Source organism: Zosterops lateralis, assembly GCF_965231275.1.
Source record: "Zosterops lateralis genome assembly, chromosome: 19".
NCBI lineage: Eukaryota > Metazoa > Chordata > Aves > Passeriformes > Zosteropidae > Zosterops > Zosterops lateralis.
In genome coordinates this window covers 1,282,224-1,421,426 of record NC_139779.1, presented here as the reverse complement: position 1 = coordinate 1,421,426, position 139,203 = coordinate 1,282,224, and the positions used below count along the sequence as shown (strand labels likewise).

Below are 139,203 nucleotides of genomic sequence, written 5' to 3'. Positions count from 1 at the left end.
CTGATAGACTACGAGAGGAAGCTCTTTGGGAAGACCTCGGTTAAAATGGTACAGACGCCCTATGGCATCATCCCAGACGTTTACGAGAGAGAGAGGAGACCCATGATGCCTTACTGGGGGATTTAATGGGACCGCAGACGGGAAGCACAAAACAGAAGGGACGTTCTGTTCCGAGTCGACCAGACTGGAGACATTTCCCTTCTCCTTCTTACAGCCAACTTTGGTTCTCTACCATAGGGCAGAACCTCGGTTCTCACCTCACTAACCCACAAGGCCAACAATTCCCTTCAAAGCATTTTTTCTCTATGGGGATTTCCCATCCGCATCTCTGATTTAGCAAAACCAGGTCTCATTACAAGTTTATTCCTTCCATAAAGCCTCCGTCTTTTATTCTTTTTTTTTTAGTCAGTTTATTAGGATCCTCCAAGGAAAGGCCTAAGAGGCACTTGGCAGAGTTGATGACCCAAGTGCTCTTCCTGCCCGCAGTAGTAGCCTGGATATTTTGTTATAGCTTGTTTGCTTCCTTGCAAAAAAACCCTGTAGAGTGGCTCAGGAGCAGCACTAGGGAGGCCCTGCTCCACAGCAGGTTTTCCAAGCACCAGGGAGGCAGGAATACAGGGGCTGTGGTGCTAGTGCTGGTGCTTTCTTTAACATCCGTAGTGACTCTCAGTATATAGTGTTTGAGATCTTTAGTCAGCTCTTTAATCATATTCAAAGTTAGGGGGGAATATAAAAGGGAAAAAAATAGCCAAAAAAAAAAAAAAAAGAAAAAAGAGGCAATCAGTCCGTGTCAGCCACAAGTAAAATAAAAATTCAGCAATTCAAATCAAATAAAAACAAGATCTTTTTTCACTCATTCCATGCCAGGAATAGTCCTGGAATACACTTCAACGACTGGAAAACGCTGGCGTGTTCTGTGGGTGGAAAGCTGACAGATCTTGTCCAGATGTGGCTCAAGACAGAAGCGAGAGGGCTGAAACCGCTGGGCAGCCAAAGAGATGCTCAGGAAGGTGCGTGGCCCCTGCCCGGGGCTGGGCTGTCCCTGCCACATTCCAGCAGTTCCAGCAGCCCGCCCAGCCCCGGGGGAACCCGGGAATCCGCTCAGTCCCTCGGCTCCGGGACCTGCCTTAGCCCAGCCCTGCCTCTCTCCATCCATTCCGTCCTCAAGGTTATGCTGCATCCCAGGGTTGCTCCTCTCTGTCCCCGGGGTGGGTGACAGAGCCTGGCCTGGCTCTGAGTGTCCCCTGAGCCACTCCAGCCCCAGCCCTTCCCTGGGAAAAGCCTTCCCCAGGCTCCAGGGGCAGGGGCTGCTTCCTTGGAGTGTCCTCTGAGCAGGCACCAGAGTTTTTTGAGCAGGCACAGAGTGCTGCGATCACTGTCTGATTTAAATGAGATTCTATACTTGTAAAAAAAAAAATAATAAAAATCAATAAAGATTAAAGCAGAACATGTGTTGGTTTCCTGTTCCAAACGGTGCTAATGGAGCTCCAGCAGCAGCAGCTCAAGGCCCAGCAGTGCCTTTAGACAATTCTGGCTTGAAGGATGTTTTCTCTTTTGAGATTTTTGCCCCGCTGAAATAAAGGTGAAGTTTGCCAGCAGCTGCTCCCAGCTCGGGTTCCATGGCTGGATCCCAATTCCAGTGGCAGGCAGACACAGGAGACTCATCTCCCTAATTTATCAGGAGTTAAACTTCAGCCAGGAAAATGGGAAGTGAGGAACTAGAGAGTGAAAATCAAGATTAATCACTGGTCTGGAGACGTTCCAACACATGACATTTTAAAGGGGAAAAAAAAATGCTAAAAACTGAAATATGCTCACAAAATTAAACTTTACCTAAAAATGGGCAAAGTAGGGTTTAACAGCGTTGTTTGTATAAAAAATGAAAAATTAAAAATTCACCAATTTGAATTATTCTACAGACTTTATATACACACTGCCTGAGGACTGAGGGGATGCTGATGTTCAGCCAAGAAGGCACCAAAGGCTGACTTTAAACACAAGGGAAAGTTAGACCTATAAAAAGTGAAATTGCCTAATAAACCACATGAGGAAACAAACAATTCACCTGAAATCCCCATTCAAGGTTATATTACAGCGTTAGTGCTTGTGGGGATTTCACTGCAAAAGCTCCTCTTGTATTCACGACAGGAAAAGATTTTACACAAGTGTTTTCCCCCCTCAAAATCCATTTTTTTTATCCATTCTCAAATCTACAGAAACCAAAGAAGAGAGAGCCCTGGTTTAGCTTGGATTGCTCTGAGCACACCTACTGGCTTTGAGGGGAACACTCCTTCTCCTGCTCCCCACAGGCTTTTCCAAATGGTATCTTAATTGTCTGAAAACTGTTTTATATCTTCCAATATTTGGTGAGACACCTTCCCCATCCCAGCCACAGAGCAGGTTTCACTTACATTATGATATAAATATTTCAGCTTCCCAGGCTGGTCAGATATGAAACGAGCTTTTTATTGAACACCAGGTCTGAATCTCAGCACAGGATTTATAAATCATTGCAGGAATTAAGGGAGTAAACAAGGTACTAAAGTCAATTAATAACACTTACTCTCATCGGATTTAAAATATCAGCAGCAACTCCAGCACAGCACAAACCCAAACAGCTCTAACTAATAATCACAAAACCACTTCTGGAAGAAAAATAACATTTGCCCAGAGGGCACGAGAAGAATCACAATAGAAAAAGAAATTTTTCTGATTGCTCTTCCTCATAAAATTAAGACATTTCGACTTTAACACTGAGAACTGGAACTAAACACAGGTGGCAGAATTAAAAGCAAATCCAAAGCAGCAGTTTGTACAGTAGCAGCTTTTATTGGAAAGGCAGGTTTTGTTTCAAGTTTATGATTCCCAGTGGAGCTGACAGGACTCTGAGCATTCCATGGGTTTCCACGAGCTCCTGCTCAGCTCATGAACTCCAGCCTCACCCCACACCCTGCAGGGATTTCAGGGCAGGAGCTGCTCCCACCAAACCCAGAGAGGAGAAGCTGGAGGAGGAGGAAGGGGCAGGAAGAGGCTGGAGCAGCCCCCAGCACCAGGGAGAAGCTGCCACGGCACGGGAGCACCAGGAACACAACGGGGTTAAGCCATAAATACATTAAATAACCGAGCAAATAATTCCTCAGAACTGCAAATATACACAAATACCCACTTCCCACAGGTCACGCCAAGGCAGCCCCTTTTATCTATCTACACATAGATTAAAAAACAAAATTAAAATCTCGTTTCTCTTTTCCAGTGAGAGAATCCATGCAGGAAATGGAGTTACAGGTCTGAAAGTGGGCACAAGCAAAGGGAAGGCAGCGTGTCCAGGGGCCTGCAGCAGAGGCAGCAGGGGAAGGTGGGCTGTGACAATCCTGTCACCTTGGATACACAGCTTGGAAGGACACTGGGCTTTGGCTGGCAACAACATCCCAGAGGATGCTGAATGCTCCAGTGAGTCATTGGAATGACTGGGATCTGCAGCTGATCCTCCTTGTGCAGTGCCTTTATCCAGGGGATCTCCGTGCAAACCCTTCCCCTGGCTGGAGCAGAGCCCTCCCTGCTCCCCACAAAGCCAGGGATGGTGCCTGCTGCTGTCCCTGCTGTGGGAGGAGAGCAGCAGTGTCACCCTTCACTGAGCTCTGCTGCAGCTGGAATTGTGAATGTCCACTCCTTTTGTTATGGGCCAAAAGACACGTTGGCTGCAGCTCAGAGAGGGGCTGACCTGGTAACAGGTACAGAAAAAACAGCATTTTATGATGCTCCTGTGGCAATACCTCTGGGGCTTTAAATTCCACACCACGACCTCTTATTTGTGGTGTTTTCTTTAAATTAAAGGAATTAAAAATATTCCTCTCTAGCAAAGTGTTGGGGAGCTGTGGTGGAAAAACCCAGGCTGAGAGTAAATCCCTTTTCCCAGTAGAGCATCCCCTCAGCACCAGCCTCTCCCAGCCCCTGGAAAAACCTGCCAGTGGTTCTCTATCCCCAAACTGCTGTGGGAACACTGGTGAGGGGCACAGCAGCCCCTGACTGCTGGAAAACAAGGGCTGTGGGCACAAACTCTGGTGCTGGAGCTCTTTCCCACATAATAAATGAAAGAGAGAGAAGCAAGGAGCTGCTTCCCTGGTTTTTTTTGGTAATTCCTGGGCAGGATGTGGGAAAGCACAGCATAGGAAATCTGCCTCTGGATCAGCTGGAGCTGGAGGCACAGGGTGATTTATTTCATGAATGAGCTAATTTGAGGCAGCAAGGAGATTTATTGTAATTGGTGTAAGGAAGGAGCCAGACACCTCTGAGCCAAGATTCTTTCATTTGGGCTAATTAATAGTTTCGTATAACTAAGCCTGTTTGTTTTTTTTTTTAAATACAAAGCATAGTTTTCCTCATTGTAATTTCTGTTTCAGCAAATAACCACAGGTCAGTGTCAGGTATTGGTAATGGGGGCAGGATTAACTTGGAGAAGCTGTTGGAGGAAAGGGACAGATCTGAGAGACTAAAGCAAAGAATTAAGGAGGAAGTTGTACCCTATGGATTTGCACTCCACTTCATTCCCAGCAGACCCAGACAGGCTCGTGGGGTGTCTCTTGTGACACCACAAAGCTCCCACAGGTTTAAAATCCTGTCCTCTGGATGTTGGATCTGAAGGAGGAACCTTTGGATGTACAGGTAACATTTAGTGAGAGTCTGTGACACAAACCTGTCCAGAGAAGCACCTACAGAAGCCACAAACCAGCAGGGACACAATTCCTGCTTCAAACACAGCCTGCTGAGCCCACCAAACTCCAGAGTTAAATCCCTTTGGGTGTTAAATCCCTCTCCCTGCTGCAGCAGCCAGGGGAGCTGCCAGCTCTGAGTCACAGGAACACGTTGCTACAGGTAGCAGCAGACTGCAAACACAACCATCCCATCCCATCAGGAACAGCATCTCCACGGCCAAAAAAGGTAAAGATTCTACACAGAGCAGATGTGCTGCATCAGCAGCGTCCAGCCTTCAGCAGCGCTGCAGCCACACAGCTCCCAAAAGGTCAGGAGAGACAAAATCATACCTGGAGCTCAGGACAAACCCAGGGAAGTTTATCTGTATTTACAACAAAGACTGTGAGTTTTAACTCCCAGCTGCCTGCACTACAGAATCCACAGAGCACAGGGAAAATTACAAATTACAGCAGTTTTCCAGTCCTCACCTTCCAGCACTAACCAGTTCTGCATCCAGCACAACTCCCAGCACAGAGCAGTGGAAGCACAAACACCCAGCAGCTTCTCCTTCTGAGTCAATAATTCATTCTGCCTGGATGCTGCTGTGACTCATGTGCTGTGATATCACAGCAGCAAAAAATGCTTCAAGAACATCAAGGTCCGTGTCCCAAAAACGTTTTTAAGGAAAAGATTTGCTTGCAAATACAGACTTCAAGTATTTAAGTGGTTTTTTTTCTATGCAAATCAGCCCAGCATTCCAGGTTCTCTGGGAAGCTCCATGCTGGCATCTCCCAGGTTTATGCACATGGTTACCAGGCTGCTTTTACACAGGATAACATTTTCATCTTCAGAAAGACTGAAATGCCACTTTTTTTTTGCCACACCACGTATTTTCCAGCCACCTCTGAAACCTTGTTACAAGTGAATTCTTCACCATCTGTAACAGGGGCTTTAATCTGTTGATTTTTGGACCAAAAAATCAACCCCAAACGTGTCAAACAAACCCTGTCCCCAGCTCCAGCCTCTCCAGCACAGCAGTTACCCCAAGTCCTGCAGGATCAGAGCCAAGGCTCCACCTGCAGTGCAGCTGCTTTCAGAGCAGGTCTGGCAGGATGAGACCTGGAGGTTTGGGCTCCACGCAGTTGATCCAGAAGTTGGCACAGCTGGCGTGGTACTGGTGCCCCCCATACGCCAGCTTGAAGTTATCAGTCTCAGAATTGAAGGCCTGCAAGAGGAATGGAAACAAGTGTGACAGTCTGACCCCCTCCAGGGTCTAAACCTAGAGAGAAAAACAGCACAGGACTCTCCCCTGAGTGCTCCACCCCAGCCACTCTATTTGATTTTAGTTGCAGGTGGACAAAACCTTCAGCCAGCACACCTGAGCCAAGCTACACCTGCAGGAAGGGAGCCCTGGCCTGACCCCTGGCAGCTAACTCACCTTGTTTCCTGCATCTTCTGCTCCTGTTCCATCTCCCTACCCAAGGAAAAGCTTGTCCTGCCTGCCAGCAGACAGCTCCTGCATTTATTTCCCTGGCTCCAGCCTGGCTGTGGGTTAGGCAGGTGCAATTCTTGCTATTAGTGTTATTTCAAGTTGAATTTGATCTACTTCCTCCTGTTAATTGAAGCTGCTTTACAATAGGAGCCTCTGAGCGTGTGGAGCCATGAACAGGCTGAAACCACCTCGCTGTTTGTTGCTAGGAGATACTTTCCAATGCCTCACAGCTCCTTTTTTTTAAAAAAAAAATATCCCAGCCCTGCTCTCCACACCCTGGATTTCCTGCAGAGATTTCTAAAAATGCCACTGCCTGCTACACAAAGCCAAAAGTCAATATTTCTAGCACAAAGCCCCTGAAATCCCACCCCCACCTCTCTTTGCTACAGACACACAGGCAGCACAAATTGAGGAACTCAGGGATTTTCTGCCACACAACAAGAAGGAGCACAAAACCAGAGAGCTGGGCACAAGGAACAGGCATGCAGACACACAGGGGGAGGCTCTGGAGCATGTTAGTTGATCAGATCAAGAGTTAACGGGCACAAAACATGACTGGAGAAGAGGATTAATGATTGGTACAATTGGGAATGACAGCTGAGAGCCCATTAGCAGCTCAGCCTTCCACACTCAAGAAGAATGAGTCTAGAAAGAATGTCTTTTACGGGTTCATACTTTTTTGGGAAGTTCTTCCACAGGTTTCTCTTCTTTCTGAAATAACGTTGAAACCAAAAAGTCAGGAAAAAGTGCCTCTATTTTTAAGTGGTTTGGCACAACTCTGCACAAGTCCTGGGAGTCCCTAATGACACCAGTCCCCTCTGGTGAGCCAAGGAAGTCATTTTGCACATTGTATCTTTTCATGAAGACAAGTCATGAAAAGATTTTTATTTGTTAAAAAAAAAAAAAAAGTACCCTTTAAAAAATCTTAGTATCCCAGTTTCTTGCCCATTACAAACAGTTAAACTCAACCTTTTCTCCACAGCTGTGTCACACCAAAGCCCAAGGAACACTGGACAATCCATTTTACCATCTACAGGTCAGAGTTTACAAATTATAACCATGAAATCTTTTTCAACACACCCATCCTTGAAGTGTCCAAGGCCAGGCTGGACAACCTGGGACAGTGGAAAATGTCCCTGCCCATGACAGGAGGTGGCACTGGATGAGCTTTAAGGTCTTTTCCAACCCAAAACAGTCTGGGATTCTGTAGATGGAAGCCCAGACTGTAAATTCAAAAGGATTTTAGGCATCACACTTACTTTGCTCCTGGAATCCACATTTAGGAGACACACTCCACAGGCAAGGTCCTGGGCGTTTTTAATCCCTGGGCGCAGCATACAAGAAGAGAAATCCAGGGAGTTTTCATCTGGCTAAAGGAAGGAGACAGGAACATTTGAGGCATTTTCAGTGCCTGAGAAAGTTATCAGACATCAGGAGAAAAATTACTGAGCACCACTGTAACGTGGCATGGCAGGGGTGACAATCATCAAAGCTGTCAGGATGGATTTGCCATCTCCATCAGCACTGATTTATAACACTCCAAGTCTTAAAAAAAAAAAGCTACAAAAGGAAGGAATTCTTGAGTTGCACATCCCCACCATCCAAAGGGGAAGAAGAAGGAGCAGCGGGAAGTGGGGGAAGGCAAACAGAGAATGTGCAGGTGTTTGTGCAGCTGTGGGGAGGTTCATTGTCTTGAATTCCCTGGCATTGCCTCAGCAAAAAAAGGGCAGCTGGTTTTTCTCTTTTTTGGGTTTTTTTCTGAACCTACAGCATGGCAGAGCAGTACAAAATGGGCTGTGAAGGTTAATATTCAGCCCACCAGCCACACACACGCTCAGGTTAAAGAGAGCCAAAGGGGTGGGAGGGAGGATAAACCTGTAAATAATAAATCACTGTGGTCACTTTTCCAGTACTTCACATTTCAGCCACAGGATAAAGGATCAATCAAAACACTGCATAAGGATGATATAAAACTGTTCAAATTTTGCATGGAAATAGTAAAGCAAATAAAAGGAATGACTACAAATGGAAGAAGCTTAAAAAATGGTGTGATCCCAGGCCCCTTTTTGTATTAATCCACACTCTGGGTATGCTGCTCACGCTGCCCTGCTGAATGGCTGGAGAATAATTGGAATCCTGAAAAAAAAACCCACCACCCCACCCTTTAATCTCTAAGTAGATCAATCAAATTAATAAAGGCACTCTAATATTTGTTTACCAAATGCATGAGTGAAGCAAATGAGAAGGTCATCCTGCAATTTGCTGTGAAAAACCACAAGGCTGTGCATAAAATTACCTTGTAACAAAATCCTTTAAAAGATAAAATTAACCTTTCCAAGCACATGCCTGGGGAGCTGGAATCCTTCTCTGCAGTTAATTGGCACTTCTGCATCATTTAGGATCTGTGGCTGTAACACCAGAGGTGTGGGTTCCACCCCTTCCAGTGAATCCCATGGGGAGGAGAAGCAAGAGAAGATTTGGAGAATTCCAGGAGTCATGAGCCCCTGGTTTTTGGTAAATTCAGCTGGAGAAGTCACTGTTTGCAGCTCCTGATGTGATTAAACTTGAGCTGGAGCTGCTGTGGCTCAGAGAACACGGGGACACTCAGCTTTGGACTCTCAGGTAATCCTTGTAATCTTCCAAGGAAAAGCACTTTAGCAACTTGTGTTTTAATCCACCTGTTTAAATTGGGAAAAGATCCTGATAGCTCTTTGAGATTGTTCCTATCAGCAATGCCAGGGTTCAAACAGGTGAATCCAGGTCTATCAAATTCCTCTGCCAGGCAGCAAAATGCTGAGGATATAAATTTCCCGGGATGGCAGGCTCTGTCCATCACACAACATCCCAAAATACCTGGGGGAGGTTTAAAATGTGCAAAAGGTGTGTGAAAAGGGACTGATCATTTATAATACCTGCCTTGCAGGGAATGACAGGGAGCTGGAGATGGGTATTTCAAGCAGAAAGCAAGAATTCCCAACCTTACTTATAAATGAGTGTTTATTGGGAAAGGAAAAAAAACCTTTTTGTGGGCACAGCTGCAGTGAGAGGAGGAAGCCACAAATTAAAAGGCTCAGTGGAAACCTCCCCATGGTAATGATCAACAAACTCGGGCATTTCCAAATGCAGAGAGAAGGGAAAACAGTTTAGTTGTTCCTGTGTTGCTCCACTGTGTGTTATGGAATTGTGAGCATTGAAGAAAATTGAAGGGATATTAAAAAACAAGACATGTCCATGTCATTGTGGCTTTGTAAAATGGCTTATTTGGATTTTATTAAATTTGCCTTACTGGAGATGCCCACAGACACCCAGGACATCATCTAAACCATTAAGGCACTAAGACAAGACCATGTTTGTACATAAATAACAGTTTTCTTAGAGGGTTTTAAACTGGCTTTCACAAATAAGTCCATTTCCATCTCCCAAGAGAAGAAACACAAACTGTCAGGTCAGCACACACCCTGCAAAGCCTCTTTAAATAAAATGACGCCATTTGTTTCAGTAACCAGGCAGCTGGTTTGGCTCTTACCGTTAGAGCAGCCAGGGACATGAAGCTGATCAGGTTGTTCCACACTTTATCAATATCCTTCAGCAGCTGCTGCAGCTTCTCACTGCACACAGCAGTGGCTTTGATGCCCAGCTCCACCCTCTTGGTCACTCTGTAGACTTCAACAACCCCTGTGGATGTAAAACAGGGGAGGATTGCAGAGAATGCACTGGATCCCCAGCCCTGAACTCAGAAATGGCAAAACCACAGTGGCACAGCTCAAAGCTGGAGTTACATTTATTTGGCAGAAGAGTTCTTCATTATTCAAATGCAGGCAAAGATTAAGATTAAAAATAAAGCCATTTGGGGAAGCAGTGATGTAATATTCCTGTTTTTTAGGGAAGAACTTTCAGTGTAAAACACATGGAAAAATTAGAACTTACCCTGTAAATATTCCATGCCTTGAGCAGACTGGATAACTTCAGTGCAAACAGATGAACTGCTGATTCCATTTAAGGTGTCGTTTGCTTTCTTTATGACCTGGTGGAAGTGAATTTCATAAAATGATGGGGTTTCTACCTTTAAATAATCATTACAAACAAAACTGCTCCCAGCAGAAACTGTTATTCAGAAAAAGAGGCAAATTAAACAAGAAATGATTGCCACACTCCATCACACGTTTTTATACACTCCTGCTTAAGTAGATCAGGGGAAAATACGAACATTTAAAACCTTAATGTATTCCCCCCAATACTTCCATTACCAAAATAAGAGTTTTAAGAGCATGCATGCCTTGCTGTCTAATTTAATAAGAGCATTCACACTTTGGGCTCTCTAACCCTCAAATGTTAAGGAGCACTGATCTGGCTGTGAAATATCAGATGAATTGTCCCTGGGCACAGCACAACAACAGTTCTGTCCCTCAGGAAGCCCTGAGGAGCCTGAAGACACAATTCTGGGCACCCAAACACAGGACCACCCCACTAACCAGAGAGCTGGAATATTTAGGGAAAAGCCAAACTAATCCCCAGTGACAAGGAGATTAGTGTAGGGCGTTTAGCTGGAGGAGGTGGCAGCTTTTGGTTTAAAAACTCTAATTCCCAGGGCTGATTCTCACACTTTCTCTGCCTGTTGGTCTCAAACACTGAGTGAGGCAGGTCCTGCAGGGAGGAGGGAAGGATCTGGAGGAGGAGGAGGGAAGGATGTGGAGGAGGAGGAGGGGTGACACTCACCTGCAGGGCACTCTCCAGGCACCTCTGCCACTCGTAGGCGTACCTCTCACTCTCCTGGAGCAAAGAGAAGGACAGGCTCAGTCTTGTTCCTACACACATTTCCCTCCCTCTCTCCTACACAACAGACAGGTATTTTTAAAAGAATGTTTGCAGATCAGCTCTGTGGACTTTCAACAAGAGCTGTTCCTGATTTGTCCCCGTTCTTTCATGATTCTCTATGCACCTGAACTCTAAAATTTGATTTCTGGGAGTGGGAATGAGTTTCAAAAGGAGAACATACAGGAGTAGGTAAAAGGTTTCATTGCACACCCCTCCTCCTGGCACATTTGTTACACTCTGCTGTTCTAGCAATGGGGATTAGCAGAATTTAATCTGACTCCTTTTCCCATCTCTTCTCAGGATGAGCAAGAGAAATAACTACCACACAGCCCAAAAGTGATGCCATTTCCCAAAGCAAACAGCCCCTGCCAAAGCTGGGATTAGATTTAAACTGTAACTAATTTCCAGTCAGAAGCTTAGGCTGCAAGGTCAAGTGATTCTGTGTTTCAGACAACATTCTGTGTTCTCCCACTTCCCTTTAAAGAGAGAAAAAACTTCCAGGTTCCACTCACAACATCCAACTGCACCTGGGCACCATCGCACAGTCCCACCCAATATTCCAACAGGTGAAACCCCAAAAAGTTGGATAGAGAAGCCCCTTGATGTCAGTGCCAGCTCAGGTGTGTCCCACCTCACCTCCACCTCCCCAGTCAGGTCCTTGTACTTGTCCCTGATCACAGGCAGGGCTGGCTTCTCACTCAGAGTGTTTGACCTGTCCCTGAAGGGCTGCTCCAGAGCTGGCAGAGGTGAGGAACGACTGATTTCTTTGTCCCCCAGGCTCAGGCTCCTCTTGTGGGACCCTAAAAAGTCAGGTTGTAAAAAGTTATTCCTTTACTCCAAAGACCCAGGCTATTTAAAATGAATGAAGTGGCACCAAGGGTTGTCCCCTTCCTCCAGAAGAACAAATATTTCTCTTTACTCAGTGACTGCTGCAGATTTCCCCAGTCCCTCAGTTCTTACAGGTTTTTTGGCACAACAAATATTTTCCTTGCAGAAAAAGACCTGCTCCAAATGCCACAGAAATCAATGAGAAGATTCAGCCTTCGGAACAATCCCCATTAGCTAATTTATAATTCAATTAGGAAAATCAGCCTTTGATAAGCACATGCATCATGAAGTCCCTCCACCATGGGCAGACTTACCTTGCACAGACAGGTCAAAGGTGGCCAGCTCACTCTTGATCATCTCCTCACTGGATTTCACCTTGCCTTGGGAAGTCGCCACCAAGAAGTCGAACTTGCTGATTTTCGGTTTTTCACTTTGGAACTCTCCAAAGTCATCCGTGGCCTCTCCCCGCAGCTCAGAGGAGACTCCAGCAAGGAAATCAGCACCCAGGGCTGTGTCAGCTGCTGCTGCTGCATCCTGAGCCTCTGAGGGAAGCCTGGCAAAGTCCCCAAAGTCCCCGATGTCATCGTCACTCGGACCGCCGGACGCCGGCCCCGAGTCCTTAAAGTTTGCAAAGGCTGCGAAGGAAACATCCTGCAGAGCATCCTCGCTGGAGAAGGTTGTCACTTTGGAAACTGTTGTCATGGTGATGTTTTCCGAGCTGCCAAACAAGGTCTCCTTCTTCTGGAGGACAGAGGTGGCCGTGGAGGAGCCGCTCCCCGAGGTCTGGGCGAGGCAGGGGAGTTTCTTGCCCTGCTGGGTGTCATCCCTGTCGGAGCCGGACCAGTCGTAGCTCGCCAGGCTGCTGACTGCAGAGCCACTGTGACAGCTTCCAAACGGGCCACCCTTTAAGTCATCCACATCTGAAACAAACCCCCACAATTAGGAGCTGAAGTTTCAAACCCTGAACTCTCTACGCCGCCTAAGAACCAACTCGCTGAGAGCCCGGAGGAACTGCAAGAACAAACACAGGGAGTTGTTGTCTCACTGAGGCTCGAACTGGAGTTTGCACAAAAAATAATCTGGAAATACCTCAGCATTTTCATACAAGAATTTCTCTGTTCAATGAGTGTAAGCCTTGACCTTTGAATGCCGTCTTATATTTTAAGCTGAAAGTCACCATACCACTATGGCAGTGAAGAAACACCAAAAAAAAAAAAAAAAAAAAAAAGAGTTTCTGGCCAGTCCAGTCTGCACAGATCACCAGGCTGAGTTTTCTGGCTGCAGAATCTACAATCAAAATATAAATGTTACAACTCAAACACCTTTAATGCATTATTTCATCTTATCAAATCCAACCACACAGAAGACTAGGCTGACTTTTCCGTTCCTCCGATAAAACATTAATACACTTTAATTTTACATTGATGCATTGATACAAATAACGTACAAAAACGTGCTGCAAGGATCTAAAAAAGCCTGGAAATCCTGTTTGAGCTTATCAGGGCTCCTGCAGACTCGTCAAAACTTCCAGGTGCCAGCACTGACAGGGATATTGCAGAGATCATGTTTTAACAGAATAAATAGTTTGTAAAAAGCAAAGTCTAGAGCAAATCCAATTATTTTGCAGAAAGCTCCAAACGTTTTATACCCACCTGGTGATTACATGGCCCAATAGGTTCTTCTGCCTGCCAGGGGCAGGTGTGAGAGCAGAGCCTGCAGTGCCTGGGGGGCTCTGGCTGCTCCCACATCACTGATCTTTCACCTCCAGGCTGAGGCTGATCCCCAGGGAAGGCACAGGGCAGTTTTCATTAGAGCAGGAGCTCCTTTCCCAGCAAACCAGCCCTCCTCATCCTACATTTGGCATTTGTTTTCCAGCAGGAACAACTGTCAGTTTGGATCAGAGACAGGGTGGCTGCAGGGACAGCAAACTCAGACCACAAAATGTTTTTTTTCCTTGAGCCTCAGTGGGGCTGAGATCCTGGTGCTGAACACCACGGGCTGGCACACAGGGGTGACTTCCCAGCTGTCCTCTTTACCCACTCCAACCCGAGGATTAAAACCATCCTAACAAACCATTTCTGCATTTGGCTGGAAGGGGAGAGCAGGCCAGGCTCCCAGGCATGACCCACATCCCTGGCTAATGAAAACCCTGAGAAAACACACAGCACAGCGGTGCTTTAATGGCCACTGCCAGGGGCCAGCGAGGCACAGCTTGTCACCCATCAGCTCCTCCCCAGGGCCTCCCTGCAGCTGCCACTTTGTCCAGGGCAGCATCAGCATCCCAAATCCACACCTGAGCCCCCCCTGAGCACAGCCAAGATCCCCGAGTGCCACTGGAATTGTGAATGTGCAGCTTGCAGAGGGTAAACAGAGATGAAATCACCTCCTCCTGGCACAGAAGGTGAAAGAAGCCGCCGGCAGAGAGGTTGGTTGGTGATTTATCACTACAGACCACACCCTGTGCTCTCAAGTTTTTGTTTAAAGAAGGGAAAGGAAAGCTTTGCATCAAAGAGAGAGCCAGAAGCACCTCACACAGGTGAGGCAGCTGTAATTAATCCCGGGATCCTGCAAATATCACCAGCTACCAGGCAACCTCTGCTCTCCCTTCACTTTGTGTTGACTCCAGAAGCCAGCAGAGATCTGAGCCTGGCCATTGTTCTGGTGCTGCTGGGAGAGAAAGGGAGGAGTGATGGATCTGCACACCCACATCCTGTGGGGAATTATTCCTTTGATAACTGCTAAGATTTTGAGCTGTAAACACATCCTAAAGGGCCAGGTCAGGGGCTCAGGCACAGGCAGGATCAGGGGCAGGCTCCAGGGGGAATCCTGAACTGACCTGCAATCGATAGGGCAGGGCAAGGGAGGCAGAACAATAGTTTAATTATTCACAAACTAAGAGTCAAGATTCTCTGTGTGTGGATTCGAAGAGGTCAGGTGAAATGTAATGGTTCGATTCTGTACATTTGGGGTTTTTTTGCATAATTCCAGAAGGATCACTCCAGTGAATAAATTTTTTCCTAGGAATATTATATTATATTACAGGGGAAACGCTGCATTTAGAGTCAGTGCTAACAGCTCAAGCAATCCTAAAATAATTTAGTGAGAAGTATGGAAAATAAGAATGCGGAACCCCAAATCCAAGCTGCCTGATCATCACCTGGGACCATCTCCTGCAGAAACCAGCCAAGGCAAAGCACTGGCTGCAAGGAACATACAGCAGGATAAAATACAGTTAAAACACTGTTTCCCAGTCTTGTCTCATCTACAGAAAAACTTGCCACCCCTGATTTGAGCCAACTATAATAATTTATTTCAACTACCAAGGATTAAGTTATGGCTGGAGGCAAATTACAAGCTGGAGCCTTCAATGTCAACAGTTTAATCATTTAAGGAAAACCCTTGACAGCATTAGTGACTGCCTGAAGAAAACTGAGAAAGACAATCCAGGGACATTGGAGAATAAATTTAGGGATTTCAGCCAACACAGGAGACTTCCAGGTTTTTGTATTTCAGTGGATAGCAAAGCCTGATGAATAAATCTGGCTCTGGTGCCACGTTTTGGTTGTTAGGGTGACACAGGTGGTGGCTGTGCTGTTACCCTGGGAACATCTCCTGCAGCCTGAGCAGGAACCTGGGGACAGGCTCCACCTGGGAACAGGAGATCAGGCTGCAGGAACACAGAGGTTCATGCACTGCTGCTATCAGTGTCGTGCCTGTCAGCAGCCAGAAAAACCCAAAGCTCGTTTCTCAGCTGGGGAAGCCTGGAACAGTTAACAAACAATAAGGGAATTATTCCCATTTGCTTTCTCTAAAGAATGGCTGTAGCTAAGGTGGAAACCATCAATAACGCTGACTGTAAGAGACATGCAAACCAAGAAAACAGGAGAGAAAAGGCTCCAAACCTTGTGGAATTATAGGATTTGATAATTATTTTGATATGATCATGATAAACAACGTTTCAGAGCAAAATAAAAACCCCTGAGCTGACAGTGGGAGCTCAGAGGCCCTTGGGAAGGCCCATGGCAAACACATCCACACCCTCCCTGTCAGAGCCTTGCCAGGATAAAGCAGGGGGGATAAGCCCTTCTGTGTGCAGAATTAACCCAAATGAGGGCAAGGGAGGCAATCTGACTGTCAAGTCTGGACAAAAACATAATAAACACAGTCATGAACGTTCCTCTCCCTCCTCCAGGGATGATGAGGAGGAGAACAAACACAAACTGCACGATCCCTGCAGAATTAGGTCTCAGCTTTATGTTCAAAGCTTTGGTTTAAAAACCTTTAGGGCTGGGCACGACCCGCTGATCTCCAGAACCAAAGAGGGGTGTTGTGGTTTTCTCCCTTTTTCTTTTTTCTCCCCTTTTAAAGTCGGTGTAAGGAAGAAAAGCCACATTCTGCTTCCTGGGCAGGTTTCTGCTCTTGTGGCAAACTCCAAAACCCCACAACACTTTAACTATTCCACATCTCAATTATTTTTAGCTTTCTACCTCGACTCCTAATTTCATGCTAATCCCAAGCTGTCAGTGGCTGAGGAGCTGGAGGAATTTGAAGTGACATAATTGCATGCCACAAATTTGCAGCTGTCATTCACCTTGGAAAGTTTCAATATTCAGAAATCAGAACTTCCCTAATGGAAAATTTACTTTGGGGTTCTGGTTAACTCATACTGGATTAGCTAAATAAATATCAGAATATCATTGAGTGGGATTCTACTCATAAAAGTCTAGACAGCAACACAGTTTTTTCAGTGCCAACTCACAGAAACAACCCTGCCAACCACACATTTCCTCCACTCCATCCCTCTCAAACACAGATCTTTGGAAAAAATATTATTTAGGCTGACATGTAAAGATTCAGAAGGTCACAGGGAGCAAAGTCAAAGCGTTGGAAGAGAAGAAAAAAGCTCACCCACACCCTGCTTTGAGAGAGAAAGGCACCCACCAGCTTAAGGGGATACTAAAAAACCTTAAACTCTGTATTTTTTGAGGAAAAGAGAGATGCATTGCTGGTTTGCAACAAATCACACACATCCCCACGTTTTTCAAAATATGCCAAGATAATATTTATTAACACAGCAGGACTTACAGATCACAAAAGATAGTGATACAGAGGAGCTCGGAAGGGCGCTATCAGAGTAAAGCATGCAGGTCAATACTTGCAGAAGAGAGATATCAAAGCAGATCTGAAAAGGCACATTCACACAGGAAATGTTTAGTTGAAATCAGACATTAGAAAAAGCAGCAAAAAAAAAAAAAAGAAATCTGTGGTTGATTAAAATATACAGAGAAATCTCCAGTTAAAAAGAAAAAAAGGTACTTTACAGGTGTGTCAGTGCAGCAAATAACCCTTTGAGGGTGCCCTGGGCAGGGGCTCCTCTCACTGCAACCTTTGGCAGGAAGAACAAATCAGGAGCAGGTGCTCGTTTCAATGCTGTCAACTCGGAGTGAAAAGTAAATTTGGTGTAAAAGAAGCAGCCTGGTTCAAACTGACAGCATGCAGCCAGTGCTCAAAGGGTTATACCGAGTAAATAATGCAAGAGAAATCAGGCAACATTAGTATGGTCCACTTTCCACACAGAGTTAAGAGTTTAAAGAGACTGAATCCCCTTTGGAGAGAGGAAAAACTGGAAATCTTTCATCCCTCAAGAGACCACAGGGCCCTGGAGTGGGAAGCAAGCCAAGGATTTGTCCCTGATTCCCAACATAAGCACCTACCTGCCCATACCTGGAAGCTACAAATGTCACAAAGCTCAGAGCCAGGGGACAAACACCTCTGTGTGGGCACATCACAAAGTCAAATCATCTCTCAGCACCTCTGTCCTGGAGATGTGACACAGGGCTTGCTGCTCCCCGGGACAATCTCCCAGCAGGGAGGTGACAAAGGGATATTTTGTCCCCTTTTTCGACATTAGATTTTACAGATCGAAGGAAACGATGAGGAAAAAAAGAAAAAAAATTAAAATCTGCTTTTGAACTTCACGTAAACTGAAAAAAAAAAGAAGATAAAAATAAAAAGGACTTGACCATCAGCAGTTCACAGCTTGAAATGCATCAAACACACAGAAAGGAAAACATGAAAACATTTGTAGCAGAGTGTCCAGAGCACATCCTGCTACCAAATCCAAACGGTTAAATGGAGCAAAACTCTCTCTTCTGGAATAACATCTAACTTGGCACCATAGGAGAATACAGAGTTAAGGTTAAGTATAATAAAAATAGCTTCTAATTAATACTTCAGAGTTCAAAAGTTTAGCAACAAGCACATGAAGGGCTAACCCCTTGAAATAACCAAAAAAAAAAAGAGGCTTTCCTGCCACAAACACCAATTTTTCATCACAGATTGCTGTGGCAAAAGCACACACGTCCTGTAAAGAGCTACAGAAGTCAAACTACCACCAAAAAGAGGCTAGAAAAATATTAGGAAAAAAGTGCTTTCAAACCCAAAGTAAACATTCAAGAATACACTGTTGGTGCTACGTTTTGACAGCTCACTCAACTTGGAGTTTTCCCAAGCAGTAATATGAAAATTAAATGTCTTTGCTAATAAATTATTCCTGATATTTCGTACCCTGTTAGAGAGTATCATCCACATCGAAGTTGCCGACTTAATTCTCTCCCCCTACTTAAAAATATCATATAATGCAAAATTACAGTACTGTATATTTTTTTTTTCTCTACCCACATCTGCAAAAAAAATGGAAGAAATATTTCATGTGGAAATAACCAATTCTTGCAGTAAGAGCTTTTACATTTTACAGTTTGTATGTTCCCCCTTGCTCAGAAAAGCCTTTGACTGCATAAAACTTGTCCTAGAACACAGTAATGGTTCCTGCATTGTTGAAGGCCACAGAACATTTAACTACAGCTTATCTTTTATGTATATATGAAAAGAAAAAGCAGGACACTTGGGAAATTTGTTTTATGATATGTGATCAGGTTCAGAGATGATGGTCAGTTCACTCCCTCAGGAACGTTGTCATAAAGGGAAATTAAAGAAGGTGGAAACCTGATAAAGTGAAAGTCCCATGGTTTAAATTTAGGTCCAAGAGCTCCCAGTCATGAGAGCAGCACTTGCAGCCCCTTGGCACAATGATTCCCACGGGGGATTTAACGCTGGGAGGTGTGTGAAATACTCTACAACTGCAGTCCTGCAAAATCCTGGCTACCCAGATTGAGCCCCACTGCGGGGGGAATACACTGCTGTGGTGATTAGTCAGCTCCTCATTAACAGCCCCAATTAGTGACCCTTGGGAAGCACCGAGCAGGGGAAGTCCCCAGGCCAAAAGCTTTGTGGAAAACAAGAGATTAAAGTGAGACTGCCATCATCTTGCTGATATAAATGGAATGACATTGTTTGCACTGGAATATTTTCCACTCGAGTCCCTTAAGTGCCAATAGCAAACAGGTACCAGCGTGATGATGTTAAATCTCAAAAATAAACTGGCCTGGAGTTCAAACTGTTCCAGCTATTTATATTTATAGTCTTCTAAGACAAAAAAAACTAAAGGGTGCCCTGCTGAGGGGCCGTGGCTGGCAGGGGACACACACTGAGGAGTCTTCCACTACTGAAAGACGAGTGCATAATACTGTAATTGAGCACAGAGAACACGGAAATCTGCACCACCTACGTTACCAGAGCAATCTAACCAGTTCCTCACCTGCTGCTGGTGGATGCTGGCCACTAACTGTTGGCAAATCCAAAGAGCTATCAGACATGACATGCTTAAGATCTCCTCCCACATCAGCCAGTTTCATGTCAAACTGAACAGACAGCGCGTCTTCGGAGTCCTCCTTGCCCACGCTGCTGCCGCCGATGGAGGGCAGATCCAGGGATTTCACCGAGGCAGAGTCTTCTTTGGCCTGCTTGAAAGCTGCCACTTTGTCCACCAGTGATTTCTCAGCGCTGCTGGAGGAAAACTTGCTGGAGTGGAAGTCAGCAAAGTCATCATCGCTCTTGGCCGAGGAGAGCGCGCCGTCCTTGGCCTCCTCAAACCCCGTTCCAGAACCTTCCAGGGACAGCTGCTTGAAGATGTCATATTTGGTGGGCGTAGCAGTAGTGGCAGAGCTCTGCCCACCCTTCACCGTGCTGCCTGAGGAGCCAGCCTGAGCTCCAGGGCTGGCCTCCAGCTTGAGTGCATTGTATTTGTCGTCGGGTTTTTGCTCGGAAAACCCGCCGCTGTTGTTGAAAGCCATAAAATCTGCAAAGTCATCTTGTCCCCCGGCTGATGAGCCGTTAGAAAATTCCCCAAAAAGGTTGAACTCTCCAAAGTCATCAGCTAAGCTGGAAGTTTTGGCGGGTGCTGGCTGGGCAGAGGAGGATGGGAGGGGTGGCGGGGGAAAGGAGCCCGGTTTTGAGGCGTTGAACGCAGGTGGGAAGGATGGCTGCTTGTTTTCTCCAGGAGAGGAAAAGAGCTCCAAGTCTGCCAGATTCAAAGGGGTCTTGGCTTGTGTTGGCTGTTTTGGCTGAGCTGGCACAGGAGGGAAGGGTGCAGGGAAGGTTTTGTCCTTGGAGGGTGGCTCTAATGGGGAGATGCTGTCGGCGGTTTTGAAATCTGTGAAACCGTCATCGGCTCCCGTGGGCTTGAACTCTGCAAGGTTCTCTCCTGGGAATTAAAAACAGGGAGAAAACAACAGTTAAACCCTGCACAATAATAAACACAGCATATTCACACCATGCAAGCAAGCAAGCAAATTGTTTCGTGCAGTGTCAGAAGGTTTCACACAAACTGTTTAAGTGAAAGACCTCGGGGCGCACACGGAACTGCAAACTCAACTTCCACGAGCCACACAAGTGCCAAGGTCAGTGATTCTACTTCTCACTCCAGCAAACACTTAATTCTCTCAAATAGCCTCAGAGTCATATTAAACTCCCTTTACACTGAGTTAATATCAAAACACACCATGACAAATAGATTCAAAAGGAGATCAATAGTGCCTTATTTGGCCTCCACGCCAAGTTCTTCTCCCCACCTCGTCCTCTTCGTGTTTGCCAAACAATGAATGTAATTCTGAATTTCACTTATACCAATACAGTATTTGCTTTTTATGGAAGCAATTCCTCCCTCTGAAATACTGCAGCTTTTTCAGGGGAGATCACCAGATGGCTGAGACAAAACCAACATGAGGTAACAATGTTTTCATTAAATATTTTCGTGTGCTAATTTTATAACTTTTTTCTTTTGAACATGAAAACATTGTTTAACCCATTCACCAGCATGTACATACTTGGACTACTTGTAATTTTCAAGTATTGATGCTTACTTGAAGACAAGTGTCCAATAAATAGATTTTTTTCTGTTCTAGAAACACACCAGTACCATTTAATTCTTAAGCTACCACAGTGTCACACTTCAGATCAGCTTTACCAAGATTGAAAAGAATATTTTTAATAATAGGAGTAAAGGACCACAACTATACCTGACCTTTTATTCCATTCTCCTCCCCTTCAAACAATTCATTTGGCTCAGCAACAAAATAAATATTCCTAAAATTGTTACTCACTGATCAAAACTGCAACAGCACAGCAAACTAAACTTACTGAAGAATTGCAAACTTTTCCATTAGAAATGTAAGCTGGTGAAAGGGTTAAGAGTGGTCAGACCTTGACAGCAGGCAAATACAGCAACTTTCTATATTTTAGAACATGTACAGAAAGAGATGAAATGTTATTTCATTTTACTGCAAGCATTTAATCCTGAAGAGGTTCCAAGCATGAGAAGCTCACAAAACACCACAGGGGTTTCACAAATGAATGACTCCTTACTTAAAACAAATTCCAACCACATCATTTACTTTAAAATAAAACTCAGGAGCACCCCCAGAAGAGATGCTAACCTTCCAGAAATCCCATCAGCACATTGTTCCAATAGGACAGAGCCCTGTTTTCTCAAAATACTTCCTGCCAAGTCTTTTAGAGAAGCAGCACCACCATTATTGTAGAATGGCAGGGATGGAAATTCTGCAGCTCAGAGAGAAATGCTAAAAATGATAATGAAAATACAATAAAGCCCCAGTGCTTACCCAAGTATTTGCTTTCTGCTGGTTGCTCTAATTCCCGGAAAGCGCTGTACTTGTCCCCTCCATCTAGAGAAGAAGAGAAAAAAATACATTTACACAGAGAAAATTATCAATTCATACAGCAAAATTATGAATTTGTACAGCAAACGTTGTATTAATTACTCTGATTTTTAAATATTAATATCTTATCGATGGCAAAAAGAAGATGAATGAAATTGTACAATAAATTGCTCATAGGGGTTGTGTATTTATCTTTTTACCTCCAAAAGCAGCTGCACTCTCAGAAGGCTTCTCAGCTGCCATTCCTTTAAACACAGCATATTTATCAGCTGGAGAGAGCGGCTTAGTACCTGGGAGTGGCATTAGTAAAGAAGGAACACTAAAAACAAAAGAGATAAAAGCAAAGTTCCTTAATTTATCCGTAAGACATCTGCATTTCCAGGTTTTATTTAAAGGAGCCTCTTATTATGCCCACACAATTTGGTTCCTAAACCTGAGCTTGTGCCTTAATGAGTGTTTAATCCAACCTCTGATGTAAGTGACCTCAGCTGGGTAAATTCCCACTTTATCTCATCTAAAATTATATTTCTTTAGTTCAAAGTCAATTTGCACCATTCTTGATTTTAATTTCTATCAAACCCATGAACAAAACTCTCTAGAACTTTACACCATGGAATTGGTAGCCCAGGAGAGAACCAGCACACAGATACACCCCAGGAATCACTCCTGCTTAATTTATCCCTTTGAGAATTTCCCCTGATAGAACTAAATACAATAAAGAGTTAAAACTACACGAGATTTTGACAGCTCCATACTTTCAGCTTATCCAATTCTGATTATATCTCATTACATATTGTAAAATTAAGATAATAAAGTGTTCAAAGGAAGGAAAATAACAACTTTGAACTTCCGTCAGTGCCAATCAGCGAGTTCAGGCAGGTATCTAGTCAGCAAAATAAGGATTAGTGCACAGTTACACAAGCAAGTCTTTTTGCATAAACACTCTCTATTTTATCCGGTAAAACTGCCACGACAACCTAACACCTTGTTAGCAAATGCTGGAAGATTTAGGAGGGAGCTTTGCTTGCCCTCCACACACAAACCGCGTTATCAGACCTTGGCAGCTCCACACAACAACATCCTTTACATATGAATGATGCATTCTACCTCCAGTTTGTGTCATTCACATTGAAAACCTGAATGAATTTCTATTGCATTCTTCAGCCTGGAGCAAGAATCTTTCCAGAGCCATTTAAATCTCCTTATCAGCAGCCTACAAGCAACACACAAAACGAAGCACTTGCACACATGTGCTGATGCTGGTCTGTGATGCTTGCAGACAGACAGTGCAACGGGCAAAAAAAACAGAGCTTATGGTAATATAATTAAATTTCCCATCCCTGCAAAGCAGGCTATTAGATATGCAATCTTGGCAAATGGAATGGTTAATCAGCTGTGCTCCACAGATGGCTTTTTTTTTAAATAAAGCTCCATAAGCAATTAGATTATAGCTCATTGTAACATTTTGTTCAAAACTGAACGCTTTCACAACTGAATAAAGAGAACTGCTGCAGTGAAAAAAGAAACACCATTTTTTGAAATACTTTTTTTATGATCTTCTACTTTCCATTGTGTAATTTACAAACAGTTTTCTGTCAAAACTTTCAGTAACAGATTAGCCTCAGCTGCAAAATGACATTTAACACAAGATACACTTAAATCAGCATCTTCAGATCCATGTGGCATTGACTGACACCCCTTGGAGTGTCCAAGGCAAGGCTGGACAGGGCTTGGAGCAATTTGGTCTAAGGGAAATGTCTCTCTGCCCATGGTAGTGAGGGAACTACTGATCTTTACTGTTCCTTCCAAAGCAAAAATTTCTGGACTTTATGCCATCAGCAAAATTCTATTTCTTACACAGAAGCCATTTGCCACAGTGTAAGAGAACAATTGGGCTGAGCATCCCCATTTGATGTCACTGCTGAGGAAGCACCTGGTAATCAGGGCTCACACGGAATTCAGAGCTCTGTTTGCCAGTTCCCACCCAGAAAATATGTCTGTCTACAATCAGACACCTGGGAGGTGCACAAAGAGGAGAGAAGGCTGAAATTTTGTAGTCTTTGTAGACCTTGAAAGGTTGATTGGAAACTATCAAAGGGAGGAAATGTATTTATTTATTTTGTTATACAAAACCTGCCTGATCAGGAATTACATCTTTGCTCCCAAAAAGAAAAGCCAGGATTGCTGGAGTCTGAATGATGTTTGAGTTGAGATTTACAGTCAGGTATCAAAAGTTTAGGGCACTGGCCAGAGAAATGACAGAAACACCAAGACCTGGTACCTGCTCCGGTGCTGTGAAGTGGCTGCTTTGGCTGCATCCCCCTGGAAATCACTGAAGGAATCATCCAGGGAGCCAGACTTTGAGGCATCCTGAAACTCCTGGAAGTCATCATCTTCTGGTTTTACTACCTGAGTTACAAACAACATGAATTGCTATGCTGTTGGCTCTTCAAACTGTCATACAGCATGAAAGCAGCTTGGGGCAGTGTGATGAAGAGGGAAAAAAGAAGGAAAAGAACATTTCAACACCAGCATCATCAGCATTTCCACTTTGCCTGCACCTCACCCTGCTCAAACACACACAGGATTACAGGGAGGAACTCCTACTCCTTTCACAACAAATGTATCATTGATCACAGCCGTGTCATCTTTTAATACAGGACAAATATTAATAATTTAAATCAGTGAATAAGTTAAAATTAATAGCACTGCAAAAAATATTTTCTGAAGGAGGAACCATGTCTGCAAACAGCAGAATTTATCCCCCATATGATTTGCAAACTGAAGGTTTTCAGTGCCTTCAGCTGCTCCTGAAACTCCTATTTTACCAGCTATCAGAGTCTGTTGTGCAGTTTAACCCAAAATTCCATTTTATGTGCGTTACAAAACCCTAACTACAACCAAAACCCTCTTTGCAATACAGAACACTTTTGTACCTCTTCTTAATGCCACCAGAAAGAACTGAAATAAAAACTAAAAGAACATCCTTAGCGGCACTTCGCATTTTCAGACATCACATGCTGGATTTCAGCTCTGGAGTTTTTTTTACCTGTTAAACTTAAAATCCGTTATCACCATGTAAGTTTGGGAGTGCCAGGCTAACTTCTCTTCCAAGGAAGAAGGAGGTTTTCCAGGTAAGGGAGAGATCTCACCTGGCCGGATGGGTAGGAGGGCAGGAAAGCTCCAGAAGGTTGTGCTGCAGCTCCTCCCGCTGGAGCCGGGGCTGGAGCCGGGGCTGGAGCCGCAGCAGGAGCAGGAGCAGGGCCGGGGATGCTCATGCCCATCACGGAGGGGCCCATGCCCAGCCCCACCGAGGCCGGGGCAGCGGCGGGGAGCAGCGGGGGCTGGCTCACCCCGCCCGCCAGAGGCACCGGGAAGCCGGACAGGGTGGGGACGGGAGCGGCTGGAAACTGGTTGAGCACGTCGGGGCTCACGGCAGGGATCCCTCTCTGCAGAGGGAACAAGCAGACGCACAGTTACAGTGCAGCATTGATAAAAAAGGGTGTAGTGTGTTCTCAGTTCCGGTTTGAAGCTTGTGGTGCTGATGACAACAATGAGCAGGGGACTGGTTTACTCCCAGTAAACCTCCCACATCCAAACGTCCCATCAAAGTCCATGGAAGTGAATTAGATTCAACACAGAATTACTGAGGTAGGAAAAGGCCTCCAAAGCTACTGAGACCAACCTTTGACCTGCCCTGTCACCCAGCTCAAAGCACAGAGTGCCATGTCCAGTTATTCCTTGGACACCTGAAGGGATGGGGACTCCACTACCTCCCTGGGCTGTCCCTTCCAGTGCTTAATAACCCTTCTCATTAATAAATTCTTCCTCATGCTCCAGCTGAAACTCCCCTGGCATAGCTTGAGGCCACATATTCCTGTCCTTAAGTTCTACCTTTCATATTTTTCAGATTCTGTGCTGCCTTAGTGTGCAATTCTGAACTTCATATTAAGTAAGTTCTCTTCACGGAGCCTCATTTACTCACTTGCTAAAAATATATATATATTAAATATATATATATAAATATTAAATATATATAAAAATATATATACAGATAGATATTAAATATATATATATATATAGATGTGTTTTGTAACTATATCTAAGAACTTCAGTTGACACTAAAGAAAACTGAAATGTAAGTGACGAAATTGATAAAATTACAATCCCAGCAAAGTGACAAGGGCAGGTTCCCCTCTGGACTTGAAGAGCAGCAGTATTTCACTGGAGGGGCAGGGCAGGCTGCTGGGGGGCTGCCAGGTGAGAGGCATACCTGGGTGACTGCAATCATGGCCAGCACAGAGTAGAGCTCCTCCTTGGTGAGTTTCCCCGGCGTGGTACGGTTGGCCAGAGCCCAGATCTGCCCCAGGGTCTCCCTGGGCAGCCCCGAGGACATCAGGATGGGGTAGAGCTTGGCTGTGTCAATCCCAGCTGGAGTCAAAGTGGTTTCTAAGATTTTCTTATACAGCTCTGTTGGGAGGGAGGCGGTGTTAGACAGTGACAACTGCTCTTTTCAAATATTATTGCTTTTTTATGCTGCCTCAAACTCAACATGATATCAAATCAGGAGCATTCTGGCACTGAATTGTATCATCATGTTTCATCTAAATGTGTTATTGGATGGTTTTTACAGGCGAGTTTAACTCAAGCAGAGAAATATTTTATATAAAATACACTTAGTGCTGCATTTCAAACCACGTTTCTTTAAATGAAATTGCAGGATAACTCATATAAAAAGATAGTTCTAAGAGTCTTATGTATTTAAACCTCAGTGGAATCAATATTTACTACAGCGATTCATTTTCCATTCACTGTGTTATTTACACATAGAAGACAAATAGCCTTCAGAAATGAGCCTGCCTAATTATACAACATGCCAAAAACCAGAATACCCATGAAAGCAGCATTATCAGCAATGCATCCTCTGCTGGGATAAGCTGCTGCCACAAATGTTTAATCTAGAATTTAACATGCTCGAAATAAAACCCCTATTTCTCCAAATGGAGATAAGACATCTTAAATATGTAACAAATCAAAGATCTAGGATTTTCCTCTGATAAGGGATAAGACTTTGATCAATAAGTGGCCACGCAGGCACAGGTATGTTCACACCCTACACTGCCCACCTGGCCAAATGCCCACTGGGTGCTTTACCTGGGACCAAGCTGTCGTTGTAAATCCAGGGAGGCATGATTTGCTGGATGGGATCCTGGGGAGGGAACACTCCAACTCCTAAAGGTATTCCATTCAGTAAGAAAAACAGTTGTGTTAGGATACAGAGTACAATGATGTTAAAAGATTACACCACAGCTGGTCAGCATCATTCAGCATTTCAGGCAAAGATTTCAGACAGGAATCACTGTGCTCAGAGGAGAAACAGATGCTGCAGGAATATGAAATAATATCTAGAATGATTTGGCAGTAATAGATTATAGCTATATATGTAATGAAATAAGGAGCTCCTCACTGGCCTCCCTCTTAACATCCAGATGTACAGAACCTGAAGTCTCACTTGTCTTCAAAGTTTCACAGCAATTCTGTGTCACAACAAATGATCTGCCACACTTCACTCCCTGAAAATCAGTTATTTCCTTCTCCACTATGTGGACTCTTCCCCTCAGTCTCCCTCAGCAGATTTTATGCTCACCTTGGATGGAGCTCTGACCAAAATCAGCATCATTTCAGATTTCATTATCTTTCCCAGTACCCTTGTATCTCCTCAAGTTCCACATAGATCACCTCCTGACTGCAGTCTAATTCCTAATCATCCCACAACTCCAAGCATAGTCTAATATAAGCAATTCCCTCCATTTCACCAGGAAAGTAAAATAAATTTGCCACTTCCTCAGACCTTATTATTCTTCAGTTTTTACCCCTCCCTTCCATACTCAGTCAACAGTTTTAACAAAATCCAAACTGGAACAAAACCTTGTTTTAAGTTTTCATCTAGATCACCTTTTGAATATTCATCCCTAAAGCACAGGTATTTTTAGAAATAATGTGTATGAACAGCAAATACTTGAGAAACAAGAATTAACTAGCTGAGAGTTTTAACCTGGCAGGATTTTATCCCATCAAGGTTAAAGGATTAACACCTACCATGACATTGACCATCTTTAGTGGTAAGCTTCCCTAAACAGTTTTTTTTAAATATCTTTAGACAGCACAACCTCTTTTTTTTTCCCCAAGACAGGACAGAATATTTTAAAACAGCAAACCTGGTTAAACCAACATGTTAAAGGTGATTACAACAATAAACTCACATGGAGAAAGTTCAGAGCAAAATCATGGCAGTTACACTTTGAGCAAGGAGCAGGAGGCACTGTCATATTATTCAAGCAGGCATTCAGAGCAAAATTATGCAGGGTTGGCCTTGGAATTAGTGAACAGAGCGTTAGCACCAAGCAGCATCTCATTAGGCTGAAATTCTGTCAAACGTTTCGATTGCTCACCACACTCTTCAACTGCTCTGTTTTGTTCTGAAGCCTTGTGCACCTCTGCAGCAGCACTGGGACCACTTTCATGTCCACCTACAACATGCCAGTCACTGCTGGGGAGACTGGGATGGGCTGGGCTCGCAGCCGAGGCTTTGTGCCCCACTTCGGACGTTTTAACTTTGGTTTGCTCTTGTTCAGATTCATCTGAGCCATTAGCTAAGGCTTTCTCCTCCAAGGAAGAGCCTGAATAAACAGCAGGAGGGATTATTTACACTTGGTTAGGAACTGCCCAGACTGCACTTCCACACTTTTCAAAGGAAAAGTATTTTTGGGATCACTGATGAGCTGGAGATGATCAGCCCCAGCTCAGACCAACAGCACCACCCTCTCTGGACACTTTCAGAGCCTGGTTCTGCCCTTTACTTACCACAAACACAACAAATTCAACAAGCAAAAAACAAGAGGAGGAAGACCCAAAACTATCTCCTGTATTAGGATTATTGCTGCATAATCATCCAGGCATCAGGAGCAGAAGTGCTCAATATCTACTTACATCTCCAAAATTCTTCATGTTCATCTCACCAACATCCCTTCAGCCTCCAAGGCAGGAAGCACACAAGTGCTCCACAGCAGCAAAATCACTATTTCACATACCACCACCTCAACTGTGTCTTTTTCTACCACACAGATTTAGGATTATGCTAAAACACAAGATTTAATTCACCTAAGATCAGGCATGTGCATATTTAGCAGTATTTGGATCCACACATGAGTTGCTTTTACAGGCAGTTCTAAAAGAAGGGAGAAGAGGACTTAAATCATCTTCTCCCATGGATCAGCAGGTTTCTGCTTAATTGCCTAAATTATTTTTTCCAGACAGACTAAAAAAAAAAAAACCCAACAGATTAAGTAAAGACTCTGTGTAGCTCAGAGGGTGACATGTAAAAGAAGATACTTTAGAGTTACCTGTTTTATGGGTATTGGATGGAGATGCAGAGGTAGGAAAATAAGGAACCTGCCCAGCTGTACCATGCAGGGTGGATAACACTGGAGCCTGGGCTGGAGGGACAGGATGGAGCACAGCCCTCTCTGAAAGCAGCTGCCCAGCCTCAGTGGCAGGATGGAAAGGCTGAGAGGTGGATTGAGGCACCAGTTTGGGGGTTTCAACAGGCCCTTGCATAAAGTCACTAAATTCTTCATCATCGAGAAAAGCGGAATGGGAAACAGATACAGCACAATGGGATGGTGTGGGATGATCTGCAAATGGAATGAACACACAAGGCAAAGTGATGAGGAATGAGGGTCATGGGTGGGGATGTGGGAAAAGGGGTAAACACTGGGGGAATACAGAGCAAATGGGTGAGGAGGAGCAGCGTGTGGTGACAGATGTGAAGGGTGTCACTGTCAGCAGCAAAAACAAGGTAAAACTGAGCAGCCACTTCCAACCAAGCATCTTCTCTCCCAGGCTTTTAGGATGTAAACACTGAAAATCGGGTCTTAACACTGGCTGTGAAAGTATTCTGTCTGTTTTAAGCAGACAGGGTCAAAACAAATCCAGATACTTGGAAATAACTGGGTCTGTCAGGGGGACATTCTCCCTTAAAGGAACGTTTTATCCACAGAAATCCAGCAATATATCATAAGATACAAAAGAAATGTCTGCTCATGTAGCCAATTTTCTGCTTGATCCCTTCCAGTGTCACCCATTTGAACAGAATTGGTGAAGGGCAAGAAAATCTACAGACCAAGGGAAGCTGTCAGAGACCACCTGTAACCGCAAACTTACCAAGGAGTGAATCCACAGCAGGGACACAAATTTTATATTGGAAAAAGCTCACCTAGATAAGCTTTGTTTCAGGCTAGACACTAAAAAAACTACACCATAAGAAATCTGAAGTGGCAATTGTTGCCAGTGTAATTACTGAGAACACAGAGCCTTGGTTTGACCATGCCCAACGAACATCAGCCAGCTGTGACACTCCACTCAAATCTTTATACGTGGTTTTGATCATTCTTAGCACTTAAATAGCACTTCTCATCTTCAAAAGCACTCTGCAAAACATTAATTAATGCTTTGACTAGAAAAGAACAAACGCTTTATCAATTTCCTTGATGTTTCATATTTAGCACAGCACATGAGGCTTTCTGTGAAAGATTTCAAGTCTTTTTTAATTAAGGCTGATATCTAATATTTCACCCTCATACCCTGACCAAGCAAACAGTTGCCAGAATGACATTTGATTTTTACAAAACTGTTAATCCACTCATTTTGTACCACCAAATAAAAATACTTGTTGCAATTAGTTCCCTCTGCTGAGGATTTCAAACGTTGGAGTTTTATTTTCAGTTGGAAAATGAGGAAAATTACAAACCTGGCTTTTTTGGATGTGTTGCTGGTGTTGGGTGCATTTTAGCATCTCTAGAAAAGCCATCTAAGTTCCCTTTAATGGCTTCCAAAGCATCATCTCTGCTTTTTTCACCCGTCTGAAACAGCACAGAAAACATTTTGAAAAATTCAGTTTTCTTCCAATACCCACAGTTCTTCAGTACCAGAATTAGCAATGCCTGCTGCTGGCAGAGTGTGTAAAGGACTAACTCCTCCAGAGGTTTTTCAAGCCATAATCTGGTATCTCATGCAATTCCCCATTCTTGAAAGAGACCCTCCCATTAAAAGCTATTAAAAAAATCTGAAGAAAGAAACACCCCACTCATTATCAGGCCATACCTTGGGTTTCACACTGCTCAGGAGTCTCAGCTTTTGTTTCTGCTCTTCAAACTGCCGCCGTTTTCTTTCCTCCTCTAAGAACTTCTGCTGGTGCTCAAACCTCTTCCTGAAAGAAAATGATTTTTAAAAAATTAAATATATATATTGTGAGAGTTTTCACTGCAGGTTTGTGCTTGATTATTCTTCTTCTACAGCCTCAAATTCAGATGGTTTGGTGCACACACTTTGTTTTTTCTCACATCTGGACAAGCACTAAAATTTCAGAGACAACGGGAATATCCAGCAACACTCCCCAGCCTTAAACAAGAACAAACCACATCTCCCCCTCCCAAAAAAGATTCCCCAAGAGACTCATTGAGGTGTCACTTACTGCTGCTCCTCTGCAAACTGTTTCTGCATGTCGGGGGTGTACTGCGGGGCGGGCGGGCGCATTCCCAGGAAAGGGGCCTGTCCCATGTAGGGCATTCCAGCTGCTGGCATGGGCCCCAGGGCCATGCCTCCCTACAACCAAACACAGCACACACACAGCTCCAGGGGATTGGTTTTAAATCCAGTGTATTCTGGTTTTTTTTAGGAAAAGCTAAGGTGCTGGCAGTGCCAGTAAAATCGAGCCTGTAAAAATGCGGTGTTGGAGGAGCAGTGCCCTCAGTAGATGGCACTCTTCCTCTCCACAAGGACTCACGCTCCTCACAGCATTGGGGAAAACTGAGAAAAAGTGAAAAATCAGACCTTCAAATGCCACCTGTCCCAAGAGCAGAAAGGCTACAGCCATCCCACAAAGTTCACTAGGAGTTTCCTTAGGATTTTTGGTTCCTGTTCTAAGTGATTTCATAATATTTTTATATTCCCAACCATGGACACTGGAAAATGTGGTCTGAGCATTTCCCAGACATACCCAGGGAACCAACAATTTATGACAACAGCCAAGAAGGACCTTGTCTGAATAAACTGTATCTCAGAAACATTTGCTGAGAAATATATTCTGGGACATTTAGAGCAGCAGAGCTGCCTAATATAGAAGGAGCCAGAAAAATAATTTACTTGTCTTACAGTTCATTTTGCATCTGGTCTCAGAACACGTAGGAAGAGAACAAAAGTTGTTTATGATTTTTATACCAGCTCTCATAAAAACATCTTCCTACTATAAATTTTGCCAAAATAACGTAATAAATTCCAGGTGGGGGAGGGAAGGGAGTGCGAGGAGATGGCAAAACACAATAAATTCAGTTTGTGACACAGCGATTTGGTTAGAAAGTCATGCAAAAACATTAAATTTCAGCAAAGTGCAAAATTCGTACATAAGCACATACGGTGCTAAATAGAAAACAGGAGAGGAAAAGAGAGAAAACATAATATTAGCTGCTCATATTTCATTCTTATTCCTCAATTAGCAACAGCAGTACTAAAGACAAATTTACTTTAAGAGAAAAAAATGATGGTGATGGGACAGAGGGAATGGCCTTAAGCTGAAGGAGAGCAGGTTTAGATTGGATATTGGAGAGAAATTCCAATTTCAAATTCAAACACAAACAGAAAAGTTGTGGCCTCCCCATCCCTGGAAGTGTCCAAGGCCAGGCTGGATGGGGCTTGGAGCACCCTGGGATAGTAAAAAATGTCCCTTTCAAGCCCTGCCAGCCTGGGTTCTGCAGTTTCAGCCCACATTTCACTCACACACCTGCATGGCCATGGGTCCAGGAGGCATCTGGGAGCCATAATTCATCCCCATCATCCCTGGCATATTGGTCTGCATGACAGGAACCATTGGGAATCCTTGCTGCTGCATAGGAATCATCCCTGCAAGGAAACATTAAACAAGGTAAGTGCCCAGTCAATGTTAAAAGCCTTTTTTCCTCTCTCCCCATACCCTGCCTCCCCCATTTAATTGTTCTTTTTTGTGTACTAAAGCAGCAAAGGAAAGTAAAATACTCTGAGTTGTGCTGGACTGTTTAAAAATAAAAATAATGCAATTTGCTACACTGCAGGCAGCCACAGAATTTCCTTAGTTTAGACACTGGTCAGTCTAAAGGGAAAAATGTTACAGGGCTTTTCAGTAACTAAGCTGATGAATTCTCCCACCATCCTAAAATTCTCAGTGGGTTTCTTCCCATATGATTTTTGGAAGGGTCATTTCCAATTAAAAAGATTTAATTAACCAGAATGACTGGTGCTGGTAATTCCCATTTCTCTTGAAAGCAGCAGCTTCTAAAAATAAATCTTGGGAAATAAAGTCAACTTTCCACAAGGCAACTTCACACTCTGACCTGGCTGGATAACTTCTCTGCAGGTTAATTAGCACACTTTAGGTTAATTAGCCCACCAGACGTGTTATAATGGTAAAAATACTTGTCAGTAAAAGCTAAACCTGCACAAAATTGGAGAGAACAAGCTGGAATGTATTAATTCCCTGAATAAAGCAAGTGTGTTGTGTTTCAGTATCTTCCTGCCTCACATTTTGTTGTCTTGGGAGACAAACACCAACGTGCACTTGTTACCAGCACACCATGAGATAATTATGCAAAAACACTCCAGGAGGGCATGACACAGGCAGGAATAACCCATGAATCAGTCCCTGAGATTTTAATTAAAAACTCCCTATTTTCCCCATAACTTCTCTGCATATTTTCCCCTGATTAAACAAACAGCACTGCATCAGGAATGAGAACAAAGGCAATTTAAAGCTGAGGCTCTCCTATTGTATTAATACTTTCCACACAGGTTGTGACTCTTGTCCCAGGGTCTTGGATGTGCTTTGTAAATATTTACCAGGTCTTGCAACACCCACACAGTGTGGGTAGACACAGCTGGGAGATGAAGCAGAGAGAGGTGAAATACCACACTCAAAATAATACCAGAATCTAAAAGGCAAACTCAGGTTAAAAAGGGAGATGTAGTTTTCCTGGACCTTTAATCCAGATTCTGGTGACGCTGCTTCAACAACACATAGATTTTCCCAACAGAGGGGTGAGGGTCATTGGAGCACAGCTGGGGGAAAAAACTAGCTCAATATGGAGTTCAATTCATAATCCCACCTCTGAACATCACTGCAGACCTGCTTTAGGTCTAATTTATCTAAACAAAGTCAAGAACTTTGTGCTCAAGATGTGAAGGTGATACATACCTTGAGGAGGACCTAAACCGCCTGCCACAGGAAACATGAAGCTGCAGGAGGAAAACAAGAGAAATTCTGTCACTTTAGTGCAAATCCACTTCGATTTCCACACCAGGAGCCTCCCACCTTCTGGTCAGCACTTTCCTCTGCTCCTGCAGGTCCCAGAGAAGCCAACCCCATCCCAAGGAACAAGGTCATCCCTCAGTGGGATCCCCCAAAGCGCTGCCAAACACTGATGTGATCCTCCCAGCAGCCCTGACACGGCTTTGACTCATCATCCACATCACCCACACAGGAGACTTTCAGCACCCACACAGCTCGGGAACAGGTCAGTTCCTAGTGTAGGCTAAGCACAGGATGAATAAACATCTCCTCTTGGAAGTATCTGACTCAGCAGGACTATTAACTGCACCAGAGAATGGTTCTCGGCTCCTTAGGAACAGCTTTTCTGGAGAAAAATGAACTACTCACAAAACTCCATCACTTTTTGCCCCCTTTAGAAACGTGAAGTATCACAAAATAATGGAGTTTCTATGTTCTCAGTTATCTAATTGCAAAAATGCACCTTGGAGAAAACATCAGTTCACACATTGAGGGTCAAGTGCACCTGGGGGAAGAACCATTAAAATTTCAACTAAAATCCTAATGGAAATTGCTAGCCCTCACTCTCAAACAGCTGCCAAACAGCAAAAAAAAACCCCCTAGTTTAAAATTCTCATTTGCAAGCAAGTGGCAGAAACCCACGTCAGCAGCAATTTCCCAAACAAGAACCTCACTCAGTGTCCCAGGCAGTTATTACATCCAAGCTCTGTGGAAGAGAAACACACTTAGAGATATTCAACCTTCAATTCCAAGGGTGGATGTAAAAGAAAGTGACTAAGAGTACAAGAGAAAACGCCATCAGAAATGGCTGCAGGAAGTCCTGAAAGCCAAGCTGGTTTATAAATATAAAAGAGCTGTGTAATATGAGCGCTAAGATAAAACAAGGAATTTAAATTATGCATTTATCCAGGAGCAAATTGCACCTCCCCACTGCACAGGAAGCAGGTCAAACGGTCACCAAGACAACCCATTTGCTCTTCACTTCATCCTCTAATCAGGATCTTCATCATCCTGAGGCTTCTTCTTCAGCCCCAACCACTGTGTGCTGATTTCTCCTGCCACAACTATGACACACCTGAGCTTTCCAAATCAGTTTTGCCACCCTCCACTCGGGGCTGTCCCTCTGAAGAACTCTGCAGACTCACACATCTCAGCCCCAAACATGTGCAGGGCTTGGTTCTCACCACAGCCAAGGTCTGTTTAACTCACTTCAGTCATTTTAATCCTCTCCTTGGCATAAGGTATCAACACGACAACAAAGAGACTTACTATAGTCAGAATGATGAAATATTAAATGTGATTTCTAAAGATCTCCTAAGCATGCAGGAGTGTTCTAAGCTTCACACTTCCCTCCCTGTTGGGGAGCCTGGTCAAGAAGAATTCCCCAAACCAGCAAAAGCAATATAAACTGAACAAGCATCAAGAGGTACCACTGCTTGTGGGAAGCAAGTAAAGGTCAAACTATTAAATATTTATCCCTTTCTACAGAGCTCCTGGTTTATTTATAAGTCTGTGCTGAAAAAAAAATAAAAAGAAACAATAAAAAAAAACCCTCTCAGCTAATTAGAGGGCAGTGGAAGAGGAGCTAGTCCAAAGTAGCAAAGCAAGCTCTGGCAGCACAGCCCCGTACGTGCCGCTCACATTCACCACGGATTCACTCCAGGATTCAGTGTGCAACTGCCAGCACCAGCCACACTGGCACGGCCACAAAACATCCCACCAGGGGGAATTTATTATTAAACTGCTTTTCTGGAGATGCAAAAATGCCCAGAGCAGTCAGTGAAAGCAGCTGGCTCCTGTGGCTGAGGGAGCCAGTGGAGGGACAGTCCTGTGTGGGACCAATTTGGGATATGCTGCACAAACACAGGAAAGAGAAGAAGGGAACAAAGTGATCACCCTAAAATAGATCCCTTAAAGCAGTGCTGTAAATCTGTAATTTCCTATTAAATGAGTATTTTAAATATGGAGTTTAAAAAACCCACCGAGGAGCCCCAAACCAAGCAAGCAACAGCTTCAGCCAAAACACAGGAGCGTGGGGAGAATCAGCTCCTTTTCTGAATTGAAACCTCACTGTAACAGCTCCAAACCACACACAACATTCTCCCATCTACAAGTGGATTTTTAAAACCCCTTAATTCCCAAGCAGTACAACTCCACAGATGCAACAGACTGTCGGAGTATTTTTGAATGGCAGAAATGCACAAAAAATTGAAGTGAAATCAGGCAAAGAACCCACACAGACACAGAACAGAACTTCTCCTCTACCTCCAGACTTTGTCCTCAAAGAAACCAAAATACTACCAATGGGAAATGGTGATTTGTAAATCCTTTTATTTTTCAGAACCTTTATTTCACTGACAGCATTCCCAATAACACAGACAAAGCTGTGGGCTTCGGATATCCAAGACAACTCAATGAGCTTAATTGTGAAATGCAAAATTTCTTCAGCTTCCCTAGAAGTAGGACAAGAGATAAATAGCAGACACTAGAGTCTTCAAAGGTGGTGAAATCCAGTTTTCCAACCTTTCCAGAAACACAACAACATTTCTTTTAACACTGGTTCTTTCTCCTGACAGGATTCCTCCCTCTGGCCAAGGTGCCCTTTGTGGGAAGGAGGGGAAAAGGGAAGTCCCCAGGGAGGCTCCATCCCAGGAGGCCACAGACAGACCTGCCCAGCAGTGACAGGAACATTTACTGCTGCTGACATCGGTACAACCCGAGCAGGGCTGGCAGAACCCAAAAATCCTTCCCCACCCCAATATCTGAGACTGCAGCTGCAAGTGGGGCACAACTGCCCAAGCCTGGACACACAGAGGGAGATCAGCCAGGCACCCAAAATATGAATAAACCTCAGTGAAACGCAGAGCTACCATGGCTGCATTCCCAACAACACACCTGGGACCTCCCAATCCCACCCAGGACCCCACAAAATGCTGCTGGGGGCCTTGATGTTCCATCCAGGATCACAGGTACAACACCTGAGACCCACACACCCTACCCAGGACCCCACAAAGCTCACCTGGCAAGCCCTGAACCCCACCTGGGACCACCACCCAAAACCCCATGTACCTCACCTGAGACCTCGTGTACCACACCTGAGACCCCCATAACCCATCCAGGACCCCGTGTACCATACCTGAGACCCCCATAACCCACCCAGGACCCCGTGTACCATACCTGAGACCCCCATAACCCACCCAGGACCCCATGTATCACACCTGGCACCCCCAGATCCCACCCAGGACCCCGTGTACCACACCTGAGACCCCCATAACCCACCCAGGACCCCGTGTACCACACCTGAGACCCTCCATACCCAATCTGGCACCCCCAGATCCCACCCAGGACCCCGTGTACCACACCTGAGACCCTACACACCCAACCTAGCACCCCCACACCCCAATTAGAACCCCCACATCCCCACCCAGGCCCTGACCCCTCTGCTCTCACACCCCACTGCACTGCGAGCCCCCCACCCCGGCCCTACCATCGCCCCCCATCTCCCGCCAGCTCTGCCCCTCCTCGCGTCCCTTTAATTCCCCATCATCGCTCTTTTATTTGTCCTCTCCCTTCTCCACAGCCCCTCGCCCGCTCGTCCCCCGTCCCCACCGACCTGGCGGCCCCGGCCGCTCCTCCGCCCGCCCCGCCGGCGCCCCCCGCGCCGGGCCCGGGCCGCAGCGCCATCTTCGCGCTCGGCCCCGCCGTCTGTCAGCGGAGCGGGGCGGCTTCCGGGGCCGGCCCGGGCAGGCACCGCCCACCGCCCCGCCGCTCTCCGGTGGGCAGCGCCCCGCGGCCTCCGGTACACGGAACCGCGGGGTACACAACCCCACAGAGCTATGGTCCCGCGGTTCCTGCGGTACACAGAACCACAGAGCCACAGTCCTATAGAGCTACAGCCCGGCAGAGTCACGGCTCCCCCGGTTCTTCTGGTACACAGAACCGTGGATGTACACAACCCCACAGAGCTATGGTTCCCCGCTTCCTCCGGTACACAGAGCCGGAGATACACACAACCCCACGGAGCCACGGCCCCACAGAGCCACAGCCCCCGGTTCCTCCGTTCCACAGGGCCACAGCACCACAGAGCCATGGCCTCCCGGTTCCTCTGTTCCACAGCCCCGGAGAGCCACGGCCCCTTGGTTCCTCCGTTCCACAGAGCCAGAGCCTCATAGAGCTACAGAGCCCCTCATAGAGCCCCACAGAGCCATGGCCTCCCGGTTCCTCCGTTCCACAGCCCTGCAGAGCTACAGCCTCTCGGTTTCTCTGTTCCACAGAGCCACAGCACCACAGAGCCATGGCCTCCCGGTTCCTCTGTTCCACAGCCCCACAGAGCCACAGCCCCTGGGCTCCTTCGTTACACAGAACCACAGAGCTCCGGCCCCACAGAGCCACGGCCCCTCTGTTCCTCCATTACACAGCCCCACAGAGCTACAGTCCTACAGAGTCACGGCCCCCCCATTCCTCTGTTCCACAGCCCCGCAGAGCCACAGCCCCTTGGTTTCTCTGTTCCACAGCCCCACAGAGCCACAGCCCCTCAGTTCCACAGCCCCACAGAGCCATGCCCCCCTCGGTTCCTCCTGCCGCAGCCACACAGAGCCACAGCCCCACAACCCCTCAGTTCCCCAGCCCCACACTCCTGCAGATCCTCGCTTCATCACCCACAGCCCAACTCCATTCCTCCCTTCCTCAGCCCCACAGCCCCTCGATTCCTCCGCTCCACCAAAGCCCCTTTAGGGTTCTCTTTTTTACATCCCCACAACCGCTCGATTATTTTTTGTTGTTCCACAACCCCACAATGCCCTCAATTCCTTGGCTCCACCACCCCACGGTTACCCAGGAAAAGCCTGGATGGGGTTTAGCTTCCCCTTGGGGAACTCCAATTTCCAGCACCCAAAACCCTGCTTTTTCCATAAAAAAAGAAAAGAAAATGCTGTCTTTCCACCCAGGGACGTGTGACAAGAGCCTCAAGTGACAGAAGGGGCAATTCACACTGACAGAGAGAGGGTTAGATGCAATATTGAGAAGAAATTCCTCCCTGTGAGGGTGCTAAGGCACAGTATGCTGTGGCTGCCCCTTCCAAACCAGATTAAACCAAGACAATCCTGTCCACAAAACTCTTCCTTAAAGGATTATAGTTGCAAAGAAGCCATTCCTGCCTGACTGGAATGATGCTGATGACAAAACCAAGGTGGGTTGAGAACACACTGGGCAGATGAAGACAGGGAAAACACAGAGAGTTGGGTTTTTTTGCCTGCAAATTTGTTCCACCGAGGCTGCACAAACAGGTATCTGAATTAGCATCTTATGACCTTGTTTATTCTGGTTTCAGGCTCAATTGTAAAACAGTACAAAAGTATTAGTTATTTCAAAATAATTTCATAGAACAGTAGGAAGAGCAAGGCTTTGCTTTCACATACAAGTGGGTTTGTTTGGGCTTTTTTGAAGTGTCCAGGGAAGTCTCTGACAGCTGTGTTTATCAAACCTGATGGTAAAACACTGTGGTTTTTGTCTTTGAATCTCCTGAAAGTGTCTAAAAATGTATTAGGGGCGATCTGAACACAAACAATATTTTCAAGGAGCAATACAAAACTGTGTGAAAATAACACAAACTGATGCTGCTGTTGAACTCTTCTCAGAAATACACAGCATTCACTGCACGAGCACAAGCTCCAGCTTCTATAAGAAGCATGCAGGAATTCTCTCCTGGCATTGCAGTAGAGACTTTCTAGCAGGTAAACCTTCACCCTCACCCCAAAGGAAACATGAGAAATGTTCTTCTCCCTTCAGCATCACTGCCTTCTTCATTCTTCTGTTCCAGCACAGACAGAGGTGTCAGCCCCAGCTCACCAGTCTGAATTCAGCTTTCTGAAACAGTCTGTAATTTACCGCTCTTTTTGTCTTCTTTATCTTTCTTCTTTCCCTCAGTATTTTCCTTTGTAGTTTTCCTACAAGAAACACATTGGAGATCAAGATACATGAACACAACCAGTGGCTTAAACTCAGGCTGCTGTCACTTGACAAAGGCAAAATGTTGTCATTAATCCAAGCTCCAGTAAACAGATACTGACATTAAAACTTCATCACTAAAATCATTACGAGTGGGTGGTTCATCCAAACAAGTTATCTATTATTTTGCTTAAATTTTCTGAGCTGTTTCTGGATAAAAGAGCATCTCTTACCTCTTCTTCAGCAAAACCTACTTACATTTTTCTTTTGCTTTTTTTCAAGAAGCACTTTGGGGTGGTACAAATGGATTCTCTTGTCAAAGGTTTCTTAATGAATTTCTTCTTTTGCTTGCTGAGAACAACATTTAGTGAAGAAAGATGAAATTACTAGGGATTCTAGTTCCAGAGAGTATAATAGGTTATTAAAAAGCACTGATTAAAAGACTGGCTAACTGCTCAAATGAACATACCTCTGCAGTTTGGGCAAATGTTTTATGTATTCTGGCACAGGACAGCCAGCTCGCTGGATAACGTTGGCAATACTGGAAAAGGAGAGGAGAGAAGAGATCAACTCCAGTGCTTGGACTAGTGATAAATATTTCCTCTGGGAAAACAGCAAACCAAACAAACTGGCTGGTTTGTTGTTGGCCTTTTGTTTTGTGGTGGGATAATTTTAAAGCAAGAAATAAAGACGTTATTAATAAAGTCATGTTACCTCCGTAATAAAGGTTTATCATCCTCTGTAAAGAAAGTGACTGCCTTTCCTCTGTGTCCTGCTCTTCCAGTACGACCTGCCAAGCACAAAATTTGCAGAGTAGAGATTTTAGTTTAGACATCTCCCTTTATTCCTCCTCACAGCCCCAGCCTCCTGCTGCATGTCCACAGACTAGGGATGCACCAAACAGCCAATCCCCAAACATTGTTCCCAGTGAATCAAAGCACAGCAATGTCTGAAACATCTAAATAAAGTTCACAAAATGGTGACAAAAAGACCTCTACATTAAAGATCTCATAAATGGGGAAAAGGAGGTGATTTGTGAGCCATGCCTCACCAATCCTGTGGATGTATTCCACTGCACTCGTTGGCAAATCATAATTGATGACCATATTGACACCTTTGAAGTCAATCCCTCGAGCCAGTAACGCTGAGCAGATGAGCACCCAGATCTTCCCAGCTCTGAAACTCTGCACTACTTTGTCTCTCTAGGAAAAGAACAGAAAAGATATTTGGAAAGCAGACCAAATAGCAATTTGAAAAAGGAGGTGAACTTGTTTCCTTAAAGTTGCCATGATGGTAAGGAATAAAACTAAACCTCTGAACAAAAACCTGCAGGAATTTGCTGCCACGGTTACCTGGAGTTACAGTCCAACACTCCTGCTATTACCCTTCTCTCTAAAGCATTTCTTGCAAAGAAATAAAATCCTCTTACCTGTTGCTGAGTCTTGTCTGCATGGATGACATCCACATTGATGCCTTCATAAACCAGCTCATGGAAAAGCTCTTTAGCTCTCTCAATAGACTGCACAAAAACAAGGACTGGAGGAGCAAAACCCTGCAAAAGAACAAGTTTATCTCAGGTTCCAAAGTCCTTTTCCTTGCAGAAACTGAGACACAGCAGATTTGAGCAATGGTTTAACATGTGTCATAGGGAAGCGTTTAACCTGGGAAACTGGGAGTCTGACAGAACAAAGCTCAGTTGAACAGGAAGAAGAACATGCTCAGTCTCCCTGAAATACCTTTTTAACAAGCTCTCTCATTGCTGTTAGTTTTCCTGTCTCAGATCCAACAAACAGCAGCTCTTGTTCTACTGTCTCTGCTGCAGAGTTTCTGAAACCAGAAATCCAACAGAAACCCTTTAGTGTTTTTTACATACATTAACAAAAACTTATATATTAATAAATATATGCAGCATATTATAACCTCCACAAAAACATTACCTGCTGGATGACAAATACTGCACAACAAAACCTATTCCATCAGTGCACCCTCCTAAGATGGATGTTTATTTGATGATAAAGCAATTGCCAAAGGAAAAGAACACTTTATTCAACACACGACAAAGACCTACGTGCCTACACGATTTTCTCTGGAGACAAAACAACCTGCAGAGTGCTGACTAACAACAGCCACGAAACCAAGCAGGCAAAGAAAACAATTCCCCAGGAAACAAAACACTCTACCTTGCTCCAACAGACACCAGCACAACGTTGTCCAGGTTGAGCTTACACCACTCCTCCACGTCGTGGGCAAAGGTAGCGCTGAACAGAGCCCTCCTGACCAGGTGGGAGGTGCAGGCCAGGAAGATGGAAGCCAGCTGGTCCCGGAATCCTGATTTCCCATCCTCAAACAGCTTGTCTGACTCATCCACCACCAGCCACTCCACGCTAGGAACAAGGGAGGGTTTGGTTTTCAGGAGTGCCACTGGTGAGGAGCAAAGCGCACCTTTGACTCAAGACTCTCGTACCTGCTCAAGTCTATTGCTGGAGGATCTTCTTTCAGCAAATAAATGAGTCTGTTGGGAGTAGTGACCAGTATATCTAGTAAAAGAAAAGAAGGAAAGTGTCAAAAAAGATACAAAATAAACCAAAAAAACAGAGCAATTCCAACCCAATCTGCCAAAGGTACAATTTAGCAGAACCCATGTCAAGCTCACTTCTTATTTCTTCCCTGCCACCTTTTAACCCCACAGCCCAAAGAGAAAGATCAGTAAAACTTTTTAACTTTTTAGAAGCACTTCAGTCATTAGAATAGTTACCAAATTTCTTGGAAGACTTGGGCCCAAACTTCTTGGCTGCCTCAGCTGCCTTGTGGATCATGTGGATCCTGAAGCCTGTGCCCTCAGCCAGCTTCACCAGCTCCCGGTGGGTCTGAAAAGGCAGCAGGGATTTGCAAACTGAGCTGATGAGCTTTTCTAACCAAAAAACTGCTGGCAATCATGGAGCCATGGAATGGTTTGGGTTGGAAGGGATATTAAAGCTCAACCAGTTCCCTCTTGCCCTAGGCAAGGACACCTTCCACTGTCCCAGGCTGCTCCAAGCCCTGTCCAGCCTGGCCGTGGACATTTCCAAGGATCCAGGGGCAGCCACAGCTTCTCTGAGCAACCTAATCCTGAAGCTGGAGCTTCAAACCTCACCCTGATTTCAGTGAGAGAGAAAAGCTCTCTGTATTTTTTAAGAGAAAGCTCTCTGGTTTCCTTAGCATAATAAATGCAGCTCTCTAACAGGCATTATTCACGTCACTGCCATATGTGGCTCCCTCTCTCACATGAATAAAAACTGCCCAAAGGTGTCATTTTAATTTCATTTTAATAACACAGCTTTGTTATAAAGTTATTCCTTGAAATTCCAAGTTTGGGACAAACAGATCAACCTCTCATGGCAATCTGGAGTAGGAAAGGAGGTTTTAAGAGCACCTGAGCATTGAGCAGTTTAAAAATATGATCAAAGAACCTTGAGCTCCTAATCTAATCATTTAGATTAGACTCAGATAATAGATATGTACCTACTTCACAGAAGTCAAAAGACTTGAAACAATCATTTAAATCAGCTTTCTCTGATACGTGAGGGCAATAAAGGAAAAAAAAAATATTTACTAAGCTGCTCTTTTGCTGATGCAGAGTGAAAACACTGAAGTCCATCAGTGTGAGATTCCCCCAGCACACACCTGGCTGGCAAGTTCTCGGGTGGGTGATATGATCAGAGCCCTGAATCCTTTGTTCCTGGGTTGTTTCAGATGTGTTAAGAGGGGGATACAAAAGGCCAGAGTTTTTCCAGACCCTGTAGGAGCTGAAGCCAGAAGCTCCCGACCCTGTAAGAAAAAAACATATTTCAGAAGGGGAAAAAAAAAAAAAAAAAAAAAAAAAAAAAAAAAAAAAAAAAAAGGAGTAAAAATTACATCCCCATAAATATCAGTGCTGAAAACTGACCCAAAACACCTTAGGAAAAGCATGGATGAGGAAAACTACGAAAGCCAAGCTCTCAATTCTGATCCAGCTTTAAAACTGCCACAAACACAAATTTTGGCAGGACCCCTGAAACCCCAGAGAACTCACATGCAGCATGGTGGGGATGGCCTGCATCTGGATGGGTGTGGGGACATGGAAACCTGCAGCCTGGATGTTCTCCAGGATTTTAGGGTGCACTTTGTACTCCTCCTGCAGCTGATCAAAGGTGGCAATGGGGTCAGGGAGGTCTGTCCCCTGAACGTTGATCCTGTGCTGGTTCCTGAAGCGATTTATCTACAAAGAAAAATTTAATTTTACACCACAAAACTCACCACGCACAGATTCATCTCCATTCACACTCAGCCATCCTCTTCCAATGAGGAATCATCATAAAAAAACTTCAATTTTAGATCAAACACCAACAGGAACCTGTTGTTGCATCAGAATTCCCACCTTTTCTCTCCTCAAGCGTTCAAGCTTCTCTGCAGTAGGTTTTTTGTCTTTTGCCTCTTCAAATTTTACTTCCATAGAGGACATCCACTTTATTCCATTATTTTCTGACAGCTCTGGCATTGATGCTGCTCCTGGAAGTTGCAAACAAAGTGAAATTTGCTTTAGTAAAATACAGACAAGCTTTATTTGGAGACAGAAAAATCTCAGAAGGTTTTTTCTCTCATTCTCAATAAAAGCAATGAAGAATCCAGAAGGATGGCAAGCACATCCCAGCTCTCAGCACTGAATCTTGGCCCAGTTACTAGATCAGCTCTGAGCCTGGCCAGCTGAAGAACCCAGAACTGGGTGGGTTTTAAGGTCCTTCCCAATCCAAACCATTCTGGGATTCTCTGATGATCCCGCCAGAGATACATGCATGTGTGTACAATTACCTCGCGTCTTTTTCTTTTTTCTTTTCCCTTCACTGCTTTCTGCCGTTCTTTTCCTCTTCCCATCCTTTTTCCCTGCTCCATCTTCCTGCTGCTTCACCCCCTCTTCACCCCCTGCGAGCCCCCAGCCCTCCTCGGCAGATCCCTGAGGGGCTCCCTCCTTGTTCCCGAAGAAGTCGAGGCTCTCCAGGGAGACGCTGCCGCGGTTCTCTTTAACTACCTGAGGGAGAACGGGGAGAAGAGTGAGACGCCATGACCAGGCCGCGCTCCTCAGCGCCGCGGGCTGGGATAACGAGACTCCGCAGGCTGAACCACACAGAGGGGGGGAATCCCCGAGCCCTCCCCTGGGTGTTTCCGCACCCCAAAGCGCCGCGCGTCCAGCCCGAAGCGCCGCACATCAAACCGAGCCCCGGCGCCCAAACGGCGGAACAACTCGTGGGTCTCCATGTCCGCCGCGATCCCGGCAGCCCCCGCGCGCCGCCGGAAACGGGGAGCGCTTCCGGTCGGGAACCATGGCAACCGCCCGCGGGCCGCCATGGCCGCCGTTCCCATGGCAACGCCAGGCCGCGCCGGGCCCGGGATGCAGCAGGGACGGGAACGGTGTGGCCACAGCACCAGGGGGACAACGGAGGATTCCTTCCCCTGTTCGCCTCCATCTGACTCCTTTCAGCTCTTCTGCCATCATGGAGTCTGGGGGAGAGTGGACAGGAGGATGTTGTTGGTGCCCTGTGCAAACTGCTCTGTTCAATCCTTGATTTATACTAACAAATCCAGCCTAACACGTGTGCCTGAAGAAAGAAATCTCCATCTGGCTCCTTCCAGCTCTTCTGCCGTGCTGGAGTCTGGGGGAGAGCAGACAAGAGGATGTTGTTGGTGCCCTGTGCACAACCACTTTGTTAAATCCTTGATTTATATTAATAAATCCAACCTCACAAATGTGCCTGAAGAAAGAAATGCTTCAGGCCGTGGCAGGAGCAACCTGGCAACTTCAGGGCATTCAAGAAAGCTTGCCCAGATTTTTTTCATTCATTTCATTTTTTTTTTCATTTATTCATTGTGATAAAATGTGAGAGCCAATAGTGCAGGTAAATGTAGTGCTCTCTATCAGATCAAACAATAAAGATTATTTTTTTTCTTGGTTGTTCATGGAGGAAAACAAACAGAAATTTAATGAGCAGCAACAAAAAATTATTCAGTGTAATAAAAGTCTCAAGGGCTAAAGGTTTATGTTTGGGAAATCCAAGAGCTCTAAGACATATAGACCATGAATGCTCATCCTGTAACTACTTTAATAACCAACTTTGATATGAAAAATTGGGTAAACCTGTTCCTCCCTTCTGCCCTTCTCTCCTGATTTATGGTGTTTTTTCTTTGCCAGAATTTTAACTTCCTAGAAAATGGAATGAAGCAGACCCAGGGACCTGAGTACAGTGAAAATTCCCTTTCTCGTGTCCCCAGAGGTGAATTTCCAGTGAGGAAAGGCTCAGCTCCTCCTGCAGTTCCCAGGCTGAGGCTCCTGCCAGTGACCAATGGTTGCTGCAGAGGACGGGGAAGAATGTGGAGGCATTTGTGTAACAAAGAACTATAAATCATCTCCAAAATCCATCACTCCCCAAGGGATGCTGTTGGCAGATTCAAGAGTGAGGAAAACAGGGAATATTCTCTTTCCATGGGTCAGCTGGGAAATCCCTTTGTGTCAGGGGCTGAGGAGGGCAGAGGGCCCTGTGCCATCATCAGGATTTACTCTGTATTTTCTTATAAACACAGAATAAAAAAAGGTGACAGGGAAGAGCTGTGGAATAGCCAGGTGTTCTCCCGGCCCTGACACAGCCCCATCCCTGCAGGGCTCAGGGATCCCTGGGTGAAGAATGAGGTTCATTTTTTGGTAAATTTTAAGAAATGTGGGTTTTTCTTAATTTTTAAAATTTTATAATTTTTTAAATATTTAATATTTTAATTAATTTTAATTACTTTTATTAAATATTTAATTTAAAATTAAGACAATTAGGAGATAAAAAAGTAAAGTACAGCCAGGGTGACTTTGCATTCAGCCAAGTCCACACTCTGCTATATCAGAGACATCATTAAATACTCTTTTTATTGCATCAGTTTATGAATATTCATATATATTTTTCCATAAACTAGTTTCTATATTTTAGGAACTGTTTTGCATGGTCCCTCCTTGGGTTTGCCTTTTTAGAGCATTTGTGTTTCTGGGCTGTGTCTTCATTATCACTTTTAGTTTGGGCTTTGGTCTGTGCTTTTTTCAGATGGGAGATGCTGATGGTTGGTGTATCAATAGCAGAGTCTTCTTTCCATGTTCACTGGATGTTATCCCGACCAAACAGACAGTTTAAGCAGACTTATACCAACCACTATGCCTGATCTTCTTTTATTAATAGCAGAAATAAAAAACTTATATCCTATATCCTTACCACAACGTTATTAATCATATAGCACACACCTTGCCAAAAGCCAAATTTATAATATATATATAACTTTAATATAATATATAATATATCTATTATAATAGATACATTATATCCATATTTTTATATATACATAATATAATATAATATAATATAATATAATATAATATAATATAATATATAACATTTATAACACCTAGGGTGCTGCAGGGCAGCTCAGGGGAGATGTGCCACTGCTCAGGTCATTGGAATAAATGATGGAAATTTATTCCACCAGCAAGGTCTGAGTTCCTGCAGCCTGGAGAAATCCAGCCAAGCCAACATCTCCTCTGTGTGTGTGTGTCCATCTGTCCCAGAGGTGTAAAGTAGGGATTACAGGGCACCAGGACTCTGCACAAGCTCCCTGCCCTCCTGCTCCATCATCCCCACCCCTGATCTGCACATCACAGTCAATTATCCCGGCTGGGCACACCGGTGACCTCTGACCCCTGCTGTGTGCCCCGATCCATTAACAGCCCCTCAGCCCTCAGCTCTCAGTATGAATTGATGTAGCAGCCATTCTCTTGCAGCAGGGAAACATGCGTCCTCATTCAGCTGTCCATTTCCACTTTCTGTTCCTTTGTGCTGCCCTTCTGTTCCCTGTGTTGCTAACCTGGTCACCACTTCTTGACCCCACGTCCCTGTCCCTCCCAAGGGTGTTGTAAGCCCAGCCACTACCAAAAAACTTTTACTTTTCCCCCCTTTGCTCACATCTTATTTAGGGAAAAATGGTTTCCAGCAGTGTGGGAGCTTTGATCCCCCTATTCAAGAAATCCTTGCAATGTTTTTTTTTTTAAGACTTTCTTTCTAAGGCAAATGAATTCTTCATAAAGGGGGAAATGGTGTGCTGGTTGGGCTCTGTTCATCTGAGGAAGACAAATGACCTGTTTTATTACTTGAAAAGCATAACAGTTGAGTGTGTAGATTTGTGATTTATCTGTAATTAAGAATCCATTTGAGCAGCATATTAATTACAGAGAGGAGGATCCGTTTTGCTGAGCAGAAAAGTAAAATCAAAAGTTCCTCGAATTAGATGACAGCACAAAATGCCTGAGGCTTTGCTTTTCCATGGCTCTGCATTACGCCTACACTGAGGCAGGGCAATTCTAGGGCACATCTGAGTTTTTTGGCTTTTAAGTTTTCTCTCTGCATCAGAGAAATAAAGTCCAGGGGCTCCTCTCCCTGTCTGTGCTGGTGTTTACCCCAGTGCTCCTGTTCTGACTGGGCTGCTCCTTTGCCTGGGGGCTGCAGCAGGGGAAAAGGATCCTCCAGGATTTGATGGAGAATCAATTCAATGCAGAGCCCAGGGAAAAGGATCCTGCAGGATTCAATGCAGAATCAATTCAATGCAGAGCCCAGGCCATGGCAGGGAAAAGGATCCTGCAGGATTCAATGCAGAATCAATTCAATGCAGAGCCCAGGCCATGGCAGGGCAGCACCCGGAGCTGCAGGAGCAATCAGACACGCACTGGAGCAGCCAGAGAGGTTTTTTCTGGATGCTGAGCGTGTTTTGAAGTGGTTTTTTGGGTGCAGCGCACCGCTTCAGGACAACAAACTGTTCCAGAGCTGTTGTGCTGCTCTCCTTGTCTCACATCTCCCTGTCTCCCTGTCTCACATCTCTGCCCCCATCCAACCTGCTCATGGCTGGTGCTGCAGGTGTGCTGCGGGCACATTGTGGTCATCCTGGTCAGTGGGTGATGGGATCAGCCCACGGGGCCTGGCACAGGGACAGAGAGCTCTGGCTGCTGCCCTGCAGGTGAACACTCCACATTCCTCTCTGTGAGCTCCTCAAACTCTGCCACCAGCCCCACCGAGCCTGCTGGTCAAAGGCTGTGTGCAGCAGTGACAATGCTGTCCCTCCCCTGTCACCTGTCCAGGAGCTGTGGAGTGGAGCAGAGCCCAGCCTGGGCACTGCCCAGGACTGCTGCTGCTGCTCCTTTTCCTGCTGGCATTCCTGGCAGATCCGGCCACCCGGCTGGACTGGCAGAACGGGTCTGGAAAGCCTTGAGTGTGTGTGAGCCCTGCTCTTGTGCAACTGCCCCTTCCTGACTGCCAGAGACGATTTATAATCACAGAAATCGCTCAGCTGCAGTTTGGTGCCCCTGGAGAGGCTGATCTGATGCTTTCATGGCCAACAGGGATGAACTGGGACTTCCTGAGCAGTCCAACTGTTTGGTGCCTTGAGCCCAGCAGGCACCAGAGGCCTGGGAGGGCAGCTGAGCCCCAGCAGTTCCCTGGGATGGCAGCAAGGTGGGCACCAGCAGCAGGCTGCTGTCACACACTCCTGGGGACAGGGACACAGGCACCAGGCCCCCACCCCTCAGCCCTGGACAGGGTTTCCCTGGTTTCATTCTTCCGGCAGTGGTGATAAGCCCAAGGAGCTCAAGCCCCATGCCCAGGGCTGATGCTCAGGTTTGATAAGCCCTGTTGTGGCTCTGGGATGGGCAGCTCACCTGGTTTTGACCCAGTGACTTTGCTGGCAGCACAAACAGGAGGCTGTCGGGGCATGAGGCAGCCCATGTCACAGCTGTGCTGTCCTGGGAGGTGAAGGAGAGGTCATGCTCCTGCCCAGCCCTTTATATCCCACCTCTGCACATCCCAGGCTTCCCTGTGCTCCTCCCCTGACCCTCAACCCATGGACTGGGGAAGGACCATAAAAACACAGAAAGCTTTGGATGATACATCCATGGACAGAGCTTTGTGACACAGACCCACAGCAGCCCTGACCACAGCTGTTACCCTGGCACTGCTGGAATTTGGAAGATTTTTCCTTTGTACCCACTTTAAATTAAATGCAGCCTCGTCCCTGTGTCCATGGATGAGGCTGCAGCTCACATGAAGAGACACTGCTGGAACCTCATGGCACCCCGTGGATCCTCACGTGGAAGGAATTCCCTTACAAGCAGCTTTGAATTGTAAAATAATCACTCGGCCCTGTAAAATTATACTGGTCATAAATGAACTTTGTCATGGTTCTGCTGGTTTCTGTGCCCCATAACTGCATCACACACAAACACCACGTGCCTGGCAGCAACAGGAGGGAAAAAAAAGAATCTTCCAGGAGCTTCATTTGACATGACATTGCATTTTCCACTAATTTAATGAGGCAGTCATGGCACATCTGGGAGCAAACACCCCACCCAGGGCTTCTCCAAGCAAGGTGAGGTCTGGCCAGGGACATCCCAGCCCCAGCCCAGCTGCTGCAGAGACTGCTCTGAAGATTTTTGTGGGGTATTTGCCATCCAGAAAGGTTTCCTCAGCCAGAGATTAACTCAGAATCAGAGGAAGCTTTCTCTGCACACAGATATGGCATTAGCAGCCTGTCCTGCTTCCCCCTTCCCAGATCCTGCTGCCCAGGGATGGGAAGTGACAGACAGCACACAACACACTGTTCAGCAGCTTCATAAATACACACCTCTGGGGAAAGCATCTGTTATTAATCGTTTGTTCTGCTCCCATTATTGACTTTATCCTGTCTGCTTCATCACACTCTGCTCCGTGGCTGTCACCTGCTCCATCTGTGTCCTCATTTGGATGTGTCCTCTGCCTTTTCCCCCCTTGTTTTCTTGGTTCTGTCCCCTTTTCCTTCACCCCATCCCTCTCTGGTGGGGTCGTTTCTCAAAGCCTCCTTTTGCCCAGGTTTTCACTTACCTTCTCTGCAGAGCAGCACTGACCCTGCACCATTTACCAAAGGGTTCTTCACACCCCAAGCTCCATCCTTTCAGTCTATGACTCTTAACAATTGGTGCAGAAATCAAGCCCCAAAAAGTCCCACATCAGCTCAGCTGCAGCAGGTCTAGTGCCTCTTTCTCCCACTGGAATGTCCATTCCTCCCTCTGCAGGGCCAATTCTACCTGGACTTGCATCAGCCAGTGAAGCTTTGCACTGCTTCACATTGCCATGAACTTCACAAAGGTTCCACCCTTTTTCCACTGCAGTGCTCTGAGTCACTCAGCTCTGTTAGCTCTTCACAGTCAAGGATCTTCAAAAGCTTTGCAGCCCCTGGAGCACACCCTGCCACCTCCCCCTCGGGCTGCACTGACCCAGGGACTCAGCATCCCCAGCGGATGGGGCTTGGCTTTGGCACTCCCCTCCTAATTGGTTTGCTTAGCACTTGGCTGCTAAACTTAGCAGGGAATGAGGGAGAAACCCTGGGCTAAGGGCAGCATCATTAGGGCATCATTAGGAGGGTGAGGAGATGGGTCTCCCCACCTCCTGCAATTCCTGGCTGATACCTGGGGATTTACAGGAAACACTGGATTCCCTACATGATAAATATCCCCATAAATATCCTCACAGGATAAATTATATATATATATATATATATATATATATATATATATAACATTATAAATATTATACATATATATAATATTATAATTTTATATATATAATCTCCATATATAATATTATAATAATTATATATCTATATAATCTGCACATAAATGGAGATGATCATTGCAAGGGACAGCAGGAGGGACATGCCACCAGCCTGTGTCCCTGTCAGCCTGACCTCTGCCAAACCACCACACACGACCACTGTGGAGCTCACAGAACACGCAGCAGCACCAAGGACTCAGAAGAAATGGTGTTTTTTTAATTATGGTGTACATTAAATTAAATGTCATTCTGAATATTTTTCTCCAAATTCCTGATGAGTTGTTTGCCGTAGGGCAGCTCCTGTCAGTCCCAGCAAGGGTGAGGGTCCCACTGTGCCAGACAACTGAGGCAAAAACCCTTTCTCAGCCCAAAGAGAGCATCCTATTAAAGTGTTCTGCTTTTTACCAGTGGTCATCCATCCATGGGCACCTCTGCTTCTTGTTCTCCTCTCTAAATCCCTCTCAGCAGTTGGAACATGCCACAAAGTTAATAAAAAATCAGCTCATCTGGGGATTTTGGATCCATTTACAGAGGGGAGCAGGGACAGAGGAGCTCGTGTCTCACAGAGGGCAGACGATGCCTTTGGCAGCTTCCATGGCTTTGGGAGGTTGGACTTGGGCACCCAAATTCCTCCAGGGCTCTGGTGTGTGTCCTCAGTGGGTATCTGAGGGGCTGGGATCATTCACAGGCTGGAGATCTTTCTGCAGAGCTTTCCATGAGGCAGCTGGAGCATTCACACCCCAGCCCATATTCCATCCATCCATCCATCCATCCATCCATCCATCCATCCATCCAGGGCACCACGAGGACAGGAGCAGCCTGGGCACTGCTAAAGGTGGAGCCAACAAGGTTCATCATCACCTGTTGAAGGTGGAAAGGAGCCACCTGTACTGGCCATTTATTGGGCAGGAGATGAGGCAGTAACTGGGCACCCAAACCTTTCTGTGCCTTGAGATCCCACCAGAGTTCAGTGTGGCCTCGTTCACTCTGTAGCAGCAAATGCTCCAGGCTCACCTGGAGGCTGCTGACACTTCCCAGCAGCTGGATGTGCTGCCAGGTCCTTCCCCACCCCACCAGAGCCCATCTCAGAGCCCCCAAAAGCAGGGAAGCCCATTGAGATTCATTCTTAGTCCCCACATGGATGATCCAGGTCCTGCCAGGGCTCTGCTCACTCGCCCCGTGTCCTTCCTTCACGTGGGATGTCACCGAGCAGGGGACACGTGTCTGCCTGTCCTCCTGCCCTGCAGAGCCCAGTGCTGCCTCACCAGGGTCCTCGCCAGCCCCAGGACTGGAATTAACTCATTTAAAGGAAAAAGAGAAATACAAAACCAAAACCATCCTCAGCTCTGACCTTTACCATAAAAAAAAAAAGGAGGGGAAAAAGAAGATATTCAGGACCAATATATACAGACAGGGGAATTGCACTTAATTACAGTAGTTTACATCCATTGGACAAAATTCACTTCTTTTTTATATAAATCTCTATGTATAGGAGTGGGGAGGGAGGGGAGGATGGAGCAGACTGTACCTCTATTTACAATTTAATTGGCTCAGTTCAACAACACATGCAAATCCTCCCTCCAAAACGCCAAGTAACAGACCCCGGCCCCTCTCAGTCCGCCGAGTGGAGGAGTATAACTTAAAAACATGATCCATCTTCCCTTTCTGCCAGTTCCCAGCACAGCTCCTGCCTTGATCCTCGGGCATAAACACTTCTCAGAAAAAAAAAAAAAAAAAAATCCCCGAGACACACACACTTTGGAAATGCTGCTTGGAGGGAAGGAGAGGCAGGTCCTGGGTGGGCACAGCAGCTCTCCAGGCTGGTCCCCAGTGGGCTCAGGAGGGCATCAGGGATGCTTCAAGCCCCAGCTCCTTGTCGGGCTCCTCGCTGCTGGGCTGTGCTCTCTGGCAGGCGACTTTCCCGGGCTGTGAGCGCAGCTCGCCGGCGGGATGATGTTGTTGTTGTTGTGGAAAAAATAAGATCCCGTTGCTATGTGCAAAAGCAGCGAGGTGTGGAGCATCACCAGGCTTGCAGGGGACACTGGGGAGGGAGAGAGAGCAGTGCAGTGAGTGGCAAGAAAGAGGCAGGAGGAGGAGGAGGCAGCACCACAAAGTATTTGGAGGCATCACCTCCTGCACTGCTCTGTGACCTTGGTGTTGCCCCTGAGCCCTCCCTGGCACCCCTGTGGAGGAGGGCAGTGGGAAAATACTTTCTTAACCAGCTATTGCCACCCCCTCCCAAAAATAATAATGCTAAAAAAGGTCCTGTTTGTGCCCAGGCTGTGCCACGCAGCCCAGCAGGAGCAGCCAGGCGTGAGGCTGAGCTCGGCTGGGGTGGGAGCAGTGCTGGGAGCTCATCAGAACCAAACAGCTCTGCCACATCCATCCCACTGCAGAGGCCCCTTCTCCATCCCTGGGGTCCCCCCGGTGGGTGGGGGGCCAGGGGTGGGGGTGACCTTGTGGGCTGGAGCACACAGCAAACAGGTCAGGAGGAGATAAGGAGACGCCAGGAGCCTCCCGTGACATGTCATTAGGGGCTGGCCGTGGCTATCAGGTGTTTGCCAACGTAATAAACGTGGTGGCTCGGCCTCAAGCGTTGTCAGAGGAACAGGGAGGTATTTGCCCCTTTCCAGATCTAATAACAACATCTGATAAGAGAGCCACGGCAAGAGAGGGGACAGCTGGGGGGTGACCAGGGACCTCCCTCCAGCTCCAGCCCCACTGCACGACCTGAAGCAAAGTGTGGAGGGGCCAGGGCACAGCCCCCTGGTAGCCCCAGTCAGTGACAGAAACCCAAATCACCAAAACTGCTCAGGTATTTGAGCTATTTGGGTGGTGAGCAGCATTTATGGGGCCCCCATGCTGCGTTTGTCACACTTCACTCACCCCTGGCTAATGAAACTGCTGACCAGCAAGAAAGAAATCCGTGTCCAAAGATAAATTTTTCCTGCTGTAGCTTGGGCATGGAATGGTTGGTAGGAAAAGAGACCCTGGGGGGGCTGGGAGGGTTTGGGTCAGATCCTGCCCTGGTGTTTGCAGGGTGTTTATCATGTATTGGGGGTAATGGGGGGGTGGACGCCTCGTTCTCTACAACAGGTGAAGGGTCCTGAGCTGTGACACCTCCTCCTGCTTTAATTAAAAGTGCAAAAAAATGTGATGGAGGCAGAAAGCCGCGGGCAGGGTGATGGAGGGGCCCAGAGGCAGCGGGGATGGCCGGGCTCTATCTCCCTGCCAGGGACATTTCCTGTGTCCCTGGGCCAGCCCGGCATCAAAGGCAGGAGAGCTCGATTAATCAGGGGCAGTTCGGGCTGAGCGCGCAGCAGATGGGCCGATAAAGCTGCACGGAGGAAATGGAGCTCGGAGGGGAGGCCGTGCCTGAATGGTCACCCTGGGACCTGCACACAGTGGGGTCCCCGAGGGGGTGGCGTTCCTGACCCCTTCCCAAACACCCCAAACCCTCCCCATGCCTCCCCTTTGCAGCCCCAGCCCCTTCCTTCACCCTGGCCAAGGATGCTGGGGAGGGGGGGTCTCAGCAATCCCACAGTGTATTTACTCTGTGGTCATTGCAGACATTTTTTTCCTGTCCCCTGTCAAACCTCGGGAAGAAAGTTTATCTGAATGCAAGTTCAAGGCTCTCTCTTATTTATCTAGCGATCAATAAGGGCCACATATTTCCCACAGTCCCCAGAACTGGCTCTCAGAAAGGGACTATTGTCTAAGGAAAACCTCACACACCTGATTTGAACCAGGATAAGTCCAGCCTTACACCTGCAGTGGGCAGATGATAAAGGTTTATGGGCTGGGGGAATCTGGGGAGCCTTGGACTCCACTTGACTCCAACCAGGGTCGATCCCCCTGGGCAGGGGCAGCAGAGCCTGCTTGGTTCTACCTTCTCAGCCCCAGCAGGATGCTCCCACTCTCATGGAGTTGTCTCATTGGCTGGTACCACCAAGTGTTAGACAAAATCATCCAAATTCCCACCACACCACCTGCAAGCAGGTTTTCAAGGGGTTCCATCCTCAGCTTCCTACATGAGCAGAGCACATCAAGATGGGCTCTCTGCTTCTCCCACCTCCAGCCCCGTATCCAGAGAGGGGAAAACTCCTCTCCAGCTCCACATCCCCACCCCGTGCCCCCCCAGCCACCTCTGTGGGGCCATTACCTGTTTACTGGAAGACATGTTGGTGAGTGTGCTGATGCTGCTGGTGTCCGTCACCACCATGGCCGAGGGGAAGCGGGAGGTGTGGGAATACTGGGGAGGCTCCTGTTTGTGTGTGTACACTGTGGACAGGAGGGCACAGGTCAGGGAAAAGCCACCCCAGGCTGGCAGCTCCAGGGATGGGAATGGGCAGCAGGGAGACAGGGATGAGATAAAACAAGGCAAGGGAGGAACCCCCCACTCCCCTCCAAGGCACTGCATTCTCAGGCAGCAGAAAATTGTGGGGATTGAGGGGCTGTGGCTGGACCAGAGGGATGGAGTGGGGGAAGGAGGGGATGAGGCAGGATGTGACCACCCTGCACCACTGAGCATCCCATGGGCTGGAACCACGAGAGAGGAGCAGCGGCCAAGGGGGGCAGCTTTGGCAGGGGAGATCAGGGAGGAGAGCACAAACTGATTTCCCATCTGAATCCATTCCCGGGGCCCTCTGCATCTCCCCATGGGTCTTACTGTGTGAGTTCTGCAGCTGGGTGACGGTGGCCATGAAGGGCTGCTGTGCCATGTGCCCAGGGGATTGCTGCATCAGGGGCTGCTGGTGTGGGCTGTGCAGCTGCTGGGAGAACTGCACCGGCTGCAGGGCTGCCAGGCTGCCAGCCACGCTGTTGATGACGGGGACACTCTGAGCCTGAGAGGTGTTCAGACCTGGGAGCAGGGAGAGAGCAGAGCAGGGGTGTCAGAGGCAGGCAGTGTCACCTCCCTGTGCCAGGGCAGGGGACAGGGGTGACACAGGGGACACTCACTCTGGGCGATGGCCATGACTCCCGAGAGCGGCGTCATGATGAGGTTCTGGGACTGCTGTGGGTTGTGGTGGGACAGGCTGTGGATGTTGGTCAGGGTGCTCACCGGGGGCAGCCCACCCCCTGACACCGAGATCTGCCGGGATATCACAACAAGCACTGTCAGAGCACAGCCCCCAGCCCCCTCCTCCACCTCATGGGGACACCAGGGGCATCAGCAGAGCCCCCTCCTCAGAGGGGACCAGGCTGCTGTCCCGCTGGGGCTTCACCCCATAGAGCTCCCACACCCCCAGGGTGCAGATCCTGACTGCAGCACCTCAGCTTCATGTTAATATACAGCAAAACAGCATTGGGAAAGACTTTGCTGGCACTGGCTCCCAGCTCCACTGGAGCATGGCACCGGAACACGGCACATCCCAAGCCTTGGCTGTTTTGTACCCCAAGTCCAAGCTCCAGCCCACGGGGACAGCTGAGGGCTTTTTGACACTCATTAACTTCTAACCATCGTGTTTGTAGGGGAAAGTGGGACCTATAAACTCAGGAGAGTGAAGAAAAATGACAGAAAGCAGGTTAAAAGGGCCTCGTGGTGATGATGTTAGTCACCAACCTGGCAGGATACTGGTGAGACAGGGCGGATGTGCACAGCCAGTGCCCGGGGTTTTGGGACAAAGTTTAGGGATCAGACAATGGTACTTGGCATGTGCTGCAAGACTGGAGCTGGTCCCCAGGACATGTAAATGCCTTATTTCTTTAATTGCTGCACCTTCTCCCAGTCCCTGTCTTTAGTCCTGTTGCACTGAGTGACCTCAATCCCAGCTCAGAGCCATCCCCGCAGCCCTTCAGGTGACATTTCTGGACACCAGTCCCGAGCACCTTGTTTATTTTGCACATGTGAGCTGGAGATAGCAATTGAAACAAATCCATCAATAAATTCCAAAGCCCGGGAGTGACTCACATTTCCTGATCCGGTATTTTCCACTTTCAAAGTCCCTTCAAGGCCGGGTTACACCACACTCGGCTGCACAAGTCAAACAGCTCCCGGCAAGCACACGCCGCTCGCCTGCAGCCCTGGACTCCTCTCACAGGCTGTTTAGCCCCAGAGCACTGCACCTGCATTGTGCATGACTGGAAAAGCCCCTCCAGGCACTGCACCCTCAGGACAGACCCTCTGGCACTAACACAGCTGAGGCAAACACCCGGAGCATGAAAAGAGTGAGCCACAAGAGATTTCTGGAGCCTTCAGTAAGGCTCTTTTCCTGAAAGATGCAGCAACTTCCTTGGCAGCTCCTTGTTTCATGTGGGGCATTAAAGGCACATGTTTACTTACTAGAAACCACAGCCTACAGCATATTTCTATTAAATCACTTGCAAGCACCAGCTAGCCCTGCCTGGAGATCAGAGATAAGCTGGCAGAGCCGCCATCCCCACGGCGCTGGGCACTTGGGGAGAACTCAGCAAGGCTTTTCTGCTGCACTTTATCAAGGGGCTTTCAGCAGTTTAATCTGCTCCTTTCCCCTCTCCTGTGCTGCCCAGCCCTTTCCAGGGGGTGTCTGGTGCCAGGAGCTGGCAGGGGGTGCTGGCATTGCCTGGCCCTTGGGGACCCCCACCCTGGGCATGCAGTGCTGCTGCTGCCACCACCTTTATCCCTGACTCATTTTATGGCTTCAGGCTCAGGGTTATGAGGCTCAACACACCCCTGGAGCGATCTGGGCGTGCTGGGGCAGAGGGAGTGGGCTGGGGGAGCTGGGGTGTCACTCTGCAATGTCCCCCTGGCTTGGCAGGGGAGGTTTGGCTTTGCAGGGTGAGTGCCAGAGCCCGAGGGGCTGCACAGGGACCCCCTCCAGCCACAAGAAAGGCACAATGGAACGGTGCCATAGCTGAGGGAGGGGACAGTGAGCCCCTCCATGGCCACCCAGCCTCGCCAGGAGACCGACAGGGTGACCCAGGAGGGACAACCCTTTGAAAATGGAAGTGAAAACCGGGGCAGAACCGGCTTGGCCTTGTCACCCAGTGCCATGTTTGACTTTCGATTTCAGCAGGAAAAAAAACTCCCGGAAAAGCAGCAGCTGCAGGCAAACCTCTGCCAGGCTGCTCCAGGGACGGGCTGTGCTCTGCTATCACATCCCATCCCATCCTGGCCTGAGCCCCTGAACCTCCTCCTCGCCCTGCTCCTTCACCCTCCCCTCCAGGGCTTTGCACCAGGAAGGGGCACCTCAAATGCTCAGGCCTTGCAGCACCAGCATGGGGACATGTCCAGCAGCACAGGGATGCTGATGTCCCATCCCCACTCCTGCCAGGCTGATGTTGGCAGCTCTGCCCAGCAAAGCCCCAAGGACATGGCAAAGGGGAGGGGGACAGGCAGGAGAGGCTGTGTGAGGCCAGAGCCAGAACAAGCAGCTTCAATCCCCTGGGTGATACCCAGGACAAGAAGGTCTCTGCTCTTCCCAAACTTGGGAGGGCTTCGGGGAAAAATAAAAAGTAATGAATGAGTATTTTATCGATACCATGTCATGGGCAGGGGAAAGCAAACAGAGATCCACCCAGTGGATCAATGAACCCCTGGGCTCTGCCAGATCCATCTGGGAAAACACTCGGTGTCCCACCGGGGGCGGTGGGGACAGTGGCACCCCGGTCCCCCCACAATGCCCCATTGTTCAGCCCAGGCCGCGTGTGAAACCCGGGGAAAGCGTGTTTGCTCTGCCCGCTGGGCCCTCTTATCTTATCAGCGCCGCCGCCGCCACAATGGGCCAGGTGTACTCACCATTTTACCTTCGGGAGAGAGCAAACCGTGGCCCGGGTCCAGGCCGGCCGGGGAGACCTGCTGCAGGACAGCCTGGCTGGTGGTGACCATGGCACCGCTGCCGTGGTGGCTGATGGCCCCCGAGGATGTCACCTCGCCGCTGGCCTGGCTGTACCTCACCCCTGCAAGAGACCACCGGTGTTGGCATCACTCAGAGCCATCACAGAGAGCTCCCAGGGCTGTGCTGACCCTCCTCAGGACCCCCCAGCCCTCCAGCAGTGAGTGGCACAAGGATGCAGATGTGCACGAGCTCCTAAATGATGCCCGTGAATGACAGTGACAAAGAGGATCGGGAACACTGGAAAGTGTGTCCCCCATCCCTGCCCAGCTCGTCCCTGGTCACATCTCCTGGAATTACAGTGAGGAGTTTATGGCTGGAGCTGCAATCCCACATTGCCCAATGTCATGGGGGGCAAAGGGAGCCCCAAACCCAGGTCAGCAGCCCCAAACCCACCTGCACCCCTCGTGTTTCCATTTGCACAGTTCACAAATTCCTGCAAATTCCTGCCCTGGCTCTTGGACACTGGCCTGGGGATCCTGCACCATCAGGAGTGACCCTGCACCATCCATCTCACCCCTGTGAGGCTCTCCCTGCTCTCCACAGCCCCCAGGCATCCCGAGCAGCCCAACTCCAGGGCTCCCACTGTTTTCTCAAGCCCTTCTGCATCCGATTTTCCCTCTCAACACCCTCTCCACAAGTGTATGATTAACAGCAGCAAGGCAGAGGGAGCAGACACACACCAACCCCCCAAGGCAGACCCCAACCTTCCACTGCCCTGGAGGGAAATCTGGCCCCAGCACCAGGTCTTCTATATAAATATATTTAATTTGGCTAGAGCACCCCACACTGATAACCATATGATCAGCCATGTGTCATGGAAAGGCATCTAGAGATCACAAATAATTAACTGAGGAAAACCCATGGGAAACAAAAGTGTCTTTTATGGGGCTGCCTTGACAGCTACGGCGAAAAACCATTTATTAGGAGGAGTCCAGCCCTGAGCTCCCAGCCAGAGTTACTGAACTGCTCTGGGATCCAAGAGGTGCAGGATGGACTGACAAACCATGGAAAAACCCCATGGTGGCAAAGCCCACCCTGGCAGCCACCATGAGCACCATGAGTGACCCCTGGGCACTCACAGGGACGAATGGCCAGCACAGGGCACATTCTGGCTGGTTCCATGAAGGATGCTCTAAAGGCAACTCTAAAATCAATCTCTGCACCAAGGAAAAGCAGATAAATAACAACTGCCATCCAGGAGCTTTCCAAAACCATCTCCCCAAGCACAGCCCTACCCACACCCCCTCCACCAAAACCACAACACTAAAAACTCTGAGTTTTCCCCATCAGCTGGTCAAACACCACCCGCAGATAGGAATCTCCTCGCCATGTCTGGGTCCTGATGATTTCCCAGCAAAACCCCTTTATCCCCTGATAATAAAAGAATGTCCTCTGGCAGGTGGATATTTGGTGGCCCGAGTGAACAGGTAAACATTACTCAACCCGGGCACTGTCACACACATTCCTCACTCAGCCCCTGCCCTGAGCAGAGGGTGCTTCACTCCAGGCTGGGATCCCAGAGCTGCTGAAACAATGGGACAGGAGATAAAACAAAGCCTTTTCTTCTGGGCGTGATCTGAGAGATAGACCAGTCTGCGCTCTGGCTCCTCTCGCAAAAGGAAATCAGGGTTTCTGCTGTCTTCCAGCTCTTCTGGGCTCAGTAAGAACAACAACAAAAAAAAAAAGTCAATTTTAAATGCAAAATCGTGCCCTATCCAGCTGAGGGGGTGGTGGCTCCTGAGCCGAGCCACTCAAAGCTGTGAAGTCGGCTTTAAAACACACAAGAGGTTAAAATGCTGATTTTCCAAGCTCTTCCTTGCAACCCCAAGGACAAGACTTTGATTGTTTGAGGAACAATAAGCAGCGCCGAGATTCCCAGATAGGCTGGGGACTGACATTTTGGGTCTCCAGATAAAAACCACTGAAGACTCCGTGTCTTGATGAAGAGTCTGGATGAGGATTAACTCTCCCCAGGAGAGCCAGGCTGGGCTGTGACACCAGTGCCACTCTCCAGCCCCACCAAGGACCCTGCTCTGAATCCTCTTGCTGGGCAGGGAGAATCCTTCTGCCTTTAGGAACCATCTCTCCTCCCTGGGCTTTCCCCATTCCCACAATGGGAGGGCTGTTATTATTTATGTGTCCCCAGGGCTGGGTTGGATTTGGGCAGATCGGATCATTAATATCAGGAAGCCACTCCAGGGCATTGTTGCTGTTGTCACTGCTGTAACACAGGGAGCTCCTCTGAGCTCCCCAGGCCTCCCTCAATCCCTGAACCCTGGGATCCAGCCTTCCCCTGGCAGCACAAGCTCTGAGACCCCCCCAGAGCCCCTACAGCTGGGGTGAATCCATGGGCACAGCTGTTTGCACCAGGAGAGAAGGATTCCTCCTGGAGTGAGCTGGGGGCTCTGGCAATGCAGGGTTTATGAGCTGGGCTCAGACAGCCATCAGAGCCCAACACAACGGTTCTCCTGCTGCTCTCCTGTGCCTCCACAGCTGGAGGCAGCCCTTGTGCAAAGGGATTTATTCCCCCTCAGTCTCATCCTAAGGAGAGGAGCCTGGATGGGGATCACTGGGAATGGGTCTGGCCGTGGAGCCTTCCCTCCTCAAGGCTTTTTTTTTTTTTTTTTTTTTTTTTTTTTTTTTTTTTTTTAACTGGAGCTACAGCCATAATATAAAAGTCTGTTTATGGGATGGGCCATTGTGTGGCCCCTGAGCTGCACAGCCTGTGAAATGTTTTACTGCTTTCCCCTGCCCCAGACGAGCCGCGGGGTCGGGCTCCCATAGCCTTAACCCTGTTCCAGCCAATGGATGGGGACAGCAGGGTGACAGCCCCCAGGGCAAGGGCTCCTGTGCACCCACAGACAGCCCCAGCACCTCCTGACTTCTCTAGGGTAGCACACACATCCTCCTGACTCAGCTTTTGGGGGTAGTGGAGGGAGTTCAGAGCAAGGATCTGTCTCTTTATCACTTTCATCACAGCCTGGTGCCATTTTCTCAGAACACATCAGTCCCCTGCCTTTGGCAGGCACCAGCAGTTTGGTTCTGCTTTGCTTTAAGTCACGATTGATATTAATAAATTGTATTTTAAAAGAACCCTCATTGTACTTTTAACTGTCTTTCCCATGCAGTGGGAGCTCTGCTGTCACCATGCCCCAACCTCCAGTGTCTGCCTTTCCCCAGACCTTCCCCAATGTCCTGCACATCACCAGCAATGCCAAACCCCAAAGGAGACCCCAAAAATTCACTGATGAGCTGGTGGTGGCGGGGATTCAGCTCTGGCTCTGTCTGACCCCCCAGGATGCAGCCACTGGCGTGGACCAGGGTGTGAAAGTGGGGTGAGGAAAGCAAAGTGTAATTTTTGGGGTCATGCTGGACTCAGTGATGCTTCACCCATTGACACTATGGAGAGCCAGGTCATTGATGGGACAACTTCACCCTCCCAAAATTCAGGCCCAGGCAGCACCGAGGGCAGCTCTGATTTTTTTGGGCTGCCACTCAAATTGTCCCTAAAGTGTTAATCCTGCTCAGTTACAGAGGTGCATAGTTTATATCCATTATAAACCCGTTTATGGGGACTAGACCCTCCCATTTCGCTGCTGTCATAAAGTTCTAATTACCCCCATAAAAACAGGGAAAAGCTCCTAACAGAGCACTGTACCCACCGAGCCCCACAATGCGCCCGACAGTAAAATATTACAACTCCTGGCACCGGGTCCCAGCCAGAACCAGCACCCCAAGGAACACCAGGAAGGATCCAGGGATAAACCAGGGTATCCCCAGAGCGAGGGTTTGCTGATGGGATCTCCTTTTAAAGGAAAGTTAAAGCACTTCGACTGCCCTTTGGGTTTTAGGAAGAATCTCCTCAGGGGTGGCACTGGGTTATTTTTGTGTTTATCTTCATCTGTAGAGACATCTAAAATATATATATATATATATATTATATTATATATATATATATAAAAGTATTATATATACAAATATATATAAGTGTATATCTATAAGCATTATATATACTTATATATGTGTGTGTGTATATATATATAATATATAATATATAATATATAATATATAATATATAATATATAATATATAATATATAATATATAATATATAATATATAATATATAATATATAATATATATTATACTTATATATATAAGTGTATATATAAGTATATATATTAATATACATATAAGTATATATATTTTATATATAAATATTAAAGTAATGCCTTTTAATATATATATACATACACCTATATATGCATGTAAATGTGGTTGCTCTGATACTGGTCTGCTACTCTGATGTTTCCAGAGCAGGGATGGAAGAATGGGTGGATGGAGGGATGGATGGATGGAGGGATGGATGGAGGGAGGGATGGATGGATGGATGGATGGATGGATGGAGGGGATGGATGGATGGATGGATGGATGGATGGATGGATGGATGGATGGATGGAGGGATGGATGGAGGGATGGATGGATGGATGGATGGATGGATGGATGGATGGAGGGATGGATGGATGGATGGATGGATGGATGGATGGATGGATGGATGGAGGGATGGATGGAGGGATGGATGGAGGGATGAAGGGATGGATGACACCCTGACCCCACAGGTGAGGAGTCCCCAGGACAGGCTGGAGGTGATCCCTTGGGGCCGGGGCTCTGCAGGGCGGGCAGCCCTTTGTATGCAGGGCGGGCTCAGGGGGGCGGGTGGTTCCTCCCCTAATCTCATCAATGCCCCGATTGTCTTCGGGGCTCTTGAAGATAAAAATGGCATAAGCCAGAGTCTACGGCATGGCACCGAGATAAAGGCAGAGTGAGTGACCTTCAAATCAAACAGGGAACCAAGATTGCTGATAAAACCCAGAGTAAGGGAAAAGTCCAGCCTCGGAGAGGAGCCTCCGAGATAGAAAGGCTTTACGTATTTACCTCCAAATAGTTAAAAACTACAGCTCCAGGCCTGACAGATGGGTCCCCGAGAAGAGGCAGGAGGATGTTTGACTTTTACAGCTCTCCCTGCCCCGCTGTCATCCCGCCCTTTTGCAAGACCCCATTGATGTCCCAAGGAGAGGCGACCCCTCTTTGTCCACGGGCAGGGGAGAGGTTTTGCAGCTGCCCCACAGCTCCAGCCCCATCGTTTCCTGCTGGGGACGTCACGGGGGCCGGGCAGGACAGGGACAGGCAGTGTCCCTCCCAGGGCTGTCATTAAGCTGTTAAAGGCATTGAGCGGCCCAGACGCCGCCAAATCAGGGCAAGGACAGTTCAAATCCCAGCATGGACAGCCACGATGGGGTCAGCCAGGCAGCGGGGCCGGCGCTGAATGTGCCCCACCAGGAGGAGAAGCCCCAAATATCTCCTGGAGGAGGCTCCAGCATCCATGGATCCAGTGGTGTTTTGGGAGCTGGAAGCATCTCAGACCCAGCTTGGTCCAAGCAACCACAGCTGAGCTCCATCACTGCCTGCTACCCCCAAATCAGCCCTAAAACCCCACAGTGTCCCTTGCCATGCCCATCTCCTCCTCCTGATGATGGACACAAACACTGACCACCAAGAAATCCCCGCAGCCAAACCCTCAACCATCACTCCTGCCCTGCTCCAAACCCCCTGGGAATGGGGGGAATGGGCTGTCACCATCCCTATAGCCTCGGCCAGCCCCTGCTGGCACTGCTCCGACAGGGAAAATAAAGGTTGGGGCTTAAGGGCCCTCCAGCCCCAAGATAAATGCCGCGGTTACAGTAATTGCTGTCCCCTAATAGAAGAAAACAAAAGCTCTCGGGGGGTGCCCCATGCGAGCTGGGCAGGCCGGGGGCACATCAAAGGCAGCGGGGTCCGTTCAAAGCCCCGGCTTTAATTGTCAATTAAGCATGGACAGGGGGGACAGCGCCGTGACAATGCGGGGCCGCATGCTGGTGGGGCATTGTAAAACCCGCCGCGACACCGAAAACAGCTGATTCTGCTGACAATGTGCTTGTAGGGCACCTTGTAAGCAATCAGCCGGTGACAGGAGGGCAAACGTCCTCCCTTGTCCTCGCCATTGTGCGGGGCATTCCTGGGGCAGGGTCACATTGTGGTCACCGCTGGCTGGTCCTTGGGATGCTGCTGGTGCTTCCCCAGGGGGATGGGATGGGATGTGGGATTGTCCCTGCACATCCCTGGGTACCCCTTGGGGGGTTCCCACCGCCTGCCAACACCCCGGCACTGCTGTCCAGCCACCCCCGGGCACCTTTGCCCTTCTCTGCCGCTCGGGTTCCTTTTGATTTGCCTTTGGAAGGAGCTGGGTGTGGGTTACTGAGCCAGGCAGGGTCATTTCCAGGAGGTGGCGGGTTCTAAGGGGACACATCCCCCCCACCACTGACCTCCCTGTCCTGCCCACCGGGGGCTGCAGAGGGCAGGTAAGGGACAATGGGGATTGTTCTCCCAACAATGCCTCTCTGATGGGCTCCCCCCAGTGTGCAGCCCCCTCCCCACGGCGTTATCTCCCACTTCAATCCCCCAGGAGTGCTCTGCAGGTCTGCTCTGCTCTCTGTCCTCCCCTCCACACGGGAGGTGTGGAGAGGAGGAGGTGGGGATGAGCCTGCACCCCACAGCAGTTTTCTTCATCCACCTCCCTCCACTCTGTCATGAGGATGGTGCAGAGCCCTGCACCCAGCCCGGGGTATCTCCAGCCTTGCAGCGAGGCCAGGACATGCTGCCACACCTTCCCTGGGGCACTGCACCCCCAGAACCAGTGCTGAACCAGTGGGCTACACCCCACGGATTGGCATTGCCAGCTCCTCCTGCCCTGCTGGGCACAGCCTCTCCCTGCTCAGAGCCAAACCAACCAAGCAAACCCTGATTTGTCCTCAGCACGACCGAAATCCAGCCCTCCCCATGTGGCCACAACGCTGCAGGACCAGCACATCCTGCTCCTCTCCATCACCACCTCTCTCTGAGACCAGGCTGAGCATCCTCTCCCTGCACACACACACACAGAGTTCCGCGGGCTCAGCACCCCCAAAAACGAGGTCTCACCTGTCATTTTGCTGGGTGGGGAGGCGCTGGGCTGGTTGTGGTGTGGGGAGCCGTGGGACAGCAGCAGGTTCATGCTGTGTGGGGGCTGGCCCGAGCTGTAGGCGTCCATGGCCAGTTTCTGGCGGAACGCCTCCTCCTTGCGCCGGTTGGCGAACCAGTTGTACACACGCACCTCTGTCACCAGGTTGGAGCCCAGCCCGTGGGCCTTGGAGGGGGACACTCCTCGCTGCAGACACTCAGCCCTGACAGTGCAAAGGGGACACGTTGGAGCAAGGCTGTTGCTGGGGGGAGGGGGGTAAGCAGGGGGTTTTGGGATGCAACAAATTTGGGGGAGTTTTGGACCTTCCTGCAAGCCCACCTGCTCTCTTTGAGTACAGCCAGGCTGTAAAGACCATCCCTGCTCCCCCTGATATTGCTGGAATGCTGCAGCATCCCTGTGGTACTCCTGTTGCATCCCTGTTGCATCCCTTTAATCATCCCTGTATCATCCCTGTATCATCCCTGTTGCTTCCCTGTATCAGCCCTGTAATCATCCCTGGATCGTCCCTGTATCGTCCCTGTAAGTACCTCTATTGTATCCCTGTATCAGCCTGGATCATCCCTGTAGTACCCCTGTTGCATCTCTGCATCATCCCTGTATAATCCCTGTTGCATTCCTGTTGCATCCCTGGATTATCCCTGTATCATCCCTCTATCACCTCTGTATCATCCCTGTGGTACCCCTGTAATCATCCCTGTATCATCCCTGTATCATCCCTGCATCATCCCCATCACAACCCTGCCCAAGCACGGAGCTCACTCTGCCCCAAACATCTCCCAGAGGGGGAAATCATGGCAAGGAGGGGCCTGGCAGCTCAGCAAAGCTGTGCCATGAGCCTGGAGCCAGGATGCTGAACCTGGAGCCGGGATGCTGAACCTGGAGCCGGGATGCTGATCCTAGAACCCGGCATCTCCCGTGGCTTTGGGAAGGCAGGCTGAGGCTGTGGGGCAAGAGAGGCAGCACAGGCCGTGTGGGGCAGGTGTTACCTGTTGCACTCCTCCACCAGACTCTCCCTCTCCTCCTTGCTGGGGTTCTTCTGGCGCTCGTAGGCTTGGTACAAGATTTGCTGGGAGGCCGGCCCCCACTTGAACCGATTGCGCCGCATCTTCTTGCTGGGCGTTTCAGAGCAGGCGTCGTCGAGCTGGGCAGCCCCCTGGTTCTGCTGATTGAACTCTGGAAAGAGAAACAGCAGCTGATCCTGACTGCCTTTGTCTGTCATATTTCCACAACCCTGGACTGTCTGGTTGAACTCTGAAAGAGAAAGGAGCAGACGTGAGCTGGCCTGTAGCCGCCGCTCGGAGTCACCGTCCCGCGCAGAGCTGTCCCCAAAACCCAACCCAACCCAACCCAACCCAACCGTGTCCCCTCCCGCAGCACCCCAAGCCCAGGGCAGGCTTTGGAACCAGCCAGGAGCTCCGTGCCACCCATCTCGAGAAGGAACCAGCCTTTTGCCATCCCTTTTTAATGAGGAGGCATGTGTAGGGCAAGCCTATGACCATACATATTCATGGGCAGGGTCCCTGCCAGACTGCGCTCGTTTTGGGAGGATTTTTCCAAGCCAGGAGCTGGGCAGGATGATTGCAAAGCCCCCCCAAGAGGGTGCCCCTCTGTGCTCACCCAGAGCTCCCCTCCCACTGCCCTCCCAGCCCGGTGGGACGCCAGGCTGTGCCCGGGGCAGGCAGCACCAGAGGTGACCTTCGACGGCCGCCCCAGCCCAGGCTCTTGTCAGCACGGCAGTAAAGGGAGATTAATGGGAGGGTTTTATTATTCCCAGTTTTGCAGGGGAATTCTCCCTCTTTTTATAATGGCTTTTCCCCCACCCTGTGACGGGGCGGGGGGGGGGGGGGGGAAACACAGGGCAAGGCTGGAGCAGGCTCTGTTTGCTCTAACGTCTCAAGGTGTGTTTTCAGAGCAATGGTATTTGGTGCTAAAGCCTTTTCTGCACTTCCCGCCTTGCTGGATATTGCATCCTTTTGGAGGAGGGAGGCAGAGCCCTTTCCTGGGGAGGGTCAGTGCCACTCGAGGCTGCTTTGAGAGGTATGGGAGAGATCCCAGGGCAGGGAAGAGTGGGAGAGGGGCACAAAGGAATAGTCTGAGTGCAGACTATTATTAAAATTATTATTATTAAAATACATCTGTATTTTAAACAGCACAGACTGCCCCAAACCCTGCTACAGACAGCAGCAATTCAGGAGCTTTTTTTTTTAATTTTTTCTCTCTATGTTTTTTTAGCTTAGTTAAAAAAAAATGAGCAGCCTGAAAAATAACAAGGAAAGGTGGGAAAGGCACCTAATTGTGAGCCATCATTAATTGCCCTCCCAGCTCTAACAAATACAAATACCCAGAAATTCAGCCGTGTGGATGAGCCAAGAGGGGCTCTCACCCACTTTTCCTGCACCTTAAACTCATTTTACTTGGAAAACTGTTTTGGGGTGGGGAGATGCTACCCAGCTGGATCTGGGGGCTGTGCTGGTCCCCAGGGGCAGGACAGGGACACGGGGACCCCCCTCTCCCCCTCCATTCCCACAGGTACTTACGGCGGAGGATCTCCCGCTGCTTGCGGACGTACCACGTGTACAGGGCAGCTCTTTTCTGGGTCTTCATGGGGGTGCCCTTGTTGAGGTGCTGGGAGAGGTGGGACTGGTTGAGGCCTGTGACATCCACCACCTCCCTCTGTGGGATGTTGTGCTGCTGCATGTAGCCCTTGATCATCTTCGCTGCCCGCCATGGGTCCTCGCTGTGGGCAGGGAAACCAAGGGTTAATGAGGGCTGCCAGGGAAAAGTTCCCAACGTTTGCTTCTTCCCATAATGACAAACCTTCATTATTATTATTATTATTATTATTATTATTAGTGTTTCAGAAGGACACAAGCTCCTCAGAGCCCCCAAAACAGCCCTGTCCCACCCTAAAGCTGGTGGGATGGAGACTCACATCCACCCTGGCCAGGCTGTTCCCCCAGGCAGGGAGAAGCAGAGAGGATCCCACTGTCCTGATGGGACACACCAAGGTCCCATTAAGGCCAGCAAAGCTCCTCCAGATCCTCCATGGAGCAGCACAGCCCGTCCATGAGCCGCTGCCGTGACGTTCGGCGCGATCTCTCCCGTGGAAGATTCACACACACCTGGATGGGCACGGAAAACCCATCCTGGTCTCTCAATGAAGAAAGAGAAGTGCACGGGATGCTCTTCCTGCCCCTGGTCACAGGTGCAGCACCTGCACTGTGCCCCGTGTCCCCAGGATTGCCACTGACTGGCAGGGACCCCTGCACGGCCACCAAACCCCACGCGCCGCGCTCGCTGTGCAGCTTCTTCCTTCCATCCCCACAGGGATAATGATCCAAAAATCTCAATATCCCCTTAAAAGGGACCCTATTCCTCGCCTCCACAGCTGTGCACTGACCACAGGTGAGAGGCTGAGAAACCAAGGTCAAACCAGGCACACAAACTCTGCCGAGTCCCCAAACGCAAAACCGAAACCAAATCCCCCCCAAAATTTTGAGTCATTCCTGATTAATATTAAACACTTGAATTTGGCTCCTGTAGGATCCAGGTATAATTCTCTAAATCACACTACTTTACCATCCTTGGGGTAGCTGACACTGATTTAGGGTCTGCTGATTAGGGTTTTTGTATTATAGAACAAATAAAATTACAGCTGAAAATCCAAATTGCTGCCCGTGGTCTTTTAGCTCTATCGAATGCCCACTGTCACAGCAGAGGAACAGGCCAACACACCTGTGTTATATCCAAGACCTCAGGATTTATTCTGGGCTAAAAGGGAGCACTTTCAGCACTGAAAAACCCGTGTGAGCCCAGACCTGGTCACAGTCCTGCACTCAAATAATGCGATCCCCCAACGCCGCGCCTGCAACCACCCTCCCACTGCTTTCCCAATTCATTACTTATTTTGGATCCTTCAACTTGTCAAGTGGAAGGAAAAAAAAAAAAAAAAAAAAAAAGCCCAACAAGTAAATTTCTTACTTTTTTTTTTTTTTTCCTGAATGCAGCTTGAAAACAAAACTGGTTGATCCACGGTAAAAGTACCGGAGCAGAGCCAAGCAAGGCTTTGTCACACCCCGGGAAGGAGCCACGGAGCTTTCCTGGAGTCTCTGAGTTTGTGCCCAACCCTTCATCCTCCAGACAGGGCAACCCCACTATTTTTTGGGGGGATCCTTCCCATGGGATGGTTCCCAGGGAAGCAAAGGGAAGGATGTGGAAGGAAGGATTTGTCCTTCCCAGCGGCTCCGGGCAAAGCTGCCGCCGCGAGGGGCTCGGGCAGACCTTTGGCACGGGCAGCTCATGTCACCCAACTGATCCCACTAATTACTGATTAATAACGAGTTAATGAAACTGAGCTCATTATCATTTCTCAGAGAGGTTTGGTTCAGGACCGAGCCCACTCTGAGCGTTTTCTCAGAGTGAAACCCTGAGCCAGAACACACTTGGGAAATGTCAGATGAGTGACTCGGGGGTTACAGATGAGATTTTGGAATTCAAATAAAATTTTGGCTGGAAAAATATCTGAGAATTAGCAAAAAAAAGTCACAAAATTTCCCTTAATTTAATTATTTTTAAAAAGACTTCACCTTGACATTTCCAACGTGTTTCACACTTACACTTTCAAAACAATTATTCAGCTCTTAATTTCTGAGCAGTGATTTTTCCTTTACAAATCAACTTGACCGTAGTCAAAAGGGTTAAACAACCTGAAACCAAACCCAAACATTTTGTTTCATGTTAAACAAAATGTTTGGACTTGACCCAAAATGAAACGTTCGAGTGTTTGTTTGGCCTCTTTTTTTTTTTTTTTCCTTTCTTTTTTGGTAACCTAAAAAGCCAGAGAGGAAAACCTTTTGAGTCAACACCAGCCCTTTTTCTTTGATTCTGTCACCAAAATGAAATAAAACAAACATTAATTGTCCAATCTTCAACAGGACTTTACTTACAAACAAAACCAAAACCTCGACCCAACCCAGGAGTGCTTTCTAATACTGGAAAATCAGTTTATAGCCCTGGCTGCACGATCCTTCTCCACCAAAATCATGGAAAGGTGTTTTTCTTGCACAAAATTAGCCCCACAAATCCTGGCTGCCAATGCTGCCCAAAAAAAGAGCCATTTCCCCCATTCAGCCTGTTCCTCTTCCCAGGGGATCCCCAGCCCAGCTCACCCATTTTATCAGCCTCAAAAACCAGGTAAATACACTCCACATCCTCGGAGAAATATGCCAAGAATTTATAGAGATGGATTATAAACCCAGGTCCCTGCAGAAATGACATCCTGCTCAGCATCTCCCTCCACACCAGGGAACCAGCTGTGACACACGTTTTGGGGTGGCTTTGCTGGGTCCCCAAGGGCTGGTGGCTTTCCTGAAGTCCCCAAACCACGGATGGGATCTGGGTGCTGCTCCTGGGATTTATTCCTGCCCTAAATGAGGTGTGGGTGAGCCCTGGCAGGTGGGATGGGGCAGGGAGGGAGCCATGGGGGGTCTGTCCCAGAGCTGGGCTCTCCGTGCCCAGGGTGAACCCACAGCACCCATGGGTGGGCAGCAAAGCCTGGACCACGGCCCTGGAGAGCTGCAGGGCTGGGCAACCCCAGGGATGTGGGAATAGCCTGAGAGGGACACCAGGGATATGGGAATAACCCAAAAGTGACACCAGGGAATGTGGGAATAGCCCGACAACCAGGGATTTGGGAATAGCCAGAGAAGGACACCAGAAAATGCAGGAATGGCCCTAAAGCGACACCAGGGATTTGGGAATAGCCCCGGGTGGAGACACCAGAAAATGCGGGAATAGCCCCGGGTCGGGACACCAGGGAATGCAGGAATAGCCCGACAGGGACACCAGGGAATGTGGGAATAACCCAAAAGTGACACCAGGGATATAGGAATAGCCTGACCAGGGAATGAGAAAATAGCCCGACAACCAGGGATGTGGGAATAGCCAGAGAAGGACACCAGAAAATGCGGGAATGGCCCTAAAGCGACACCAGGGAATGCGGGAATAGCCCGACAGGGACACCAGGGATGTGGGAAAATAACCTAAGAGGGACACCAGAAAATGCGGAATAACCCGACAGAGACACCAGGAATTTGGGAATAGCCCGAAAGGGACACCAGGGAATGAGAGGGACACCAGGGAATGTGGGAATAACCCAAAGTGACACCAGAAAATGCGGGAATAGCCCGACAGGGACACCAGGGATTTGGGGATAGCCCCGGTGGGGACACCAGGGATTTGGGGATAGCCCCGGTGGGGACACCAGGGATGTGGGAATAGCCCGACAGGGACACCAGCCCAGGGGAGAAGAAGAAGGGGCTCAGCCCGCAGGCTGCAGTCGCTGTCTCCGCTCCCTGCCCGCTCCCTCTCCAAGTACAAAGGCCTCTCTGAGAGCAAACACGAGCTCTTTGCAGAGGCTCCTCGGGGACATGTGCCCGCTCTTGTTTGCACCCAAGGCAAACTTTGCACAGAAACACCTGCGGGCGCACAGCGAGCCCTGGGCCCGCGGGGGAGCCCAAATAAAGGTCCCAACCTGAGCAGACAAGGGTGACACCTCCGTGTCCCCAAAAGGGAACTGACCCCACTCCCCTGCTGGAGCCGGGGCAGGACGGCAGCGCTGCTGAGATCCCGGGGGGAATAACCGGGGCTGCCCCGGGCTGTGCAGGGAGCACCGGGACACACACACAGCCCGCCCCGAGGTGTCCCCACCGCCCCCGGGGATGTCCCCGCAGGGCTCCCACCTGCTCGCACCGGCCACCGCTTTCCTGGGGCTGCAGAGCGGGCTCGGTGCCGTCGGGGCTTCCCTCCTCCTCCTCCTCTTTGCCTGCTTTACAACCCCGGCAATGAGTAACCCTCCGGCCGCATCGGCCCGATGGCGGCCCTTTTGTGTATCTTTCTGTTGATGATTTATAGGAATAAATTAATAACGCCGCGGGCTCCACGTGGGGCGGTTTGTGATGGATGGAGCCGGCGGTGCCAATGGACGGAGCGGGCTGTGGGTACCCCCGAGATGGGACAGCCCCGACGGCGCGGGGGGATTTGATTCAAGGCTCTGTTTCCCCCATCAGCGCTGGGAGAGGGGAAACCCGGGTGGGACACAGCGGGGACACCCCGGGAATGACCCACCCATCAGGTACCTGATCATCCTCTCCACCTCCGCCCGCTGCTCCACGGCCTCCTCCGTGTTGAGCGACTGCAGCTCGCGGAGGATCTGCGGCGTGTCAAAGTCGTCCCCGTCCTCGGAGCCCTCGTCCCCCGAGAGTTTGCCCTTGCCGTGCCCGTTGGCCAGCGCGGCTCTGCCGTCGGGGGCCCCGCCGGGAGACAGGGGGAGGCTCTCCAGCTTGACGCCGAAGCCGGCGGCGGGCACCATGTCCTCCAGGGCTCGGATCAGCCCTTCCTTGGTGGCCCCGGAGCTGAGCAGGGCGCCCAGCAGTTCCCGTTGCAGGGCGCTCAGCTGGGACACCATCCTCGCCCGCCGCCCTCCGCCCGCTCCGCGCTCTAGCGAGCCATCACCGCCGCCAGAAGGCATTATAGCTTATGCAAATCAGCGCCGAGGCCTCTCCTCTCCTCTCCCCCGGCCCCCGCCCCGGCCCGGCACGGCCCGGCCCGGCCCTTTAGCGCCCGCCGGGGCGGACTTTGCCTGGCGGACGGCGGGAGGCCCCGGGAGCGGCGGGGGCAGCGCGGGCGGGACGGGGCGGACGGGACGGCGGCACCGGGAGACACAGAACGGGCTGATGGCGGGGGGCTCAGTGCCGGGAAAAGAGCCCCAGAACAGGCTGATATCAGGGGGCTCAGTGCTGGGAAAAGAGCCCCAGGACAGGCTGCCCTCGGGGGTCTCAGTGCCGGAAAAAGAGCCCCAGGACAGGCTGCCCTCGGGGGTCTCAGCGCCAGTGTACCCCAGGAAAAGAGCCCCAGAACAGGCTGATGTCGGGGGTCTCAGTGCCGGGAAAAGAGCCCCAGAACAGGCTGCCCTCGGGGGTCTCAGTGCTGGGAAAAGAGCCCCAGGACAGGCTGATGTCGGGGGTCTCAGTGCTGGGAAAAGAGCCCCAGGACAGGCTGATGTCGGGGGTCCCAGTGCCGGGAAAAGAGCCCCAGGACAGGCTGATGTCGGGGGTCCCAGTGCCGGGGTACCCCAGGAAAAGAGCCCCAGAACAGGCTGATGTTGGGGGTCTCAGTGCTGGGATACCCCGGGAAAGGGACGCCTCTCCCTGCCCAAACCCCCCGGGGACAAGCCAAGACCCCTCGGTGGGTTTGGATCCCCCGGGCGCTGGAAGGGAGCCAGGCTGAGAATCCCTCTGAGTTTCACTGGGGAGATTTCTCCCCTTCCATGTGTCCTCTAATGTGGGGGGTCCTGGTGCTCCAGCCCTGGCACAGAGCAGGAATAGGGTGTGGGGGGCCAGGGGAGCATCCCCAAGACAGGGGACAGCGATGGGGGGGTCAGCAATGGGGGGGTCAGCAATGGGGGGGTCAGCAGTGGGGAGGGTCAGTAGGGGGGGTCAGCAGTGAGGGTCCAGGGTCAGCGGGGGGGGGGGGGCAGCAATGGGGGTCCAGGGTCAGCAGGGGGGGTCAGTGGGGGGTCAGCAGTGGGGTCAGCAGTGGGGGGGTCAGCAATGGGGGGGATCAGCAGTCGGGGGGGTCAGCAGTGGAATCAGCAGTGGGGGTCAGTAGGGGGGGTCAGTAGGGGGGGGTCACCAGTGGGGTCACCAGTGGGGTCACCAGGAGGGGTTTTGGCCCCGCTGTGGGGCAGCTCTGGGGACAGGCTCACTGCTCTTGGCCCTGCAGGACATGAAGGACACCCAGTCAGCAAAGGGGACACTGCAGGGACAGGGGTGGCAGGGGACACGCAGCCCCCGTTGACCCTTGGCAGCAGTCAGGGAACAGGTTTGGGAATGGGCAGAGGAAGAGATCCAAGCTGTGCCCTGGAATCTGAACAGAACTTATTGCTGTGAATGCACCAAGTCCCAAAGATCAACAAATTCACTTAAAGCAGGGACAGGACAAGAGGCAGCGCCACACCCAGAGCATGGCACAGACAGGCCTGGGACCCTTCAGGGCAATCTTCACTCATGACTGTCCAGTTGCCCAAAGCTCTCCCAGTCCCTGCTGCTCCTGGCTGGCACTGAATGGCAGCCCTGGCAAAGGCCAACAGCTTTAAACCCAGAGTTCCCAGCCCAGATTCAGACTTTTCCAGGGTGCCCAGAGTTACCTGCCCATCTCAAAACACACAGAAAATCCTGCCAGCCACCAGCACTCATGGCAGACCCCAAATGCAGCCCCAGAGCCCCTCAGGAGCTCAGCTGCTGGTCCCTGACACTGCTGGCCCTGGGTCCCCTCTCCCCTGGGGAGCTGGTGGCAGTTTGGGCTCCTGCAGAGCCAGGCAGAGGGAAAAGGGAAGGGAAAAGGCCCAGGCTGGGCAGGGAACAGCCTGTGCCCACCAGCAGGAGCAGGTGTTGGGAGCTGCAGGGGCTGAACAGGCTGAACTGTCCATAAAACCTGGAGCAGGAGCAGCTCAGTGCCAGGATGGCAGCACAGCCCCCTCAGAGCCCCCCTGCCCTTTGGGGGACGGGGCAGGGGCAAAGGCAGGGGTGGGATGCTGAGGATCAGGCACCCAAAAGGAGCAGGAAACCTCTCTGTGTGCTGGGAGCAGGGCTGTGCATGGGCACACAGGGTTTGTCCTGGGCACAACAGCAGCCTGAGCACAGCCTGGAGAAGAGAGGACTGAAAAATCCCAAAGAGACCCTTCCTGGCTCCGAGCTGGGAGCCCTCAGTCCAGCCAAGCAAATTCCCAGCTCTGGTCCCAGGGCTGAGGCTGCACAGGGAGGGGACAGCAGGTCCCTCACACCAGCACTGTGTGAATCCTCTGGGTGAGGGTGAGGGGCTCCCCAGCCCTGCTGTGCCCTGCACCCAAAGGTCTGTAGGATGCAGGGAGCAGGTTACTGGTGAGTGTCCCTGCTGTGCCCTGCACCCAAAGGTCTGTAGGGTGCAGGGAGCAGGTTATTGGTGAGTGTTCCCCTGTCCCCACCTCTCCCATCTCTGGGGGTGACTGGTACCCACAGCTTCCTTCATCCTTCACACCACAGCAGCCCAAAATTCTCAGCATCCCAAGTGATGGCAGAGACACCAAACCCCCACCCGTGGGGACTGTGCAGGGTCTCTGCCACCCCAAACAGCCACTCAGTGCCACCAGGACGTGTGTGACACCCCCCTGTCACCGCTGCCCCTCCACAGGCTCAGCCCAGGGCGGTTTGTGGGAGGCTCTGCAGGTGCCAGGGGAGAGCAGGAGCCGGGCTGAGAGCCCAGACCCCCAGCACAGGCTGTGACACCCCCAGCCTGCCCTGCCTGGGAACAGCCTGCCTCCTGTTCCCAGCAGATCCCCTTTCCCTTTCAAGTGGGCTGGTGAGCTTTGACTTGGTCTTTGCACAGCCTTCATGGCATCGCATGATAATCATGTTCTGTCACAGTGGGTGCCCTGGACCTTGTCCTGTTTCCACACATTTGGAACCACCTGGCTAATGAAGTGGATATCGTTTTCTGGTCCATCTCTCTCACCCCATTGCTCTTCCCCCTTGCTCCACGCCCCGCTCCTCCGAGCGATGTCAGGAGCCTTCGGTGCCTTTTTCCCATCGTTGTCCGGCACAGCTCATTAACTCCTCAGCAGAAGATCGTGGTCATTACAGCTCGGGGGGCCTCTGGGTGCCCTGCAGGGTTGGGAGCACATATTTTCCCAGCCCCAGCCCGGCGGGAGCATCAGCCCTGGGAATGCACAGGGCGGCTGCACCGGGGAGAAAATTTTTTTTATTATTTTTTTTTATCCGAGCATGCTCTGCTCTGCTCCTCAACCCTCCAAAGCCACCTGGTTCTCAACCAGGCCGCATTGGCCGGCAGCTCCTGGGGCTGGAAAGGCCTCACCTGCAGCTCCCCATCACCTCAGAAACTCCGGGGACCAAACCAGCCATCCCTTCACAAGGGATTGCTCTGGGCAATCCCTTCCCCACATCCTCCTCCATCAGCACAGAGGGGCCGCCAGTGTTTGCCCCAAGCAACTGCAGCTCCCGCTTTGCCAAAGGTGCCAAGAGTGGGGTCAGCCCCGGGCACAGCTCCCGGCAGGGGGACTTTGCTCCTGGCGCTGCCTCTGGCACAGAAACCAGTGCCAAAACACCCCCTGTCCCTGCTGGGGCAGCCTGTGCCCACCCCACACCGGAGTGGGGCTACAGGAGATGTGTTTTGCTGGTGGGACGAGGCACCACCAGGGCAGGGGGATTTCTGCCCGTGCTTGGCACATTTTCCTCTCTGCCTCTCATTTTTTCCCCTCGCAGTTTCATTTAACGCCTGAGCGCGTGCAGACACCGCCTCTGACCTGGGCAAGAGAGTTCCCACCAAAACCAGGCCCATTAAACCCCCTCACGGAGATTTTTTTTTAATTTTTTTTTTTTTTTTTTTTTTGTCTTTCTCCTCTGCCCCCACTTGCGCTGAGATTTTCGCATTCCCTGCCTGCCTCCGCCTCCCCCACGCCGAGGGTGATGTAATGTTTTGAAGGCTTCTCCCATCCCCACCTTTATTAAATATGACCCGCGGTTGATCCCCGCGCGGGGAGAAGGGAAGCTGCGGTTTCGGGAGGGATCAGACATGAAAGGAAGAGCTGGCTGGGCAGGGCCCTCTCACCCACCGCCCCGATATCCACAGCCCCAACACCACAGAGGTGCCACTTCCACCCTCTGGGGAAGCCAGATCTGTTGGTAATTTTGTTTAGGATGCAAATTGCCTTTATTTTGCTTGTCTTTTCCCTCCCAGATCGAGGACAGAGCTTTGGCTCTTCCTCTGCAGAGCTTCTGGGAGAAAGGCTCAGTTGTAGGACAGGCCTGCTGTCCCTGTCCCCTGCAGTCCCCAGCACAGACACCCCACTGACACCCTACAGATGTCCCATCATGGGCTGTGCTGCACAACCCTCTCAGCTCCCAGGGAAGGGACGTGTCCAAGTTGTCACCAAGGTACAGAGCAAGGCTTTGGTGTGAAATGACTCCTCTTCCATCTGTGTGCCCCCTGCTCCGAGCATGGACATGAACTTGGGCATCATCCAGGAAGAGATGGGGCTCGGGAATGGATTGGAGGGTGTGGATTTATCCCCATCTGGTGCCCCCGGGCAGGGCTGGCAGCAGTGTCAGCACCAGGGACAATGGTCATGTTGCCCCTCCAGCCATGTGTGTGCTCCCATCCATCACCCTGGGGACATCCATCACCCCAGAGCCCTGCAGGCCCACCTGGCACAGGTGGAGGAGAGGACACAGAGCTGGGACTGGCACATGGAGGGGACAGGAGCCACCCAGGACCTGCAGGGACAGGAGGACACCCAGAGCAGTGTTTGTCTGTCATGCTGATAATTAATGTTTCTCCCCTACACTTTGCAAATAACTCGCGACTCTCTTTGTCTGGTGATAAATGGCCCCTTTGAAGTTCTCCTTTCTCAAAAGCAAAGCAAAGAAACACTTTCATAATCCGTCTTCACCTCCCGTCCTGTGCTGCTGCTCTGGGGGGCACAGGGGGCCTGGTGGCCCCTCACCCGCACCTGGGACCCCTCTGGGGTTGCTTGGTGTCCCTTTTCTCTGCCAGGGGGACGGAAATGAGGGTCAGGACCTTCTCAACTCGTCCCCTGCCCATGGCCATGGCAATGTGTCCTTCTGCACTGGTGGCTTTGCCATCACATCCCCTCCACAGCATTAATGGTACCCCCAAAACCTCAAATCCCTCATTTTCAGAGCCCTGGAGGTTCCCCCCAACCTCCCCAGGTGTTGATCTGGAGGGGAGGGCAGGATCTGGGGAGTTTGGGGCCGCAGGGGTGCGGACGTGACCCAGCACCCTCCGTGAGCCCCACACACACGTCCCCCCTTCAGCTCCAGCCTCACACTCAGGTTCTGCTTGGCTGCCACAGCAAAACAAGTTCTGCTGGGCTATAAAAAGGCGCTGGAAGCGGGGCAGGCCGGGAGAGCAGTCGGAATCCATGCCAGAGCTCTTGCAGGTTGTCACTGGCTTACGTGTCAGGGCAAACAATGCTATCTGCCCGTGGGATCGCGGCACAAGGAACACCACAACAGCGGCCCAAACCCCAAACACGGGCTCACGGGGCAGGCAGTGGGTCCCTGAGCTGAGCTGGGCCGCCCCGTGCCCATGGGGACTGTCCCACACCTGGCTGTGCCTGGTGGCCCAGGTGGGACTGGCCCTGTGGCTCCTCCCGTTGTCCCCAGTGCTGGGCAGGGTGGCCACGGTGTCCCCACAGGGGCAGGCATTGCACAGATGCCATTCCTGCCTTGCCGAGCGTCCTCTGACTCTTTATTAATTTTGAGACAAAGCGGAGGGAAGCGAGCTGGAACCAGCGTGGAGGTGGGGTTGTTTTCTGGGAAAACAAAAGCAGCGTGGCCAGTGCCAAAGCCCAGGGGATGCTCAGGGCTGGAGGAGCTCTCTGAGGACGGGGGTCCCAAATTTGGGGTGGCTTCAGTGTTGTACTACAGAGAGGTCCCAGCCCAAAATCTGGCCAGCCCCACCATCCCCATGGCCGTGGGTGTCTGTGTCACTTGGCCCTTTGGTGTGACACTGGTGGCACCAGTTGTGCTCTGTGGGTCCCCACTGGTGGCTCCAGCAAGAGCTACCACAACAGAACCAGAGAAATCCAAAAGAAAAGTAAAATCCAGCTCTCCACAAGGAAACACTGTTGGGAGCTGGAAACAACTTCCCACCTGTGGCAGGAAGGGCACAGCCCAGCTCACCCCAGCCCCTGTTTCAGGTGAGACCCCCCACTCCAGGCACATCTCCCTGCCCTCCCTGGGGTCCCCACCGGGCCGTGGGGGGAACCAGGAGGGCAAAAATCAAAAGCAAATTGCGGGAGTCAATGGTGCGGAGCCGCGGGCGGCCCCAGCGGCCGCCGTGTGACTTTGATTCCCCTATCATAACCCCGAATTAAAAATTCAAGCAATTACTTGCATGGCTTCCCCCCGATTAGGCTGGGCCTCGCGTTCATTAATGCGGGCGCACAGAGAAAAGCCATTAGGACGGTTTCGCTGAGAACAGTTCCGCTCCAGGAAGGAGCTGGGCTAAAGCCCAATTTCACACATCTCCCCAAGCACGGCCTTCAGGGGAGCCCTGAAAGCCGCCTTTGTGTCCCCACGGATGTGTCCCCAAGGGATGGGTGGCACTCAAAGGGGCATTGCCTGGAAAAAGCATCAGCCCAAGGTGGATGGGACTGTCCTGAGTGGCACCAAGCTGGTGTCCCCCTAAAAAAAATATTCCCCCAGTTCAACCTGCAGAGCACAGGGGCACAGGGACAGGGGTGGATGTGGGATCACCCAGCCCATACAGAGCTCTGCAGGTGGGACAGGGCTGGAGCAAGATGTGGCAAGTCTCCCAACACGGCAAGGCCGGGGTTTATGAGCAAATTTCAAGTTTCACATAGTTTTCCCTCCCATTTCAGCGTAAATGTTGTGGGGTTTGGGGTTTTTTGGGGTTTTTTTCGTGGTTTTGTTTTTTTTGTTTTTTTTTTTTTTTTGGGGGGGGGGTTAGGGTTTTGTTTGTTTGGGGTTTTTTGGGTTTTTTTGGTTGTTTTTTCGGGGCGTTTTTTGGGGTTTTGTTTGTTTGTTTGTGGGGGGGGGTTGTTGGGTTTTTTGGGTTTTTTTTGTTTTGTGGGTTTTTTTGTTTGGTTTGGTTTGGTTTGGTTTGGTTGTTTGGGGTTTTTTGGGGTTTGTTTTTGGTTTTGGGTTTTTTTTGTGGGTTTTTTGTTTGTTTTTTTTTTGTTTGTTTGGTTGTGGGGGTTTTTTTTTTTGTTTTTTTGGGGTTTTTTGGGTTTTTTTTTGTTTGTTTTTTGTTGGTTGTTTGTTTGTTTGTTTGGGGTTTTTTTCTGTGTGTGTGTGGGGGGGGGGTTTTTTGGTTGTTTTGTGTTTTTTGTGTTTTTTTTCCCTGCTGCTCCAGGTGGGGCACTGTGGCCGTGGCCTGGCCATGCTGTGCCCCCCGGGCACCCCCCGCCCACTGTGCCAGGCGTGCCCTGCCCCACCGCTGGGCCATCAAGGAAACCTGCTGGACTGAAAAAATACCAGCACGTCTAGACTGAAATACCAGTCTGGGCTCCAGGAGAGCCGAAGGACCCCCCCGGAGCAGCGTGGGCTCCCTTTTCCCGGGGCTGGCACAGCAGGGAACGAGCCCAGGGACAATCCTGGGGCTCTCCAAGCCCCTTTAGCATCTCCCTGTCCCCAGCCTGGCCCTGCGGTGCCCACGGTTTTCTCCTTCCCTCCTCGCCCAAACTTTTCCTGGGAGGCTGCGGAGGGGAGAAAAGGAAAACAGACAGGATAAAAATCACCGAATTAGCGGGTCCCGGGGAGGGGCGGCCTGTGAGATAATCCAGGGCTATTTTTTATGGGAGAGACAGCAGGAATTGAACTGAGTGAGCATCAGGCTGTTCCCTTTGAGCCGCCACTGGAGTCAGCCCTGCCCTGGGCAGCCCGTGGGGTCACTGAGCACCCGCAGCCCCGGGGCAAAGACACCGGCCCCACCCGGGGCTGAGCACAGGGAGGGGAAATATTCAATTTATCCCGCGGGGAAGGCGGGATCTGCTTGGATCCCGGGGATGCGGTGGGTGCCCGGGCTGAGGGCACCTGTGTCAATCAGGGGACAGCCAGGACCCCACCATGGGGACAGCCAGGACCCCACTGAGAGGACAAGCTGGACCCCACCGAGGGGACAACCCTGACCCCACTGAAGGGACAGCCAGGACCCCACTAAGGGGACAACCAGGACCGCACTGAGAGGACAAGGACCGCACCATGGGGACAATCAGGACCCCATTGAAGGGACGACCCTGACCCCACCATGGGGACAGCCAGGACCCCATTGAGGAGACAACCTGGACCCCACCATGGGGACAACCAGGACTGCACCGAGGGGACAACCAGGACCCCATTGAAGGGACAGCCAGGACCCTATATAGGGGACAAGCCAGATCCCACCGTGGGGACAATCAGGACCCCATCAAGGGGACAACCAGGACCCACCGAGGGGACACGAGCAATCAGAGTCCCCGCTGTTGTCGCTGTCCCCGCCGTGCCCGGGGACGTGGTGCCACCTCGTGGGGACCGGGGCCGCTCCCTTTTGGGCCGCCCTGGGGATGCTCGGGGAGCGACCCATAAATCACTGTCTGTGCTCCCCGCTCGTAGAGATGGTTGTTGGAGGGAAGGGACAAATTACTTTAAAAATAAAACTAATAATTAAAACAGCTCGGTGAGGGCAAGAGAGGGGTGTGTAACAGCCCCAGGGAGGATGTCAGTGACCCGCTGTTGTTGCTCCTGGGAGGGAGGAGCCCGCAGGTGGGAGAGGAGCCCAGGGAATCGCTCCCTGCAGGAGAATCCCCGGCCTGGGCTCTAAAGCCCTTTTGTTTTCCCCACCCAGTGACCCCGCGGAAGAACAGGAGGATTGTCTTTCAAACGGAGCCGATGTGGAGCTTGAATGTCCCTTTGCCACCTTGGCTATAAATCACCCCGCGTGTGATAAGGTAATTACCTTCTCCTTGGAACTATTCATAGGAAAACCTATAAAGGGCCTGCCTTGTAAACACAACAATAAAGAGGCAGGACAATAAAACCTTGGCCGGGGTGGGGAAGGTGCTGCCTTTCCCCGGCCCCAAACACCTCACAGTGAGCCCTGTGGCACAGGGCACACACCCCTTTGTCCCCAGAGAATATTGGGAATAACAGCAGCAGCTCCCACCTGCTTCCTTGGGGTGCATAAACCCAGAGATTTCTCTGCTCAGAGAACAGGATGGGGCTGAGTGTGCTCAGGGTGTACCTGCACCCACAGCGTTCCAGCTGGAGGCAGCTCTAGAGTGTTTTTTCTTACTGATTTTTCTTACTTTCAAGTGTTTGAATCTTCGCAGCAGGATTCTCACACTGTTTTATATAAACTATATGTATTTTTTTTTAAATTATCTATGTGTTTTGTATAGTTCTTCTCTGAGAGGAGAACTTGATTAATAGTGACGAATGGGGTCATGAAGTTGTAACATTCTTTGGCCAATCCTGGCCTTCTGTAAAAAGTGTATTTAAGTTGATGAAGTCAAAAAATAAGGAAGCTTTCCATGTCTGACCTGCTGCTGCCTGCTGTCCTCTGTGTGGGTCTGCACCCACCCCACAATTCGTGGCCTCAGCAACTCTGGGAAAGAAATCCAGGTGAGGTTGTGGTTTCAGTGGCTGTGGGACAGGGCCCAGCAGGGATGCTCAGCTCTGCCTCCACCCCAGGGGTTCCCTGCCTGATCACACACAGGGGGCTGGGACAGCAGGAGAAGTCACCCCTGGCAGAGAACTGGCCTCATCCACCCCCTGGAAAAGGCTCCATCACTCCAGGAAGTTTTGGATACTCTCAGCACTCAAGGCCTGCTGAAAGCAGCAGAGAGGGTGAAAGAACAAAGCAGATGAATTTTGTATCCCCCAGAGGTTTTATGACGGGCAGGGCTTGCCCTGAGCCCTGTTCAAACATCCAGCCCGGGGTTAGGACAGCAGGCACTTAACTCTGAGAGCCCCAGAGCCCTGCTCATTCCTGGAGGTGCTGAGTTGTCCCCAGCAACATCAGAGAGCTCAGCACTCCCCCAGCTATCAGCAGAGCAAACACAGAACAAGTTACACCAGCAGGAAGGGGGACAGAACTCCATAACCAGAAATGAATCCATGTGCTGGTAGGACATCACTGCACCTCCCACAGAGGTGCCTGGAGAGCCAAAATTTCAGCCTTGGAGAACCTACTTTGAATTTTCTGTTTAGGCAGCACGGAACCATCCAGGTGGAAATGAGGAATTTTGATTTTTTTTTTGGATGAGTGGAGGCAGCAGGGAGGCACAGGCCAGGTGTAGGACACTGGGAACACAGACAGGTAAAGGCAAAGGGTGTTTGCTCTGAGTTATTCTTCAAATATTGGTGTATTTGGGTTTATTGCAGGAACACAAGAGTGACAACATTTGCAGTGCTCTGAAAAACAAAATTCTTCCAGCCCCCCTGCTTTACAAACATGATTCTGGATCCTGCAGCAATAGGAACGAAATGCTTTGAGATAAGCTGAGGGAACAGGCAGCTTTATAAAACACACAGAGGAGGAAAAGGAGTTTGTTTTCCAAGTGGCGACGCTGTGACAGCAAAGTGCACAAACCAGCCCCAGGAAGGGCAGTGACAGAGTTCACCAAACACAACAATAAAAAACAGTAATAATATAAAAATGAAGTCCTAGAGGCATTATTAATAAATTCTGAAATACAATATTTAATATCGACAGCAGGAAATTTCTTGTCCTGTGCAAGAAAACACAGTTCAGTACTCCCTGTGGAAGTTTTGGTCACTGAAATGGAGATTCCCTTCAAGCTTCTGTCAGCTCCGTGGTGTTGATGTGGTCTGTCAGCACATCCTCCAGGTACAGGGACACTCTCACCCTCACCTTGCCCTGCAGCTCTCTCTCTATCCCACTGAGATGGTTGATGGCTCTCTGCAATCCTCTCTCCCTCTCCCCCAGGTCTGTGAGCATCCCTGCCTCGTTCTCCTCCCCTGAGCACCTCAGGTACTGCAGGACCAAGGGTTTGATGGCCTCCCCATGGTCCCTGAGGGTGGCCCCGATGAGGGGCAGGTCTGTGCTCCTCGCCAGCCTCAGCAGGTGCAGCAGGGCCCGGCAGATCTGGGTCCTCAGGCTGGAGCTGTACTTGAACTCCAGGAAGTCCTCGGTGTCCTCACTCCTCTGCAGGGCCACCACCAAGGCACTCCAGATTTGGCAGAACTGCTCTGTGGAGCCGTAGCATTCCCTCCTGCTGGGGATGGACAGGGCCATGGCTGACTTGATTCGCACTTTGAAGTTCTTGCAGGACTTGACTACAGAGGAAAGGGCACTGAAAGCTTGAGTGGCCCAAGGAGCCTCTCCTGAAAAAAAAAATCACCAAAAAAACCCTTATTAAATCAGCCAAAATATGCAACGCCATAAATGTCTCCTGAATATTTAACGGGCTGACATTAATTGAATTTATTGTGGTTTAAATGAGAGAATCAGAGGTTATGAAATTAAATATTAGTTAAAACAGTTAATCTCCCGAAGTTGTACAAGAGGACATTAGGCATTTATTCACACCTATAATCCCACCCTCACACTCTTTCCCGGCTTGACAGATCCAGCTGAACACAACTGGATCTGTTGTAGTGTTACACCTGCACTGGAATGAGCTGAGTCTGTTCCACTGGGAAGAGCCCTGGGAAAGCTGTGACAGCAAGACCCCTCTCCGTTGGCTTCTCCCCTTTTTCCCCACCCCAGTGGCAGCAGAGATGATGTGCTCAGCCCCAGAGGAGCTGAGGCAGGCCCGAGGCAGGGGCACAGGCTCTCACCAAGAGGCAGGGCGGGGTTCTTGAACACGTTCCCCAGCGCGTAGCACGCGTTCCAGCGCACCTTCATGGTGGCCTCGCTGCCCACCGTGGCAATCAGGGCCTGCAGGGACTCCTCCATGGCCTCCCTGAACCTGGGGTTGGCCACGTGGCAGGGCTGCAGGAAGTGGAGCACGTTCCCAAGGGCACGGACAGCGTTGCTCTTCACCTGGAAGGCACGAAAACATCTCTGGTTTTTGGGATGTCGGGAGGTTTGAGCTCAAGCGCGCTGTGAAATCATCTCAGAGGCAGTGAGGAGCACAGCTGGAATCCCACTGTGTCTTCCTAAATGCCACCAGAAAGATTGTTCTCTAAAAATGGCCACAAACCAAAAGAAAAATCCCTGCCCTGTGGAAAAGCCCAGTCAAATTCCCTGCAATTCACACACAGGCAACATCTGATGACCAGCCCTCAGGGGAGGATCTGAGCTGCAGCTCCCCTCAAATGTTGGGACAAGGAGACTTTAAGTAACTGGTGCCTTTTTCCTTTTCTTTTCTTTTTTTTTTAATGCAGGAGTTAACTACACCAACCCCACCCTCCTTTTCCTCAGCCTTACCTTGTCTCTGTCCTTGGATGCTTCAGTTGCAGACCGCAGCAATTTCAGCAGCAGCAGATCAGAAAGTTCCTCCTGGAAGCTTTGCCCCATGGTTTCCCTGGCAGGAAAATCACCCTGTGAACACCCAGCTCGGCTGCTCCATCCCCAAAGATGTGATACCACCCTTTATAAAGGCCCATGAACAACCAACCTTCACTCTTTAGAAGGCTAATATATAAAGCAGACCTTTCTGCATGTGACCACTATGTTTATTAATTTAAAACCAAACTATCAATGCAAGAAAGCTGGTTAGCAATGGTTAAGTCTAATAAAAAACAGAGGGCAATGAATTGCTCAGGGGTAATTCTGTAGCAGGAATATATGATAACTATTTTCCTGTTAAAAATGTAACAGTAGGTTGGGCTTCCCTCAGTCTCTGGCTTGGGGAAGGGTTAAATATTTATTAATTTTACTTCTGTGTTATGTTGAAAGTAAAGGAACCATGTAATTACACCAAGGAACACATAAGAAATGGAAAACTAAAAAGTGAAAAGTTTTAAAGAGTCTCTCCTTAGAGTGACAGGACAAAGGGGAATGGCTTCAAACTGAGTAGGTTTAGATCAGATATTTAAAAAAACCTGATCCCTGTGAGAAGCTGTGGCTGCCCCACCCCTGGAAGTGTCCAAGGCCAGGCTGGACAGGGCTTGGAGCAGACTGGGACAGTGGGAGGTGTTCCCAGATGGACACAGGATGCTTAAACAGTGTCACACCCTGGCACACACACACACAGGCAGAGGGTGGTTAAAAAGAAGAATCCAAGCCAAATTTCAGCTTTTTTTTGATGTCAAGTATCACAGAATCATTTTGGCTGGAAAAGCCTTTCCAGAGCATCGAGTCCAAGCTGTGCCTGACCAGCCTTTCCATGGAGAAATTCCAGCTGATATCCAAACTGGAGCTCTCCTGGCACAGCCTGAGGCCATGAGCCTGCTCTGTGTGACACCTGGGGACAGGGCAGGGCAGGGTGTGGCACCTACATGTTGATGATGAGGGTGTCTGTGAGGTTGCCCAGGGACCAGGCTGCCTTGGCACGGACGTTGGGAGACTTGTCGTGGAGGGAGTTCAGGATGGCGTTTGCTGTGTCTGCCACAAACATCACGTCCTGTCAAAGCAAACACTGCTGCAAAGTCACAAAGTTCTCAAAACACAGGTGATTTCCTTACTAACACACGCTGGTTTTTCCAGGGAAAATGGGAGAGAGACCAGCTCTGTTCACTTACTTTTCTTTTCTAGGTGACACCTTTTAATGAGCTCATGGTGCTCTCTGCAGCTTTGCCTGACCTTTAATTAACAGTCCAAGCCTGAATTCTGACCAAGTCCACCACTCTTGGGTAGCTGTTGCTGAAAAGCTTCAATGGATTATTTAATTCCATTGGTGATTTAGTTACTTTGGATTTTAACATAATTACATGAACTGCCAACTTTACACTCATCAAATCCCACCCTTAAAGTAATTGCTTCTCCAAGCTCCCTGTTGAGCTGCCTGTCTAATCTTCTCTTCTATGGCACTTTACATGTGCCTACGGTAAAGGATTTTCTTTCAAAATATTTTGGAATTAAACTCCAAAGTCAGCTTCTGCATATTTTTTAATATTAAAATCATTCACTTAAAGGTTACGTTGTAAAAACTAATCTTCCAGCTCAGCCATGCTAAGATGATATTTTGTAGAAAAAAAACCAGGGTTTTTTTTCCCCTCCAAATAAGCTTTATTTCTTAGTTTTAAGCGAAACTGAAGGCTTCACATTAAAAACTTGTTACAATCAGAGAATCCTGAAGGTTGGAAGAGACCTCAAAGATCGAGTCCAACATTAAACTCAGAGCACTGTACAGCTGTTCCCTTCATCCCAGCTCCTCTGTGCCAACCTCACCACTCCAGCTTCCATCCCTGAGAGCCTGGCAAGATCCTGACCTCTCTCCTCTCTCCTTTTCCTCTCACTTCTGCTTCACCTCCCTGAAAGCTGCATTGATTCTGCTCTCAAAGGCAAGAGCAGGGCTGGAGCCAGCAAGGAAAACTATATAAATACACTACAGGCTAAAAGTAAAGTGAATTGATTTCAAACAAATCCATGTCCACATCTCATAAAAGGCTCAGAGGAAGGGAATGGGCTGGCTCTGACCTGCCTGAGGCACGGGAAGAGGATGTAGACTCCCAGGGCACGGGCAGCAGCAGCTTTCACCAGAGGGTTCTCGCTGTGGTTCAGGCCAAGCAGCAAAGTGACACACAGGATCTGCTGGTCACCCTGCAAAGAGGAGCAGCAGTGACACCAACAGGGGGGCTGAGGAGAGCTCTGCCCCACAGGGACACACCAATCCTCTCAAAGACCCTGGATCTGAAGGAGCTTCCACTCAGAGCATGCTCTAGATAAAGGGGATTGAGGAGTGTTCCAGGAGCCCACCCAGGAAACAGGAATGTCTCCAGCACACAGATCTCACTGCTGTTAAGACCACAAAGGAAATCAAAGCATTAACTCTCCTCCAAAGCAGAAGGAAAGGCCCATCAGAGCTAACACAGAGAGGATGGGCTGCTCCTGCCTTCCTTCCCTCTCTGCCCCTCATTAACCAGGACAGGCAGGCAGGGTGAGCTCAGCCTGGGCAGGTTGTCAGTTCACCAGCCCATGACAAAAGGTCACAGTGGGCACTGACTTGACCCCACTTGGCCACAGGGACAGGAGAAGGGATGGGATCAAAGTACAGGAGGATGAAGTACACGCTGTACTTGGAGAATTCCAGAGATACTGCTGGACCAGCAATTCCTGGGCAAATGAGATCTGGCAGAGCACTCCCCAGGCAAGGGCACAGTGACACAGAAGGAGCTGCACAATGCAGGGGGGATCCACTGCCAAGGCTTTTATGTTTAAAAGCATATTTCACATTGCAAAGGGGAAAAAAAAAACAAATGGGTGCACAACATCATGCCCACATTTGCCCACATGTTGTGCAAATGGGGGCACAACATCAGGCCCTGGCTGTTGGCTCAGCTGTCTCTTCAAAGAATTAACCAGCAGAATAACAATCCCTCAGCCCTCTCTCATGCCATTAAATTCTTGTCCTCCATCTCCTGTGCATCATTGCCAAGCTGGGTGTTCATGGCAGGCCCAAACAGCTGCTGTGACCCACAGTTTAATTGTTCTGACTGGCTAATTACTCCTGACATTGCCCTTCCCAGCCTTCAACAGTCACAATGCTCAGAATGAGGAGAAAAAAAAATTGGGAAAGTTTCTTTACTTTGTCCTGGTAAGTTTTAAAAGGATTTACACTACTGTAATCTGGTGGGCAAAGACAGCCTCAAAGGTAAAACCACCATATTTAAAGTGTGTTTTCCTACCTGCAGGAGGCTGAAAGCCTCTGGTAAAATAGAGGACAGGGCATCACAGGCACTTGTCTGGAGAGTGGGGTGGGGGGAGCTCTGCAGAGTGCCAGGTAAAGGGCCATTTAACATCATGGTCCAGAAGGTCACAACCTGCAGGAGAAGCAGCCAGGTTTATCTTTTAAACTCAGAAATTAAGCCTAAGTTCTTGTCTTAAAGATGATTATTATACCCTGAAATTTAAACTGCATTAAATAGAGTTGCAATCCCACTCCTGAATCCACACAGCTGAGTGTTTTCATTTTCCTGACAATTTACATTCACAGCAAATAACAGGAACCTGATGCTACTGAACACATTTCCTGTCCTGTAGGCTCAAAACTTAACATGAGCCAAAGAAATTTTTAAGCTTGTCTTCTGTTCACAGAAGGAAGACTTAAACAGACCCATATTACTCAGCTTCTGCAAACTTAGCCAACAATTTTTTCTAAATTCACATATATTGTGGTTCTGGCCACTCTTTCTGTACTTGAGACCAGCCAGAAAATGTAGGTTGGCTCTTTAACAATGCAAATTCACCAAAATTCTAAAAGTTTTATGCAGCAGTAATGACACACAGAAAATCAGTGCTGTTCTTCCAGCTCTCTGAGCTACACCAGGCTGCAAGAGTTGGGAAGAGGCAAAGACACAGGGTTAACATCATGTAAAAGAAATAAAACCCAACACATCTGTCTCCAGACAAGAACAACTGCCAAATGACTGCAGGAAGTCTCCAGAAATTGTCCATACTGGCATCCAGAAAGCTGCAGTCTGAGTCCCTTCCTGCTCCCCTGCAATTATTTATCTGTGTCTGTGCCAGTGACTTTGCAGAGTGCAGGGAAGGAGCTCAGTGAGGTGGAATCTCACACTTACCACACTGACAGGCACCCTCTGCTCAGGGGCAGTGGGGGAGTCGGGTTTGTGCTGCTGCAGGACACCCGTGCCCAGCTCCTCCAGAAGCTACAAAGAACAAAAAGCAAAGAGGTTTTCATCAGGGGTGACTCAAGGACCATGGAACTACAGAACCTTCACCTAGGATTGTATCCACTCACCCAGGGAAAAAAAATAAAAGGTTCAGGACTGGTTTGGACTGTTGAAATGAAATTAGAGGAAAAGCTTTTCCTACATAAAGTCTCCTGCAGGCACAGCATAACAAACCACTGCACAGAGAGAAAATCTTTGGGTCCAGCCCCTGCACCAGCTGATGCTCAGTGTTGTAGTCTTTGCACATCCCAAGCTTCCTGGTGACTCAGCAGAGCAACAAAATTCTGCTGAGGCTTCAAGACTGGCAGCAGAAGGTGCATTTCTCAAAGTGTCAGGGCACTGCATTTCTACATCACACACACAGAGATGCTTTGAATATTCATCAGTGCTCATCTGCATTTGCAAAGCAAACAGACAGATAAAACTGACTTGGTAAAACAATGCTGATGTGTCCTCCTGCTCTTACTTTGGCTCCATGAAGCTGAATGGATGGATCCATTTCTTCCATGCATCTGCAAGCCACTTCTCCAAGTTCTAGGAAATAGCTCTGAGCCATGGGGAAATAACCTTTCACAAGGAGAGCCAACACCTAAACACAGACAAAGGAAATTCCATTCAGCATTTCCTCCTTCTGTTTACCCAAAATACCCCAAGTACACACTGAAATGATGTTAATGGGCTAACCAACCCTAGCACCACATACTGAACTCTGATGTAACAGATACACCTTGCAGCACAACTTCTGGAATACTGGAGCTGATTAAAAGCCTCCCTGTTCCATTATCTTGTTCAAAGAGCCACAGAAGCACTATCATGTAGCAAGACCATGAATTATTTACTGTAAGTGAGGGCTCCTGTAGCCAAAAAAACCTAAGAGCAAGACATTCTGCACCTCCAGTAACACTGCTGCTGCCTCCTGTGAACTGCATTTAACAAATATTTACTGTTCCAGAAAAAGAGTGAGAATTCTTGGGATGCATGTTACAAAATCTTACCCTTTGCTGTGGCTACATGAATTAAAACAAAGCCAAACCTCAGCATCCACAGGGATTCCTTGAGTCACTCCATAGCTCCTTGCAGACAGTTCTCTGACTGCATGGCTCTTTCCCACTGTTTTCCAACAAAACTTTAACTTGGATTATGTGTGGAGTTTGCATGGGGAAGACTCACAGTCTGCCAGCACACACCCCCAAATAATATTGAAAAAAATACTGGAGATTAAAAAAAATGACAGGCAGATGAATTTGCTGCAGCAGGTTTGCAGTGGGATAGTCGTGCTGTGGCCATGGAATCAAAATGTTTGAGTCACAGCAGCTCATGCTCTGCAGGCAGCAGAGGAGCACTGTGAAGCTGTTGACAGACAGCAACTGGGAAGAGAATGATAAATCCAGTTCCATTCCACTAATAGCTTTGTATCAAGACATTAGGTGGGTGGTTCAAAAAAGTGAATGTTTTTCTCTTCATAAATACAGTGTTTGAAGCAAAGCTCAGTATTTAGTGGATAAGTCACTGCTCTCACATAAGACCTTCCCCTACCCAAGCTGCACTCACACATCTATCCCTGCTCCTTTAAAAGTGCTTTTTGCTTCAATATCTGTGACTGTTCCTGAGAAGGACATGGGGGGTGTCACAGCAGCTCAGCCTCAGCCTAAATCTCCCTGAGAAAGCAGGGAGCAGAGGGAATGTCCAGCTGAGGGGGGCAGCTCCCACCTGCAGGGCCTCCAGGCGCAGGGGACACGGCTCGTAGACACTGGACAGGGACGGGAAGGTGGCGTCGCTGTCGGAGCAGGAATCCTCCCGGGGCAGGATGATGATGGAGACACACAGGCGGAGCAGCCAGCAGGGCTCTGGAGGGCCACACCCTGCTGGATTGTCCAGAGGGTTTTCCCCTGCCCAGGGCAGGGCTTTCCTCCACTGCTCACAGGAGCTGAAGCGCCCGGGGGTCGCGCTGCCGCTGCTGTTCAGCCCCGAGGAGCTGGGCTGCTGCAGGAGCAGCTGCACCTCTGGCAAAGGAGCCTGCACTGAAACTATTGCCCCCAACAAGGTGAGGCTGGAAACTCGAACGTTGACATCTGCAAGAGACAGTGAGGGGAGAAGAAAAAGCAAAAAAAACTCCATTAGGGCAAAAAAACTCACTGATGGCCCAACATCCTCCCTCAGCAGTTTTCAGACAAGATAGATTATAACATAAACATCCACTGCTATTAAATTATGGATTCATGGAGCACAGAGGAGGGGAGGAATAGAGCAGAGAGAGAATGCAAACCTTTGTGAGAGATGTAGGGCTTGATCTGGTTCCACACCCTGGTGAGCAGCCCAGGTTTCAATCGGCTGTAGGGCGCGTTGGAAACCAAGTTTGCAAGGCACTGAAACACAGAGAGAGGTGCTGGTTACAATGTCAGCCTGGCCTGCAACAGGTTTGTTTCTACATTGGTCATTTAGGTCACTCATTATCTGAGGGCACCTGAAAAAAAACACCCCAATTATCTGCTGCCTGAACACTGGATACAAACTTGGCTCCTAAGAACAAGGATTTAACTACTGGGACTGTGGCATAAAGACCAAGGGATTTTGATAGCCCATGGAAGGATTTCTCCATTTGGATTCCAGTTTTAAAGTCAATGTGAGTCTTCAGAATCATTTTATAAGTTCATTCAGCTACAAAAAGACTAAAAAAAGTGCAGAAAAAAGAGAACTGTGCTGAAGAGAAAAGAAACCCCGAGACTCTGGATGGAACTCTGAGGAACCTGGTCTAGTGGAAGGTGTCCCTGTCCAGAGCAGGGCACTGAAACAAGGTGATCTTTAAGGTCCTTTCCAACCCAAACCATTCTGTGATTCCATAATTCTGCAGTATGACTCAACAGGATGACTCAATGAAGTCTTGTGAGATGACAAAAACCTCTGTTTCTCAACACCACCACCTCACTCCTCAACAGCAATTCTGTGTAATCTTTCCTCAGGACTCAATCTAGAGGGCAGAGTCACCCCTTGGGAGCAGGTGGCACATTTGCAGGTACCTTGACAATCTGTGTCAGTGTCTGGGAGGAGGACTCTGCCACCAGGGCCAGCAGCAGGCAGCGGTGCAGCTCCCGGATGCTGGAAGCAATGGTGACAGAGAAGGGAGTAAAAGCTCTCTTGTGGTCATTGGCATCTTCAGCCACGGAGAGGAACTGCTTAGAACCTTCCAGGAAGGCTGAGAGGACTTGAAGAGCACAGGCACGTGTCTGAAATGATAAAAAAAAAATTGTGATACCTTTTAAGACCTCTTTGAGCAGGTGGAGAATTTTTAAATATATGAAATTCTCTCTAGAAAATGAAAATTCAATTCCAACTGTCTTTTTTTTTCGTAACTTTAGGCAATACATAATCAATCCTTTGTTTCCTTAGCCAAACCTTCCTATTTATTTCTTGGGCAGTAGCCAAACACTTACTGAAGACAAGAGAAGACAACTCCTAAGATTAATGGGGAAAACAGAACGATTTTTGTCCTCAGAAGTGCCTCACCTTTGGAGAAGGGTCCTTTAGAGCAATAGTCATCAGGGACACAGACTGGGGGCTGCCAATGCCAGGGGCATCAGGAACAAATGCTGACCAGTAGCCATAAAGAACCCTCTTTTCTATTGACTTTATAGTGGAGAGGAAACAGGCCAGAGCCCCTTGGCGAACATTGGCTTGGTAAGACCTTAAACACAAACAAAAAGATTAATGAAAACAGATTAATGAAAACAGCAGGGATAAGGGATGGACTCCACCTTTTTCATGTGTGTTTGTGGCTGGCTGTGAGAGGAAATCTTTTAGACCAAGAACAGGAAGGACAAATTTACTTCCAAACCAATACAAATTACCACCTTCCAATTTTCTCATAAATTAAAAGGGAAAGAGATTCCCTCAGCAGTTTTGATTCAGAATAAAGGATGGTGTGGAAGTGTTTAATTTTACGTTTATGTGCACAACAATCACCTCACTTTGCTCTGTATTCCACCTTCAGTGTCAGAATACTCCGACTCGCTGCTGCTGATGCGTTTCCAGCCCGTGGGCTGTGAGCACAGGGGATCCTTCCCAGCACACACGTCTGATGCACGGGGCTGCACATCCTCCAAGTGCAATTTCAGCATGTCTGCTCCCAGCACTGACTCATTTCCTGCATCCCCTGAGTCTTCTCTTCCTTCTTCCCCAAACTCTCCCTTCTTTTGTTTCCCTTTGCACTTTTTTCTTCGGCTCTAAGAGAAAAAAAAATTGATTTTTCTTAGTCAATGCTTAACAAATACATAAATGCAGTTACATGTCTCTGCAATACTCTTTAAACAGTCACTTTTTAGTAATCTGAGATTTTAAATTCTACTTATTAGTAGCAACAGTCACAAAATTTCAGTAATATCTAAGTAAACCGAAAAGCCTCAAAAACTAAGCTTTGGCTTCTTCATCAGTACAGCAAAATATATCCAAGGAAACTTTTAGCTAAAAATCATATTTCACACAAAAGTGATTAAAGAACAACACTAAATACTTCTGTAGCTTTTTTAGATTTACAGTAGGTAACACTAACTAACCTTTCTTTTCAGGACCTAAAAAGAAACAGGTCAACATGACTAGACAATTTTATTTTTTCTCATGTTTTTCAGATAATCAGTAATCCAAAGTATTTACAGGTTAAAAAACAACCCGCAGGAGGATTAAGCAGAACAGATGAGGCAAGAAATCAGTCTCAAATGAACTTGACTTCCCTAAGAAAGAGTCAAACAATTGTGCAAGTGTTAGGAGAGAAAACGTGACTTATAAAATCAAAAGCTTTGGCGAGTTTGCACGCAGCAATCCCCTGCCTGAAGGCCAGGAATTCTTGGCTATGGATGAATAATTGTTGCACAGAGCTTAACTGAAGGAAGCCAAGCCCTGCAGAGCCATTTGTTCGTGTCACCTGAGTTCCCAAAGCAATGCAGAATTTATAACCAACACCTTTGAAGCAAAGAATTAAATGTACCACATGCTCAGGACATGAAGAGCCACCAATATCACAACAGGTAAGACACAAACACAACAAACAGGCTGGAGAATCAGGAGCAGCCCAGCTTACCCCTGGCTGCTTAGAGGAGGCTGGTTCTGACTGCTCCTGCTTGACAGGTGACCTTTTATCATACTGAGGGAGAGGAGCAGGGTACAGGGCTGTGGGCACCTCGATGCTCAGCCCTGGCAGCCCATGGAACATGCATTTCTGCAACAGAACACAAATTGTTAGCATTCTGTCCCTTCCTCATGCACACAGTTATTGTTATTCACTCGAGTGAATTCACCAATTTTCAGCTGTGTTCCTTCTCCCAGGTCTTGTCTCTCCCATATAGAAGACTACACAACTGAAATCCATCTGTGTCTAGAAGGATTTCAAAAAACCCCAAGCCTCCCATCTTCCTCTCACATCCTGCAGTGGGAAGTGCAGTGAAGATGCTGTGAGAGAAACTGAATATATTTTTCTTTGTATCTCACACTCCATTTCCCCCCCACACTCAGGCTCCTCTGCTCCCTCTTGCTCATCTCTTACTGTTTGTTTCCCACTTTACAGCACCTGGAAGCTCCCAGTGTCTGCCTCTTTCCCCAGGTGGATTTAAGGATTTACCTTTAACACTGCCAGAAGAGCTCCAATTTGGTCAGTTTGCATCAGTTTCATCTTCCCACCGTTGAGAAGAGACTGGACACCTTTCAGTGCACTTTGCAGTAACTGAAAACAAAGAATTTCTTACTTTTCCTTCCCAAAATGCTGCAGGTTCACAACTTTCAAGCAACTTTCTAGGCAGTTTTGCTCAACTGGGACAGTAGTATGATAAATTATAGACTATTGAAGTAAAATCTTAATTGACAACATTCCAAATTCCATATAATCCAGCAGCACAATCTCCTAATTAGAGTATTTTAGACAATTAGACTCACGCTTACCATGCAAAAAGTGATGTCATCCACATCAGAGGTTTTTGAAGACTGCAGAACACTTAGGAAAGTCTGAAAACAGACACTTCTGTAGGACTCATCCAGGTATGGCTGCGCAGGGACACTAAAATTAGAGCAGGAGGAGACACGAGGTGGGTTTACAGTCTGTCCACAGGTTCATAAAGTTACACAAAGTCCCACCCAAGCCCTCTGTTAGCCTGCACAGCCCCAGCTGGATGGATGGCTGATTGAAAGGGGCCAGCTCTACCATACAGGGGAGAAAAGAAAACATTCTACATGAATAACCAAACAGCACAAGAGCTTTTCTGACCTAAACACTATTTCAGGAAGACCAAGAGTTTACAGTTTTATGCACAGATATCTTGGAACACTAAAGCTCTGCATTTCAAATCCACTCACCTACACCTTGCTGGCCCTGGTGCTGGTAGATTTACACTTTCCAACCCACCTGGAAAGGAGCTGGAAACACCTTTTGTACACACCTGAGGCACAGGTTTGCCATGCTGCGCACGGCCGCCCTCCGGAGCTCCACGTCGGGCTGGGCAGGGTCACTGAACTGCAGCAGGAGCCCAGCCTTGCCCAGTAAGTCTGGGAGATACTGAAAATAAAACACCAAAAGTCATCAGGGGTCAGTGCTCCTCCCTCAGCCTCCTGGGTCTTGCTGTTTTTTGGGGGGTTAAAGATCATGGGAGGTGGTTGGAGGATGGCTGCCCACCAAAACTGCTCCTCAGATGGGCAGGGGAGAGAAAAATATAAGGAAAGTTGAGACAAGGACAAGGAGAGGTCACTCACTGATGACCACCATGGGCAGGGCACACCTGACTTAGTGAAATTAGCTAAATTCGTTACCAATCAAAAATCAAAGCAGGATAACAAGAAGTAAAACAAACCCTAAAAATTCTCAGCTGCAATTTCACATTCCAGAGACGGATTTATGTTTATAAAAAGCAGCACAAAAACCTCAACTCCTTTTATTTTGTATTAAGAAAGGACAGAGCTGAGAGCAGTTCAGCTGAGTCCCAGTTTATGCTCTCTCCCCAGACATGAAGCTAAACCAGGAACAACTGCTGCACCAAACTGCTGCCACTACATGGGCTACAAGCCCACACGAGCTGGCAGCTCCCAAACTGTGAGCATCACCAGCCTGTGCTCAGCCCAACAGCAGAGACTGCTCTGCAAGCTGCCAATCCTGGTGACAGCAGGAGGATTCAGCATCTCCAACACTGTCAGCTGCAGCAACGAGGAGCTTCACACAGGATTGACACCTGAGAATGAAATGGCAGCGAGCTAAAGCCCTGATCTGGTTACAGGATGGATTTCAGCATCCTCACTGGAGCCTGTGGAGTTTTGTGCAATTTGAAACTCCCCATGGTTTTCCTGCCTGAGGCACAGGGTGGTTGGTCTGCAGGCTAAGCCTGTGCCTTTATTTAATGGTGATCCCTACAGCTGCAGCCTGCAGGTACAGAGCATTCCACATGGGAATGATAATTATTAATAAATACAACTGAAGTTCAACATTCCCATAAATATCAGCCACTATTTAAATGGGACCTAATCTTAGCATGAAGGTAACACAATTTGAGAATTTTTTATTTCTTCTCTCAGAAAAAAAAAAAAAAAAAAAAAAAAAATCCCCATAGAAACAGCAGCGGTGCAAATATTTTTGTTGTTATTTTCTCTCTGTAAACTCACCTTCTGACACTTAGGCCCATTATTGTAAACAAGAGCTGCTAAAGCTTGCAGAATTTCCACATGTGTCCAGGAGCTGCACTGCCTCAGAGCAGAGATGCAGTAGGAGAGAAGGAAATTCAAGCTCTGCTCATCGACCATCACCTGTCGCAACAGAAAAGGTCAAGATAAGCATCATCTTCTACTGCTGCAGTCAGTAAACCCAGAGAAATTGGTCAAGATTTCACAGATTCAGGTGATCTGGCTGTTAAAATCACACACCAGCAGAGAACACACCTGAAAAGAAAAGGATAAATCTGTACAAGTGTCCTAAAACCAAGACTATTTCCCATAGTGAATCACTTCTGACTGAGAGGTGGTTTTATACCATATAGAACCAGATCACAGTCTCAGCTACCCAAAAATAAGTAATACAGTGAAAATCCAATTAACTCTAAAGGTTGGCTCCACAGCCCTGGAAAAAGACAGAGTTCCACTGGCTTGTTGAGGAACAGGATCAAACTCTCCCTACCTGATATCTGTTGAGTAAGTGATGGATGAGCTGACAGACTTTGCTGACAAGATGTTCCTGATCAAGGGGAACCAACTGACAGGCTTGGACAAGCACAGCACAAACATCCTAGAAGAGAAAGCCTCAGTTTATTATTTGGGGACTACAAAGTCAATAACAATGGCTCAAGGAAAATACCAAGTTAGATCAAGGAACGGAAGAGCATTGTCCAAAAATCAATTAATTCCAAAGGACTGTGTGTTGCCAATGGAGGAGCATCCATGCTGCTCATCTAGAATGCTCAGCTTTGAAGAGCTTGCTTTAAGGCTTAAAAAATTACTCTTTTTCCAACATCAGGCTATGAGAATCGCCGAGGCCCAGAGTCCCAGCTGTTGGTGTCACCCATCGTGGCAAACCTCCGCCACGCTGTGCCCACAACGGCACCGCCACAAAGCGCTCCGAGCCGGGCACAGCCGCGGCCGGGGCCGCCTCCTCCTCCTTCTCCTCCCCAGGCTGACACATCCCCGGAGCCGCCAGGCTCCCTGCACCCATCCCCCGGTACCTGCGGGCAGGGCGCGGCCGCGGGCTCGGGCCCGCAGCTCTCCGAGATGAGCTGATCGAAGAGCAGGTGCAGCTCCGTGCGGCGGGGGCCGCCGTCGGGCCGGGCTTTCAGCGCCGGGAGCCGCGCCAGGCAGCGCCGCACAGACCCGGCCGGGCCCGGCTCCGCCATGGCCCGCGCTCCGCCCGCCCCGCCGCTATGGCAACCGGAGCGCTTCCGGGGCGGGCCCTACGGCGGCCGGCGGGACCGGCTGCGCTCGGGGCCGGCCTGAGGAGCCGGGGCCGAAGGCGGGCTGAGGGATGAGGCTAAGGGCTGAGAGCCGGGGCTGAGAGCCGGGGCTGATGGCAGAGGGCTGAGGGGCCAGGGCTCAGGGTTGGGGCTGAAGGCCGGGGCTGAGGGCCGGGATGAGGGCTGAGGGATGAGGAGCCGGGGCTGAGGACAGGATGAGGGCTGAGGGCCGGGATTGAGGGCTGAGAACCGGGCTGAGAGCCGGGGCTGAGGGCCGGGATTAGGGGCTGAGAGCCGGGCCGAGGGCCAGGATGAGATCAAGCAGGACCCGCGGCAGGTGGCGGTGCCCGCCCGCCTGTGGGACAGCCCGGGGACAACAGCGGGTGTCCAGCGCTGAGTCACCCCGGAAAGGCCCTGGAGACCAACGCGGCGCTGCCGAGGCCATCTCTGAGCCCTGTCCCCAGTGCCGCATCCGCGCGGCTGTAAAATCAATCCTTCCACCCCTGCCAGGGCTGCACAGCCTGTTCTTTGAAGAGATTTTTGCGGTGTCTAATGTGAACTTCTCCTGGCGTGGAGCCCCCAAAATCAGGGCTGCTGTGCTGTAATAGGCTGCTCCTGTCCCAGGTTCAGGCCAGACACAGCACTGGGGACACTGGGACTGTGAACAGTAACCTGCTCCCCTTAAATTCATTAATCCAGATGGGATCTGCAATCTCACCAGCATTAACATCTCGCTGAGGGGTAACATCAAAACACCAGCTGAGCTCCTGCCATTCCCTGTGAAGGGAATTCAGGGAGAGCAGCCAAGGCCAGAAAAGCCCTGGTTGATGGGGACATTCACTGGAGCAGGGCTCAGCCTTGCTGCCAACATTGGATCCACACACCTGGGGAGGAACAGGAGGGCTCCAGCACCTGCAGACGGTGCCTTTTCCTTCCATGTCACATCCAGGCAAAGCCTCACCTCTCTGGTTTACCCTCCTTCCATTTCCTTATCACACTGACCACCCTGAGTAAAGGAAAGCACCTTCTGTGCCACCAGTGGCCTTGGCATCCTTCTGTGCCCTGGGCTGGCTGCTAATGGGTAATTGCTCCGCTCCTTCCTTTTATCATTCCATTTATCTTGTGCTGTTTGTTCCTCAAAAGTCCCTAAAGGCCCCTGAAGCAGGCACAGGGAAACAGCGCAGAGACAGCCCCAGGCGTGTTACTGCTGTGCAGGGATGATTTTCATAGAATGACAGAATATCCTGAGCTGAAAGGGACCCACAAGGATCATCAGAGCCCTGAGAGATTTTAGAGAGCTCAGTGCTAGCCCAGCCCAGACATTGCTCCAGGGGGAGCAGCTGTTTGAGATCCTGTGAGTGCTCTGGGAATGTGGAAAAGTGATGTGGCCACCTTCACTAATGATTTGAGATTTCAAACCCAGGAATGTCAGTGTTGCCTCCCCAACTTCTCTACTCTGCAGAAATTCCTACCAAACCCACGCTCAGGGACCTTTTTCAGTTTTGTTTCTTTTGTCACCATTTTATTTTGTGATTTATTATTTTTAAAACTTCTTAATACATATTTAAAGCTGTTTGTTTCTTCTTTTCCTCCTTTTTTTTAATGGTGTTGAAATGTGCATTCTGACAGCAGCCCCCACATTGTGAGGCCCAAATAAATCCATGACTGACAGTGTCCCATGGGTTGTTGTAAAGCAACAAAACTGGGTAAGAACATTGAGGGTTTGGGGAATAACTCCACTGAAGGCAGTGATGATACACCAAGACACATTTTGCCAGTGCCTGGCAATATTCCGGGTTTACTCACCCCTCCAGATCCCCCAACTGCAGCATTCAGCGGTGGCCAGCAGGGAAAACAGCACAAGCCCTCCACTGTTAAACGTGGGCTGCTACTATCATGCAAATCCATCTGGTTCAGCAGCTCTAAGCAGACTTCAAAGGACAGAGAAGTCATTAGAATCACAGTTCAAAGAAAAAAGTGAGCAGCTGGTCTAGGCCATCTGGTAGGGGACACAAAATGGTCTCTTTCTTCTCCAGTCAGTCTATGAAATTTTCATTAATTGTAGGAACATCTTCCAACATTAACCAACATCATATTGTTAAAAATGTAGGTCTTAATAAATCATCAAAACTGATGTTTTAGGGAAGCAAGGAAGCTGCAGTCTGCTGGGGTCTTCCCTCGGCAGTAAGACACCAGGCTGTAATTACAATTTTAACTTGGTGTTTTCAAAGCAAATTAGTGGGAATTAGATTCCTCAGCTCCTTTGAAGGCCTCGGGGAAGAATGTGGACAGGGTGGTTCCCTAGGCTGCAGAGGAATCTCCTTTTCTATTGATTTCAGGAGCCACTTCTGGCTTAAAAATATGGAGAAAATGTCCTCCCTGGGCTGCATGCTTGGGCTGGCTCCCAGTAGCTGGGATGGGGGCCCACCCCAGGACACCCGAGCCCCAGAAAGACCAGGGGAAGTTTAAACAACCTCCCTGCACCCCCAGCAGACACCCCATTGAAGAGGAATTCCAGTTCTGGTGGGGTGAGCACAGCTCAGCAGAATCCCTGCATTAGCTGCTGTGATCTCAGGGTCCCCCCAGAGCTCCTGGAAATTGATATTCCGGTTGAATATATGGATGACTTCCGTGACATTCAGGCAGTGGTTTGAAAATGCAGGGATAGTGACAAGCTGCCATGGGAATGCCAAACTGAACAGGAGCCACAGGAGGGCTCCAGGACCTGAAAACACGGTGCCCTGGAGCTGCTGCAGCTCTCCTGCCTCCTCCTTGCCTCTCTCCCTTGCCAGCTGTGTCCTTCCTCCAAAAGGCAAACTGGAGATTCCTCTTAACCTCATCACTCTGGGAGCACAACTGGCTCAAAACTCAGCAGGCAGTTGCAGGGGTTTCAAGCCCAGACTTCCTAAGATGCCTGTTTCCATTAATTCTGCCTTTGCTCCTCTTTTCTGTGACTGTCCAAATTTACTGACTTTTCACTTCCTACCAGCAGCACCTCAAAGCAGATGGGAAACACCTGAATGTAGAAAAATCCCAATTCTCTGAGGTATCTCAGGGAGCCCCAGAGGTACCCACAAATGTGCACACACAGATACCCCATCCCTGGCAAGGGGATTCAGCCTGCACCAGCTCCACATTTCCCACTCTCCAAAGATTTGTGCAAATTCAGCCCCTGGTGCTTCGCTGGGTGTCTCCCACTGCCTTCCCTGGCTGTTTTCCCAAGCTTTGGGCCAGCTGACAGGACAAACAGCGCTGGCTCCAGCCTTGTTTGCCACTGAACAACAGACACAAATACTTGAAATACTTTCCTAATCTCATTTTCTCAGGCAAACAACTGCTGGGATGTCAGGGATGTTAATCCGAGGCAGCAGCAGAGGTGGGACATGGTGGTTTGGTGAGGGCAGAACCCAGGCAGGGAACATTCCCAGCCCCTCAAACCTCCTCACAACCATCAGAGAGAGGTGTCCTGTGCTCACACCCACCCCAGCCTGGACCTGGGGTGCAGGTGCCCTGCAGACTTGGGCAGTGAGGAGAATTCCTGCAATGAGGGCCATTAAAATTCCTTACACATGGAAACATCCATGGCCTGGGGCCACCAGCCCTCCAGGGAAGGGGGCTGAGGATTGCAAAGCAGTTTTTCCTGGAAGGATTGCTGGCTTGACTTGACTGTGTGCTGGGATTGCATCTGGTGAGATTTTGGAAGTCCTGCTACTGCCTTCCCCTTGCACTTCTCTCCTGGGCTTATCTCCCCGGAGCTGGCAGAGGCCAAGATGTTTCCATGTGCCTTCCCCCGGAGATGCTGGGGACCTGGGGGACGCCGCTGAATCCTGGCTGCTGGCAGCAAATCCTCCAAACACCTCCCCCTCTTCACAAAATAGCGCAGACCTGCTTTTTTCGTTTACACCCAGATCTGTTGTCATCCGTGGTGTGTTTACAGAAGAGAGAGGCATTGAATTAACACAGAAAAACGACTTGCCCAGCCCGTGAGGGGTGTAGGAGCAGGGCCTGCCATCATTCCTGGGGGGCTGCATCCCCAGGAAGATCCGTGAGCCCTCGGGAAGCAGCTGCCAGTGGAGCAGGGAGCACAGGAGCCAGAGCTGCAGTGACCTGCTGGGAGCTGGAGCACACTCTGCTAGCACCCTGCCAGGGATGCACACCAAACATGAGCTAATCCGGACAAAAATAGGAGTGAAATCATAATTCAGATGCATAATTCATGTGCATAATTTTTTTCTTGCTGTATATTCTCCTGGGATGTATTCTAGAAACTGCTTTCCTTTCCCTCCCCTCCCTGCTCCCGCCCTTCCAAAAAGTGCCGTAGATGCAAATCATTGGAGGCAGGGAGAGGTAGTAGCTTTGCTGGGTTACTAAATAAATGCTAAATTTGTCTGAGTTTCTAGCCTACATCTTGGCAAATGATGCAGATTGAAGCTGGTGTAGAGAGAGACGCGCAGCCTTGTGATAATCACAGGATTTTAATTGCTTTCATTGTGAGCCCTGGCTACTGATTGTATCTGCACGGGAAACTGTAACAGTTTGCACTTGCAAATGCTAAAAATGTTAAACAATAATGGCAATTAAGAGATAATTATAGTTATTTTGAAGCAAGGATTGTAGTTAAGACTCCAAAAAGACATCCCAAACGAGCAGGAAGCGTTGCCCTGTTTACTGCACAAGCTTCAAGCTGCTTTTCCTACTATGTGAGATCCACCGGATTTAATTACCTAATGATTTTCTATAAAATATTTAAGTACCACAGTATCTTTAGCCAGCCCGGGCTCTGCCTGAACTGTACATGTCAGTCTTGCTGAGGACAGAGGCAGTGTCCAAACCTTGGTCTGGCACCCACTTGCTGAGTCACCCAAAGCTTTTCCTCTGCAAATGACAGCACAGGAAAGATCCAGGGGCTCCTCACCAGCACCCCAGGGTGGGCACTGGATACCATCCCTCGGTCCTCCTGCAAATTGTGGTTTCAGAGGGAGCTCTTGCAAGGTAAGTCAGAATTTCCCACAGAGGAGCAGATGCTTCTGGCCAGGTCACTTTGAACCCTCTGAGAAAAGCAGGGCTTTAGTAGGAAGAGGTTGTGTCCTTGTCGGAGCGTTCTGGGCTTTCCTCAACAACAACAAAGGCGTTTATTTTTTTCCAGAGCCGTGTGTCCGGGCCGGGCGCCAGGGGCTGTGTGCGGCTGCGGCGGGGCCCGGCCTGGCTCGGTGTCAGCCCGGCCGGAGCGGCCCCGGCAGCAGCGGGAACCCGCACAGATCACAGCCCCAGCCTGTCATCAAACCCCGCGGCGAGGGGGAGCCCTGGAAGGAGGATTTCCGTCCCTCTGACTCAGCTCAGGCTGGGGTCACACACGGTGGCTCCACCTGCCAGCAAAGCCCAGGGAAGCGTTTCTCCAGTGCCCTGCTCACCCCGGGCAGGGCAAGACGTGGGAAAAGCTCTTCCCCAGGTCTGAGCGCAGCGTGGCAGGCGGTGGGAGCACACACAGAGTCCAGCTCTGCAGATTCCAGCCCGGAGGAGGGCGTGTGGGACCGGGCCGCAGGAACAAAGGGTGTCTTTCACTGGCTCACCCCGCACAGGCGAATTCCTGGGATGCTTTTATGGGCTGCTACCAATGCACAAGGCAGAGCTGGGCTCCCAACAATCTCCTCCCCCTGAAAGCACTTCATTCACACCCAGGCTGGAAGGAGGTGAAAGAAAAGGCCACGCACATGGTTAAATGCAAAGGGGCCCGGCCCAAATGCAGGAGGGGTCAGAGCAGCCCCCAAGAACTGCCTGCCCCAGGCTGGGAGTGAGGACACAGAGCCCAGGGGTCGGGACGAGCAGCCGAGCTGCAGCCAGGCTGCTCCGCAAGGGCCATAAATCATGGCAGAGGGAACAAAGGACATGGAGAGATGCCACGGCATCTGGCAGGGAAGGACCGCGGTGGCTGCACCAGAGGATGGCGTTCTGAGGAAAGCCTCTGAGCCAGCCCAAAAGGGTGCTGCCCCCAGAGCCGGCCCTGCTCTGCCTCTCCCCAGCCCAGCCCTGTCAGCATGGGGCATGTGGGGACAGGGGACATGGGGGATCATGACCTCCCACCTCACCCCTGTGGCCCCACAGCACTCCTGGGATGCTTCTCCAGCACTGCCCTGCCCCACTGCTGGTTACTCCATCAGCCCACAAGGAGCTCTGGCACTTTGGTTCTGAGTCTGCAGCACCAGGATGGAACAACCGTCAAAGGATGGCCAAAGGCCACTACAGCAGCCACATTTCACAGGCAATAGGGAACATGCTGCACCAGGGCTGGACAAAGCTGTTCCTCAAGCTTAACCCCTGCTCAGGCTGCCCCAGGGGAAGGGACAGGGACAGGAGTGGGGTCTTCTCACCCCCCATTGTGGGTGCTGAGCCCACCAGTGCTCAGAGCACCTGCCACCCTTACCAAAGGGCTGGTGAAGGCACTGACCTGATGATAAACAGTTATTTGTCTCGTTGGTAATGAGTTATTACTCAGCCTCAGTTAGACACTGCCTTAAGGAAGGAAACATCTGATCATCTTTTAATAAACACAGTTGGCTCCTGCGAGGCTCCTGCAGCTCCTGTATCTGTAAAGGGCTCCGAGCACATGGCTTCTGCACAGACAGAGCTGCTGTGAGTCACTGTCTGGGAAAGGGTGTCAGGATCCTTGCTCAATAAATAGAACAAAAGGAGGGAAACCTCGGGTGGGCAGGGATGGCACAGCCCTGCTTCCTTCACCGTGTGCCACCGTCCTCCTCAGGATTTACCAGCAGAGGCTGAAAGTGAGATAAAAATGATTTCCATGTTCTCTCTCTCGTCATGACTAATCGCCTGCAAAAGCTCTGGGAGAAGGAACAGGTCTGTTGGGTACTGGGTTTTCCAGCCACAGGCTCTGCTTTCCACGTGGCTGGAGCTCAACACTGCAATGGCAATGCTGCAGGATTGTTGGGAGAGAAGCACAGCCCTGACCTGCAGCCTGGGTGTTCCCACATAACCAACTCCCTGTGCTGCCACTTGTCCCTTTCCAGAGTGCCAGAGGGTCACAGAGAAAGGGAAAAACATTGTGCCAGGCAGGCAGAGAGCAATGCTGTCTGCTGCTGGACTGACACCTTCTCCCATGGCTTTACACAATGTTCACTCTGCAGAAGAGTGTGAATCCCAGGCAGTGTCTAGCAGTGATACCCCCAAGCCCAGCCTCTCTGCTCCCCAGTGCCACACAGCTCTGCTTTTGTAAGGCATTTCCACATCTGGAAGAAATACTCAGCATGAGGAATTGAATGACTTGGCTGGTAAGAGAGGAAACAATGTGACACTCTCACCAGCCACAAACCACACCATTCCCTGCAGCAAATGCACATCTGCAGGCACATCTGCACCAGAGCTCACCCACAGCAGCAGCAGCCTCAGACTCCCCTGCACCCAGGCACTTCCTGAGCACTTGGGAGGCAGGACAGCATAAACTGAGTTTACATTTCATCAGCATTTCTGCCCAAACACATCTGGAAGCAGTTTCTTTCTCCAGATGCAGATACATACCTTCCACTCCGTGTCCCAGATCCAGATGTTTCCAAAGAGCTTGAACTGAGCAGCAGTCCTGGGAATGCCGTTGGTTTCTCCAGCATGGAAACAGTTAATGCTCCAAGGCATCATCCAGGACACCTGTGCCTGGTGGAAACTGGAGACAAAGTGGAGCCCAGCAATGGAAAAAGTCAAAGCCAAGAGCCTTGTCAGCTGCTGGGGAGCAGGAGGGGAGGGAAATGAGACACAGCTCCATTCAAACCTCCCCCTGTTCTCAGCTGTGTAGAGAAAAGAACTGTTCAAATTCAGGCAGTTTGTGTTTTCCAGGGCCCCAGTGCTACAGGGAACATGGTTTAGGGGAAGGACTGCTCTGTTTCTCTGCCTGAAGCTCCTGAAGATGTGAGCAACAGCTCCTCTTCCTCAGCCTGAAACAGGACTCCTGCTGCAGTGACACGTCCAAGGACACACCAAGCCCACTCCGTACTTGTGTGTGCCAGCTCCAGGGCACACCATCCCTCCAGCCCTAGCAGGGCCTCCCCATCCCACCAGAGACTGATTTCCAGCAGTACCACAGCCCCTGGATACATGGCTGGAATGGGGCTTTCCCAAATAAAACTCAGGCTGGAGAAGCATTTCACCTGAGGTTTGGACCAGCAGCCTCCTGTACTGCTGGAGGGGTTCAGATCCAGTTTCTCTGCCTCTTGCTTTGTCTGAGGGCCCTCTGCACAGAGGGGGCTTGACTATCCCAGCCCCACATGGCTGCACATTTCTTTGGAGCCACAGCATTAACCCAGCCTGAGCCAGGCCTGGAATGCAGAGCCCCAGCACAGCCCAGCTGGTGCTCAAGCACTTCCAGCTAAAAGGCTGGGCCTGCCGAGAAAAGAGCATCAGTGGCAGCTCCCCTAAAGCAGAAAGCAGCCCGGGTGTGGGGCAGGGGCAGCGCAGGGTGGAGCAGATGGCCCGTGTGTAACAGCCTGTGAGCGCCTGGGCTGAGTCACGCTGCTCACGCTGCTGTTACTGTGCCACACTAACAGAGCTGTTACACTGCTGTGCTTGGGAAGAGCCCACAGCTTTTCCAAAATATCACCAAGGCCACCAACCCCAAATTTAGGTTGCATCGGGAGCAGGATAACAAGCTGAGGGGGTTGTTTAAGGGTAAGCCCACAGCCCCCGCACTGGGAGAGGCATGAAACGCACCAGATTCAGCTCACAGCTTTCTCTCCAGCACGGGGAGGAGGCCTGAAGGGAAAACCTGCTTTCCTGGGAAGCAGGGAAACACCTCTCTGTGCTCTACACCCTCCTGCTTTCCTGGGAAGCTGCTGTACCAGCCCCTGGCTGCCTCAGGCCATTAAAAGGTCAGCTCCAAGGCATTCAGATCCAGGTTAGTTGGCACAAAACATCCATCAGGGTGCAGCAGGACACAATTCCCTCAATCCCTCCCCTCTGGCTCAGCCTTTGAGCTGAGCTGGAGGTCAGCACCAGCACAGAGAGGCCACCTAAGCTCCTCCAGTCATTTTTCTCTCCCTGACCTGCCTTCTTTGGGTCATCAGCATCTTCCAGGGCAGAGAAATTGCTGCTCACTCTCTCTGGACAAGGACAGGCTTTGCTCAGGATAGCTGGTAAGGAAGAAGAAACCAGAGGCTGTTTAAATGTGTCAATTCACCTTTAATGTTTGAAAAAAAAAATAAATGGTATTTGAGCAATTGCAGTTATGAAGGGAACAGATCTTGCTCCACGAGAGACCGTGAACAGATTCACATTAGACTCATGCTTGGAAAAAAACAAACCCAAAACATTCTCCTTTCAGACCCAGAGTGGAGTTCTGAAGAGACAAGACCAGACAAGTGCCCCAGACAGTCCAAGGCACATTTTCCCAGTGCAGACATTTCCATCGACATGAACTTATGACAGCTACATTCTTTCTAGTTACAACATTGTTCTATCCATAATACAAAATTAGGCATACTTTGGATTTTGCACAGAGACAAGAAGGACTTTTACTTCAGGAAGTCATCAACCTGGGTCACCAAATCATTTCACAAAGAGCTCCCTTCACTCTGCCCTTTGCCCCCAGCAATGATTTATTCCCAACACCAAATTAATCTCAGAGACACAAGCTGGGCTCACCAGCCCAGTGGTATTGCCAATGCATTAGTCAGCAAACCAATAATTAACAAGCACCAGGGATTTACTTGCCATCACACAGCATTTCTGCACACCCAGATCAGAACTTCCTGCAGTGTAATCCCGAGTCAGTACGTACTAAGACAACATCACTGCTGAACCTATTGGAGACCAAGACATTTGTCTGCCTTTGAAGCAGATGTCACATGAGTTTTCCTTCACACAAACATCACATGTAAATTTAACTTCTTGGTACTGTGCTTTAAGAACAAAAGCAGATATCAGAACATGGAGGACGATCCTCCGGAAATAGCTTATTAGCTACGGAAAATAAAAATAAAAGAAAAAAAGAAAATAACAAAACAAAAAAGAGACAGTGGCCACTTACAAGTCTTCCACACGACTAGCTTGCTTTAAGGAGAGCATCAAGTTAAGGCAGTGTTGAGACAACTGGCTACAAACATGCCGAATAGAGCTGTTGTCAGTAGTCACCAATTTGATATCCTACTCCATTGCGGGGCCGGGCCACGTGGCTTCAGACTCAGCAGGGAGGTCTGAAGACTTCAGCCACAGGATTGCTGCTTTCTGCAACAAGCAGGAACTCAGGGGCTGGTTTTGAAGCCTTCTAGACCTGAGGCTGAGTTGCTTACTCAAGTCTAGGTCAATGTTTCAGCAGAGCCAAAAAAAAAATACAGCGAAGGGCACTGAGCAAGAACACCGAGGGGTGCCAGCTGCAAGCCTGGATCACAGTCAAAGGTGGAGATCACCTTGGGTGTGGAAGCCACGTCACCCAGAGCCACCCCACCAGCTTTCAGGGAAGGTCTAGGACCTGCCCCGAGGGTACTGGGAGAGCCAGCTCTCTACAGTCTGCAGGGTGGGACAGAGGCTCACACTGGCTTTGCTCCTCTTTGCAAGATTAACAGTCTAACAGGACTCAGTAAGGAAGTCTGGGGCTTTTGGCCTGCCCAAAAAAAAAAAGTTTTCCCAGCCTCAAAGAAGGAGTTACCAGTGAGGGAGCTGTTGTGGAATAGTTTTATTTCTTCCCACGTAAAGGCCATTGTTTTAAGCATTTACAGGTTTCCTAGTGCAATACAACCAAAAAAAGCAGTAACAAAAAAATGCCGCCTTCTTCCCAGGCAACTAAACAGAAGTAGATTTTTTTTTTTACTGCAACATATACACATTAAATATAGTATACAGTCCATGCAGCGGCATAGCCATGTTAGAGGGAGTCGTGGCTTCAGCCATCAGTGCATTACAGTCCAAATCTCAATCGCTCCTACTTCCTATCCAGACTTGAAGAGAAGAATTGCAACCTGACCCAAGTAAAAATAGATGAAGTGCTTTGTCTCGTGTGTTACATAGCTGCCAAAGTTTCTGCCAACAATGCAGTGCCAAGTTGGGTTGTATTTCTTGTCAAATTCCTGAAGAAAGAGAAGAGAGGCATTAAGGCCAAGAAAGCCCACATGGAAATAGTTCTGAGCACAAATTCTGAGCTGGGTCTGTTCACACACTATCGCCTCTCCTCCCACCTACAGCATCTTGAGATACCCCACTGCAAGACACTATTAAATCAACCAACCAAACCTCTGCACTGGATTGTTTCAAGGACTCAACACAAGCAAAACATCCTCTGAGCCTTGGAGCACCATCAGGCCTGGGCAGGAAGAGCAGACTCAAGAGCTCTCCTTGGTACAGCCCTGTGTGTAGGCTAATCAGGGGAATAATTCTCCTCTCCCATTCCAAACCCACTCACAAAAAAATAAAAAAGTTTTGGCATGTCTACTCCAGCAAGGCATCTGAGCTTAAAGGTCACCTAAAAAAAAGGAAGGAGGAAAAGCCTGGCTTCTGCTGTTTGGGACTCTTGTACACAAAGCAAAGAAAACCCACGTTGACAATAAGCAGGCACATTCACAGGCCAGAGAGCACAGAGACCCGAGAGGTCAGAGGTGAGCAAGCTGAGTGCTGGTTCAATAGTCTTCTCCTCCTTAGCAGGCAGGATAGGGTTAAAGACCATTTTCCTCCCTCTAATTAACACACGAGTCCCAAGAACACCCTTCCCTCCCCTGAGACAGAGCCAGAACAGACTCAACACCCAAGATTAAAGCCAGTTCTAGTTCTCAGACACCAGAAGAGTTTGAGCTCTTTGCAGGTAACCTTTGAAGCAAGGAAAAGGCTTTCTTGCCAGGGCACGAAGGTGCATCAAATTGCTTCCCTCCTCCCAACACACTCTCATGAAATAAAGGCCAAGTTCTTTTTGGATGCCTTCTGTTGCACTCCCTCACTTTACAGGCTGCATTGCCCCGAGCACTTAGAGCTAAGTCATGCCTCAAAGTGATCTGAGAAGTCAGGAGACACCTTTGAATCCTCTGCCTTCAAGCTTGGATTACAAGCAAGGCCCAAACACCAGCCCAGGTGCCAGGACTTCACTGCCTCTGAAGTAAAACCTCTCTCCTCCAAGAGCACTTTGCCTGACCCTTCTGAGAAGCTGCTACAGGGGGAACCAACTGCTCCCCAGGTGAATCAAGCATGAGACTCAATAACAGGCTTCTGAAAATGGGGAGAAAACCTCTTCACAGGCAGGACAGCTGCTTGCAGTGTTTCTAACAGAGCAGCACAAGGCCCATCCCAGAAGCACACCTGCACTGCTGCCCACCAAGTGAAACACTGGGCTGATCCCACCTGCACTGGTGCTGCAGGTCTGTGGAACAAGCCCTAAGCAGAGGCAGCCACCAGCCCTTTCCAGGCTGGCAAATCCTGAGGGACAGCACTTGCAGTTTGCTCAGGGCCTGCCAGAGCTCTGCCACAGCCCTCCCCTGACCTTGGAGAAGTCACTCCATCCTCTTGAAAACAGCAGTAAAGCAGCCAAGAAGCCAAGTCTCCTCTCCCTCCCAGCACGCAAACATGAAGCCTCAGCCACTCAGCTCCTGACAGACTCAGGAGAGCTTTGGGAAGTCTCAGCCAGCACAGCACCCTCATCCCGGAGTTACCTTCTTGATATATGCTGCAATGTCCTTTTCTATGTTGTACTTCTCCATGGCCTGTGTGGCACAGTCTACAGCATCCTGCTGCATGTCCTCGGACATGTCCGCATTCTTGATCACAGCCTTCCTGTCAGACATGGTGAACCTAAGGCAGAACATAGATTCCTTTAATCCCTTCCCCACCAGGAGACGCTTCCTGTGCATCAGAGGGTGTCCTTTCCTTGCAGGCTGCGTCACCAGGCGACACCACAAACCCCTGGAATGGCCACAGGGAGTTTTACTGGGGTTGCCTCCAGCAGCCCCAGGCCGAGGTGCCCCTCACAGCCAGAGCACCAGCACTGGCTGGAGGTTAGATCAGAGGGAGCCCAGCATCACCACCTGCATTAAAAGCTCATGTGTGGGAGGAGACGGGATCTGCAGAGAGCCACAGCCCTCCTGTACATCAATAGGCTACAGCCAAGTTTGCCTTCCAGGTGTAGCAGTGTTTTGGAACATCCTCTGCAAAGAGCCTTGCGAGCAACAGATCCCAGACTGTCTGTCAGGAGCACATTCAGAGCAGCAGTGCTTTTATTCTACCCCATCCCAGGTGTCACAGTTCCTGCTGCTGGTTTAGCCTGGAAGGAGCATTGCTCCACATTCAGCCACCATCACACCCTCACTCCCCTGCTGCTCTGCCATGAAAGGCAGCCTTCAGCTGCTCCCACGGGACAGAGCCAGAAGCAGGTTAACACCACACTGCAGCCTGGAAACAGGGCAGGGGAAGCAGGTCCCACCACAGAAACAGAGCCTGGCAAAGCTCTCCTTTTCCTGCCCCCTCCTCACCTGGGAACCACAACACAGATGCCAAAACCAGCATGTCACTGCAGGCCAGGACTTGTTCTGGAGTGAGGTGTGCAGCCCCCTTTGCTCTAAAATTAAACCACTTTCTACCAGCCACTGCAGCCATTAGACCTGACACAGCCCTTCCAGGGAGGTGTTCAGCCCTGGGAACTTTCCAGCACAGTTGTTATTATCCCAGAAAACTGAGATTTCATGATCCCAGCAGTGCAGTTTTCCTTCAAGCCCTGGAGAAGGAGCACCATGCAGGCCTGCTCTGGGCAGCACAGCCCTGGTTCCCATTCCCTGCTCGAGGCCTGGGGAGGCACAGGTTACCTGGGGATCCAGGTGATTGCCCCAAGGACCACAGGTGCCCACCTTGCAGCAGCTCTTACCCCAGAACATTCAAACTTTGTGAGAATAAGCTTCTTAATGGCAAGGAGTGCCTCCAATTAAACCTGCAGAGCACCATTAATTTTCCTAAATCCTTTTACAGCACTGTAAGTCTTGAGTGATACTACCAAGTGTGTTTTGAAACAGTGAAACTACACATTTTTAGCTCTGCTGTGGAGTGAAAAAAAAAAAAATCTGCTGCAATGATCACTTCCTGGAAGAGCCCCAGAAAACTGAAGGAGTAGCTTTGTTACAGCAATTAAAGGAGCTTGCTACCCAGAGAGAAAGAGAATCCGGTTACATAATTGCAGCCTTCTGATTACAATACTTCAATTCTTCCCTCTGCCTGCACTTGAAGACTTCTATTGCCACCTTAATTTATACAGTTTAGATATAGTGTTTAATAGAGAAGTGCTATTACCACAGGCTAACAGCACGGGGAGGAATGACAGGAACTGAGCTGCACTGCCAACAGAGAGCACATGCCCCTATCACAGCCCTGGAAAAGGCACTTCCTGGCTGTTTGTTTCTTTTCCAGGCTGTGGTTGCAGCCAGAGGGGGTTTGCCTGCAGCCCAGAAGCCGAGGGAAGAGAAGACACAGCTCAGAACAGCCCAAACTGCCTGTGGATTTGGATTCACCACCCAGGAATGTGACAATCCTTTAGAAAAGTCTTCTAGGTGTCCAGTCCACAGGAAGAAGGAAGCAGCAGAAATCCACTTGTGGGATCCTTCCAGAAAACCTTCTTTAGGGATAGAAGAGCAAGCAAGGCCTCACACACACCAGGCCTTCACACACCTGCACTGCTGACAGAGTTCAGAGGGCACCTGCCATTGCGTAACCAGCCACAGAATGACCTGCAAAAGGCACCTTCCCTCCTCATTGTTCAGGCCAGGAGCATCCCAGTGCAGGGAAAAAATGATTAATCCTTCAGAAGGGCTGTACGAGCCGGGCAGGAGGCCTCCCCCAGCACTGCACTGCCTCAGGGCACAGCATCCCCCGTGGCCAAGCTGCTGCACCTGCCACAGGAGTGTCACCACACCCTGCACTCCCCTCTCAACACCACAGAGCAGGGCCCCAGTCTCTGCTCATCCCCCGGGGGAGTTACAGGCCCACCCTCCCCACGAGGCAGCCCAGCAGCATCACAGACACATCATAACCCTGAACCACAAGATCACAGGTGGCTCTCGGGGTCTTGCCGCCCAATCTAGACCTCTTTAAGGAAAACCACAAAGCCCCAGCGCCCGTGTCGGGGTAAGATGGGCCTAGGAAGGGGTAACATTATAGCTCCAGCAGCCACCCCTTTCCCCCAAGGGCAGGATGTGGTCTGTGAGGAGGAAGACCACAGCCCCAGCTGCTGCTCCAGGGTAGTATGAGGCCTTGGGAGGGAAATTAGGCCCAAGGCAGCACCCAACCCTTTTCTTACCAGTGTAGGGTAAGGTCTTAAAACGAGCATGAGTCCCAAGCTCAGTACTCCAGCAGGACAAGCAGGGGCTTTGGGAAGAGCATGAGACACAAACCCCCTGGTAACCACTCTTTCCTTCTCCGGGCAGAACAGAACCCTAGAAATGGGATGGGGCTCAAGCCCAGCATCCATCCCCTGCCCCATGAGGACAGCACGGACCGCGAGGGTGGGAACACCCATCACTTCCCCACCAGGCCAGCACAGACCCCACGGCTCGGAACGGGCCCCAAGCCCAGCGCCCACCGCTCCACCACCAGGACAGCGTGGATTCCGCGACTGGGGTCGGGGCCCCAGCCCTGCACAAACCGCATCCACCAGCCTGCCCGAAAAGGGCCCTGGGAGGGGGTGCGGCACAGCCCCTTCCCCCGCGGGGCCCCCGGGAGCCGGAGCCCTGCGTGACCTTCACGGGGGGAGCTCCGGGGGCGCCCGAGGCCGCGATGACCTTGCCTGGAGCGGCACCGGCTCCGCAGCGGCGCGGACCCCTAAGGAGGAAGGACTCGGATCGCTCCCCAAGGGCCGGTCGCACCCGGCCACCGCAGCGACCTCCGCCCTCGGGGCGGCCCCGCCGCCATCCCGCACACGGAGCGACCGGTATCGGGCGAGGCTTGGAGAGCCCCGGCCCAGCGGAGACATCGCTCACCTTCACAGTGACAGGGCCACCCCGGGAGGGCGAGGCACGGCACCGAGGAGGAGAAGGAGGTGTGAGGAGGCCCGGCCGCGCTGCCTCAGCCCGCTCCGCTCCGCTCGGCGCCCCGCGCGCTCTGCGCCCCGGCGCCGCGCCGCGCTCAAATACCGCCCCGCCCGCTGCGGCGCGCGGGCCGCCGCCACCCCATTGGCCGCGCCGCCCCGCGCGCCGCGCGTCCATTGGCTGCGGCGCGGCGCGGCCCGCCGCGACCGGCCCGTCCGCCCGCGCTGTTCTGCCTACATCCTGTTTCATCCCACAATGCCGCGGGGCGGCGCGCGGCGGGGAGGGGCGGGCCCGGGGGGGCGGGGGCCGTGAGGGGCCGTGAGGGGCCCGGACAGGACTGAGGGGTCGGTGCTGCCTCGGGCGATTCTCGCCTTCGGCCCCATCCCCGGGGGAACAGCCTGATTCCCTGGAGGGCCTGATCCCTAGAGGGACCTTTATTGCCCTAGGGGGTCATGATTCCTCTGCGGGGGTCCCTTCTGCCTTGGGGATCCCGATCTCTGGCAGGAGCCTGAACCCCTCTAAGAAGATCTCACTGGGTTGGGTCACACACCGGAGTGTTCTCGGTCAGAGGGCTCAACCTGAGTCAAACCCAGTCCTGTCTTGGCAATGAGTTGCAGCTTTGCCTTTCACCTGAGATCTCCAACCTCTTGATGGTCATGGATGTCCCGAGCTTTGAGATGTCACACAGTGGCACATATTTACAGCTGAAAAACATTAAACAGGGACTTGTGTAAGGTCCCTGTGGCTGTGAGCACCCCATTTGGGACAGGTCCATGGTGCTCAGTGTCCCACACAGGGCTCAGCATCTCCCCTGACACATTTCCCCAGCTGAACACACCAAAAGTGTTCCAGCGTTTCTTGGGGTTTTCTTACAGAGAGCAAAGCATGGGGAGATGCCTGATGAAATCTGGGGAACTTTCACTAAACTGTGCCAGCCCCACATCCTGTGGGAGTCACCGCTTTTCCCCCAGGATGTCTCAGGTCCTTTTTCCTGCCAGCCTTGTTTTGTGTGGGAAAGCTGATAAAACCCCAAACCTGGGTACCGCGCTGGTGAGAATTGTCCCTGATGCTCAGAGGCTGGAGGCCACATGTGGCTGAGCTGCTTCATCTGTGATGTTCCACATAAACACATAAACCAAGAGGGCAGGAAAAACCCTCTCTGTTCACACTCATGAGCTCTGAGGATCCTGTGCCAGGGCCAGCAGTGAGGGATCACTCAGCCAGCAGGACCCTGGCACACAGCTGTGACCTCGGTGCTCACACACTTGGCTTTCCTGCACGGGGGTCCTCAAACACAGGAGTGACCCTGACACTTCAGACTGTCCCACCCGGGAATCCTGCCCTCGATAGTTGTGCTCCAGGCACACACACAGCCCCCCTGGCTGCCCCCACACGCCCGTCTGCCGGGCTGGCCGCCAGCCAGCTCCCGTTTGGGTTGCTCCATTTCACTCCAGCAGCAGTGCCAAGAAGCCCTTTGCAGAAGCTACCTGAAGAAAAGCCCAGCAAAACAAAAAAAAAACTGATTGCTGTGCTGTCCCCGTTCCCACGCTGCAGTGCCTTTACACTAGTGAGAGGGAGACAGCACTGTCCGGGCTCAGCTGCCTCTGAACAAGACCGGTTTTAATTGCCTGCATAGCCTTGAGAACCAAGAAAACCACTCCAGCTCCTGAAACCTCCCTGATTTGATTGCTGAATGAAGAGAAGCTTACAGCTGGTAACAGCACCCAGGAGACAGGCTGGGTTCACTCCACCAGCCAGCAGCCCCAGAATAGGCCCATCCCGTTTGCTAATGAAATGAATATTTCCTAGTGTGACCTCTGTGGCCTCTGAGACACTGGTCAAAACTCCAACAACCAATAAAATATTTACTGCTCCTTAATGGGTCCAGACCTGAGCTCTTGCTTTAAGAGAGAAGTCAGCAGCAGAAAACCAAGTGAGGATGAATGAACACTGCAGTGCCGGGCACTGAGGTTGCAGGAGCACAGTGGGGTGGGGAGGACAAAGCTGTGACACAGGTGACACAGCCTTGGGGAGGGGGGACAAGGCCATGACACAGGTGACACAGCCTTGGGCTGCCTGGCCAGGGCTGCAGGGCTGGCCGTGCCCACAGGGCTCCCAGAGCTCCTGCCCACGAGGGCAGCCGGCTCCGTTCAGGTTCGCTGCACCACGCTTGGCTGGGCTATTTATAGCTCTGCCGAGTCTCTGTTGAGGCAGCAGATCTGAGCCGTGTGGAGCTGTTTTATGAGCTTTCCAGACCGGGCGGCGCAGAGCCTTGGAACGGAGCCGCCGTTCGCACCGGGGAGGTTTGTGCTCCGCTCTCGGCGCTGAGCTCAGCCGGGGCAGCTGATGGCAAGTTTTAGGGCCAGAGGCCGCTGCTGGGAGATGTTTATCCTGTCTGTCCCACCCAGTGGGAGCCCCCTCCCATCCCAGAATACTCTGAGTTGGAAGAGACCCACGAGGATTATTGAATCCAACTTTTAACCCTGCACAGGACATCCCCAAGAGTCACACCATGTGGACCTCCTGGTATTTTCCCAGTGCAGAAGGAGCACTTGTCCCCCTCCTGTCCTGGAGAAGCCTGTGGGCACATTCAGCCCAGGGCAGGGGGCAGCTGCCCTGGGGAGAAAAGGGACAAGGTATCAAAGAGTGGCCCTGAACCCAAATGGTGACAGTCTGCAGTCCCCAGGGCTGGCTCTAGAGCTGGCGGCTGCTTCTATAATCCCACTGTAACCCTATCCCAGTTACATCCTGCCTCCTCCCGAAGCATCTGCAGCAAGAGGAAGCAGACAAGCCCTTCTCCTGCCTGGCTCAGTCCTGCTCCTTGCACTGGAAGGAGCGTGGCCTTGACAAGAAAGTGCTTGGAGGATTGATGGAGGGAGATGCATTCCTGAAGAGTGACAAAAGGCATTTGTTTATAAATTCCTCTGAGTGGACTATATAAAGCACTTCACAGAGATTCACAGGAAAAGGGCCTGGCGTGAGAAGCAGTTTGCCATCTAAGGCTGTGCTCCTCTTGCCCCGTGGCCACATGCTTCCCCTGGGATGTGTTTCCAATCCCAGGCGATTACAAGTAAAAAGCCACAGACTTTGTGCCCATCTGCCACAAGACATGCAGAGGTCTGAGGTTGAAATGCAAGGCTGACAGTGTGAATGGGGCTGCAGCATTCCTTCCACCAGCTCTACTTCCATGCTGTACCTCTGCAGAAACATCCCCCCACAGGAAATTTTTCTTCTTTAACCTAAACTCACTTTGATATGACTCAGCCCATTATTTCTGCTCTGCCCCGCCATGGACATGGCACACTGACTTATTTTTATAGCACAGATCCACAGCAGACAACGGCTGAAATGTCACCTTCATCTCCTGTCCCTGCAGGAATTCCTTCCCTCTCTCCTCCTCCCACGTCTCCTGCACCTCTGCTCCCCTCCTTTCTCTAGACTCCACCATCAGTCACTCTCTTTGCCAATAATCAATAAAAAACAACAGCAGCAGTAAAGCACCTTCTATTAATTCCCCTCTGGAGTGGAATGGAGGCTGTGGACACCCTGGAGCAGAGCTGCTGCTCCATCCCAAGGGGGCTTTGGCCATTTTATCATATCCACAAAAGCCCTTGCTCATGGCCGCAGCCCCCCACCAGCATTTTGGCTGCTGGAGCCGGGTCCCTCCCTGGCACAGCCCCCCAGGGCTGCCCAATGTGTTATTTTTTTACCAGGAGTCAATTGTTTCGGCAAGTGTTTTGCAAAGCACATTCCGGAGGGTTTGCTCTGCATCCTGGGCTGCTTTGATCAATCTTGTTTGCAAAGCAGTTTCCAGTGCCCTGGTTAATGTACGTTATTATCTCCCCGAATCCCTGCTATTGAACCTGGATAAATCCCGTGGAAAAAAAAAAAAAAAAAAAAAAAAAAAAAAAAAAAAAAGCCCTACTAAAGGAAAGGCTCTAAAACCTCCCGCGGGAGCTGCCACCGCTGATGGGCAGGGTTTGGACACCGTGAGTGGTCCTTTAACAGCAAGAGCAGCCCCAAGTCCTCTGGTTTATTGCCTGATCTGCAAAGGCTTTCATCCCAACGTGAGACCAGAGTGCAGGAATATCAGAGCAGGGACTGTCCCCCAGGTTTCCCATCTGGGAAGAGTGTAAGTGCTGTGGAGGCAGCTGGGCAGTGGGTGCAGAGGTTGAGGTGTCCCTGCCCAAGGAGAAATGCTCCTCTGTAGGACTAGATCCTTCATTTCCCAGCAGCATCACACCCCAGGGCTCTGAAACCCCAATCTTTCCCTGGACAGGGAAAGCCCTCACTCCCCGTTTCCATCTCCCCTCATCTGTCCCAGAGCAGAGGCAGCTGCAGCGTGGCACCACAGCAGGGCAGCCTGGGCTTATCTCCAAGGCAAACGGGCTCAAAAATGTGCCGGGCTATAGACGGCTTTTTGTGTAAACCCTGCGTGCCACAAGGCAGCGCGTTCCTGCCATCCCACAGGCATGAGAGAAAACACTCCACGACTTGTGAGCCTCATTAATATGGATTCAGGTCAGCTGCTCCCTGCAAGTTTTTTGCGAGTGACTCGCGGTGTGCAGTTCATGCAGGATCCAGAAATAAGGATGTCTCTATCTGGAACCTCGGCAGGGTCGGATGAGCACAGGGATGTAAGAACTGCCTCAGTGCAGGCAGGGGGATGAGGGGTGAGAAGCCACCCAGCTCTCTGCTCCTAAAAGCAGCTTCTCTTTTTGGCAGCTCCCACCACCCCAGCCCAGCCTCCTGGACCGGCTGGATGCACTGAGGGCTGGCAACTCCCTTTAATCTGATCTCTCCTGAACAGAAAAACGGGTTTGGAGACAACATAAACACTGAAGGAAAGGTCACATCAAAGCCAACCTGCTCTGTGATGGTGTCTTGTGGCTTCACTCCCACAGTGGGCTCTGAATCGACCATGGTGCAGGGGCTGGGGACACAGACTCGGTGCTTGCAGGGCCAGGATGATGGATAATTTTAAGTTTCTCCATTTATTATTTTTTTTCTGTGCTCCCTCTCCTTGGGCTGGTGCTCCAGCACAAGGCCTACACCACACACGGTTTATCTGCCTGCACATCAAAGGCTTCCTACATTTTTAAGGCTGGAAGGGCTGTTGTGATCATTTACTCCACCCTCCTGCGAGCCACAGCACTTGCCGGAGCTGGGTTCCTGTGGTCACACAGAGCACGGTGCTGCTGTCAGAGGAGCTGGGGGGTGCCAAGACACACCAGTGGCTTTGGGCTGGCTGCAGGCTGGGGGTTCCTCTGCTCCACATCCATGTCAGCCACGTCCACTCTGCTCTGCCACACTCCTTGCTCCTTCTTCCAGGGGAGTCCCTGCTCTGGGAACGCACTGGGTGCTCACCAGTGAACCCACTGGCAAACCGTGTGTAAAGCACTTAGTGCTCATGCATGAAATCATTGAGCAGTCATGCACAGGCTGATGGGGCATTTGTGTGCCGAATAACGGGCTCTCATGCGTGAACCACCCGGGTGCTCATGCACACCCTGACTGGGGCTCATGGGCACGGCAATGAGCCACCCTGGGATGTGCTGACCCGCCTTCCCTGCAGGAACAGCCCTGCACTAAGTGTGAACCTCTGCGTGCTCATTGCAGGGTCAGTCTGGATGCTGATGCATCACCTCACCTCGGGTGCTCAAATGCAAATTATCTGGGCACTTGTGCATTCCCTGATTAGACAGACGTGCATGACTGAATGAGGCACTGGACTGAGTGGAACAAGTGGAGCCCGGCACAGTGACAGCCCCACACAGGGCAGGGAAACCTGCCAACAACCAAGCATGGGATGGTGTGGCACCAAAAACCCCCTGCTGGCTCCCCCAGCGTGTGTGAGCTGGTGGCTTTGCCTCCCCAGCAGCCTTGCTGGCAAACGCCAGGCGATCTCACACCTTCCCCCGAGCTCCCCAGGGCGTAGGAAGGAGCTACTGCTGTACAGACAACTTAAACCCTGTTCTGGCACAGCTTAAATACAAGAATCTCCAAAAGCAGGAGACAAGGTCTCCACTGTGTAGAATAATTTAGGTCAGTTCTCACTTCTGCAACGATTTATTTAAGCTTTAGCAGTTCCTGGCCCAAGTGAGGGAAAAAATGAGGGGAAAAAAAATAGAATCCCCCATATTTACACTATTTTTCTGTAATGTTTATCTTGTGGAAGGTAGAGCCTCATCTGCCAGCGCCGCTTTAATCCAGGGCTGCAGACATTTCCACCACACATTCACATTTCTTAGGATTGTGGTTCAAACTGGAGCAACTTTCTGAGCACAAAATCTCAGCCTGCAAAAGCTTTCGAGTGGTTGCTTCTCCCTGGAAAGTATGTCCCGTCCTTCGAGCACTCTGAGGCTTTACCAGAAATGCTTTTGCCTTCCTGCAATCGAAAAAACACCCATTTGAGTGGGCTCAGGAGCAAAGCAGCCAAAACCAACCCCCTGTGATACAACTCTACAAACCAGGGACACAAACCAGCCTGGGAAAGCAGGACCCAGATGGGTGTGGAGGTGATGCTTAGCTGGGCAGTGTGTATTTCAGTGTGTATAAATGTGTACAAATGTGTATAAATGTATCTAGAGCAGGCCAGGACTCACTGTGGGCTGGCATCACTGGAAGCTCAGGCCAAACTCCCTCCTGCCCTCCTCACCAGCCTGGTCATGTTGATGCTCTCACTGAACTCTACAGAAGGAGCTGCAACAGTTGATCTGATCAATAAATACACATTTTATCCAACCCTTAAGTCTGTAATATCTCTCTGTATATAAGAGGCCATGAGGGATTTTGTTTTAATTAGAGGAATGCTTAAGGCTACTCTGCCTCCTGCTTAATCAGCCTTGGAAATGGAGAGGGAAGGGCTGTCCTTGTGCAGGGCACTGCTCCGAGGTGTCAGGAATGCACTTCATGGCCAGCAAAGAGCAGAGGCTTCCAGCCAAACATTGCCAAAGTTTGCAAAGGTGGTGGTTTTCTTACGGGAACGTTACAACTGCTCAGGTCCCACGGGCTGGAAATATCCGTGGGAGGAGAGCACAGCCCTGCACACACACGTGGCCTTGGGAACAGCCCTGGGTGCCCTGGGATGGCTCTGCCTCCCTGCTGGGATCCAGGTGAGCTTCTGCTGGGATCCAGGTGAGCCTCTGTCCTGGAATCCAGGTGAGCCTCTGCGCTGGGATCTAGGTGAGCCTCCCTGCTGGGATCCAGGTGAGCCTCTGTCCTGGGATCCAGGTGAGTCTCTGTGCTGGGATCCAGGTGAGCCTGTGCTGGGATCCAGGTGAGTCTCTGTGCTGGGATCCAGGTGAGCCTCTGTCCTGGGATCCAGGTGAGTCTCTGTGCTGGGATCCAGGTGAGCCTGTGCTGGGATCCAGGTGAGTCTCTGTGCTGGGATCCAGGTGAGTCTCTGTGCTGGGATCCAGGTGAGTCTCTGTGCTGGGATCCAGGTGAGCCTCTTGTGCTGGGATCCAGGTGAGCCTCCCTGCTGGGATCCAGGTGAGTCTCTGTGCTGGGATCCAGGTGAGCCTCCCTGCTGGGATCCAGGTGAGTCTCTGTGCTGGGATCCAGGCCAGCCTGTGGTCAGCCACCAGCACACACTCCTGGCTTTGCTGTGGAGCACCCAGAAGTCAGCAGACATCAGTGACACCCAAATCTGTGCCCTCAGTGCAAACCACCAATGTAGGGGTCTGGAAGATGTATTTCCAGCTCATTCCAGTGCCCAGGGGCACTTCAGCCCCAGTCCATCACAGTGCTCAGCTCGTGTTTAACTCCAAGCAGGCATGCAATCAGTTTGGGAGGATAAGGAGGAATGAAAAGTGGAATAACAAACAAAAAATGAGCCCTAGAGGAGAAAAACTGCTCAGTGCCAGCACTGATGCTCTCAGAGCAAACAGAAGGAGAGGCGCTGCTTTGTGCTCAGCAGCACAGGTATTGTCTGCTGCTAACAACAAAAAAAGCCTCACGGGGATGCCACACGTGTGTGTGTGTGTGGTGAAACCCTCTGGAAAGGGAAGACAAATGAAGAAGCAGTAAAGTCCCTGATATACCAGGACATTATCCAAAGCCCTGGATTTATGGTTAACTGGTTCCCATGGAGGAAGTGCAGCCTTTACTGGTGTTGCAGCTCCCTGCCCTTGCCAGCCCAGCTGTCCCAGGCTCCTCATCCCAGGCAGCTTCTGCTCCTTGGATCCTTTCTTTCTCACCTGTATTTCAGAGGATAAAAATATTTATATGCTTCTTGGGAAATTATCAAATTGGTATCCATCATTCACGCTCTAAATGACACAGCTGACAAAGACCTGATATTCCTATTTACTGCCCTCAAGAAACTGCACCTAAAAGGTCTATTAGGAAAAGGAAAAATATGGGTTATATTTCATGTTTTAGTTGGGTTACTCTGGTACAGCAAGCCCAGTATTATACATAAATCAAATTGTCTTGTTTTTTCTTTGCAGTGCAGAGCAAAATATGGAACAGCTGCTGCTGGGACTCCACTCCTAATTTCTTACACATCTTTTAACCTGCTCATTTAAAAGCACTTACTTGGCATCCTTCTCCTTAAGAATTAATGGGATATGAACCATGAGGTTTCCTAGACTAGGAATGTGTGGATAATAAAATGCTGTGGGACAGGATTTCCAGTGGGAGAAGAATCCTTTCAGCAGTACCTGGGCACTGGGATCAGCAAACTGCCCTGGACTTTGGCAGCTGCTCCCATGCTGGTCCTTTTGTAAACGTTGAGTTTATTTTTCCTCGTTTATTTGCCTTTCATTGAGCTCTGACAGGAAAAATATATGGCTCAGTGTCCCTCCCGCCCTGGTCTCTGCGAGTTTTTGTTTCACATGGTTATCGCAATCCCTCGCCTCTTCCAGTGTTTACACAGAGCTACAGCGCCCACGAAACAGCTCCAAAAAACTTTATTTGCGTTTAAAAATATTCTGCTCGAAACCAATCTTAATGCATTTCCCTCTGGTCGTTGTTAAATAAAACCAACAAAGCCAGTGTGATGCCACAGGGGCCGCACGGTGCTGAAAGCCCCGAGTCGGGGAGGGAGCAGCGACAGTGGCAGCGCTGCCAGAGGCTCTCCACGGAAAGCTAATGGAAAACCTCCCTTTAAAACCCACTCAGGCCTGGCAAATTTGGGTTATTTCTGGAGAACAAAGAGATCCAGCTCTGTGCACACACCCAAAGCTTGGCTGGGTGGTGTGGCCACCACAGAGACATCCCCAGGATGTGTAAGTGCAGAGCTCCCACTGCCCCTGCAGTGTCCTGGAGAGGGTGGGGACATGTTGGGAAAGATGGGACAGGAAGGGCTTGAGGATATGATTGCCTGGGGATGTAAAACCTGTGAGTGAAATAAAATGAAACCCAGCTATGAGATGTGATCATGGCAGGCAGGAAGACAATGAATAGCTGGAGTCAGGTTGAAGGACAGAAAACAAAAGGACCCAAGGATGCTTCTCCACCCTGCCAAGGCATCAGGGAAAATGTAGATAAGAAAAGTAGTTTTTGGAGTTTAGAATACAGGATGATATGGTGATAGAGCAGTTATCATGGGCTGTGTGCAAAGTCTGTAGGTTTTGTATCTCGGGCCAGTTGGTCACTGTAAATTAGAATATTCAACACAAATAGAATGGATTGGAACAAGGTCCTCGCTCTCTCTCTTACCTCTCTTACCTCTCTCTTACTCCTCTCACCGCTCTGACTCCTGCCCTCTTACCTGCCCCAGCTCTCTTACCTCCCTTACCCCTGCCATCTCCCTCACCTCACACCCCCTCTCTCTCTCCCTCTCTCTTTGGGGTTCCCTCCAGCCCAGGCTGGTGGCTGAAGGCAAAGCCCTTTTTACCCACGACCCTTGCAATGAAACCCCATGTTCTAGAATATCTCAGCTCTGCAGAGTTCCTTCTCCCTGCCCTCCACAGATGATCCTACAGGGACAGATGCCCCACACCAGATGAGAATCTGTCAATACCTCTAAGGGACAAACACCGTCTCAGTTCCCTGTATCAGGACAGCACAGCTCACTCCGATTTGGAGCACAAGGGGTGGGAAGGGAAGTGCCAGGAGGGGCTGGTGAACTCACTGGATCCCAGTGTGGATTGCTCAGCCTCTCAGCCTGATTCCTCCAGGCCACACGCCTGGAGTGTGGAAATGCATCGAGGGGAAAGGAGGAAAATGCACAGGGAAAAAAAACAAACAGCAAAAGGAAAAGCAGCAGCTGCAGGAAAACCCTCCCTGCCCAATCCCCGCCAAACCGCGAGGTTCCCTCTGAAATGAGCGACCTAAATGGATTCGCTCCTTTCCACTTATTTATTCCCTAGCAGGAATAAATGTTAGCAGGTTTATTTACATTGACAGTTTGCATTCATTTTCCTCCCTCTCCACGTCAGGCCTTGGAGCATCCCACCAGGCAGGGAGAGGGAAGAGCAATGCAAGCAGCTGCCACGATATTCGGTGACAGCAGGAGGCAGGGAGCAATGGCACAGCTCTGCGTGAACAGGAATGTATTCCCAGGGAAATAAATCCATGAAAATGGATTGGAGGGGGTCACTGAAACTTTCTGGTCCATGCTAAGTGCTGCCCCTTTTCCCTCCCAGCCCCAGCCATGGTGTGCTGGCATGTGGGAATAGATGCAAATCCAAGTAATGTGAAAACAAGACAGAAATCACAGCAATCCTATGATTTTTATTATTTTTAATTTTTTTAAATTAACCTTTTTATTGTCATTCTGCTTCAGGGATCTTGGATCTGAGCACATTATGGGCCCAGCTGTATGGTGTGAAGAACAGCAAGGTTTTGGAAATTTAAAATAAAAATGAGCATTCCCAATCCACGTGGGACGATTTGAATTCCGGTGGTGTTACCTCTGCTCGTCTGACTTTTCTCCTTTAAGTCTCCACCCCTGTGTGTCCTTTTGGGCTGGCTTCCAGGAAACATTCCCACTGGCAGCATGCTGTGTTTTCCGTTTGCATTCAGACATGCCCCAGCATGTGCAGAGGAAATCTCCTTGCTTACAGATAAATCTGCATAAACAAAACGAGCTCTGTCACCATCCACCGCTGTGGGAATTATTTTCAGGCTCACACACACTTTCCTTGTCTTATCTTAAGCTCAGAGTTTCTCTGAAAAAAAGTCAGATTGATATTTTTGCATCTTTTTCTTACATGCAGAACAGTGAGTTTGATAACTTCGAAGCACCATTTAAAATGGACACACATATACCCCCAAAATATTTGTATTTCACCTCCTGTGTGGTATCAAGTTACTGGTGACATGCCAAGGAAACCCCTCCAGCAGCAGATTCCAAAGGACTGTTACAGGAGGGAAATGGCAAGTTTGGACAATTCATTGCTCAGTTCTCAAAAAAAACCACGTTATAACTTCAGATGCCTGTTAGAAAAACGACCCTTTTCTCCCAAACAATCTGAGCTTTGATTGAACTGTTATTTTGCAACACAGTAAGATTAGTCAGGACTAATCCCAGCTGGATTGCTCTGCAGCAAGGCTCAGGACAAACAGGTTCTGTGTGACAGAGCTGGGTGATGACAGGCCCTGGGCCACAGCCCCAGCCCTGCAGCTCTGCCTGGGAAACCTCCTGCCTCCCAAGTTTCATCAGGAATAACAATAAGCAATGATGTTATGTGGGTAATACTTGCATTATTCTCCCTTGGAGAGCCCTGGTTTCCATTGCTCCCACTTTGAGAACAAAAACTTGTCATTTTACAGTAGTTGTCTTCTTTTTTTTTTTTTAGCAAGAATATTTGCCTTTCCCTTCCCAGTAATTTATTTTCTACATAACTTATTAATTCCCCACATATGTGTTTTGCTAGAAAGACAAAAATTACTCTGAGAAATTTAAGTATTGTGCAGCATATCCAACTAAACACTCCACTGATAACACAGACCTAAAGAAGGTAATGAGGAAGAAAACATCTAATACTTCCATAAAGAGACACTTCATTAAGGTAATTAAGAGAATCATTTAAAGCAGTTATGAGGACTATTAAGGCACAAAAGAAATTATGCAACAAGGCTTTCACCAAGCAGGGAGACTTGCCATTGGTTTATGATGCCTTGAAGAACAACTTTCAGTGGTTTTAATAAGTTTTTTGAAAATAGAGACTCATTTCTTGGCAAAGGATGGAATTTCCCTGCACTTGGGAAAAGCATAATCAGGATCTTTGTGGCTTTTTGGTTTTGTTTTTGTGGGGAGGGGATTTCTCGGCGGGTTTTTTTAATATCGCAGAAAGGTTTGGGTTGGGAGAGGCTTTAAAGCTCACTCAGTTCCACCACCTGCCATGGGCAGGGACACCTTCCACTCTCTCAGGTTGCTCCAAACCTCATCTAACCTGGCCTGGACATTTCCAGGGATCACAAAAATCCCTGAATCCCAGGTTGGAAAAGACCTGCAAGATCACCTTGACCCATCACCCCCGCTGTCACCCAGACCACACCACCCAGTGCCACATCCTGACATTCCTTGGACACTTCCAGGGATGGGAACTCCAGAAAGCGTTTCTGCTGAGCTGCCAAAATATCTGAACAGCTGGTTAAATTGTGAGTAGCTTGTTAAATAATCTTAAAACTCTCTTGTTTCTCCCAAATCACACACTGTGACAAATGTGTGACAAATGAGGGCAGCAGGATGGGCTCCAAGGAAGAGGCAGGAGGCATTTTTCACAATCCTTTAATTAACTCATGAGCCTAAAAGGGTTTTCTCCACACTCCCAACACTGTTTTAACCCCTCGTGGTGATTTTAGTGACAACCTGGTACCACAATTTCTCCTTTGCCAATACAAACAGGGATCAATCAATGACAGACACCTAGATTGCACAATACCGTTTATTTCAATAATTTTTACCACTTTCTCATCCGCATTTTTGTGTTATCTCATGGATAGGGGCATGCTGAAGTTGTTTTTTACTCTAAAAATGCTTTAACACATCAGTGAGGGCTTTGTGACAATGCAGAGTACTCCACTGGAATTTTAAAGTGTCTTTATTCAAATTACAGTTTTATAAGAATATTTGGATATTATTGTCCTGCTTCTTCCCGAGGATATCCTTTTTTGCCTTCTTTTGAGTGTTTTTCATTACATTAAACCTTCATAAATGCACTATATAGAAGATTCTTCTGCAGGAGCATGCAGCCCTCAGCAGTGTTCTCAAATGGATCCACTCGGGATACAACTTTGCATCAATTTTTAATTTTTGCTCCTTCACTTTTATTAACTTAGACACCAAGTCAAGCCCATCCTTTTGTTTTGCCCAAGCTCATCACGCTCAGCTGCAGATATTGGATGCAAGAACCCCCAAGAAGCATCTTATGGGTTCAGCAATGAGAAAACACCCTGAAAGCGGGGGGAAAACCCCAAACCCAAGCGATTTAAGGCCGGATTTCATCCGCTGAAGGAGATGTGTGAGCTCAGCGCCCGCCTCGCCTCATGAGGGCCTGGGGCGGCCATTTTGGGTCCTGCCCCGGGGGGAGCGGGCACAGCGCTTCTCTCCATCATCTCCAGGGCACGGAACAGCGGGACAGAGTGCTGAACGCGGCCCTTTATCCCTTCAGCCCACAGCGGGGCCACCCGGGGGACACAGCGGGGACAGAGAGGGGACACGGTGAGGACACGGTGAGGACACAGAGGGGACCGGAGCCATCCCCGCCCGCGCGCGGTGCATTGTGGGACGCGCCCCGCGCTTGGCGCCAAGCGCGCCCGCCGTCCCGCGCGGTGCATTATGGGCCGCGCCCTCCCCGGCCGGGCCTAAAGGCGCGGGGCGCCGCACCGGACGTGACGTCACGCAGCCTCCGCTAGTTTAAGCCGCTACCGGGGAGGCACGCCTTTCACCTCCCGCGCCGACCGGAGGCTTCCCCACGGTATAACGGAGCTCCCGCAGCCTCGCACGCTACACCTGCGAAACCCGCTCGGGTTCGGCTTCTCCGAAGCGGCGAGGACCGAGGGACTACTTTACGGTGGCACCGCGCATGCGCGGGGCGGAAGAGTGAGGGCGCGGCGGAAGACGCGTTCGCCGCTGGTCGCCCACCGTGAGCGCGGGCGGTGCTGCGGCCGGTGCTGCGTCCCGGGGTGAGATCGGTGCGCGCAGAGGCAGCGCGAGCGGAGCCGCGGGCGCCATTTTGGAGCGGCCGCCGGGGGAGGTGAGGAGCGCTCCCAGAGCCCGGCCCGGCCCCGCCACCGCCGCCCCGCGCCGCCCGCACCGCCCCGCGCCGCCGCAAACATTGCCGACCTCGCCATGTCCGGCGGCGGCGTCATCCGCGGCCCGGCCGGCAACAACGACTGCCGCATCTACGTGGGGAACCTGCCCCCCGACATCCGCACCAAGGACATCGAGGACGTGTTCTACAAGTACGGCGCCATCCGCGACATCGACTTGAAGAACCGCCGCGGGGGCCCGCCCTTCGCTTTCGTCGAGTTCGAGGACCCCAGGTGAGAGCCCTGTGGCGCTGCCCCGGGTCCCCTCAGCCCCGGTGGAGCTCCGGGCCGCGCTAACGGGGCCTGGCCGGGCGGCGGGCGGGAGAGGCGGGCGGGCAGCGGGAACAAAGGCGGGCGGTGCGGCGGCCGCGCTCACCGCCCGCCCCGCGCCGCCCGCAGGGACGCGGAGGACGCCGTCTACGGGCGGGACGGCTACGACTACGATGGGTATCGCCTCCGCGTGGAGTTCCCTCGGAGCGGCCGCGGCACCGGCAGAGGCGGCGGCGGCGGCGGAGGGGGAGGAGCCCCCCGGGGCAGGTACGGCCCCCCGTCCCGGCGCTCGGAGTACAGAGTGATCGTCTCGGGTGAGTCATTGCTCTTTTCTCAGCTTAAACGCTCCCTCGGGGGTCTTGCGAGCTGCTCCTTAAAAAGCATCACCCCGCGTGCTTTGGGAGGGGAGGAGCGGTGTGGCCGCGCATGCTGAGCTCTCTCCTCTGGTTCCGTAATACCGGAGGTGAGGCTCTAATCCTCTTTTTAAACTCACATTTTTGATTTTTTTTTCCTCCACAGGGCTGCCTCCAAGTGGAAGTTGGCAGGATTTAAAGGATCACATGCGTGAGGCAGGTGATGTATGTTATGCTGATGTTTTCCGAGATGGCACTGGTGTCGTGGAGTTTGTGCGGAAGGAAGACATGACCTACGCTGTGCGAAAGCTGGATAACACTAAATTTAGATCTCACGAGGTAGGTAGCACCCTTACTTGTCTTTGGCCAGAATTGGATATCAAAGGGCTTAACAAATAGGATTTCAAAGGTAAGGAATGCGTGTGGAAAACGTTCGTTGTTTGGTTACAAAGCAGCTAAATGAGTGTTGTGGTCAGTCAGGCTGGACATAGACGTGTAAGCCGTGCTGTAGTAACGCTGTCTGCAGTCTGTCAGCATGCCTGAAACATGGCCCCGAAGCCCTCGACGTGTCAAATCGAAAGTTCTGTCTATCCAATAGGGAGAAACTGCCTACATCCGTGTTAAAGTTGATGGCCCAAGAAGCCCAAGCTATGGAAGATCTCGGTCCCGCAGCCGTAGTCGTAGCAGGAGCCGTAGTCGAAGCAACAGCAGAAGCCGCAGTTATTCCCCAAGAAGAAGCAGAGGATCTCCACGCTACTCTCCCCGCCACAGCAGATCCCGATCTCGTACATAAACATCACTCTAGCTCTGATCTTTTTTTGTAGAACCCCATGTTGTACACAGTTTTCCTTTACTTAGTACAGTCTTTTCGTTTATATAAATTTTTTTTTTTTTTTTTTTAAATTTCCGACTGTTTTACTCGAATTGGCTGAAAGTGTTGAAATGCATTCTTGTGTAAAAATCCCTAGTGAGTATTTGCTCCTCCACACCGACATTCCCCCGTTCCTGTCTTTGGTAAATTGTATTTTAATTGCTGTCAGTCAGGATTGTTCCGGTTTAGTTCTAGTTCAATACCAACATTTCTTGGAGCCGTGGTATTGCTGTGTAAATGTCTCAGTGTTCCGCTGTGGTCGAGACGAGCTGGGGATGTTGGGATGTTTTGTGGCTAACTTGTCTCTTCTGGGGGATCTTACATTTTATCTTGCCTTTTCGTGTGTCTTTCTGTAGACATATCTGAAGAGATGGATTAAGAATGCTTTGGATTAAAGGATTGTGGAGCACATGTCAATCATTTTAGGATTGTCAAAAGGAGGATTGAGGAGGATCAGATCAATAATGGAGGCAATGGTATGACTCCAAGTGCTATTGTCACAGATGAACTTGGCAGTATTGACCTTATACTGAGAGACAGGGGAATTGAGGCCCAGCACCTACGTGTCCCCACGTGTCGCTTCAGGCATGTTCTCGTGACCGCAGGCTGCGATTGCTCCTCTCTTTTAAACCTCCCTTCTTCTGGGGGGGCAACTGTGGCCAGATCCCTGCTTTTGTAATTCTCTATTCCATTCTAGTTTTTTATTAAAGGAATAACCGGGGCCGGGGGGGGAGTTATTTGGTTTATTTGTCCCGCAGTGTTTGGTTACAAGTGTCCATGTCCGTAGTATCCGTACACTTGTAGTAGAACTTGCAATCAGAGTATAATATCAATACTGCTAAAATCTGCATGTCCTCTGTGTGACTGATACAGCGTGGCTGTTGCATTTTTATAAGTACCAGAATGAAAGCAAAAATAAAAATAGCGAACCTAGTGGGGAATAATTTTAAGTCTCAGCCCTGCCCCCTCAGACTAATTCACGATTGACTCACACAATCCGTGTGAAAACACCGATTGTTAACGTTCCCTCCAGCTGGGAGTGCAGCTGTAGTCCAGCCATTCCATAGTAGGTGGATAGACCGAGCAGTTAAAGCTTTTCCAGTTTAGTAAAACCATTTTTTACAACCACAAAACCTCGAACCCACCAATGCGCTGAGTATGTTGGCATTTCCAGTTGACATATTGTAAATATTTACAATGTTTCCTCCACATAGTAATTAACATTTCTAAAGAAATTATCTTGAGCATCACCATTGGAAAGTTTGTTTTGGGGAATTGATAGTTATTACTGTACATCTGAATTAATTGATGGCAAACATAACTGATCATTCCCCAGAATCCTATTTTTTCATTACAGTATCTAACTTTTTGCCTCCTCTTTTTTGGTTTTGCTGGTTATAAAGGTTTGGATTGGAGAGGGCTCACTGGATCCCAATCCTTGGAGCTGGATCATTGGATTCAAATCATAATGTGGATAGGATAGGGAGGCTGAATTACAAGGATTCATGGAGCGGGATCAAATTACCAGGAACATAGGAGTGGATTCCTGCCCCAACCAAACCGCATTCGTGTGGAGTTTTTTTTTTTTTGTTTTTTTTATTCAACTCAATTGGCTATTCCAAAGATACATTTTTTTCCTATTTTTGACGATTGGAGCCCTTAAGATGCACGATGGAGTTTTGCATTTTTTTGGTAAAAGGAGCAAAGCGAGGACCTGGAGAGGTACGCTGGAGCAATCTCCTTGGAAGGATTCAGCACGAGTAGATGGTAAACCTTTAAAGGGGAAAAAAGGGGGGTTTGTTTTTAAAAAAAAAAATTAAAAAAAAAAATAAGTCATTTGCTCTAAATTTAAAGATCAAAATTGGAGTTAAAGATGACGTAGGTTTCAATTGGCCGTTGGTTTTTTTTTTCTTTGACAAATAAAATTTTTACAAAAACACTCCTGGTGTCATCGTTGGTCGCGGAGTCTCGTCCTCGCCTCGGGGATCTGGACAAAAGCCTTTTGTGTGGAACAGAGCCTGGAGTGTTCCACAGGAAACATCCATGTTTGAGCTTCTCCTCAATAAAAGGATCAGTTCCCTGGGAAATGGGTGGAATTCAGTAGATGGGGAGGGGAAAAGAATGAATTCTTCGTGCTTAAAGGAGGGAGTGTTAGTGAGTGTTGATAGGAGACCACATGGGATAAAAGGGGGCAGAACTGGTCTGTATCACCATTTCTGTGTGGGTGGATGAAGAGGGGGCAGCAGTTGGGATCCTGTGTGATCCTTGAGCTGTGGGCAGGGGGAATTGCAGCCCTGTGGCAGCCCTGGCCAGGCTGGACACAGCAGTTTCCCCCCTGGCTGGGGGCTGGATGCCCAAGGGAGGCTCTGGCCGTGGTCAGGATGGGCTGGCTCTTGCCAGAGGAGTTTGTAAGTGAGGGCTCCATGGCACACGGGTGTGAACTGCGGCAACGAAGGTGAAGTTTGACACAAAAACACCAGAATGTGCTGGGCATTGATCTGTCCTGTCACTGCTGGTGAAGGAAGGGATTTCAAAGGGTACAGGTGCTCAGGGTGTTTCACAAAGCAAAACCTCAAGAGTTTGGTGAGCCAGGACTGCAGTGGAGTTTGGAGAGGATCCCTCCAAAGCACCCACAGGGAGGAGGAGTGAAGGACCCTGGCACCCCCAAGGGATCACTGTGTCCACTTTGAAATACAGTGTTAGTTCTGAGCCGGGGGTAGAGGCAGAGCTGATGCCTCTAAGCAGGTTCACCAGGACTTCGTCCACATGTGGAGCACAAATTTCAGGGGTGATTCAGCCAACCAGGACATGAAATTCCTTGGACAAGGAGTGTGCTGGAGGTGCAGGAAGGCTGTAACCTGGAATTCCCTGTACAAGGAGCCTGCTGGAGGTGCAGGAAAGCTGCAATTTGTCAATCCTTCTTCTGGCACCAGGGAGTCAGTGCAGGATGTGCTCCAAGTCTCACCTGTGTGTGGATCAACTACGTGAGGATTGTTTGCTCCTGAGATTATCTCAGCGGTTTGGATCAGCCTGTGGATGCTCCGGAAGAGGAGGTGGGAACACAGTGTTCTCTACTTTGAGATTTGTGGACTGTCACCTTCCTGGAAAGCTTCTCCCATGGAGCCTCACAGAGCCTGTGGGGCCACACCTCTGCCAGAAGGCTGTGAATCCTCCCCGCGGTGTGAGGCTGCCTCTCCATTCCATCTGGAGAGTGGGAGGGAACAGAGCACTCCTGGCTTCTCTCCTTTTGCCTTTCCCCCTTCAAGGGCAGAGCTCGGGTCACTCCAGCAGGAGCTGCTGGTCTGTTCCTGCCCCAGCATCACCCACTCACTTTGTTCTCCATGTCCCAGCTGTGGTGTTTGTGAAGCCCTTTGAGATCCTGGAATAAACCTGTTCCCAGTGTGGAGCTCTCGTGTATTCCCTTTTTTCCTGTAAAATTGTTTCTGTCACCGTGCTGTGAACAGCCAGGCAGGCAGGGAAAGCACAGGGTGAAGCAAGGCTTTCCCCAGGTGCCCTGTGTTTTAATTTCAGATTCTGATCCAGCGTGTTCCACCGTCCTCGGGGGGGGAACATCATGTTCTCTGATTGACATCAAATAGAGGAATTAAATTAATATCTCAGAAATGTGCTACGAACCAGGTTTGACAGCGTTAGGAGAAGTTAACTGGAGGAGGCTGTGCCTCCTGACACACTCTCAGGTTTTAATTATACCACGTTATGAGTTCATTAACATTGTGACAGAGATGGTGAGGAGTCTGTGAGTTTGGGGAGCAACACTCGTGCCTGGCACAGCCCAGGGGGGCCTGGTGCCTTTTCCTTTGCCCTTCAGCTTCTCCAAGGGTGAGAGTGGATCTGGGTAAGTGCCTGTCTGACTTCCCCAGTGGGGAATCTGCTCCCTGGGAGCCATCCACTCTCCCGGCTGGGGCTGGGGGGTAAAGCTGGTATTGATTTTAATATCCTGGTGCCTTAGTGGGGATGGGCTGGCTGCAGGCAGGCGGCCCACGGTGCCTGTTCCACCTGCACCTCTTCCGGAAAGGTGTTTGCCAGGATTTCAACAGGTGCCAGCCCAGGCACCAGGTGTCTTCTTTCATCAACGCGTTCTTCCTGAAACTAAATGTTTTGAGAGTCTGTTCTCTCTGAAGAAGGTGGAAAGGGGTGTGGGAAGGGAACTGCCTTCGTTAAAGCAGAGGGGAGATCCAAATCCCTCTCCTGACCCATTTCCCCACCCAGAAGCCGGTGGGGGTTCCTGCCGTAGCGCTCCCTCCTTCCCCGGTGCTCCTGCCCTGGGTGAGCTGCACCATTCCTGCAGGGAACCCGCCTGTTCCGATGCTCCTGAGCTTCCGATAGTGCCGCTTTGTTGGTACAACTGAGGGCGATTGTGCGGCCGGGGCCGGGTGGCCCCTCCGTGCCCGGCCCGATAGTGCCTTCTTTGTGAGAACACTCCGGGGAATCTCTCCTCCTTCACTGCACATCGTCCTGAGAGCCCCGGACTTCATCAACACAACCCTGGCTCCGAAATAGAAACGGTTAGAAAACTTGTGGTTTCTAGGAGAAAACCACAGTTTGGAGGTTTTTTTTATTCTGTTGTGTTTTTTTTTTCTAAGAGAAACTTCTGCTTTAGAACAGGGGATTCTTTCATTGATCTGTGTGCGTTGGTTGTGCCGTGAGGTTTCTTGCTCCTGATAACAGCAGAGGGTTTTTAGCTGCGCAGCAAAATCAGAGTTATTTCTAGATTGGCTTAAAGCAGCCCCAGCTTTGGTGAGAGCCCCCCATGCCGAGTGCAGAATGATCCTGCTGCACCTGCACGGGAAGAGCAGTTGATCTGGAATTGCACTTGGAGCTGTTTCAAACAGAAAAGCTGAATTATGAGGGAAAATGAAGACTCCAGGCAGGGCAGGGATGTGCCCACCCGCAGGGCTTTGTCCTGCCCCGGGAGCTGCGGGATGGGATGGGATGGGTACAAAGCCTGGCAGAGCTGCGAGATGAGATGAGATGGGCACAGAGCCTGACAGAGTTGCAGGATGGGATGAAATGGGCACAGAGCCTGGCAGAGCTGCAGGATGGGATGGAATGGGATGGGATGGGCATGGAGCCCAGCAGAGCTGCAGGATAGGATGGGCATGGAGCAGGGCAGAACTGCAGGGTTAGATGAAATGGGATGGGCACAGAGCCCAGCAGAGCTGCAGGATGGTCCTGGAGCCCGGCAGAGCCACAGGATGGGATGGGCATGGAGCAGGGCAGAGCTGCAGGATGGGATGGGCATGGAGCAGGGCAGAACTGCAGGATGGGATGAAATGGGATGGGCACAGAGCCCGGCAGAGCTGCAGGATGGCCCTGGAGCCCGGCAGAGCCGCAGGGCAGGCACGGAGCCCAGCAGCGCCGTGGGATGGCCACAAAACCTGGCAGAGCCCTGGGACGGGCACGGAGCCTGGCAGAACTGCGGGGCAGGACAGGACGGGCACAGAGCCCGGCAGAACTGCGGGGCAGGACAGGACGGGCACAGAGCCCGGCAGAGCCGCAGGATGGTCTTGGAGCCCGGCAGAGCCGCAGGATGGGCTGCAGCCTCTGCTCCTCTCCCTCCCCTCTCCCCTGGGCGCTGGGGGCACCTGCCTCACCTCTGCCCCCCCTCCTCCCTGGGGCTTGGGCGGATGTGCCTCTCTCAGAGCCATTAACATAATTTTATACACTAATTTGTGTAATCATTAAAAAGTCGAGCAGGGCATTGTTCACATGAGTAATTACCTCTATATTCTAATAGCTCTAATTCATCCCTTTAGTGAGTTTCGTGTTTCAGTGACTCAGCCACGATTCACGCTCCGGGTCGTGTATTTTTATTTTTATTTTTTTTAAGAGATGCCCGTTTCTCGCATGAGTTGCTTGCCCTCTGCGCAGCTGATGACGTGACAGATCCTGGGGAGATTTGCCAGATTTGAGATCCGGGGCTCTGGGCTGGCCACATCCCCCGAGGTGTTTCACTGCCCAGGATGCTGCCAGAGGAAATTTAAACACCAACAACTTGGCACTTTGCTCAACTCTGGGTATTTTCCTTTTTCTTGTTATTTTTGTAGTGATTTTTGACACAAAATGAAAAAAAAAATTTCCTCTGTGCAGGCTCTGGATCCATTGATTCTCCATCCTCACACATTCGTGTGCAGGCAGGAGGGAGAGCATGGGGAGCATCATTTTCTGCCTGATTTACAGGATGACACAGGATATTTTCCCCACGGCACCGAAATTAATTTGAGGCAGCACCAAAGGTTTTGTTTCCCCCTTGGAAACAACGGGGCAAAGTTGGTTCCTTGGCCAGGGATGCTCTGCCCCAGGCTCCTGCCAGTGCTGGATGCTCATCCCTGTGGGATCAGCTGAGCCATGCAGATGAATGCACAAACATTGATTATTTTGGAGACAATCCATAACTGCCAAATGAGATTAAACACCACCCAGGTCCCAGGAAAAAAAAATATAAAAAATAAAAAGTAAATAGCAAAGAATAAAGAAAATGGGGCACGGCGTTGGCAAACGGTCCTGGGGGACCATCCAGGCGAGTATTAATCCCTGCCATCCCCATCCCTGAAGGATTTTGGAGCTCTCTGCTGCTATTAATCGCAGCAGCCCTGCAGGGAAGGTAATGCAGCATTATCCCTGTTTTCCAGCTGTGGCTGGGGAGGAGGGGAGCCGGGCTCTGCCGTGTGTCAGTGAAAGATCAGGGATTAGAGGGAGGATTTCCTCGCTGCCTCGGCCGCTCTAATTCATGTTTTTCCCCTAAATGCACTGACCTTACGTGCCTGGTGCTGGGAGAGGCCGGGCCAGATGGTGGCAAGGGGACAAGGCAGGAGAGGATGTTTCCCTCCCTGCAGCCCTCGGCCCCGCAGGAATCATTACTAAAAATGGTCACTGGTGATTAACCGCAGCACTGAGCTGCCGCTGTAAGTAATTGGTGCGGGCTCTGCAGGGGAAGTTTTTAAATCAAACTGGGAAAGGGTTTTCCTGGAGAGCAGCAGAGTTCAGCAGGGTCAAAGGTAGAGAGGGGCAGGGGGTGAGCAGGGCCTGCCAGGAGGGCTCTGAAATGTCCCAGTGAGACAGAAAAAGCTGTGATCTTGTGTGTGTGCACAGCCTGGGAATTGTAAGGACACACAGGAGCTGGAATTCCACCCCTGGAATTGCTCAAGGAAGGGGCTTGGAGCAGCCTGGCCTAGTGGGAGGTGGCCCTAGGAAGGTGGAGCTGGATCATCTTCAATATCCCCTTCCAGCCCAGACCATGCCACGATTTTAAATTTGATATTAAGTGTGGGTGATCATAAGGACACACAGGAGTTGTCACTGCCCCATCCATCCCTGGAATTGCTCAAGGAAGGGGCTTGGAGCAGCTTGGCCTAGTGGGAGGTGTCCTTAGGAAGGTGGAGCTGGATCATCTTCAATATCCCCTTCCAGCCCCATGCCACGATTTTAAATTTGATATTCAGTGTGAGTGATCCCCACCAGTGCCCGGAGTGGGGGTGTCCCCAGAGTG

At 49.9% G+C, this 139,203-nt stretch overlaps 7 protein-coding genes and 1 long non-coding RNA gene across 11 annotated transcripts in view; 3 read left to right on the top strand and 5 right to left on the bottom strand.

Annotated features, from left to right (window-relative positions):
- Positions 1–1,585, top strand: part of DUSP14 (dual specificity phosphatase 14) — a 12,342-nt gene extending 10,757 nt beyond the window's left edge. Inside the window, exon 3 of the mRNA XM_083875193.1 lies at positions 1–1,585. This exon is cut by the window's left edge and continues 591 nt beyond it. Within this exon, the coding sequence (XP_083731319.1) occupies positions 1–126 (126 nt within the window). The 3' untranslated portion in view covers positions 127–1,585.
- A 3,990-nt stretch (positions 1,586–5,575) lies between these two features.
- SYNRG (synergin gamma) lies at positions 5,576–37,960 on the bottom strand (the record flags this gene model as incomplete). Its single annotated transcript, XM_083875060.1, has 23 exons — positions 5,576–5,917; positions 6,860–6,895; positions 7,444–7,554; positions 9,711–9,859; positions 10,112–10,208; positions 10,901–10,954; positions 11,636–11,799; positions 12,142–12,747; positions 19,485–20,429; positions 21,847–21,909; positions 22,104–22,222; positions 24,185–24,312; positions 25,056–25,352; positions 26,177–26,373; positions 27,058–27,135; positions 28,356–28,583; positions 29,307–29,597; positions 30,713–30,824; positions 31,066–31,171; positions 31,436–31,566; positions 32,741–32,859; positions 34,184–34,224; positions 37,890–37,960. 23 exons carry the CDS (start codon positions 37,958–37,960, stop codon positions 5,786–5,788), a joined length of 4,275 nt encoding a protein of 1,424 aa, XP_083731186.1. The 3' UTR covers positions 5,576–5,785.
- Positions 37,961–39,535: 1,575 nt separating this feature from the next.
- On the bottom strand, positions 39,536–45,505 carry DDX52 (DExD-box helicase 52). The gene is made up of 15 exons (XM_083875512.1): positions 45,407–45,505; positions 45,050–45,266; positions 44,619–44,749; positions 44,274–44,459; positions 43,886–44,029; positions 42,978–43,089; positions 42,687–42,759; positions 42,403–42,606; positions 41,959–42,049; positions 41,652–41,774; positions 41,274–41,424; positions 40,937–41,012; positions 40,692–40,763; positions 40,481–40,573; positions 39,536–40,221 (listed from the first exon to the last, which is right to left on the bottom strand). The coding sequence occupies exons 1-15, from the start codon at positions 45,491–45,493 to the stop codon at positions 40,134–40,136; spliced, it is 1,848 nt and encodes a 615-aa protein (XP_083731638.1). The 5' UTR covers positions 45,494–45,505; the 3' UTR covers positions 39,536–40,133.
- A 7,728-nt stretch (positions 45,506–53,233) lies between these two features.
- On the bottom strand, positions 53,234–74,359 carry HNF1B (HNF1 homeobox B). Of its 2 annotated transcripts, none has more exons than XM_083875383.1 (9): positions 73,904–74,359; positions 69,305–69,504; positions 67,754–68,018; positions 66,728–66,969; positions 59,612–59,772; positions 56,854–56,986; positions 56,564–56,755; positions 56,057–56,175; positions 53,234–53,935 (listed from the first exon to the last, which is right to left on the bottom strand). In XM_083875383.1, the coding sequence occupies exons 1-9, from the start codon at positions 74,293–74,295 to the stop codon at positions 53,915–53,917; spliced, it is 1,725 nt and encodes a 574-aa protein (XP_083731509.1). In that variant the 5' UTR covers positions 74,296–74,359; the 3' UTR covers positions 53,234–53,914. The 2 variants fall into 2 exon arrangements, with proteins under 2 accessions (XP_083731509.1, XP_083731510.1); XM_083875384.1 differs by having other exon boundaries at positions 67,754–67,940; positions 73,904–74,358.
- A 10,330-nt stretch (positions 74,360–84,689) lies between these two features.
- Positions 84,690–99,800, bottom strand: HEATR6 (HEAT repeat containing 6). The gene is made up of 20 exons (XM_083875059.1): positions 99,784–99,800; positions 99,243–99,350; positions 98,735–98,875; positions 97,525–97,640; positions 97,031–97,145; positions 96,714–96,815; positions 96,177–96,314; positions 95,066–95,325; positions 94,610–94,787; positions 94,123–94,329; positions 93,372–93,471; positions 92,816–93,177; positions 91,572–91,694; positions 90,995–91,081; positions 90,101–90,235; positions 88,893–89,015; positions 87,752–87,876; positions 86,739–86,835; positions 86,147–86,351; positions 84,690–85,690 (listed from the first exon to the last, which is right to left on the bottom strand). Exons 3-20 carry the CDS (start codon positions 98,870–98,872, stop codon positions 85,140–85,142), a joined length of 3,162 nt encoding a protein of 1,053 aa, XP_083731185.1. The 5' UTR covers positions 98,873–98,875; positions 99,243–99,350; positions 99,784–99,800; the 3' UTR covers positions 84,690–85,139.
- LOC310917078 lies at positions 95,804–98,737 on the top strand. Its single transcript, XR_014591390.1, has 2 exons — positions 95,804–96,123; positions 98,084–98,737. It is a non-coding gene; the product is annotated as an uncharacterized lncRNA (long non-coding RNA).
- Positions 99,801–109,167: 9,367 nt separating the features above from the next.
- On the bottom strand, positions 109,168–116,059 carry DYNLL2 (dynein light chain LC8-type 2). Of its 2 annotated transcripts, XM_083875447.1 has the most exons (3): positions 115,944–116,059; positions 112,638–112,776; positions 109,168–111,071 (listed from the first exon to the last, which is right to left on the bottom strand). In XM_083875447.1, exons 2-3 carry the CDS (start codon positions 112,767–112,769, stop codon positions 110,934–110,936), a joined length of 270 nt encoding a protein of 89 aa, XP_083731573.1. In that variant the 5' UTR covers positions 112,770–112,776; positions 115,944–116,059; the 3' UTR covers positions 109,168–110,933. The 2 variants fall into 2 exon arrangements, with proteins under 2 accessions (XP_083731573.1, XP_083731572.1); XM_083875446.1 differs by lacking the exon at positions 115,944–116,059 and having other exon boundaries at positions 112,638–112,796.
- Positions 116,060–129,822: 13,763 nt separating this feature from the next.
- On the top strand, positions 129,823–133,632 carry SRSF1 (serine and arginine rich splicing factor 1). 2 transcript variants are annotated; one of them, XR_014591416.1, is made up of 5 exons: positions 129,823–130,433; positions 130,599–130,783; positions 130,989–131,161; positions 131,421–132,169; positions 133,097–133,632. XR_014591416.1 is itself a non-coding variant. In XM_083875254.1 (4 exons), the coding sequence occupies exons 1-4, from the start codon at positions 130,240–130,242 to the stop codon at positions 131,613–131,615; spliced, it is 747 nt and encodes a 248-aa protein (XP_083731380.1). In that variant the 5' UTR covers positions 129,823–130,239; the 3' UTR covers positions 131,616–133,632. The 2 variants fall into 2 exon arrangements, 1 of the variants encoding a protein (XP_083731380.1); XM_083875254.1 differs by having other exon boundaries at positions 131,421–133,632.
- Positions 133,633–139,203: the final 5,571 nt, after the last annotated feature.

What these genes read in the sequence shown, in the direction of transcription:
- DDX52 (XM_083875512.1), bottom strand. Translation starts at nt 45,493, where the DNA reads ATGGAGACCCACGAGTTGTTCCGCCGTTTGGGCGCCGGGGCTCGGTTT. An exon ending in CAAGTCTTCCAAGAAATTTG is followed by an intron (nt 42,760 to 42,977) that starts GTAACTATTCTA and finishes TTCTTTTACTAG; the next exon opens with ATATACTGGTCACTACTCCC. An exon ending in CTGGTGTCTGTTGGAGCAAG is followed by an intron (nt 42,050 to 42,402) that starts GTAGAGTGTTTT and finishes TTCTGGTTTCAG; the next exon opens with AAACTCTGCAGCAGAGACAG.
- HNF1B (XM_083875383.1), bottom strand. Translation starts at nt 74,295, where the DNA reads ATGCCTTCTGGCGGCGGTGATGGCTCGCTAGAGCGCGGAGCGGGCGGA. An exon ending in CTGGTGGAGGAGTGCAACAG is followed by an intron (nt 66,970 to 67,753) that starts GTAACACCTGCC and finishes TTGCACTGTCAG; the next exon opens with GGCTGAGTGTCTGCAGCGAG. An exon ending in CCAGCTGCAGAACTCACACA is followed by an intron (nt 56,176 to 56,563) that starts GTAAGACCCATG and finishes TCCTGTCCACAG; the next exon opens with TGTACACACACAAACAGGAG.
- HEATR6 (XM_083875059.1), bottom strand. Translation starts at nt 98,872, where the DNA reads ATGGTCGATGAGCAGAGCTTGAATTTCCTTCTCTCCTACTGCATCTCT. An exon ending in TAAAGGACCCTTCTCCAAAG is followed by an intron (nt 94,330 to 94,609) that starts GTGAGGCACTTC and finishes TTATCATTTCAG; the next exon opens with ACACGTGCCTGTGCTCTTCA. An exon ending in TCTTCCCGTGCCTCAGGCAG is followed by an intron (nt 87,877 to 88,892) that starts GTCAGAGCCAGC and finishes TTGCTTTGACAG; the next exon opens with GACGTGATGTTTGTGGCAGA.
- DYNLL2 (XM_083875446.1), bottom strand. Translation starts at nt 112,790, where the DNA reads ATGTTCTGCCTTAGGTTCACCATGTCTGACAGGAAGGCTGTGATCAAG. An exon ending in TTGCAGCATATATCAAGAAG is followed by an intron (nt 111,072 to 112,637) that starts GTAACTCCGGGA and finishes CTCTTTCTTCAG; the next exon opens with GAATTTGACAAGAAATACAA.
- SRSF1 (XM_083875254.1), top strand. Translation starts at nt 130,240, where the DNA reads ATGTCCGGCGGCGGCGTCATCCGCGGCCCGGCCGGCAACAACGACTGC. An exon ending in GTCGAGTTCGAGGACCCCAG is followed by an intron (nt 130,434 to 130,598) that starts GTGAGAGCCCTG and finishes CGCCGCCCGCAG; the next exon opens with GGACGCGGAGGACGCCGTCT. An exon ending in GTACAGAGTGATCGTCTCGG is followed by an intron (nt 130,784 to 130,988) that starts GTGAGTCATTGC and finishes TTTCCTCCACAG; the next exon opens with GGCTGCCTCCAAGTGGAAGT.